Raw genomic sequence first — 144,179 nt, forward strand, 5'->3', positions numbered from 1 at the left:
AAGAAGATATTAAGAAGAGGTGGCAAGAACACAAAGAACTGTACAAAAAAGGTCTTAATGACCCAATCACTCACCTAGAGCCAGATATCCTGGAGTGTGAAGTAGAGTGGGCTTTAGGAAGCATTACTATGAACAAAACTAGTGGAAGTGATGGAATTATAGAGGACTGTTTCAGATCCTAAAAGAGGATGCTGTGAAAGTGCTGCACTCAATATGCCAGCAAATTTGGAAAACTCAGCAGTGGCCACAGGACTGGAAAAGGTCAGTTTTCATTCCAATCCCAAAGAAGGGCAATGCCAAAGAACATTCAAACTACCGCACAACTGCACTCATTTCATATGCTAACAAGGTAAAGCTCAAAATTCTTCAAGCTAGGCTTCAATAGTACATGAACCAAGAACTTCCAGACATACAAGCTAGATCTAGAAAAGGCAGAGGAACCAGAGATCAAATTGCCAACATCTGTTGGATCATAGGAAAAGCCAGGGAATTCCAGGAAAACATCTACTTTTGCTTCATTGACTATGCTAAAGCCTTTGACTGTGTGGATCACAACAAACTGTGGAGAATTCTTAGATGGGAATACCAGATCACCATACCTGCCTCCTGAGAAACCTGTATACAGGACAAGAAGCAACAATTAGAACCTTACATGGAACAACTGACTGGTTCAAAGTTGGGAAAGGAGTACATCAAGGCTGTATATTGTCACCCTGCTTATTTAACTTATATGCAGAGTACATCATGCAAAATGCCAGGCTAGATGAAGCACAAGCTGGAATCAAGATTGCTGGGAGAAATATCAATAACCTCAGATATGCAGATGACACCACCCTAATGGCAGAAAATGAAGAGGAACTGAAGAGCCTCTTGATGAAGGTGAAAGAGGAGAGTGAAAAAGCCGGCTTAAAATTCAACATTCAAAAAACCAAGATCATGGCATTGGTCTGATTAATTCATGGCAAATAGATGGGGAAACAATGGAAACAGCAACAGACTTTATTTTCTTGGGCTCCAAAACCACTGTTGACAGTGACTACAGCCATGAAACTAAAAGACGCTTGCTCCCTGGAAGGAAAGCTATGACAAACCTAGACCGTATATTAAAAAGCAGAGACATAACTTTGCTGACAAAGGCCTGTATAATCAAAGCTATGGTTTTTCCAGTAGTCTTTGTATGGATGTGAGTGTTGGACAATAAAGAAGGCTGAGTGCTGAAGAATTGATGCTTTCGAACTGTGGTGTTGGAGAAGACTATTGAGAGTCCCCTGGACAGCAAAGAGATCAAACCAATTAATCCCAAAGGAAATCAATCCTGAATATTCACTGGAAGGACTGATACTGAAGCTGCAACTCCAATACTTTGACTACCTGATGTGAATAGTCAACGCATTGGAAAAGATCCTGATCCTGGGAAAGAATGAGGGCAAGAGGAGAAGGGGGTAACAGAGGATGAGATGGTTGGACGGCATCACTGACTCAATGGACATGAGTTTGAGCAAACTCTGGGACATAGTGAAAGACAGGGAAGCCTGGTGTGTTGCAGTTCATGGGGTTGCCAAGAGCTGGACACGACTTAGTGACTGAACAACAAAGGATTATAACCCAGTAAATAAAATACGAATCTGTGAGGTCACTTTAATAATAAATAGGTTAAGTATATAAATGGGCTTCCCATGTGGCATAAAGAACCCTCCTACCAATGTAGGAGACATCAAGAGACCTGGGTTCCATCTCTGGGTCAAGAAGATTCACTAGAGGAGGGCATAGTAACCCACTCCAGTATTCTTGCCTAGAGAATCCTGTGGACAGCGGAGCCTGGTGGGCTATATAGTCCATGAGGCTGCAAAGAGTCGAACACGACTGAAGGGTTTAGCACGCGGGCAAGTATATACCCCCCTGTGCCCCTCCCCAGGCTCACACTAGACTCCTGGCCAGTCTCTCTTCAGGGCCCATGGCCCGCTTTGGCTCCTCACACTGACTGGCTGGCAACTTCTCCTCACTCCAGGTCCCCCATCACATCACCTCCCCAGCTTCGTCTGCTGTAACAAACCCCTTCTTAAGCTCAGTGGCCCTGCTTCCCAGATAGAACCCTAAGGCTGGTTGATCTCAGGAAAGGGTATGTGAGAATTTTTTGCATTCTTGCAACGTTTTTTGTTAAGTGTGAAATAGCTTCAAAATAATGTCTTAAAAAACTGATTTTTTCTAAGATTTACTTGAGGATGCTTTCAGTAAAAGGTTAATAACAGAAGGTTTTCATTTCTGGTGCCAAGACTAAGTATGAGTAACAGGCACTGCATATTTCCTATGACAGGACCCTGGGAATGAGGCAGGAGAGGGATGGGGGAGTCTTGCAGCCTTTTGCTCATTTCACCACTGACCTGATCTGAGGACATAGGAGTCAGGCAGAAATGAAACAGAAGATGACAAGGAAGCCATGGTCCATTGGGGGCTGGAACCAATGACCCCCTCCTGCCACTCGACCGCAACGAGGGGACCAGACCAGAACACGGGGTGTTTTATAGCTAGAGAAGCAGAGCTACAACACACTTGATTGATATTTCTGAGTTACAGGAATACACTGGATAACCACCCAGCCTTTAGCCACTGTATTTACACGTGGGGAAAAAGAAAAATAGCATAAGAAGGCAAAAGATTAGAATCAGGGCCACAGACGGCTCTAATATTCATTTTTGCAGTAACTGAAAATAGCACAACCAATATATCCACCTATTGTCTTCCTTATCCAGCTTTTCTGGAGGCACTATTCTATTTATTCCCTTTGGTAGAAGGTGAGAGCAAATATTCCAAGGAAATCAGCATCAAATGTGGCCCCCAAATTTTATAAAATACCTAAATCATAAATGTTCAGTTTTCACAGCCATAATTCAGGAATAATTCTCATGTTTTATAAATGTTGGCCAGCATGCCAGGGCAGCTCTAAAGAAATACAATTTCTAATTATTGTGTTAAACCATAAGACAGAAAATCATTAAAAAAAAAAATAAAATATTGCCATCATGACTGTAATTCTTTTTTTTGCCTGTACTGTGTGGCTTGCAGGATCTTAGTTCCCCGAGCAGGGATTGAACCTGGGCCCCTGCAGTGAGAGCACTGAGTCCTAACCACTGGATCACCAAGGCATTCCCACCCATGATAGTAATTCTTGATTCAGGCAGAATCATCAATGGATGCTAAAACTAGTAGTTAAATATTTGATGAGGAAATGGATATTTACATAGGCTCAAAGTATCTCCCCACAAATTATGAATTACAAAGGGGAAAATACTGTGTTTTTGAGAAATCTAGGGAACATCACTGGAGAAGGCAATGGCAACCCACTCCAGTACTCTCTTGCCTGGAAAATCCCATGGAGGGAGGAGCCTGGTAGGCTGCAGTCCATGGGGTCGCTGAGAGTCAGACACGACTGAGCAACTTCACTTAGGGAACATCACTTCAGTCTCATGCGTCACCAGAATGCCATCCGTCTCACTAAAAACAGTCACATGCCTCCTAAGGTGCCTCGCTGGGCACAGGACGTCATTTCTGTGGGGCTCCTGCTAAACATGAACTTCCTGCAGGCAGTTATGAGGAAACATGCAGTGAACCCAAACTGAGGGACATTCTATAAAACAGCTGGCCTGTACTCTTCTCAAATGTCAAGGTCATGAATGCTGGGGAAAGGCTGAAGAACTGTTGTAGATTACAAGAGATTACAGAGACAGTTGCCTTATTAACAGACAGATTAACAGAGACAATTAAAAACAATGTGTGACCCTGCTCTGGATTCTGGACTAGAAACAGAAAATTGTTATACAGGACATTCAGTACTGGGACAATTGTAGATTACAGTACTATATCAATGGTAAACGCCTTGCTTTTGATGGGTGTATTGCGGTAATGTAAGAGAAACTCCACGAGCATCCAGATGCTTAGGAAATAGACACTGAAGTTCTTCTGAAGTTCTTAGGGGCAAAGAAAACCATAAAGCAAATGTGTCAAAATGTTAACAGCTGGTAAATCTTGGTAAAGGATATACATGAGTTCTTCTCACACTTTCTGCTTTGTTATTCTTGTTTTAAACTATTTTCACTTTTCTGTGAATTTCAGATTATTTCAGAATGAAAAAACTAAAAGAAAATAAAGTCAAAAGGTGTGCTCTTCATGGTCCACCTCACTGGAACCCCCTGAGGAGTCACATGGGTCCAGGTCCTTAATGTCAAGGACGATGGCAAGAGACCTATGACCTGGAATCTTTGTTAGAAGAAAGTATGCAATGGCGCATTTTCAATAGACTGCGGAAAGGTAGAAAATCTTAGTATTTGCCAGTCTTCTGCAATTGTTTTCCTTTCTTTTTTTAAATTATTAATTAATTTGGCTGTATTGGGTGTTAGTGGTGGAGTGCAGGCTCTGTAGGTGTGGTGCGCAGCCTTAGTTGCTGTGAAGCGTGTGGGATCCTAGTTTGCTGACCAGGGATTGAACTAGTGTCCCCTGAATTGCAAGGTGGGTTCTTAACCACTGGACCACCAGGGAAGTCCCCAGTGTTCTCCTTTGAAAGGTGATAATGAACTTGCCCTCCGTGTTCATGTGTCTGGAGGGGGAACCACACAGGAGACTCTGAATGCTTTATGTTGGCGAGGCGGCACAGACTGTAGAAAAGCCACTTTCAACGATATTAATATCATTATCTACAATACTATCTACAATAATCATAAATCTTTAGCTGCTTTGTCTCATCTATTAAAATACAGTGAAATATACAGCAAGTCTAACTTCTCTGTGGGGAAAGGTAATCCCAGGACAGCATTACTGATATTCTCTCATTTTAAACTGGTCACTATCTTTGCCAGGTAGGATTCTCTACAGCTTTGTTCATTCCTCGCCCTGTATCTTTCTCAAGTCCACCCGAGTTGCGTTACAATGTCTTACCCTCCATTTGGGCCATTCATTTCAACTGCAAAAACCAACAAATATCTTCCAGGCACAAACCTTATACAAAGACTATATTTAGCTAGGCATTTACCAACTGGGATTCTACTAGGGATGTCACTTAAACTTTGTCTCTACCTCCATTTCTCTGCTTTAAAATGCCCCCCGTGAATGGGCTTCCCTGATAGCTCAGTTGGTAAAGAATCCTCCTGCAATGCATAAGATCACGGTTCGATTCCTGGATCGGAAAGATCCGCTGGAGAAGGGATAGGCTACCCACTTCCAGTATTCTTGGGCTTCCCTTGTGGTTCAGCTGGTAAAGAATCCACCTGCAATGTGGAAGACCTGGCTTCGATCCCTGGGTTGGGAAGATCCCCTGAAGAAGGGAAAGGCTACCCACTCCACTATTCTGGCCTGGAGAATTCCATGGACTGTGTAGTCCATGGGGTCACAAAGAGTCGGACATGACTGAGTGACTTTCACAACACAACAACAACATGAACAGGCAGATCTTATCTTCTTCAATTTGGGCCACATCCAGGTAATACATTAGAAAGGTTTATGGGGAGAAGGAATATTTCATTTGGTGATACTTCCCTGGTGGCCTAAGGGAACTTACAACAGAGTTGGAAAGACAGAAACACATTAGACATTAAAGTGATTGTGCAGAGCATTGATGTGAGAAAAGGAAATTTTAATCCAGGTCTACCATGAATTCCCTGTGTCACCATGGCACATAACACAACCTCTTAAAGCTTCCTGTCTTATTTGTAAACTGAGAAGGCTGGACTGGATGATGATAACAACAACAGCTAAAATTCACTGAGCATTTCTTATATACCAGGCCCTATAGTAAGTACTGACCATGGATTAACACACTGAAACCTCACAATACTGCTGAGGTAGGTACCACTACCATCCCTATTCCGCAGATAATCCATGAGATCCAGTGTTCTATAATGATGTCATTTCAGGTTAAAAAATATGGTAGACTGTATTTTCCAAAGGTGGCCCCAACAGTAGTTCCCATTCCACATGCTCTTCTTAGAAAGTATGACTTCAACATTTCTGCCTTAGAGAGGTGGGTCTGTGTCCCCTCTCATTGAATCTGGGTGGGTTTTTGTCTGGAGAAGTTATGTTATGGGACTTCTGAGAAGAGATCATAAAAGCCAATTAATACAGCTTATATTAGTTTTCTACTGCTGCACAAAAGATTATCACATATTTAGTGGCTTAAAATAACAGTCATTTAATCATCAAAAAATTTACAAACAACAAATGCTGGAGAGGGTGTGGAGAGAAGGAAACTCTCCTAACATTGTTGGTGGGAATGTAAATTGGTATAGCCACTATGGAGAACAGTATGGAGGTTCCTTAAGAACTAAAAACAGAGGTATCATATGACCCTGCAACCCCACTCCTGGGCATATATCTGGAAAAAAAAAAAAAACATGATCCGAAAGGATACATGCACCCCAATGTTCATTGCAGCCCTGTTTACAAGAGCCAAGACATGGAAGCAACCTAAATGTCCATCAACAGAGGAATGGATACAGAAGACGTGGTACATATATAATAGGAATATTACTCAGCCATTATAAAGAATGAAATAATGTCATTTGCAGTAGAGTGGAAGGACCTAGTGTGTCATACTGAGTGAAGTCAGACAGAGAAAGAGAAATATCATATGACATCCCTGATATGTGGAATCTAAAAAGAAATGATATAAATGATCTTACTTACAAAATAGAAAGAGACTCACGGACTTAGAAAAAGAACTTACAGTTGCCCATTTGGGGAAGGGATAATCAGGGAGTTGGTAAGGTTATGCATACACTGCTATACTCAAAATGGATAACCAACAAGAACCAGCTGCACAGCACATGGAACTTTCCTCAATGCCACATGCCAGCCTGGATGGGAGGGGGTTTGGGAGAGAATGCGTGTGTGCTTAGTCGCTCAGTCGTGTCCAACTCTGAAACCCCATGGGCTATAGCCCACCAGGCTCCTGTCCATGGGGACAATCCAGGCAAGAATACCAGAGTAGGGGAGTGGGTTGCCATTTCCTTCGCCAGAATATCTTCCCGATCCAGGGACGGAACCCACGTCTCTTATGTCTCCTACACTGGCAGGCGGGTTCTTTACCACGGCCGCCCCCTGCGTGGATACATGTATATGTATAACTGAGTCCCTTTGCTGTTCTCCAGAAACTACTACAACATTGGTAATCAGCTACAACCCAATACAAAATAAAAAATCTCAAGTATGAAAAGAAAAACCCAGCCATTTATCAGCTCATAGTCTGTAGGCTGGGATTCTGGGCAGAGCATGGCTAGGTTCTCTGCTCAGGGTCTCACAAGGTGTGCATGCTGTCGGAGGAATTCAGTTCCTTGTGGCTACAGGGCTCTGGTCTGCCTCTCCTCACTGGCAGTCAGCTCCTAGAGGCTGCCTACATTCCCTGCCAGGAGGCCATTCCACGCTCCAAGTCAGCCAGAGAGACTCTCCCTCATGTCAAATCCCACTCACAGTTTCGATCTCTTTCTCTGTCTCTGACTAACAGACCCAGATTCAAATGGCTCGTATGAGAGAGAAGACACTCAGGAGAGGAGGCATGTTACTCCAGAGGCAGAGTCTGGAGTAATACTGCCACAAGCCTAGGTATGGAAGATGAAAGAGGCTTAAGTTTGGACTTTTAGCCTCCAGTATTGTGAGAAAATAAATTCCTGTTGTCTTATGCTATGCTATGCTATGCTATGCTAAGTCACTTCAGTCGTGTCCGACTCTGGGCGACCCCACAGACAGCAGCCCACCAGGCTCCGCCGTCCCCGGGACTCTCCAGGCAAGAACACTGGAGTGGGTTGCCAATTCCTTCTCCAATGCATGAAAGTGAAAAGTGAAAGCGAAGTCGCTCAGTCGTGTCTGACTCTTAGCGACCCCATGGACTGCAGCCTACCAAGCTCCTCCATCCATGAGATTTTTCCAGGCAAGAGTACTGGAGTGGGGTGCCATTGCCTTCTCCGCCTGTTGTCTTAAGCCAAAAACAAAACACCTCATGTGATCAGGTCAGGCCCACTTAGAGAATCTCCCCATGTTAAGGTCAACTGATTTGGGACCTTACTCTTATCTTCAAATTCCCTTTCATCATATAATCATGGGAATGATATTTAATCATATTCATGCATTCTGCCCACACTTGAGGGGAGATTATGCAAGATTATGCCTACAACACATCTTCTTAGGCACCGTGCTATGAGGAAGCACAACTGGCTTTAATAGTCCCAGCTGAGCTCCCAGTAACAACCAGTATCAACTTGCCTGCCTTGTTAGCGAACCATTTTGAAAGTGGATCTTCCAACCCCAAGCTGAGCTGCCTCAGGTGGATCAGATAAGCTGGCTATATTTAGTCTCACCCAAATTGAAAATATCTGAGTACAATAAAAGGTTGTTCTGAGCCACTATATTTTGGGGTGATTTGTTACACAGTAATAGGTAATCAAAACCAAGTAGCAATCTATGGGAGATGATCTCCAAGTACTAATAGCTTCTAATGCACAAGGTATGGCAACTTACATTTATTTTAGGACACTGGAGCATCTGGCAGTGTAGACCTAAAATGTCATTCCATTCATGGTTTGCTGATTTATTAATTCCAATTTATAATGAATTGACTCAGACCAGTGTATCAGTCATCTGTATTTGGAAGCCCAGTGCTTTAAAAGGGTTATATAAAAATAATGCTGCTTTCTTTTTGAACAATGGTTATACTGTGTATTTTAAAACTATATTAGTAAAACATCTGGGATGTAAATGAACACAGATAATGAATGTATTAATTTTTAAAAGTATAATGGGCTCGTTGTAAATCACTGTATGTTCTCCAGGCAAGAATACTGGAGTGGGTTGCCACTACCTCCTCCAAGGGATCTTTCCGACCCAGGGATCAAGCCAGTGTCTCCTGCATTGCAGGCAGATTCTTTACCACTGAGCCACCTGGGATGCCCTATAAATCACTACATAAGTACGGACTATACAGTCCATGGAATTCTCCAGGCCAGAATACTGGAGTGGGTAGCCTTTCCCTTCTCAGGGGATCATCCCAACCCAGGGATCAAACCCAGGTTTTCCACATTGCAGGCGGATTCTTTACCAACTGAGCTATCAGGGAAGCCCATAAAATGAAAGTCACTCAGTCGTGTCTGACTTTTTCCGACTGTATAGTCCGTGGAATTCTTCAGGCCAGAATACTGGAGTGGGTATCCGTTCCTTTCTCCAGGGGATCTTCCCAACCCAGGGATCGAACCCAGGTCTCCCACATTGCAGGAGGATTCTTTACCAGCTGAGCCACCAGGGAAGCCCATTAATATTTCAATGTATACTTAATTACTTTTCAACTCATCATTTTTACTGGAAAAAGCAGAAAACACTGGGAAGACCACCATCAGTTTTGTCATTAAGAATTTTCATCAATGGATATTAACTATTAGGGGAAAGACTTGGGAGAACACAATATTCACCCACTCTCAAAGAGGCTCCAGAGAGGAGAGGAAAAGGTACCTTTATAATGGAGAAACCTGACAGACTATTCCTTAACCACATGATCAAACTCACTGTCACCAATGATGGAAACAAATGATATCAGGTGCCTCCCACTGTAATGCATTAAGGACAACCACACCTGTGTGGCATTCTTACCCAAAAAAATTCAATTTAAATTTAATATAAAACTGACTCATCCAAATTAAGGACATTCTGAAAAACCACTGACTTGTACTTTTCAAAAATATCATATCACAAAAGAAAAAAAAGCTGGGGAACTCTTCTAGATTAAGGGAGGTTAATCTAAAAAATATAACTACATGTGAATCTTGAGTGGATCCTGAATTTTCCCCCTCCAACAAGAAAGAAAAAAACAGCCATAAAACTATTTAAATATGCACTGCTTATTAGATGATAATGCTGTGCTAAATGTTAAGCATCTGAGCGGATTACTGTGGTTTGGAGAATGTCCTTGTGAAGAGCCAGACACTGAAATATATAGAGGTGAAATATCCGCAGGTAACTCAGGCAAATTGTACAGAGAAAATTCTGTACTTGAAGAATTTTGTATCAACATCTAGTCAATGCAGTCCACAGACTAGAGAGAGCAAGCAGTTTCCCTCGTACCTGAGAAGTGGTAAGCTAGACCACCGTCTCCCCCGGCGGCACCTGGAGCACTGAAAGGTTTCAAGCGGCGGCAGCACACCACGGAGGTAAAGACAAGGTTGTACGCGCATCTTTGCTTAAATCACTAGCGCACGCGCAAACATGCATGCACATTGTACACACTTTATGGCAGTCATGCAAAGGCACGAAGGCGAGGCCACACTTCCCGTTCCCAAAGACGGACATGACAATGGCACGTGCCCTCTGGTGCACTTTACGGCAGAAACGCAAAGTCACGAGGGCAGGCCACGCCTCTGCCCGCAAAGGAACACAGGCCAGTGGCACGTGCAGTCTGGCATGCTTTACGGCTGTCGCGTGTAGGTGCGAGACTTGGGGCTAATGCAGCTTCAGGATAGGCTGAGGTTCCAGGTTCTACGCCCCACGTCAGTGTCGGTGAGCTGTTGGTTTGTTGGTGCTCCCAAGTCTTAGTGATCATGGCAGCGGTGGTGGCTCTGTGCCGGAAGGCGATGGAGACCGTGAAGACTAAGGAGTTCCGAGATTACCTGGCCAGCACGCACTTCTGGGGTCCAGTGGCCAACTGGGGCCTCCCGCTGGCCGCCTTCAGGGACATGAGGGCATCACCGGACATCATCAGTGGCCGCATGACGACTGCGCTCATCTTCTACTCGATGGCCTTCATGCGCTTCGCCTACCGTGTACAGCCTCGCAATTTGCTGCTGATGGCGTGTCATGGCACCAACATAGTGGCACAGAGTGTGCAGGCGGGCCGCTACCTGAATTACCACTACGGCGGTGGCACCACGGCGGCCACCACTGCTGCTGTCTCTGCCGCTTCTGCCGCCGCTACCGGCTCTGTGGATTCTTCTGCCGCCGCTACCGGCTCTGTGGATTCTTCTGCCGCCGCTACCGGCTCTGTGGATTCTTCTGCCACCTCTACCGGCTCTGTGGATTCTACTGCAGCTACCACCCCTGCAGCTGAAGACCCTGTGGCTCACAGCAACTGCCAGGAGATCACCTGCTGTTATCTAGTGACCTGGGACTGTGATTGAGTGGCCTGATCAAATCTCTGCAGCTTCCGTGCACTGAACTAATCTTCCTAAAGAAAAATTAAAAAGTTTGGCTTTGACTCTGAAACAGTGCAAATTTGATTGAAACCTGCAATTTGGTTAATAAAAAATGGCAAATAGCAAAGAACTGACACTGTTGAGTATCATTTATTTTGTGGAGAAATAAAATTGTTGTTAGAAGGTGAGGGTAGATTGGCTAGTCTTCCTCTCCGCCGGGCCTGCAACTCGAGGGTTAATTTATGTAGGGGAGGAAGAGTGAATGAAAAACACTTTAAAGTATTGATTTTTTTTTAAAAAAAGCTCTCTTGAGAACATGTTTTTGGTACTTGTTTTGGGTGTTCAGGTTTAAATAAGGGTACTTAGTAGAATATGACTTTAAAAACTTGATATAGCCACAATCTCTTTATACCAATAAATTCAAGGGCTGTTTCTACTGAGGTAAATATTTCCAAGTGGGTTTAAATGAATTCAGTGATATCCAGCTTAGACTTTTAAGGTGTACTTAGCAAGAGACCGTAGAATCTCTTGGTGACCAAGAACAATGATAGAACCTTCCATGGAAACAAGATAAACAACTCTGAGGTCAGTGGCTGTCAACCCGGAATTCTTGGTAAATAGAAAATAAAAACAAGATCATAATCCTTTCCTCTTTTCCTCATGCCTAAAAATGGGGGAAATGGCAGTTTGTAAAACTGGTGAACTTATCACCCAGTGTTGCAGGCTAGCTAGGGTTGGGGGTGAGGGTCAGTGGTCAACAGTATAAGCCCAGGGTATCCCTCTCTAGGAGGACTTCCTAAATGGTTTGGTGGTAAGGAATCCACCTGCCAATGCAGGAGATGCAGAAGACATGGGTTTGATCCCTGGGTCAGGAAGATCCCCTAGAGGAGGAGGAAATGGCAACTGACTCCAGTATTCTTGCCTGGGAAATCCCATGGACAGAGGAGCCTGGCGGGCTACAGTAGTCCATGGGGTCTCAAAGAATCAGACATGACTAAGCATGCACACACACACACACATCCAAGCTAGTCCATGGGGTCCCAGAGAATTGGATATGACTAAGTGCATGCACATGTGTGCACCATACACACACACACACACACACACACACACACATCCATGCTAGGAATCCTATGAGTGCTCAAGGATTTGCTTAAACCTGGGAGCATGAGAAGGGAAAAAGATAAGGATGGGGTTGTGGGTGTGAGGCCATTACCTCTACAGCAGAGGCTGCCCTCTAGGATTTGATCCCAAATCCCCCGAATCCCTTGGGAGAATGCAGGAGGTTCCAAAGTGATCTACTGGGGAACCTCAATCAATGCAAGTGTTCAAAGGTGCTTACACCCTGCTTCTGTCAAAGATTTCAAACGCAAAGACACTGAAAACAACTCTGAAAGCTTCTGAAGACATCAGGTTTTGGACAAGACAGGCCCAAGTTTACCTTCTGTGGCATCTAAGCAACAGTCCTCTTTGGAGGCAGTCTCTGCATTTCACATTTTGCATACAGGGGGAAAAACAAACTCTGGGAAATGACAGCATATGAGTTATCTATTGCTGTGTAACAGATCACCCCCACACTTAGCTTAAAACAACAAATATCTCACACAGAGTTTTGGAGGGTCGGCAATCTGGGAGGGGCTTAAGTGCTTCTGGCTTGGTCTTTCAGCTGTCGGCTGGGGCTGCAGTCTCTGAAAACTTGCCTGGGGCTGGAGGATTCACTTCCAAGCTCATCATTCACACAGTTGTTTGCAGGAGGCTTCACTTCCTTGTCATGTGGGCCATAGGGCTGCTCACAACATGGCTTCCCCCAGGGAAGGTGTTCCAAGGGACAGAAAGTCCAAGATGGAAGTTGCAGTCTTTCATAGCTTAACCTGGGAGGGGACATACTATCACTTCAGCTGTGTTTGCTTGGTCACATGGACCAACCTTGGTGCACTATGGGAAGACAGCAGAAGGGCAGGGATAGCAGGAGGCAGGGATCATTGGGGGCCATCTTGGAGGCTGGCTACCGCACGGTTCTGAAGTAAAAATTTTCATACCTTTCTGAAACTCAGTAGAAAGTAATAAACCACGCAAGATCATTGCCCACCTTCCCCAAGAGATGTCACAAAATGCTCAGTTTACAATTGTGCAATCATTACAAACAAGCATGTATCACAGAGGATGGTTTTTGAGAAGCAGGAAAGAAGTCTCTGGAAGACATGGTAGCTTCTAATATTTCAGATAGTTCAGACATACAATAATAAAAAGCAGTTCTAAAAGTTCTGAAATGAATCATAACCTTGGTATCAAGATTTTAATTGAAACTTTAAAGGATTTTCCCCCTTTGCTCTTACATGAGTAGAAATTAATATATTTCTAGATTTGTTTTACAAAATATATTTTGTAATTTGAGTATTGCATTTCAGTCAAGGGCCACTGTCTGTCGAAGATATATGAGAGCAGGTAGGTTTCTAATTAACCTGGTAAGGGGAAAGGGGGTAATCCCTGCTGATAATTTCCTGTCACTCTACATTTATAATTTAGAAACCCAAACGGTTAGAGAAAAAAATCCCAAAGATTGCAATGCCTCCATTCTAATGCAAGGCTTCACTTACAGGATCTAATTTGTAGTGCACCCACCCAGCTCAGAGCTCCAACCCTTTGTCGTCTAGGATATTAGTGTTTACAGCCATGTAAGTGATTAATACTTTAATAAAAATGCACTCTTCAAATCATTAGGGTAATAATCATTTCATAATCCCCCCAAACTCTCAAACATAATCCTTTCTGGCCTTGACAATTTGACTTAAAACTGTCTACAGGTCTCTACCATTGCTTTATGAAGCAAGAAGTTTTTGTTACTGACACACTTCGGTTATTTCCCAGCATTGTGGTTTTGTATTGAGTTTAATACATAACATCTTTCTCTTGAGGTCTTCTGACTTTCCCAGCAAAGCCCAAGATAAAATCCAAAGAACTGCCTTATCCTTGCAACCTGAATGCTACAACCATTTTGCTCCTCCAATTCTTTCAAAACTGTGAACCTTATACCATGTACCAGGGAGAGGCCAGGTGCGCAGTGCATTGCTGGACCCAAACAAGGCATCTGGAGATGAAACAGCGCTGTGTGGGAAGGAAACCACTTCCTGGGCTTCTCCTGACCCTGACAACTCACAAATGCCCCTGGAGGGGGAGCTGACACCCACAATAATGTAGACCACAATATATTCCAGCAAATGTGACCCACAGGTCTTGCAGCTTGAGTTTATGTCTATTATTTTGAAATACAAAATTTTAATGAAAAAATTTCAAAATACAGGAGTGCACGTTGTCATTCAAATTCCATATGGGTGTGCGCCAAGGACAGAAAAGCCAAATTCGACCCTAATTCTTCTCGCAGAGGCGACCTGGGAAAAAAGCTTGGGAAAAGCACACAGCTTTCCAGATCTCCGTTATCTTGAAAGCGCCATAGTTGTATAGCATGCTATGCATTGTTATACATTCTGCTTTTCTATCTGTACGTCTTAGACATCATTTCCTATCACAGCATGGCAGCCTTACCTCCTTCTTTTTTAACAGTCATCCAATTCTCGGCAACATGGATGTGCTGTGATTGTTCAACCATTTCTCTCTCCATGGCCGCCTGCCAAGACTGCTGTGAACACCCTTCTGTGCACGCTCTGTGCCCTCGTACAGAGATCCAGGTTGATGTCCCTGAATACCCACTGTTTGCTTTAAAGCCCCCTCCGGGCGTGTCTTCTTAAATTAAATGCTGGCCACACCTTGTGGGTCATGGGATCTTAGTCCCCCACACCAGGGATTGAACCTGAGGCTCATGCAGTAAAAGTACTGAGTCCTAACCACTGGACCACCAGAGAATTCCCTGAATTCATTTAATTCATCAGAGCAGACAATAAATCCAGTAAGATGAGAGCTCATGTACCACTGTCCATACTGTACAAATCTTCACTTTTGCATCTACTTCAGTGCCTGGCATGTGGCTGACACTTGATAAATGTTTGTTTGGTAGATAAGGAAAAAATAAAGAGATACAAGAGGAATGAAACGAAAGTATTCATAACCTAAAGTTCCTAAGGTGAGAAACCAGATCTTAAATTGGTTAGTGAATCAAGATTTTATTTGATCTCAAGTTTTGCTACTTTATATCTAGAAACTATGAAACATTTCATGAAGTTTCTTAGTTTGGTTGTGGGGTGTTGCAAGATGAAAGAAAATTCCAACTGTATTACTGAAGTCTTCTAAAGGTATTCCATGAAATGAAGGGAGAAAGAAAAAGCAAGATTAAAGACCAAATAGTAGCATGAAAGATGAAAGCAGGAAGTTACAGGCATATGTGCATTCATCCAGGTTTTACACAATTACATTCAATGCATTTTAATGTAAAAATTCACGAAATATATCCCCCACCCCCATTCCTTAAAAATCACATCCTTGATGGGCAGCTGAGTAAGCAAAGCAGCAGGGCTTCACTTGGGCTCGGACTGGAAGCACTTTCTCCAGGCAGTGGGGAATGTGGCAAGCCTGTCCCTGAAGATCCAGGGGCAACATGGCCTAGCTCGGCACCGCTGTGCTTTTGTGCTTAGTCGCTCAGTCATCTCCAACTCTTTGCGACCCCATGGACTGTAGCCCACCAGGCTCCTCTTTCCATGGGGATTCTCCAGGCATGAATACTGGAGTGGGTTGCCATTTCCTTCTCCAGGGGATCTTCCCAACCCAGGGATCAAACCCAGGTTTCCTGCACTGCAGGCGGATTCTTTACCATCTCAGCTACCAGGAAAGCCCAAGAATATTAGAGTGGGTAGCCTATCCCTTCTCCAGGGGATCTTCCCAACCCAGGAATCAAACTGGGGTCTCCTGCATTGCAGGCAGATTCTTTACCAGCCGAGCTACAAGGGAAGCCCACTGGCTTTGGAGATGAGCAGACGTGGGGGAAGGTGAGGGTAAAGCAGATCCCACAGACCACAGCACACAACAGGCCAGGGGTTTGCAGTTCAAGAAACAAATAGGACAAAGCTGAAAGTGGATGACTTTTGGGGTAAGAGGAACAGAGTGAACTTGTGAAGTTGCTGAAAGAAAATGATGTCTTTGAACTTCCATAAGAATGTTCAAATTTCCTCCTTAAATTTCATAACAAAGGACCAGGCTTGGTTAACAATGTAATGAATATTTACATTATGAATACCTCTACACTATCAGCTGACCCTTCCGTTAAGGAATATTCATCAAGCACACACGGACCACACCCTGCGCTCAGCACTTGAAATAACTGAACAGAAAGAGCTGTGATACCAGCCTGGGCCCTCCCCCTAAGCTGTCAGTCAAGTTACTGTGTTCTCAGCCCAGTTCTCTGTCTTACCGTCTCAGGCTACCAGAAACGGGTACTCACAGTTCTGTACTAACTGGAAATGCTGGCAAGAAGGAAGGATTTCTATCTCAACATCAATACATCACAGCCCACCCATGGGCATCCTCATGATTGAGACTTGGAGGCAAGAGTGTGTGGGCCAATGGGCAGAGAACTCAGCATGGCCCTTCACAACAGGCCTGGCCGAACACAAGCCTAGTTACTGTTGAAGCTGTTAGAGTTTTAGGACCAGAAAAGAATGTCACCTTTTAAACAGCAACACAAAATGAAAAACAAAACCTGAAAAACAAACCACAACAAAAAAAACCCCTGGATGATAGCAAGTTTGGTACAAGAGTATCTAATATTTTTTGGTTGGTACAGATAACACCACGAAGCTTGTGAATGTTAAAAAAAAAAAAAAAAAAATACTCCCGAAGAGTCAAAGGAAAGTCCAGGAAAAGACAACACAAATCCCTTTTTGTTTGAGTGGAGTACTCGGGATAGTTTTTCCTTTTGCCCAGAAAAGGATGCCTGAGATGGAAGCCTGGGCGACTTTCACAGAACACGCCTGATCTTTGTGGAAGGTCGACCTAAAATAGAAGAGAACATTTAATTTTCTTCATGAGGGAAAAAAGTAAAACACTGAATACCATTACTTTAATGAGCTTTTCTTATGAAAAGTAACAAGTTGCCATTATTAACGTCCAGCTAAGAGCAAGGCATCACTGCTAGCATTTTAGGACTGAAGCGCTTTTTGATTGTCATAAAGTTGATTCATGTCAGGCTAGCCGAATGACTTCAGGTATACTTGACTAAACAAAGCTGGCAGGGAGTTTATTTTGAATCAGTTCAGATGTGAGACCCATCAATTAGAAAGAGCACAAAGCTCCGTGTTCTTTCTTTCAAATAATAAGGACACAGTGAAACTTCAGATGAGACTGTGTGTGCTATGGCCTTACCTAAGGGAACAGACATCAAAGAGAAGAGGCCATTCAGTCCTTATTTAAACATCATATGCTTAACTCACCTCAGGCCTTCCCTTCAGGTGTCTACACCCCAGGTTCCTTTGAATCTGGTTTTAGATGCTGTTGATGGAGGCTGTCTAGCTTCTGCATATCTTCTGTCAGACCATTTCTAAGATCCTCATTGTTTCTTAGAAATTCTTTCACCACTTCCAGTTGGTTTAAGATCTGTACGAAGAAACCATACAATGCACAGCTTAGCTAATTTTATAGCAGACTTGAAATTCAGATGAAAAACTTACTAGCTCCAAGACTGAGTCCTGCTCCTGTGTCTACCAATAGCTGGTTTGGGGATCACACAAGGGAGTGTTTACTTGTCTCCTTAAATATTTTTGCTTTTAGGGGTTAATATCCAAAATATATAAAGAACTCATATGATTCAATAGCACAAAAACTACCCAAGTTAAAAATGGACAAAGGACCTGAACAGGCATTTTCCCAAAGAAAACATACAAATGGCCAACAGGTACATGAAAAGGTGCTCAATAGCACTAATCATCAGCGAAATGCAGGTTAAAACGACAATGAGGTATCACCTCACACCTGTTAGAATGGTCATCGTCAAAAAGAGAGAACAGATGCTGGTGAAGGTGTGGAGAAAAGGGATGCATGAGCACTGTTGGTAGAAATGTAAATTGGTGCAGCCACTTTGGAAAACAGTATGGAGGATCTTCAAAAAATTTAAAAAGGAACTACCATATGATTTAGAAATTTGACCTCTGGGAAGGTATTTGAAGACAATGAAAACATCATGCTGAAGAGATATCTACATCTACATGTTAATAGCAGCATAATTCACAATAGCTAAGACAAGGAAACAACGTGAGTGTCCATAAACTTACAAATGGATAAAGAAGATGTGGTACATATACACAATGGAATATTACTTGGCCATAAAAAGATGGAAATCCTATCATTTGAGACAATATGGATGGACCTGGAGGGCATTATGATAAGTTAAATAAGTCAAGCAGAGAGAGATAAATACTTCATGATCTCACATATATGTGGAATCTAAAACAAAAACAAAAAAATAAATTCTTAAGAAAAGAGACCAGATTTGCAGTTACCAGAGGTGGGCATGGGTAAGTGAGTAAATCTTAAGTGTTCTTACCACAAGGTAAAAACCATCTTTTTCCTTTTTTGGGCATCTATATGAGATGATGTCCTATAAATATAGGAAGTCCCCTAGAAAAAAATTTTTCAAGATTTTTTTTTTTTTGGCTGTAAAACTTCCTGAATAGGTATATACCTATATGTGTGTGTGTTTATATACATATATACATAAACATATGTACATATGTATACATATACACATATACATAAATATGATATATATGTATATAAAAAAATAAAATGAAGCCCTTTCATTTTGAATTTTGTATCCATTTATTATAATTAAATATATATACATACATACATACGAGGGCTTCCCTGGTGGCTCAGTGGTAAAGAATCTACCTGTCAATGCAAGAGATGCACATACATACACATATATGTACGTACACACATATACAAATGTATACACAAACACATATAAGTGTATACACTCACACATATAGAGCTCTTTCATTTTGAATTTTGTACACATGTATGACTATTAAAAATGTCTACATATGTACATTTATTACTATTCAGTATTTATAAAATATATGTACCTATTCAGTAGCAGTAAATATACTGGTACAAAATTCAAAATGAACACAGGGTACAAGGTAAAAAGTTGGTTCTCTTTCACATCCTGTCCCAAGTCACTCAGCTCCTCTTAGAGGTGACCACAGTGAAGTTTCTTAGAGATGACCACAGTGAAGTTTCTTGTATCTCTTCCAGAGATACTCCATGCATTTACATGCGAACACATGTATATATATGTGCACACATTTTAAAAATTCCAGTTTTACTGTGATATAATGGGCACATACACATTTTACAGAAACACAAATGGCAGCATATTAGATGTTATTCAACTGATTTTTTTTTTCTGTATCAGAATATAAAGACTGGCCTCGTTTTTTTTTATGGCTAAACAGTTTTTTAGTTATGGATGTTTCGTATTTTAACATTATTTCAAGCCTTCTGCTAAGAGAAATGCTGCTGTAGTAACTAAGCTGGGACGTGTGTCATTTTGCATAAAGTGACAGGTTATTTGTAGGATCTACTTTTAGAAGCAGAATGGAGTTTTAATTAATAGAGTTTTCTGTTTTAATGTTAATAGATTTTGCCAAAACTGTCATCTCTAGAGGTTACAGCAATTTAAACTCCCATCAGTAACATACTTCCTGACATTTAAACGTAATATAAGTATGTACTCTCAGAATAGTACCACAGACACGTTTTCACTCAGCTTATCCCAGGATACCCTCAACTGGCCACTGTGCTTATTACAAATAGGAACGTTATTAACCTTTTGGGGTGTGGTGAAATTTTTTTTTAAATAAGGGACCCCCAATTCCAAACTAGGTCAAGATGATCAAAAAGTGATGGAGTACCCTACTCCTAGCAGAGTGGTGGTTCTTAAATTTTAGAGATGTACACAATTGATTCTGGTGCCGGGCGTCTAGAGGACCCAAGCAGGCGCCAGGTTGTGGCGTGAGAGAAGGAGACAGTCAGATGCAGAATAGTGGCTGCCAGAGATGGGAGGGAGGGGAAGACTGGCAGGGACTTGGGGCCAGGATGAACAGGGAACAAAGCTGAGGTCTTCCGGTAGGTTACTAAGTAGATGGGGATGTTCCCTTCAGCTGGAGCTGGGTTTTTTTTTTTTTTTTTCCAATTTATTTTTATTTTTTGGCCATGCATATGTGATCTCAGTTCCCTGACCAGGGAATGAACTCGAGCCCCTGCAGTGGAAGTGCAGAGTCTGAACCACTGAACCACCAGGAAGTCCTAGCTGGAACTGTTTATTACATGGCTAGAAACAAGCCTACAGCCCCTGAAAGACTGCTGTTGCTGTTGTTTAGTCGCTAACTTGTGTCCAACTCTTCGTGACCCTATGGACTGTAGCCCACCAGGCTCCTCCGTCCATGGGATTTCTCAGGCAAGAATACTGGAGTGGGTTGCCATGCCCTCCTCCAGCAGATCTTTCTGACCCAGGGATCAAACTTGCCTCTCCTGCTTGGCAGGTGGATTCTTTACCACTGAGCCACCTGGGAAGCCCCGCCCGAAAGATGTGTGCTGTGCTTAGTTGCTCAGTCATGTCTGACTCTTTGTGACCCCATGGACTGCAGCTGGCCAGGCTCTTCGTCCTTGGAAATTCTCCACGGAAGAATACATGCCTTCCTCCAGGGCATCTTCCTGACTCAGGAATCGAATTGGGGCCTCCCACATTGCAGGAGGATTCTTTACCAAGTGAGCCACCAGGGAAGCCCCTTAAATAATAAATTTGGAAGCCATAGAGATGTGCAATGAAGCTTATATCAGTGGTATTATTCACAGTGGACATTAGTCACGGTGGGTACTGCGCTGTTAGTGCTTATTGCCTGTGCCAGGCATTCTAGATGCAGCCCAGGGCCCTTCCCATTACTGCATTCCCGTCAGATGCCTGAGACCATGCTGGCCTGGTCTGTGCACTAAGATGGACTGGGGTCCTCCCTCCCCAGAGACCTTCTCATTTGATGTCTTGAGAGCTATGATCCTTTGTGCTGTCACCTCCTGACCCTCTCTGCTCTTGAAATGTGCTTCACAGAGATGATTATTTTAGCTTGGGGGGAGGATAGAGACAAAAGGAGTTTTTTTTAATTATCAAGAATGGGGAAGTCTTGTGCACCTTTATATGTTAAGTGGGAAGAGGAAGTAAAGATGGAAAAACTAAGTATTAGAAAAGTTATGGAATGCAGTAGGACAGACTTGGGTATTGAAGCCCAGCTCTGACTTTGGGCAAGACTTGACCTCTCAGAGCTTATTTCCATATATGCAAATATAGGATGACCATACATTTGCCAACCAGGATTCTTGCAAGGATTAGATATAATCTACTAAAAGCACATAGCACTACATCTGGTACATTCCTTCCTTCTGACAATTATTTAACAAAAGCATCGTGAGAGTTAAATGGATGACTCATAAGCTGGAATAAAGACTGCCAAGGAGAATTATCAACAACTTCAGATATGTAGATGATACCACTGTAATGGCAGAAAGCGAAGAGGAAGTAAAGAGTCTCTTGATGAGTGTGAAAGAAGAGAGTGAAAAAGCTGGCTTAAAACTCAACATTGAAAAAACTAAGATCATGGATCCAGACCCATCACTTCATGGCAAATAGATGGGGAAAAAGTGGAAGCAATGACAGATCGTATTTTCTTGGACTCCAAAATCACTGCGGACAGTGACTGTAGCCATGAAATTAAAAGATGCTTACTCCTTGGAAGAAAAGCTATGACAAACCCAGACAGTGTTATTAAAAAGTGGAGATACCACTTTGCAAACGAAGATCCATGCAGTCAAAGTTATGGTTTTTCCAGCAGTCATGTACGAAAGTGAGAGGTGGACCATAAAGGCTCAATGCCGAAGAATTGATGCTTGTGAATTGTGCTGAAGACTCTTGAGAGTCCCTTGGACTGCAAGGAGATCAAACCAGTCAATCCTAAAGGAAATCAATTCTGAATGTTCATTAGAAGGACTGATGTGGAAGCTGAAACTCCAATACTTTGGCCCCCTGATGTGAAGAGCTGACTCATCGGAGAGGACCCTGATGCTGGGAAAGAATGAGGGCAGAAGGAGAAGGGGTCGACAGAGGATGAGACGGTTGGATGGCATCACCGACTCAATGGACATGAGTCTGAGCAAACTCCGGGAGATAGTGAAAGACAGGGAAGCCTGGCATGCTGCAGTTCATGGGGTCGCAGAGAGTCAGACGTGACTGTGTGACTGAACAATTCTGAGCCTACTATGTGCCTGGTAGGCACTATTCTAGGCAAAAGATGGTTAGTAAGTACTCTCAGCACTTAAGCCAAAACCCTTGCACTTGTCTTTGACGCCTTTCCTTCTCTCACACGCCATGTGTACCCCCGCTTCTCATCACCTCTACTCTTCACCCTTCCACCCTGGCCCGAACTCCCACCTCTCTGACCAGGTAACTGTGGCAGCCTCCTAACATCTCTCTGGTTCCATCTTTGGCCCCCAGCCCCGCATCCTCTACATGGCGCCAGTGTGCTCCTTTTATTGTCCTGCAGCGTTGCTGCCATCTCAGGAGGAAGAGCCTGCGTCCACCCAATGGCTCACAAGGCTTCCCTTCTATCTGCTCCTACCACACTCCCCCTACGCTGCTCATATCACCGTGCCCTCGGCCTGAATGCTCCTCCTCCAGATCTGCCACCTGTCCCCATTCGGCCACTCCTGATCCCCACACTCTGCTCCACACAGTCCTTCTCCTCTCTCTAAATGCCCCATCATTACTTATTACATGGACCATTTACCATCTGTCTCTCCCAAGGGGACCTTTGTTTTGTTCACTGACGCACGCCAAGCTTCTAGAACTGTGCCTTGCACACGTCAGCACTCACTCATGAACTAAATCTGGACTTTAACGAATGGAGTGTCAATTACATCCTTTCCCCGCCTGCCTTGACTGCATTCTTTCGCAGTCCTTTCTCCCCAAGCTTCCCTATGAAAGTGGCTCCCCCACCAGGGTTTAAAAAATCAGTAATGATTTTAAAGAACAAACACGTGGACACAGAGGAGTAAGGGGAGGTTGTGATGAATAGGAGAGTAGGACTGACATGTATACACTAGCGTGTGTAAACCAGATGGCTAGTGGGAAGCTGCGGTATATAGCACAGGGAGCTCAGCTCGGTGCTCCGTGATCACCCAGAGGGGTGGGAAGGGACAGTGGGGGTGGGAGGGAGGCTCAAGAGGGACAGCATATATATATATATACACATAGAGCTCATTCACTTCATTGCACAGCAGAAACTAACACAACACTGCAAAGCAATTATTCTCCAATTTTAAAAAAAGGATGTGCAAGTTCTTTACATGTTTGTTAGCCACTTATGGTGCTCGACGTTCTTCCGCCGAACTTTGAGCCCCCGAGATCCTAACGAAGCAGGTGTGTGTGAAGGGCTCTTGGGTGGCACCTGCTGCTCCCATTGGGCTCTGAGGTGAACCACCCTAGCCCTGCAGCTTTAACAAACACCAGAAACATGCACCAAGAGTCCTATGCTCATAATACAACCACTGTATTTCTTGATTCCTTACTGCCCGTTTTCTCATATTTTAACATCTCAAATGAGACTGCACTTTGCCATTCATAGCACGAGCTTGCATGCTAAGTTGCTTCAGTCGTGTCCAGCTCTGCAGCCCTATGGACTATAGCCCTCTGGGCTCCTCTGTCCATGGGATTCTCTAGACAAGAATACTGGAGTGGGTTGCCATGTCTTTCTCCAGGGGTCTTCCTGACCCAGGGATCGAATCCGTGTCTCTTAGTCTCCTGCATTGGCAGGTGGGGTTCTTTATCCCTAGCGCCACCTGGGAAGCCCACCATGTATCTTACAGTAAATGAATAGCATTTTTTTTCTTTGAAAGTAACTGAATTAGTGATGTGTCATGCAATTCATAGTGTTTTACAGTCACTGAAATTTGGTTTATCAAATCCTCTGACTTTGGAGACTAACCCGAAAGAACGTGAATAATCATACATAGTGCTATAATTTCAAAAGAAGTCCGTTCCACACATCATGGATAGACAACCTGCAGCTTCTGAGATAACGTGCCAATCAAGCCAAACTTACATTCTGATCAATTGAAATATCAAAAGAAATGCCACGGTCTACTGAACAGAAAGCATGAAAAATGAGAATTTATCACCCCTATCTAGAGACTTTGGGACCCAGAGGACAAGTCAATTAACCCCAATTTCCTCTCTGTGAAATGGAGATAATGAGGGGTCAAAATTTCCAATTGCTAGCTCCTTGATGACATGACAGGAGACAGGATAACCACTGCATGGCATGTGGGAAGGCAGGCTCGGGGTCAGAGTGGGGTGACCCCTGGGCCGCCCTCATGCCCCAACCCTGAGGCCTCTCACCCAGCAGCACTTGCTCCTCAGGGTTGCTGTAAAGCAGCGAATTGCCAGGGTCCCTTCCCACTCTCAACTGGCAGAGACTCCTGGTTTCAGTGTGTTGCTACTGATGCCTTTTGCTCTTTGTTACACAAACAGGAAAAGAACTGCAGCTCCCTCAAGGAAGAAGACAGAATTTCTGATGACTTGGGGTCCATGAGCCTGAGCCCCTGGTTTTCATCTGTTGGCTGACTTTGGGGGTTAGTTCTAATGGCATTTTCAAATAAAGCCAGATGAAACAGACGGATTTAGAAAACAGATTTCACAGTCTTAGTCATCATCTTAAATACCTATTGTGTGCCACGGTGGGGGTGCCCCCAAACCAGTGGTATCCAGTCCCTGTGCCAAAGGAGCCCATCAAGCTGAGTGAAACACCTGGGTCAGGGTCGGGCAACTTAACAAAGGCACATGGACCAGCACGGAGCCTGGCCTCAAAAAGGAGTAGGTACTTTGTATTAAAACATGCTGTGTTTTATACGACAGCCTGGATGGGAGGGGAGATTGGGGGACAATGCGTGCGTGCTCACTTTAGTCATATCCGACTCTTTGTGACCCCACTGACTGTAGCCTGCCAGGCTCCTCTGTCCATGGGATTCTCCAGGCAAGAATACCGGAGTGGGTTGCCATGCCCTTTTCTAGGGGATCTTCCTGACCCAGGGACTGAACTTGCGTCTCCATCTCCCGCATGGGCAGCAGGCTCTTCACCACTAGAGCACTTGGGGGAGAACAGATACATGTATATGTATTGCTGAGTCCCTTTGCTGTTCACCTGAAACTATGATAACGTTATTCACTGGCTGTATTCCAACACAAAATAAGCAAGTTAAAAAAAAGTAAAGTTCAAAATCAGCCTATTAAAAAAATAAATAAACCACGCTGTGTTTAACAAGGTAATCAGCAAAACTACTTTCCTTGGACAAGGTGGAATGGACAGATAAAATGACCTGTCCAAGATCTCCTGGGAATCTGGAATTCTAATCCAGCAGGATATTTCTAAGCCTTACAACAATATAATTCTATTATTGTTAATTTTTCTTAATACCTTGCCTGCAACAAAGGAGATTCCTAGTTCTTGTACTTGAGATGCTCATTAGCCTGCAGTGTCCAGAGCTAGAAGCCTTGTTGATCCTTCAACCTTTGCCAGCTCCTGCTGGGTCCAAGAAATCTCACCGGCAACTACAAGCCATCAGCTTTGCCCGGCAGTGCCTCCAGAACTTAGCTCACTGCCTCCTGCACACCTCTAGCTTATGTCCTTTTTCTCTCATCCTCATACAACTGCAAGAGCCTCCTGACTTGTCTTCAACCTCTGACTGCACTAAGACTTCACTTTGCAAAAGCCATTATCTAATCTATTTCTTTTACTCTCTCTTGCTTTAAAACCTGTTGGCTGCCGACTGCTTTGGTAGAATAAGGTCCAAACCTCTTAGTGTGGTACAGAAAACCTTTCAAAATGTGGCTTTGACTTGCCAGACCACCCTCACACCTGACCACACCTCCCTCCCACACTGCTTCATCATTGTCCGGCCCAGGCTAGTCTTTCATGCCTTGGCAAGTGCTGTTTCTTCTGCCAAGAACACCCTTCTGCTCTTGCCAATTTTCCAAACTCTGATTTGATTCTTAGTCCCAGTGATGGACAGGGAGGCCTGGCTGCAGTCCATGGGGCTGCAAACAGGCGGACACGACTGAGCGACTGAACCACCACCACCACCACCACCACCAGTGAAACAGCACCTCTCAGCAAAGCTGGTCTTGCAACCCCTTCTCCCCACCTTGACCTGCAGAAACTCCCCAGAGCCTGAGGCTCAAGATTCCGTGGTCACCCTTCCTGTGGTTTTCCACTCAGTGGCATCCAAATGTTTGCTGATCAAGTGAAAATATTTAAGGGTAACAGTATTTTATGCCAAAAGAATATTCATGTCTGGAAATTATTTGACTTATCAGAAACATAACCGGTGACAAGTTAAAATGAGCTACTCTTCCCCCCTGGGGCCTTTCTTTGCTTTGTTTACTCACATAGAGGATATAGTACTTTTATTTTTTTTTTTTACCTCTTCAGGCAACACCTCTTGTTCTTTTACTTGAAGATAGAGCTCTTGAAGTTTTTCCTTTAGTAATTCCATTTCTATCTCATTCACTTGGCTCTCACTCAGGTAAACTCCTTTGTCACACCCATCTCGCTGATCTTCCTCAGGGATGTAAACAGCCCAGTCAGATGTCAACAGCTGTTGGGTTACCAAACAAATAGATGAACTGAATGGAAAATATATTAAAAAAAAAAAAGAGAGAGAGAGAGATATTCCACTGGGTTACATAAACGTGAAAGGGAAAGTCACTCAGTCATGTCCAACTCTTTGCAACCCCATGGACTATACAGTCCATGGAATTCACCAGACAAGAACACTGGAGTGGGTAGCCATTCTCTTCTCCAGGGGATCTTCCCAACCCAGGAATCGAACCCAGGTCTCCTGCATTGCAGGAGGATTCTTTACTATCTGAGCCACCAGGGAAGCCCAAGAATACTGGAGTGGGTAGCCTATCCCTTCTCCAGGGGATTTTCCCAACCTAGGAATCGAATCTGGAGAAGGCAATGGCAACCCACTCCAGTACTCTTGCCTGGAAAATCCCATGAATGGAGGAGCCTGGTAGGCTATAGTCCATAGGATCGCTAAGAGTCAGACACGACTGAGCGACTTCACTTTCACTTTTCACTTTCATGCATTGGAGAAGGAAATGGCAACCCACTCCAGTGTTCTTGCCTGGAGAATCCCAGGGACGGGGGAGCCTGGTGGGCTGCCATCTATGGGGTTGTACAGAGTCGGACACGACTGAAGCAACTTAGCAGCGACAGCAGCAGGAATCGAATCAGGGTGTCCTGCATTGCAGGTGGATGCTTTACCAGCTGATCTACCAGGGAAGAATTTATAATTAAACATTGTTCACTGGATCCATTCTAATACCATCCTGTGACCACAGAAAAGCTGCTCAGATGAATCACAATTCTGACTTCATGTCAACATGCTTACATTCTAAACATGCTTACATTCTAAAATTTTGTTTAAATCTAATAAGCTTTAAATTCTAAATAAGTGACTGTGAACTGTACTATATGATGATCTTTTACTTTTATCTAGCTTGTTTCACTTTTTCTATTTCATATTCAGTACTCCATTTGATTTAGTTTATATTTTCTAATTTCTCCATGTCTTTGTTTTTTGATATTCTTTCTGAAGCTTTGGTATACATATATATATAAATAATAAGTATGATATATACATTTTAAGAAAACTTATGAATAAGAAAACTTATGAATTTTAGTTTTATGAAAACTAAAAAGTTTATGACATTTTGATTCCACTTGTTTGACTTAGTATGAATAGAATGCTAGATTTCTAATTTAAAAAATAGATATGCAACAAGTAACAAAGGTTTACTGTATAGTACAGGGAACCACAGTCAATATCTTGTAATAACCTATAATTGAAAATAATTTCAAAAATAATATACATGTGTATGTATAACTGAATCATCTTGCTGTGCACCTGAAACATTGTACGTCAACTATACTTCAATAAAATATATATATTAAGAAAAATAAATAAATAAGTGGCTGCGGATCCTTTTACCTCCCCTTAGTTCTTTAGGCCAGAACTGCTAAATGTAATTTTTACCTCTTCTATTTGGGAGTATACCGCCACAATCTCTGGGATATTTTTGAATTCATTTAGAAAATTTTGGATCTTCATCTGAAAATCTCGTAGCCATACAGAAGATACTTTCATCTCTGAAGAGTGCATGATCTCGTTACGACACTTAATCACCTACAGAAAGACAAAAAAAAAAAAGAGAGAGAGAAACCTTCAAAATCCAATAGTGGGGTACACTGAGATTCTGGAGCTCCAGAGAAAAATCACAGAAAGGCCTTGTTCATTCTAAAATCCACAAGTGTGTGGCCTGCAGGTGTTGCCAAGGCTTAATCAACCCCTGTCATTTGAAGACTAAATTAATCAAGGTAAGAAATATAAACAAGCATACAACTGTCCTGAGTCCTTGAACTCTTGGGTGAATCTCTCTTACACAATCCTCCAAATGCCCTAACTTAAAAACACCTGCCAGGGTTTCCGTAGTGGTTCTGTGGTTCAGCCTTGCAATGCAGGGGACACTGGTTCCATCCCTGGTCTGGGAAGATCCTACATGCCTCCATGGTGATGGGCATGGGCAGCTGAGCCCATGCCCTACAACTCCGGACCCTGCATTCTGAATCCCGTGACTGCAACAACTGAGCCCATGCACCACAACTACTGAAGCCCTAGAGCCCACGCTCCATGAGAGGCCACCACAATGAGAAGCCCGCACACTGTGACTAGAGAGGAGCCCCTGCTTGCTGCAACTAGAGAGAAGCCCACACAGCAACGAAAACCCAGCAGAGCCAAAAATAAATACATATTTTTTAAAAAACCTGCCAAAGAGCCAATGCTACTGGCTTTGAGAATACCCAAAGGCTGAAGCAGACAATGCAAAAATCTTTTTAATATGAATATATAATTCCTGCCCAGTCTTCCACATTCTTGATGAAAAGCTATCAAAGGGGTCAGTTTTTTATTGTGATAGTTTTTGTCTTTGCTGATGGTAAAGGACTCTCAGTCCCTTTGGCTGCTGGCATGCTAGCAAAATATACATGCATTTCTGCACATATTATAAATAATCTGTGTGTGCCATATACACTTTTTAATGATCCTCAGAATAACAAATGCACCAGAGCTGTCCTCTGGTGACACAGAGACAGCTGAAATCTCCCAGAGGATGTCTGACAAGCACAGCGATCTGTTCTGACACTGTTTATCCACTAACGTTTATGTTTTCTTTAGGTCAAGGTAACTTGGTCTTGCAACTGTTTACGCTTCCCTGGTGGCTCAGATGGTAAAGAACCTGCCTGAAATTTGGGAGCTGCTGCTGCTAAGTCACTTCAGTCGTGTCCGACTCTGTGCGACCCCATAGACGGCAGCCCACCAGGCTCCCCCGTCCCTGGGATTCTCCAGGCAAGAACACTGGAGTGGGTTGCCATTTCCTTCTCCAATGCATGAAAGTGAAAAGTGAAAGTGAAGTTGCTCAGTCGTGTCTGACTCTTCGCGACCCCATGGACTGCAGCCTACCAGGCTCCTCCGTCCATGGGATTTTCCAGGCAAAAGTACTGGAGTGGGGTGCCATTGCCTTCTCCAGAAATTTGGGAGACCCAGGTTCAATCCCTGGGTCAGGAAGATCCCCTGGAAAAGGTAATGGCTACCCACTCCAGTACTGCCTGGGAGATTCTTTGGACAGAGGAGCCTGGAGGGCTATAGTCCATAGAGTCGCAAAGAGTCAGACACGACTGAATGACTAACACTTTCACTTTCAACTTGGTCTTTCAACTGTTAGCCAATGAGATTGAGAAGGGCAGGACTCAAATACTGGCATCCAATGGAGAGAATGATGCATTGCTCTGTATTTGTTTTTTTAATATGGAAAATCAGTTTGCCTCAGTTTATGACAGAACAGGGAGGAGAAATTTGAGGTTTGCCAGTTTAGCAACACACAGTACAATGGCAAGTTGTTGTTTAACAACTTGGGAAAGTTCAATCAGGGAGAGCTGAAGGGTCAGCTGCTTTCACACGGGGGTTCCGGACATCACAGCAGGTACATGTGACGAGAGCGCCGCTCACCTGCTCAGCAATGCCAACGGTGGACCTAAGTCTAACACTACTCTGTGCACCACTGTCTGGGGAAAAGACTGAGCTCCACCCACGTGGCTGCTTTAGCAACACAGGGTGTGGTTTCTGCTTGGCAGCATCTGCTTGGCAATCTGAGGGTTCTTACCTCTGTGACTTTTCTTCGATCAACCACAAAGTGATCACAGGAGTTGATGAGATTCAGAAGAGCAACTGCGTCACATTCCTCGGGTCCCGTTTTGTCTGCCAGTCCTCGGGGCATGAAGGCCTGCAGCAGGGGAGGCCCAAGAGGCTCATGAGTCTCCTCCAAGCCAAAGAGACATCTATCTACACGGGGCTAGCGGAACAAAAAAACGTTATCTGCCTGTTCCCCCAGGGACGACCGAAACTCTCTTGCTGAAGTTAAATTAGAGCCTCATGAGTCCACAATGCAAGTCGGGAAACAGTGCGGCAGCCAAGCCTCAGCCCAGGGCAGTAACTGAAGAGCTGCTTTATCTGTCCCCCTGCTAGTAGAGGCACTTCCACACCTGACCTAACTGTCCTTTCTTAATGGCATATAAGCAGGAGGCAGGCGTAAGAAGCAGGCTTCCCCGGTGGCTCAGTGGTAAAAGAATCTGCCTGCAAGGCAGGAGACTGGGGTTCGATCCCTGGGTTGGGAAGATTCCCCTGGAGAAGAGAATGGCTACCCACTCCAGTGCTCTTGCCTGGAGAATTCCCATAGACAGAAGAGCCTGGCAGGCTACATTCCACAGCAGGGTGCAAAGAATCAGACAGGACTGAGCATGCAAAGAAAGAAAGGGGTAGAAAACACCCTTTTTTTCCCCCTTAAGTTTCAGTGGCTGAGTTGTTAAGATAAAACTAATAGTTGCTCCAAAGTGAAAGTTCAGTATGGTGGTAGAATGTGAAGAGTTTGGGCTTTGGAATGTGACAGAGCTGGGCTGCAAAACACTCTTCTGCCACCTGTCAACTGCATGACCTTGGGCTAGTTATCTATCCTTGGATCCCTCATCAGTAAACGGGGGATAACTGTCCTCATCTACCTTGAAGGATGTTTTGAGAATTAAATGAGTCAATGCTGGTAAAGCACTTGCATGGTGCCTGGCACATGAGGATGCTGCTGCTGCTAAGTCGCTTCAGTCGTGTCCGACTCTGTGCGACCCCATAGACAGCAGCCCACCAGGCTCCCCGTCCCTGGGATTCTCCAGGCAAGAACACTGGAGTGGGTTGCCATTTCCTTCTCCAATGCATGAAAGTGAAAAGTGAAAGTGAAGTCGCTCAGTCGTGTCTGATTCTTCACGACCCCATGGACTGCAGCCTACCAGGCTCCTCCATCCATGGGATTTTTCCAGGCAAGAGTACTGGAGTGGGGTGCCATTGCCTTCTCCGGGCACATGAGAATACCCAGGCCACAAATGTTGGCAATTATGATGCTGATGGTGCAAGGTAAGCAGAACCTACATAGGCATTACAGATGGAGTCCCAGGGTGTGAGATACTAGATCCAACAGAATGGCCTCATTCTAGCATGATCTTGCATTGGTAGGATTTTATGGTGTGGACCCCCAAACTGGTGTTTTAACAAGGCTTGGGTTTACTTCTTTCCTGAAATATTTCCAAATTTACGTCTGAATGCACCAACTTTCAGATCAGATCAGATCAGATCAGTTGCTCAGTCGTGTCCAACTCTTTGCGACCCCATGAATCGCAGCACGCCAGGCCTCCCTGTCCTCAGTATCCTATCATTTTGCCTTTTCATACTGTTCATGGGGTTCTCAAGGCAAGAATACCAAGCCACAAAAGAGTACATTCCTGCTAAGGGACTAAAAGAGATGACATATGAAAAATGACTCGCAAAAAGAACTCTAAATAAAGAGACCTGCTGCCTTGACTACAAACACGTTTCTGTAGGCAGGCAACCAGCCACTTCCTATAGTGCTGCTCATAGTGCTATTTTGAAAAAGGCACGTGGCAGGGGCCAACGCCCAGCAAGGAGAATCAGGGCTCTGTTCCTGACGGTGGTTGAATGACACACCCTGGCCTCACATGACTGAGAATTTGTATACTGTACACTACATGAAAGTGTCAGTTGCTCAGTTGTGTCCGACTCTGCGACCCCCTGGACTGTAAGGGACTACAGCCCTCTAGGCTCCTCTGTCCATGGAATTCTCCAGGGTATCTTTCTGACCCAGGGATCAAACCCACGTCTCCCACATCTCCTGCACTGCAGGCGGATTCTTTACCATCTTAGCCACCAGGGAAGCTCCCGTCACTGTCTCTATCTTAACAGACATTGCCATGTCCCAACCCACTGAAAGAAGTGGATTATGGATGCTGCAAATGTTAACCAAAAGCTTAACTAATGTATCACGGGCCAATTCATTTGAAGAAATGATGAAATGGAGAGGAAACGAAGAAAAGAAACATGGCTGAGAGGGCCATCCAAAGTGAGAGGGGCCTTAGTTGACTCAAGACCAGGCAGTTTCTCTTGCCCCTTACAAGGTATGTCCAGTCTGGCATTTTCTCACCAAAATAAACCTCCACGTGAAAGTTTCTCCACATGAAGATTTTATTCTAGTCCTTTTTCTGTTCTTCGGAACCAGAAGCCAATGAGGAGGCTCCACTGCCTCCCTGCCGCTGACATCTGTTTCTTAAAATGGCATCGACCACTGCTGCCTTCCAAATGTGACGGGCACAGGGTCAGAAACACACCTGATTGCCTCTCACTACCCACTCCTGAGGGGCTTCCCAGGTGGCACACTGCTAAAGATCCTGCCTGCCAATGCAGGAGACATAAGAGACCCGGGTTCGATCACTGGGTTGGGAAGATCCCCCAGAGGAGGGCATGGCAACCCACTCCAATATTCTTGCCTGGAGAATCCCATGGACAGAGGAGCCTGGTGGGCTACAGTCCACGGGATCGCAAAGAGTCAGACATGATTTAGTATGCGTGCATGGACCCCCTTCTGTCTCTTCACTGAGTAGTAGGAGAAGAGGCTGGAGAAATAAACAGGGGCCAGAACATGCTGGGCCTTACTGGCCTCGACATGGAGTCTGGAGTTTATTCTAAGGACATCAGGAAGCCATCCAAGGATTTTGGGCAAGCGAAGAAAAGTGATCTAATTCCCACAGGAAGACTGCACATCCTCCATCAAGGGTGAACAGAGCAGCAGAGGCAGCCAGGTGGGAGGCTGGCAGGAGAAGGGGTCGAGAGCCGTGACCTAGAGAGGGTGAGGAGGATTCCAAAAATAATCTGCAAGTACAAATAAGAGGGGGAGAGGAGGGAAGAGATGAAGCAAGAATGATTATAGGTGGTTGGTGGTGGGGCATGGGGACAGGCTGGGAGGGGGAGATGAAGAGTCCAGCTTGAGAAGACAAAGTGCCCAGGAATTGAGGAAGTGAAAGAGTCACGTAGCAGAGATGGGCCTCCGGAGCACAGAAGAGAGCAGAGAGCTGTTCTGTCGGCAGAAATATAATATTTAATATCTCACTCCACAGGCCTGAGCAATATCCACCCGGGGAGGAGAAGCGGGGGACAGAAGAGGCCCAAGGAAGGCTAACCGACATTCAGAAGGAGCCTGAGGAGGAGGAGTTGGGGGGACAGAAGGATACTCGGAGAGGAAGATGTCTCACGGCCGGGACTGTTTCAAGAAGAGGAGTGGCCGGCAGTGTGGTAGTGCTGAATATCTGAGAGGCAGGAAGGAGGAGGCTGGAGAGCTGAAGGTCACGTGTGCCTCTGACTAGATAGATGCAGTGGAGGGGCAGGGGTGGCAGAAGCCAGAGGGTAATGGGTTGAAGAGTCAATGGGACTGGAGGAAAAGAGAATTAGGCATAACGCACTTTTTGAGAGGTTCTACTGGGAATACATATGGGAGGCTGTTAGAGAAATGGGGAGACAGCAGAAGGTAATGGATAAGGGGAGCTTTCATTTCTTTCTACAGTTTATTTTCCAAGTGTTTATTCAATTTTTTTTAAAAAAAAAAAACAGCTTTACTAAGATGTAATTCATATACTATATAATTCACCCATTTAAAAGTATACAGCTCTTTGCAATGACATGGATGGACTGTGAGGGCATTATGCTAAGTGAAATGTCACAGAAAGACAAATACCATATGATCTCACTTATATCTGGAACCTAAAATAAACCCCCAAACCCGAGCTTATAGATGCAGAGAAGAGACTGGTGGTTGCCAGAGGTGGGGGAGGGTGGAGGAAGGGGGCAAAATGGGTGAAGCAAAAGTTACCAACTTCTGGTCTTAAAATAAGGAAGTCCTGGGGATGTAGTATTTGAAAGTTGCTAAGAGAGTAGGTCTTAAAAGTTTGCATCAGAAGGAAAAAAAGATTGTAACCCCACATGGTAATGGATGTTAGCTAGACTTATCATGATAACCATTTCACAAAGCATATATCAAATCATTATGTTGTATGCTTGAAACTAACTACACCTCATTAAAAAAAAAATGAAGCATTTACAGTTCATTGGTTTTTAGTATATTCAAAGTTGTGCAACCATTGCCACAGTTGATTTTAGGACATTTTCATCACCCCCCAAAAGAAACCCTCTAGCCATCAACTATTGCCCCCTCTTCTCCTCCAGGCCCTGGCAACACTAGTCTACTGTCTGCCTCTATAGATTTGCCTGTTCTGGACACTGCATATAAACGGAATCATACACTATATGACTGGCTTCTTTCATGTTTTCAAGGTTCAAGAAAAGATATAGCATGTATCAGTACTTCACCCTCTGCCCCCATTAGTATCTTTATGTTACAAATACTTAATTTCTTTTTACGGCTAAATAATATTCCATTGTCCGGACAGACCACATTTTGCTTACCCATTCATCAGTTGATGGACATTTGTGTTGTTTCAACCTCTTGGCTAGTGTGTATACTACTACTTCTGTGAATATCTGTGCACAGGTTTTTGGGCAGCTGTGTGTTTCAATTTCACTGAGTATGTACCTAGGAATGGCACTGCTAAGTCATAGAGTAACTCTATATTTAATCTCTTTTCTTTTAAAAAACTGAATAAACCAAGGCAATACTAAGACTATTTGGACAGTGATGAGAGTAAGCTGGCAGGTCAGAAGAGTAGATAACTGGAGACTCAAAGTCGTTGGGCAGGTGGGAGGGGATAAGGTCCAACACTCAAGTGGAGGGACAGGGCGGTAAGAGGAGAGATGCCCTTCCTCCTTTGTAGCAGAAGGAAGAAGATGGTGCACGTGGAGATAGGTTGGTAAGTCTGGTAGAAAGACAAGGAAGCATATATCTGGGGCTATCTGTAAACTCCAGGAAGCGAGAGCAAGATTAGAAGCTGGGATCGAGGGTGGAGGGAAGGGCAGTAACAGCTGTATCTGGGAAACAGGAGCCTACCCAGAGACAGAGCCAGATGGCAGGGGGCTGGGGGGAGCTGATGATTAAGAACTGAAAGTGAAACTGATCAGCTCGCTTGGAGCTGAAGTAGAGGATGCTGTCAGGAAGGCTGGAGTTGGGGCCTGGCCAATGCAGAGAAAGGAGAATAAAGGCCGAGAAAACTGCAAAGGACTAAACAGAATGATGGACCATGGAATCTGGGCTAGCCGAGGAGACAAAGGACGTGGGGAGGGCCAAGGCTGCTGGGGACTGGGAAAGCAGGGGAAACCTCAGAGCTGTGAACATTGTATAGGGACAAGGGGCTAAGCCTGGGGTGGGAGATATTAACAAGTGTGCTAAGAGTAAGGAGGCTGCTCGGCAGCACAGCTCTCTGTGCTGACGCGGCCCCAGATGTGAGCCTGCAAGTGAGAGGCTGAGGTGGATGAAATCAGAGGATGTTCAAGCGGGGAGTCTAGAAACTGAGAAGATGGGGTTGGAAAGGTCTGCGGGTGACAGCAATGATGAGGGGAAAGAGTGGCAGAAACAGGTGGCAAGGGCTTCAAGTGGATTCTGAGGGCATGAAAGCAGCGGCTGAGGGACCTTCACTCTACACCAGTAAAGGGTAGAGTTTTAAGTCTTCTCCAGGTAAAAGAAGCTGGCAATTCTATGGCAGCAACAAAAAAAAAAAAAAAAGAGAGAGAGAGAGACAGAGAGGAAGAGGGTGTAATGATTGCTCCTTGACAGCCAGAAGTCTGGGGGTCACTGATATAGTCCAATTTCCTCATTTTTGAGGTTAGAGAACAGAGGCTGGCCCAGGGCTGCACTTCTGATTCGGGCTTCCCAGGCACCTCCAAAGGTGAATGCAAGTTCGGAGGTGACTTTGACAGGTCCCTCCCACCCCCTACTGGGCTTCTGGCAAATACCAAAAAGTCAAAAAAATTCCTCCATCTGCCCAGCTAGTGAGTCACAGCGCCAAGACCTAAAAACAGGCCTAATAACCCACCCCCTTCTATCTTGCTGCCTACCCCAACCCGCCTCCCCAAAGTTTTATGCCTTAGCTGCGCACTCACGGTCCTTTCTATCTTTGCCCCAACTTTCTTTTCTTTATTCTGCCATCTTCATGGCACCCTACAGACAAAACGAGCAATTCAGGAAGCCTACTCTCATAAACGCCTTGCCTGCTCTTGCCTCTGTGCCGGTGCTCAGGATGCTCACTCCACACCTTGCCCCAGCTACAACTGTTGAAATCTTCTACTTCACCAAGCTGCGCTGGGTCCGATATAAACAGCCCTGAACCACCTAGACACTAGATCAAAAGCCCAATCTCTCTCTCTGAATCGGCTTGTGAGGCTACAGCTTCCATAGAGACCGGACAGAAGCCCCGGGCTCCAGGTAACGCTTACCTGGTAGGCCAACTCCTACCCTCCCGACCGCAGATGCTTACCTTGGCCACCTCCCAGGCGTCGACCGGCCACAAGGCCGGCCGGCAGTTTCCCCAGTGGACGTCTCCATTTCTGTTGGTGTGATGTTTCAAAATCTCCCGTTTCCACTCTGCGCACACCTGACACTGAGGCTGAAACTACAGGGGGCGGCGGTGAGGAGGGGCCCGGGAGGGAGGGGCGGCATCTGGGCTTCGGAGCCTCGGGTAACGCGGTCGGTTCGGCTCCGGGGAGGGCACGAGACACTGCGCCCAGGGAAGGGGGCGGGGTGAGGGGCGACGGTTAAGACCACGGGCCAGGTGCTCACCTGGCGGGCGCGAGGGCTGCACCGCGAGCCGCCGCTGCAGGCGGCGCGGGGGCCCAGGCCGGGGGCGGCGGCGAGCAGCCTGCTGTGGAAGGCGAGCATCTCGCGGCCGACGAAGCCCTGCAAACAGCCACGCAGCAGCAAAAGACAGTAGCCCGCTTTCACCCAGTTCTTATACTCGGCGCAGTTGAGGCGCACGGCCAGCTCAGAGAGCACCATGTCCAGACCTGGCCGGCGCGGCTAACGGGTGAGGGGCGGGGCGGACTGCCGTGCGCAGGCGCAGAAGCCTGGGAGCGCCGGAGGCAACAGAGGCGCCTTGGGCGTGGCCCCGCCCCCTTCCCGTGACTGGGTGTCCTAGTTTCCGGGGCAAGTCGGCCCCACCCCAGTCTTATACGACAGCAGACACGTAAGTTCTTTGGTGCTTGCCCAGAAAGCCTCTACCTAAAACTGTCTCTCTCTTCTCTGTTCCCCCAAACTGAAACCTCACCAGGCCCGATTTTAGCTCCCTCTCCTTGAGCCTGTGCTCCAGTTCTCTTACTGTAAAGCTGTAGACGGTGCTCGGTGCCTGGTGGCTCAGACGGTAAAGCGTCTGCCTGCAATGTAGGAGACCTGGGTTCGATCCCTGGGTCGGGAAGATCCCCTGGAGAAGGAAATGGCAACCCACTCCAGTACTCTTGCCTGAAAAATCCCATGGACTGAGGAGCCTGGTAGGCTACAGTCCATGGGGTTGCAAAAAGTCGGGCTCGACTGAGACTTCACTTTCACTTTCTAGACGGTGCTCAAGGCCCAGTTCTTGGATTACATATGTTCCTTGTGTTATATAGTTCTAGAAAGTTTACTTAACTGGATCCTAAACCTGCAGATTGACTGTAGCAAATCTGGACATTAATTAAACTTGACCGCTGTCTGTCTGGACCGCGCACTTGTTATGTGCCTGCTGTGTGCCAAGGTGACACAAAGCTCAAAAACTTCCGCCATTGGGCCACCTAGCAGAGGCAAACAGGACACCACATCACCTGGATTCTGGAGGGCTGCATCGTCCCAGGTGGGATGAGGACTTCTTCCACTATGGTTCTGAAGCATGGTTCTTAGATGATGATTTTGGTTATATGATAGCTGGAGCTCCTTGCATAGGGTAAGCTAAGTTCCCAATCAGTGCTGTAAGGGTCAGAAGGCAATGGCTTGTCAACTCCAAATGACAAGAAGTCATCTCAATTTTAGTTGCTTTTAGTGAGCTTCTTGAGCTTGGAAAACATGTTAAAATTGCATGTAGTCAAAAGGCTCTGAGGGAAGCGTCTAAATGCTTGAAGTCTTCCCCTGACTGTTTCACAGCAAAGTGGCAGTGTTAGGAGTGCTAGCTTTGACTCAAAATGCTTCTTAGCTGTTTGATCTTAAGCAATGTTGATCTGATCTCAGCAAATTACTTCATTTCTCTGGGCCTCAGTTTACTCATCAGAAAAAGGAGGCCTACCCTGTTGGGTGGTTGTGACAAATAAAGACACTGAAATAGTTAGAATAGAGCCTGGAAACAGTAAGCTCTCAGTAAATATTATCTATTATTTTATATTGAGCTAAATGTGCCCTTTTAGTCAGTCATTCCTGGGCAAGATATTTTAACAAATCACTGGCTACCTGAAAACGGAGGCAATTTATAGAAAACTGTGAGCAGATCAGTCTCCTGGAATTGTGCAGCGCACAATGCTGCTCCTGTTGCTGCTGCTGCTGCTGCTGCTAAGTCGCTTCAGTCGTGTTTGACTGTGTGCGCTGGATAGCCTCTAATTTTTCCTTCAAAACCTCAATATTAAATCCATCCCAAGTAAATTTAAAATCATTTCCTTAGACAAAGTGTCCATTTCCATTAAACCAAAGGAAGAGGGAAGTTCCACAGGGTACAATGAAATATACATTAACGTTTCTCTTTTTCTTAAATTACCTGAATATAAGTTCTCTTGTAGTTTCCTGTGTATGATTTTATATCAGGAACACTTTGTTGATAGTAAATGATTCAAGTAAAATGTAATAGGTATTTCTTCTGGGGAAGAAACCATGAAAGGAATTTCTTTTTTATGTTGAAATTGCATACAAATTTATAGTGGCAAAATTTTATTTCTTGAAGTTATCAAATCAACCATGATCTAAAAAACGACTAACAAACCATTTAGTATCCTTGCTTTACAGGTTACTGTGCTAACTGCAACACAGTGAAGTTGTTAGTGGAATTTAAATTCAAAATCATGTATATTTTAGTTTATGCCTGCACTTAGCTCACTGTTAATTTTCAAACAAAAGGTTCAGCTCTTGCTATTAATAACTTGGTATGTTCTGGTAAAGTTTTTGCTTTCTTCCTAATTCTGAAAATACTTACACATTCTGAAATGGCATTTCAGCAGATGGAAAAAAGATGTGGCAAATCAGGACCAATTTCTTTAAGGTTAAACCAGACTATTAGCCAAAACATCTTCATGAAAATTAACTAGAGAGTTGTTAGTTCTCTGAAACTTGTATAAATTTCATTTATTACTGAAATTACTATAATCACATTGAAACACACTAAAAATCCAAACCATCAATTAGGAAAAACTCCTATGGGTATCCAGTCCCTTTGATTGAACTTGATTAACAAAAGAGATAAAAGACATAGTTTGTGATGAAACTTAAGATCCAAATGCTAAGCATTTTCAAGCTGTAATAAAGTATGTACCAATTCCAAGTATCAAGTATGATAGCAAAATTCTAATTCATGGATTTACTCTTAATAAGCATCAAAACCAAATTCTGTTCACTGAATCCTATCTTACTTTTGATTTGTACAATGCATTCAGAGATGAGTTATTAATAAGGAAAAAAGTATTCACTGAATGCATCATGTTAAAAATGCAATTAATATTTCAAAACCACCCTTAAAAGGGAAACTATTAATAAAATTATTTGAGACAATATTATCCTGCAGATAAAGATGAATTTCTTGTATACACATGTATATCTACATGAAAGAAAGGATTCAACTCTAAATAGAAAAGGGCTGACCCTGGATAAAATCTCAGACTGCCAAACTGACGTGATTACCATTTTAAGTTGAACCAAATACAGAAGGATAAAAGCTAAGTTATGGAAAGGATGCAAGTTTAGTTACCTGCTTCCGCATAGTGGCAGAATTGGGGGTGAGAAGCAGGAAATGAAGGCAGAAATAAGACACAGAAGAAAAGGCAAAGAAGGCCTCAACTCTGACCAGAAATGAATAGAGTCAAGCAAAGCTGAGGACAGATATAACTGCAATGAGATGCCTGAAACTAGAATTTGGTAATTGACAGTCACAGAAGCTCAATTAAATCATCTTAAAGTAGAATCAGACAAAGCATCTAAAATTTCACGGAGAACAGTAGTACAGTGACCAGACAACTCAGCATGGTATTACCATTTAAAAACCTTCCCAAATAACATCAAGTCTTCAGAAGACCTTTGCTTTGGATCATTCTCTTTGAAGCTTAAAAAAGTTCCTGACTGACTGGGAGAGGCAGCACATTGCTCCAAAAAGAAACTGCTGAGATGGGTCAGTAACAGAACCCCCATTTGACCCTGGACAGACCCTGGGTCTTGGATTCTTCAAACTGAGTGGACTGTACCAGGTTTCTTCCAAGTAAAACATTTTATCATTTTGTTGACAATAAATTAAATTGGGATTGTTTAGAACCACCCCAGTTTTGGTGAGGAAGGCAAGGGGAAGAAGTTACTCAAGATAAAGAAACGTCACAGAAATTTCATGCAAGGGTCCAGCATTCAAGTTCTTGGTTTCTTAATGAATGCTGTGTGCAGAAGTAGCCTGTAAACTACATTTGCCTAACAGAAAAGTTCCCACATCCTCAGCAGAGAATGACTGCATTATTTGGAATCTTTGATCAATATGAACTACTCACTGTCTCTTCTCAAAGACGTGAGTTCTTTTTTTTTTAAACCCAAATCCTACACTGAAAGACAATCAAGGTGCTAAATGTTAACCACCAGTCAAGTTAGGAATGTTTGAAGAAAATAAATTAATCTTGAAACAAAGCAGCAGATGTTTTGGTCAAATTTCAGACATATATTATTAGAAATTAATTACTGGCCCCACTAGGTTAAAGATAAAGGGAGGCCGAGAAGTCTACAGAGCTGATATACACACAAGTGAGTGTCACTGGTTTTTTTTTTTTTTTTAAACCTAGTTTTATTAAATATTGCTTCTTTGGGGTGTGTTTATAACAACTCCCAGAACATTTTCATGTAAGGATTCAAAGCGGTCATATTAAAATACAGCTTCAATATAAAGTTTATCACAGTTTTACAGTATTCAAAAATGACAGACCTGCCTTAAAAAACAAAACCAAAAAAATGACTATTACACCCAAAACATAAGAAAACAATTAAATAAACAAATTTGGCATTTCCGTAACTTTATAGTATAAAACAGAATATTAAACCTATTACTGGCAAACGGACACTGATGTATTACCTAGTTTGAAATGTGTCCCATTTAAACACACTATACAAGTTAGCTATACAAAAGATTGATGGTCTTTTTGATGAAAGAAGTGCACCCTGAAAATTTTTGCCAGTTTAGAATATTTAGCTCTTAAAGTCAAAAAAGTCCTTTTTTCTTTTTTAAACTGAAGGCTGAATTCAGATTTTTTTTTGTTGTTTTGTTTCTTTTGTCAGCCTTCCTGGTTTAAAAACAATAGTGTCTATGGACGCCCACCAGGGGGCAGTGTAAGATTAGCCATTAAATCACGAACAGCTGCAAATATTGTGCATTCACCTGCAACAGAGAAAAATGGTCATTAGCTATTCGCAATACAGGAAAGATGATAACACACTGGTGGGGTAAGGGTAGTTAAATCTAAAATTAGTAAGAACTTTAAAGATCAAAACGAAAGACTAAATTTTAACTGCACAGATTATAGGGGATTAAGCTTTGGTGTTAAGTATTTATTAGATGATACTTGGTTTGGGTTTTTACATCATGAAGACATTTTGGGCAACTCCCAGTTAGATGTAAATTTAAGCTAATATGCCTAGAGTTTCTTTACAGAAACATTGGAGCATTGGATAAGCCTCTGAAGCTGGACTTCAAGGCTACTGGTGACCTGGTTCTTGAAACTAATGAAAGATCTAGTTTTATATTTATGCATTAGTTACAACATCAATGACATCCTTCTGCTGTTACATTAAAAGCCAGGTAACACCTGTGATAGCACTGTCTTAACAGAATCTTCTGTGATGACAGAAATATTGTATATGTGTGCTGTGGCTACTGAGGACTTGTAATATAGCCAGTGACTGAGGAGCTGAAATTTATATTTTTTATCTGATTTTAATTAACTTAAATAGCCAGATCTGGAGAGTGGCAGTTATACTGGACAGTGTAGATCTGTGACATCTATTGGAGTTTTCCCCAAAATTTTAAGGGATTGATTGACTTCTGGAATTCAATGTTAAAATCAATTAATAAAGTGATTCCTCCTTCACCAGGGGAGGAAGTGATGAGTCTGGGAGGAGGGAAGGTAGGCTAAAATATGGCATACCAACAATCCAAAAACAAGATTTGTGTGTGGGGGGCGGGGAGGCAGAGGATTGTAGGAGGTTAATGATTCATCCTCTCAATTTCCCCTTTGCTCCAAGAACCAAAGAGTCTGTGCCTCTTACTTCTTGTATATGTAAATTAAAAATAGTTCAATACAGTTAACCAAAACCAGTTGTAAATACGATAAATCCTTCCCTAGAGCATGGTCTAACGCTGAGAGGCCGCGAGTGAGGGAAGTGAAGACCTCAACTGAATAATGGCCCTCCAGCAAAGAGCAGGATATGCAGTGACCCTGTGCAAGTCACTGCAGCCTTCTCTCCAACCACTGGCAAATTAAGGTACAGAAAAAAACACCCAAAGGTTTAACCAGGCTAAGGTCAAATACAAGAAAACTACTTCCAAAATATCTCAACAATTTCGTAAATAAAAGAAGTTACATCTTTTTCTTTTTTTTAAACACATTTTCATTATTGATAGGGAGAAAAAGTTGCTTGATCCCAAACAGGATCAACACATTTGTTCCTTTAAATTTTAAATTCCATGAGACACAATAATGATAGTCATCTGCTTGTGAAGGAATGGTGTTTGTGATCAAGGTTATACTGAAAATATAATGCATGCTTTGAAAATGCTGATAGCTTTAAACTTTGATACTGAAGGACGACCTATTTTGAGCTGAAAGAAGAGATAAGTCAAAGGATGAAAGCAGAAAATTATAAGAAGTGGAAGAAGCATTACAACAAAAGCAGCACACCCTTCTCTACTGCCCAGTGCGTTCCTTATAAACTATACTTAGGTAGAACTTGTCTTTGTACATAATATGGGGTAACAAATAGCTGAAAATATAACTTCTCCCATGATCCTGTGTCTAGTAAAATTTTGACACTGTGGTAACTAAAAAATGTTTCAGAGAACAACTTCCCCTCGTTTAAAAAAAATGAATTGTTATCATACTAATCTGAACAGAAAGATATAGAGGACTTCCTTAATATTAGATATAAGCAAAATGTACTTTAATCTCCTTAATGTTAGAAACAAGCAGAATGGAAGGTAAGTTCTCTTTGCTGAGCGTTATGTTCTATAACCAAAAATTTAGCACTGCCAGGAGTTCCAGGTTAAGCATAGGCTACTCCAGTATTGAAGGACCGTGTTTCTCTGCCAGAATCATTCTGGTCTCCTCGAAAATGTTCCGTTTGAGAGCTTCACTGTGCACTTGGTGAAAAGGTTCACTTGCACCCACCTAACACTTATATAAGAAGCCCAAAAAGCAGGAAGCCATTTGTATCAGCTTTTATTCTTCACAAAACATTTAGGAGATACAGAAATTTGGATGATATTATTCTATTCATGACTGAACCATGAAATATGAGAAACCAACATGCATTTCAACTTGGTGACGAACAGAGTGGCAGGTATCGATGGTGGGGCAGGAATTCACAGCCATGGAAAATTCTATCATCCTAACCTACGGCTTAGTAGCAATGTGTGCTATAAATACAGGCTTCTGACATTAGCAACTGGGTCAGTCCTAATCACGAACAAAAATAAAGTCCAGGCAGCAGAGACGTGGACAAAACTGAAGAGCCAGTGAGAAAGGAAGAAAGCGACAGGCAGACATTAAGAGGGCCACGGCAACCATAGCTCTACTACTAGGACTGGAGGGGTGAGGTGGGTAAGGAAGCAGCAGAGGGGAGAAAGGGGGATCTCTCAGAAGAACGTTTATAACATATATGCAATAAAATATCATCTACTGGTCATGTACCTTGTCGTGGTGGGTTCATCTCTGCAAACCTCTTCAGAATGTTGCTGACCATCATGGGAGCAGCAACAGAAGAGTTCTGCTGCCTGGGAATGTCTGCCTGCTGGGTGGTACCTGAAGCCATGTCATAAATGATTGGAACTATAATACTAACAGGTTCTTGGGGAGGGACTGATGTCTTCTGAGTCAGCTGAAGCTGTTGACATACAACACATACAAAAGAAAATAAAAATACAGTAAGAAAACAAAATACTTACTGAAAATGATTCAAAGGTACAATCATTTACTAAGATTAAAGATACAACAAGTAAAAGAAAATTAAATATAACAAAAGAAATGACCAACAATACCATGATTAAGATGCAATTGTGTCACACAATTACCAGGTTCAATATATTTCTTACTACAGAAACGAAGATTACATGAAGTCTAAACACACACACACACACACACACACACAACCCCTCCAGGTGGTACTTACAAAAAATAGCATTTTGGATTTCAGCACCACAGCAGGCGTCCCAGGAGGTGCAATTGGTGGTGCACTGGGAGGGATCGTCAGGCAAAACTGAACGTTCCATTTTAGCTGTGTTGCCTGGTCAGGAAACTGTTTCGGAAAAAAAAAATCATGATAAACGAATTTTATACTCACTTATCAACAGATCGTGAAGTTGATAACCTGCATTTTTTCAAAGGAAATACACATGTGGAGTTGCTAACTGAAGAGTCAAGCTCTCGATTTATGAGATATGTTCCCTTTCCTTTCCTCCCACTTCATTAAGGTCTGCGGGTTCTGCTTCCTTGTTGTCTCTGACATCCGTTCCCGCCTCTCTATTTTCACTGATGCCAAGGAGCTGATAGATCCCTAACTTCTCCCATGACCCTGTAACGGTCCCTTCTGGTGGCTGCCTCTCCCAATCTATCCTTACAACACTGCCAGACAAATGTCCTAGAGCATAGTTCTAATTTAGCTTACAAATTCTCAGTGACACACAAGAATCCATGCTGCCCCAAGCACCCCCACCCTGCCACCTAGGGATCAACACTGGCATTCAAGACACTTCCTAACTGGGGCCAATCTAGACTTCCCAGTCTCATTTCCATCTCCTTCCCTAAAAGCAGCTAGTCAAACTGTATTACTCATTTTAAATTATATCTACTGGAGCTTTTTTAGTGACAATATTTACTCCTTTAAAAAAACTCAAATGGATTTTTTTAAACCCAAATAATGTTTCCTATAGCCTATCAGAGCAGAAGCCAAATGCTGAGACAATTAGCAAAGGGACAGTGCCGTCCCAATATTAACAGTAAAACACGAACTGAAAAAAAGAAGTGAGGTATTTACAGTTATCCAAAGCAATGCTAGAAACATTAAAATGAAGGACTACTGTAAAACTGGAAAAATAAAATTAGCTTCCACCTGGATTCCAGCTATATAATTGTATACTTTCATAGGAAAGAAGAGGCATTAAAAATTTCCCCAGAGAAAACAGTTTTTTCAATAAATGGTATTAGGCATGGGAGGATTATTTCATGATCTAAGAATAGGAAGAAGATATTAAATGTATTTGTTTTTGTAAGAGGGAAGTCGCTGGCAACTTAGGTTACCTATGGGGAGGAGGACTAGACAGTTGGACAAGGATGGATGTGAAATTTCCCACTGTCTCATTCTAAACTCAAAAGATACAAGAGGATTGTGTTACCTACCCAAAGACAAATAAAATTTAAGTTAAAAATTAAGAAGAATGCAAGAGGAAAATAAAGGTTACATAATGGTGAAAACCAACATATGCTCTCCCACCAACTCCAACCTCCTCTGATTGACCTGGCTAGAAAAGTTTGTCTCTGTAACTTACCAGCTCTAGCTTCATAATATGCACACAGTCCCTGAGGATGTGTGTAGGAGCTCCTAACAGCTTGGTGAAAGCTATTAATGTATTGGCTTTAAATGGTGGTCCTGCAACCTACAAGGATAAATAAAGCAAGTTAAGTTACTCTTCATTCTACCTTGATTCTGTTTCACTGAGTGTATTAAAATTATGCATTAAGAAACACATACTCTTGTTTCAAAGAATTTCTCCAAAACTTGAAGTTCGTCAGGTTTCCACTGTCCTGCATTTTCGGGTGTCACTTTTAGCTGAAGTGTTTGGTTGGTTTTAGGACTAAGGGCTACTCTGCATTTCAGTGCATCAGTCTTAAACATGATCACCCCGGGTTCATTGGAATTTATCAGCTGCAGCTGCAAAACAAGAAGTATGCATCAAATTAACATACCAGGCAATATGTAAGTCAAGGAGAAAATGTAATTATAAGTAGATAATTGTTTCAAAAGGAAAACAACTAAGTTGAGACCTGTTCCAAAACAAAGATATCTAGGCCTTGAGCACCAGCAACTGCTACTAACCACATGGCAGAGAGACAGGTGAGCAAACATTATGTGTCTCTTGATGGAAGAACATACCACCACCTATCAAATACTCTTGCAAAACAACCAACTTGAACCTGAATTCAGTAGTCAGATCCACAGGACTGATCGACATTACAAAAATATGGGGGTCAAAACAGCATGTCAGGTGATTCAAAAGGGATGCGATCACCAAGGTCCAGACTGAGAAATTCTAGAGGACAAATGATATGGCTTCTTCAACAAACAGATTATTTAATGAGAAACAGAGATGGAACCTATAATTTAAAAAGGACTTAAAGATATGTATGGATTCTGATTCAGATGGTTAAAAACTGTGACAACTTGGGAAATATGGACACCAACTAGATGGTTGATTATAAAGAAACCATATTTATGATGAAATGATGTCAGGAATTTGCTGTCAAACAATCTGAGAGGAGGAGTTACAGATGAAATAGTATTAGTGTCAGTTCACTGTTGAAGGTGGGTATGAGAACAGACAGGTTCATTGTATAAGAGAATTATATATTCTACTTCTGTATATGCTTAAAATTGCCTACAGTAAGTTTTAAAAAAAAAAATGGTCCATTAGAAAAAAAAAAAAAGAATAAAAAGTTCAATTAAAGAATGTTAGATCTGGGTTGGGATGTTATGCTAGCCCAGGATTGGTAAATATAAGTTCTATGGTTTCTGCTGCAACCACCAACGATGCCATCATAGGTGAAAGCAGCCACAGGTAACAGGCAACTGAATGCGTGTGGCTGTGTTCCAATAAAACTTTACAAAGACAGATGGAGGGCAGGACTTGGCCCCTGAGGCACACAGTTCACTGACCTCTGCTCTACCATAATGTATTGATTATGCACATGAGCAAAATGGGTTCAAAGGCTTTGTGGCAGAGGTGAGGCTAGATAAGGGGTCTGCTGATTACCATTTTAAATGCTAATTTATTCAACTTATGTTAAAACTTCTTTCTTTCAAATTCAAATGTAAAGGTTGCAAAATAGCTTGGTGCCATCTGTGGAGAGGCTATTTTAAGCATTCACCATTCTGACTACCTCATTAACATAACTATAAATAATAATTATTATAAATAATATATAACTGAATACCAAGACATTATGTACAAGTTTTATATAAAGTTATCTCAAATTCCCACAACTGCTGGGAATTAGGTAGATACTGCTATTATTATTATCAAAAAGGTGAAGAAATTTGCCCAAGCTTATACCAGCCAGTGGCATGTCCTGGCTACAAACTGGGGTAGTCTGATTCTAGAACTAGAATATTCTAGTTTATAGTTCAACTCTGAACTGTATAGATTATATATATATATAAATATAATTATTATATATTATTCATATTAATAACTTATAATTATAATATATTACATTATTATATATAATATTATATATACAACTCTGAACTATATATATTATAGATTCTAGAATAGTTCAACTCTGAACTATTTCCTAATGATTATCACCACAGGATAGAAGTCTTTCTACACGAGTTTGAAATCCATTCAATTGCTCATGTATTTATGAAGCAGCTTTCAGGGCTTTTTCCTGGTAGCTCAGTGGTAAAGAATCAGCTTGTCAATGTAGGAGACATAGGTTCAATCCCTGATCCAGGAAGATCCCACATGTCGCAGAGCAACTAAGCCCGTGTGCCAGAACTATTGAGCCTGTGCTCTAGAGCTTGGGAACCACAACTACTGAAGCCCACATGGGCTAGAGCCCATGCTCCACACACAAAAAAGCAGCTTTCATCCTTTTGTGATCATAAATAACTTCAGGATCACAGATTCAGAGTCAGCCTGCCTGCAGAAGCATTCCAGAAGGCAAGTAATTACTCATGTGCTATTCTCTGCCAAATCAGATCCTGGGTACACTTGTCTCATGGTCTACTGGAGATCTCCAGATTCATGTTAGCCATAGTACAGCTAATGATAAAAGAAGCAACTTGTTAATGTAAGAAGGAAAAGAAAACAGTGGATCCACTTTCAATGCTAGGCTGGGGAGAAACCGTAATTCTAACGAGCTGGTTAAAGGAGGTGAGGGAACAGTTCATATCCTATTCTGGGAGGCATCTAAGCATTTGACTTGACAATCACCACTCAGGAATTCACCAGGTACCCACATACCGTCTCCTGCTGAATAATTCTTTGAAGGTGGCGTCTCATGATGACTGATCCAAGGAATCTCTCAAGCGGAGAACATAGGTAACTACCTGCCAGGCCGGGCACGAGGCCTGGCGTTGGAGAGGGCAGCAGCAAAATGTTCAAGGCACTGTGAGTGAGGATGGTAGGGATGGAGGCTGCCCAGGAGCGCTGAGGTAGTTTACGAGGTGGAGGCATGTTTGTTGGCATCGTTTGGGAACCTTTTGGGAAGGAAAATATCATTTTTTTTTTAAACAAATGCTTACTATCTCACTGTTCCCTGTTTTGCTTTGCTTTTATCTATCAGTCTGTACTGTTTCTGTTACTCCTTGTGGTGTAACAATCACACATAAGCTTCTTACAGTTACTTTCCTCCCTGCAGCCAGGTCCCTTGCAGTATGACTTTATGGCAACTCCTTCAAGGAGTGATGTCTACTTCTTTACTTGTATTCTGGGCTCACCCTGTCAGTTGCTGTGGCCTACAGAAGGCACTGGAAGTGACACAGTGCCAGCTGTCGGCCTAAGCTTTTACTCACTCTCTCGGAACCCTCTCCAGCCCAGGCGAGCAAGCCCATATTAAGTATGAGACCACACGAAGCAGAGAGAAGCCAGGCCCCCGCCAACCCAGGAGCTGACCACAGATGCACAAGTGAGCCCAGCAGAGCCTGTAAGCTCATCCAGCTGGGCTCAGCCCAAGCTGCCAACCTGCAGAACAGCAAGCTAACATATAATTGTTGCTTTAAGCCACAAAAAGTAATGCGGCAAAAGCTAATGAACATATCTGTACAATTCTTCTTTATTAATCTGCATAACTATGCCAGTTACCTTGAGGTTATCTTTCAAGGTCCAGTACTGCAGCTAAGTTAGCAATCACGACAGAGATACAAGACTCTCCTCCAATTCTGGAGAAAATATTCCCCTTCTTCTGCCTAACTTTGCAAATTAACTATCGTTACAACCAACTTACTAAATGGATAAAAGTTTAAGTTGTTAAGTATCCTTATTAAGTCATGACTTTCAAATGTGAGGATGGGATAGGATGATTAAAATAGGTCATTTGTTGGTTATCCTAAAAGCTCAAATAAAAATGTTGATGACACTCACTTGTTCCAGCTCGAGGGGAATGAGAAGCATCTGGAACTGGAGAATGTAGTGATGGGTTGGCTGGTGACATCCCAGGCATGCGTGTTGCTGGTGAGGGGCCAGACACTTGAGGAGACCCTGGCCAGTTCCCTGCTCGGCCACTTGGTGACACCATAGTGTATGGAGAACTAGGGTCCAGGGTTCCTGCAAACAAGTAAACAAATGGTTTTCAAAACCTGTATTTTAATATCTGAAAAGTATTTGACAACATTCACATGCTTATACCCTATGTAGTGATAATTTTATTTTTTCTTTCAGAAAGATATTTCACTAAAGCCTGATAGACATGACACATTTGATCTCTACTTGGTATAGTTTTTGTATTTTTTAATGTGATACAAAAATTAGGAACATAAAAAAAAGATTGAGAAAGGATAAAATTTATCTTTACATAAGGTTCAAGATGTATAATACGTAACAGTCTCCTTTAGACTATATAGGAAATACTATGGTTGAAAAGATAAAGAAAAAAAAAAAACAACCTCAAAGCACCATTAAGGGCAGAAATCTTTTATTTTTAAACTAACCCTGACAAATTATGTTTTCAATCTATTCAGAGAAGGCTGAGGAGAGGGATTTTCCATTTTCTTTATTTAGTAAAAGACACAGTAACTAAGAAATAAACCAAGAATCAAGTTTTGAAAGCAGTGACTTCCTGAACAATATCAAATTAAAATTTCATCCTGCAGATACCTTTAACATAATTACACCCCTTTGTAACCATCATGAGAAATGCTGGGCTGGAAGAAGCACAAGCTGGAATCAAGACTGCAGGGAAAAATCTCAATAACCTCAGATATGCAGATGTCACCACCCTTATGGCAGAAAGCGAAGAGGAACTCAAAAGCCTCTTGATGAAAGTTAGAGTGAAAAAGTTGGCTTCAAGCTCAACATTCAGAAAACTAAGATCATGGCATCTGGTTCCATCACTTCATGGCAAATAGATGGGGAAACAGTGGAAACAGTGTCAGACTTTATTTTTTGGGGGCTCCAAAATCACTGCAGATGGTGACTGCAGCCATGAAATTAAAAGACACTTACTCCTTGGAAGAAAAGTTATGACCAACCTAGATAGCATATTCAAAAGCAGAGACATTACTTTACCAATAAAGGTCCGTCTAGTCAAGGCTATGGTTTTTCCAGTGGTCATGTATGGATGTGAGAGTTGGACTGTGAAGAAAGCTGAGCACCGAAGAATTGATGCTTTTGAACTGTGGTGTTGGAGAAGACTCTTGAGAGTCCCTTGGACTGCAAGGAGATCTGACCAGTCCATTCTGAAGGAGATCAGTCCTGGGTGTTCTTTGGGAGGAATGATGCTAAAGCTGAAACTCCAGTACTTTGGCCACCTCATGCGAAGAGTTGACTCATTGGAAAAGACCCTGATGCTGGGAGGGATTGGGGGCAGGAGGAGAAGGGGACGACAAAGGATGAGATGGCTGGATGGCATCACTGACTCGATGGACATGAGTCTGAGTGAACTCTGGGAGTTGGTGATGGACAGGGAGGCCTGGCATGCTGCAGTCCATGGGATCGCAGAGTCGGAGACGACTGAGCAACTGAACTGAACTTGTAACCAAATGACAAAATGAGAAAATACTACCATATATCAGAGAGTAAATGTTCCTTACTTAATCTTACAAATCGGTAAGAAAAAAAACACAAGAATATAGGCAAAAGATATAAACTAGCAGATGTAAAATAAGAGACATGAAAAGACTGATGAACATAAGAACTTCACTAATAATCAAAAAAACACACACTGAACAGTAAGATGCCATTTTTTACTTATCAAAGTGACTGAGACTTCTTTAAAAATCACAATACCCTGTGCTGCCAATGATGCAGGAAAACAGACATTCTTGTATGATACTAGAGGAAATTGGCACAGCCTTTCAGGTGAGCAATCTGCAATGTTTCAAAAGCTTTAGAATTTCTCAAACCCTGTGAGACAGCAATTCCACTTCTAGGAACTTACCTAGGAAAATAATCCTGTGAGCAGAGAAGATACCACTTTCAGTTGTGAAAAAATACAAACATTCTAAACATATCATATTAGGAGAGCAGTTAAATCATGGTATGCCCAGACAAGGGGATACTATGAAGCCATTAGTATGATGATATATAGTTCTTACTAACAAAAATGCTCCTGCAAATATTCATAGTAAAGAGTAGAATCACAGGTGCTACACAGTTGTACAACCTGAGGAAGCTCTTTATGTTCAGAATTGGCATGGGATTCATGATATAGTTAAGTGACGAAAGTAAGGCACTGAACATGGTGTACAGTATGCTGCCATGTACATAAAAGAGAGAGAAAGACCACTCCACATAAAACATCTCGCCAAGAATTCATGAGAAATTAGTAGCACTAAATGCCTTTGGGAAGAGGAACTAGGTGGTTTTGGTCAAAGGGAAGGGAAACACCTCACTGGCTACCTCTTCTTTATCTATCTGAACAAATTCAAAATAGAAATTTTGAGTTAAAAAATTCAAGTCTCAAAGCAATACATATGATAGGGTCCCAGTTTTTTTTGACGGGGTGGTGTTTGGGCAGAGAGACAAGAAGATGGGTAGAGAGCAAGCTACAGCAACAGAGATTCAGGCAAGCAGCAGGTACATGACAGGTCACGTGAGGCGGGGAAAGAGTTCAAAGCAGACAGACTAACTGGTAGATCTCTTGGTGGTGTTATTAGCAAAAACCTAGTTTTTTCATTCTTTTTTGGGCTGAGCCACGCAGCATGTGGGGTCTTAGTTTTGAACCTGCGCCCCCTGCAGTGGAAGTGCAGAGTCCTAACCATCGGACTGCAGGGGAACTGCCAGGAAAAACATATTTTCTTTTGCTATTCCCCCAATATGTAAGTGCTAATTTTGCAAAAAGAAAACTTTTATTTCACAAAAACTACTTTCACATCAAACTCTTATGCTCTAACGATTTCTATGTATGGACTCACCATGTGGACTAGCAAAACTGGCCCCTGGTCCTATTGAGATTCCATGCGAGGATGGGGGAGGAGTTGGAACAAATGATGCTGGTGATGGGGCTCTCAAAGCCCCACTCGGGGAGCTGGCAGCATGCAGATTTCCTAATAAAGGAAAATAATTATAGATGATCTTGCAGGACACATATTATGTCCTGACCAAGGACCCCAAGTTAAGACTCTATCTACAGACTAAAGAAACAAGTAATAAAGCTCCCAGAAGTAGCACAAAGAAAAACTGGAACAATTTCACCACTAAAAGAGAGATCAACTCCATGGGGCCCCAATTCTAGCTCTTACATTGACTAATTTTTTTTTAAAAAAATATATGCAGTGTAGCAGTGTAGTTTTTTATTCACTCATTCACTCATTCAACAAGAAGGCATGAACATCAATGTCATGCCAAGCATTGTTGTACGTACTGGGGATGCAGCAGTTAACAAGAAACAAAAATTCTTGCCCTCATGGGAGTTTATATTCCAGTATAATGAGAAAGACAAATATATGTCAGGTTATGTTAAGTGCTATGGAGAAAAACAGGGCAAGGTAAGGGGGATATATCGTGTGGTGGTGGAGGTAGGTGCTGCTCTTTATATAGAGCAACTTCTTCAAAAAGGGGCTATGTGGGCTGAGACATAAAGTGAAGGATGAGGCATGAGGATATCCAGGGAATAACACACTGAAGGCAAACAGAGGAGCTAGTGCAAAGGCCCCAACAGTAGCAGCAGTTAAAAATAACAGGGGGAGGCCAGTGTGGCTGGAACAGCGTGAGCAAGGTGGGGAAGGGGAAATGGAAAACAATTAGGTCAGAGAGGTGGGAGGAGGGTCCCAGATTTCATAGGGATTTGTAGGCTGCTTTAAGGACTTAGGGTTTACCCTGAAAGAGATGGGAAGCCACTGCAGAGTTTGGAGCAGAGGAGTCATGACCTAACTTCTGTACCCCAAGGATCATTCTAGCTGCTATTGAAAAACAAGACTATAGGGAAGGGGGCGGGGAAACCAGTCAGAGGCAACTGCAATTACCTAGGTAAAGATGGTTAGTGACTCGGGAAAGGGTGAAGGCCGAGACATTGATAAGTGGTTAGGTTCTAGATAAAGTCTGAAGACAGAGCTGACAATATCTGGTAACTGACTGACTGTGGGTGTGAGAGAAAGGAGTCCAACACGACTCCTACAGCTGTGGCCCAAGTAACAGGAACGAAGAAGCTGCCACTTGCTGAAATGGGGTGTCTATGGGAGCAGTAGTATAGGGAACAGCTGGAGGGTGTTAGGAATTTAGTCTCAGCTGTACTGAGTTTCAGATGTTGGTTAAACATCTATCGATACATGGAAATGCTGAACAGATAGCTGGAAAATGATAGGACTCGAGTTTAGCAGAGAGGCCTAGATGGAGATATAAAAAACTGGGAGACGTGAGCTTAAGGATGGTGTTTAGCCACAGGACTAACTTGAATTTACAACTATGAAGGGCAGGGACTATGACTACCAAAACTATGAATGCAACATTAAAATACTTGCTACATTACCATAATTATCCTCAATACCAGCAGTTTTCAAATTCTCCACTATTAGGTAAGAGAACTTCATATTCTTAATATTATATAATACCTAATGCAGTATTAGTTCAATACAGTATGAATTCAATATTAACATATTTACATTCAAGAAATATGTTAATTGACTTGGTTAATCTTTAAGTATTATATTTACATATCTAGCTGTGTGACCTGGACAAGTGACTTAACTTCTCCATGCCTCATTTTTCCTCTGTTAATGGGAAATAATAGGTCCTATGCCACGGGTTTGCTGTGGAGACTAAATGGGTAAAGTACTTAGAACAGGGCCTGGTGCACAGGAAGCACTATAGAACTGTCTGCTACTATAATTATTTCAATAATCATCTCTCCTTTGCGAAACCAGTCTCAACTCACATCCTAGAAACCCCCTCCCCTCGGGTGCTGGGTCCCTGCTTCCCATTCTCTCCCTTGCTCCCCAGCTGCTCCTCCCTAGGCTCCCACACTGTCTACTGTTGGAACTTCACAGGGGCTGAGTCCCCCACCAGCTCAGCCTTCGGGAACCTTCAATGACACAATGATCCAAGTCTTCACCGGGGGTGCCACCAACTCCGATGAGCAGGGAAGGGCTCATCTACCTGAAAATCTCATACCAGTCCTCCTCGCTAGCTTGAGCTAACAGGGTAAGCTTGAGGAGCAGGGCTGTTATTGGGCTCACTGCTGAATTCCCAGCACCCAGCAGCATTAGACACACAGCAAGTGCTTAAAACATACTGTTTTAACATTTCAGTTAAAAGTCTAAATCTGGCATTCTCCAGCAATTTTTACAGTGCACTTCATGAGGCTGCCCACAGAGCCATTTTGTTCGTACAAGCAGGTTGTGCCCTGCTTGACTCTGAGGGCGGGGCACCATTCACACACACCGGGGCTCTGTCAGCTCCTTCTGTAAGGGAGCTTTTCTGTAAGCAGTCATCGAAGCAGGAAAGCAGTCACACACACTACACACATGGGTGTGGTTGTGTTCCATGAAACTATTTACAAAAGCAGGTGGTGGGTAGGACATGGCCCACTGGCCTGAGTGTGTCAACCTCTGACACAGATCACGCTGTGACACAGACCATGCTGTGATTCCTGGAGTTGCACCGTGAGTCTGGTTCCGGGTGACAACCCTGCCACTTAATTCAAACCTTTTAAAAGTGCTCCTGAATCACACAGATTTCAAAACCCTGCAATAATGAATGAATAGCAAATATCTGGCCATAGACTAGCAAAGCAGTTCTCTCTGAAGTCTCAGGCTACATGTGTAGGATTTCTCACTGTATGTGTGTCTATTTGGGATGTGAAAGTTGAACATGCCAAGAGTTAGTATCTTACCCGGAGACTGTGTATGCATCATAGAGGGAGACTGGTTGACTGTGCTGTGGTAAGATGTAGGGGGTGAAGTAAGAGGATAAGCACCTGATGCTCCTGGCTGCTTTGGAAATGGCTGAAAAGAAGAAAATTCCTTGTTGGTAAAATGGCCAACCATGTAGCATATGTGGGCGTGGCTTTCCGCCATCAAGAGCTACAGTGTTAATTAACATTTACATGTCACTGGTTATCAAATAGGAAAAGTGAGGTGTGAAAATGCCCCAAATTCACACCAGTATTGCAAATTTTAAAAAGCTCCCTTTCAAAGTGTTTTAAAAATAGCAACGTCCCCATTCCTGACCTTGCAGTACCACTACTTTATCCCTCAAGAGCTTTTTTTTTTTGCTCATTTTATCTACCAAATCACTGATTTATCAGTATTATTTATCTACCATTTCATTGATTCTAAGATCAACTCCCCCCGCATTTTAACATCTCTGAAATTATGGTATGTCTTCCAATTCATGCATGCTGCAGTCTAACTGCAGCACTCTTTCAGGCAGTACATAAACAGCGCACCATACACTGGTGGCATTTGAGAGTCAGTGAAATATGATAGTTCAACCTGGTCCCTACTCATTTTCACCTTCATCTCCAGTAACAAAAATCCGAGGACAACTCTTCCTAGTGTATTTTTTTAACTAGAGTATGAGTCACATACAACAAAGCACACAAATGCATAGTCTGATGAGGGTTTATAAATGTAACTGCCACATAAGTCAAGATGCTGAAGAACATTACCAGAACCCCAGAGGCCTCCCTCCTTCCAAATCTCTTATCACCTCCCAAAAGGTAAGCAGAACTCTGACTTCCATCACTCAAGCTTGGTTTTGCATCTCATATAAATAGTGAATGTACTCATTAGTGTTTGGCTTCTTTTGTTCAACACTGTTAGTGAAAACCATTGTTTTGTTGCATGGAGCAACAGCATTTTTCTTTTCTCTGAAGTATTTCTGTGTATTCCAGTTTACTCACTCATTCTTCTGTTGTCGGTTATTTGGGTTGTTTATAATTTTTTGCATAAATAATGTTGCTATGAACACTCCTGTATTCTCCGGCTGCATTTCTGTTGCACATATACCTAAAGTAAAACTGTTAAATCACAGGCATGCATAATGTTCAGCTTTAGCACTCTGAATACTGCTAAATACCACTGCAAGGTAGCTGTACCATTTTACACACCTTTCAGCAGTGAGAGTTTCAGGGGTCCTGATACCAAATGTTGGCAAGGATTACTAATTTTTTTCCTTAAAGCCATTTTTGTGGGTATGGGGTATTAACCTCACCATGGTTTCAATGTATAATTCTGTGATGCCAGATGACAATGTTCACCTTTTCTGTGCTTACTGGCCATTTGGACATCACCTTTTATGACCACACGGGTGATCACCCACCATTATTTTAAGTGCATGAGTCTAAGGTTAATGCTGTCTCTGGTACTATTTACTTCCCTTCACTAGAAGCCTCCCCCTGTCTCCCTTTGTCATTATTTTTCACATGGCTGTCTTGTGTCCACCAAGGACTTCCTTGCCTTTTAACAAAGAAGTGCAAACACCTGTAGAACCTGTTAAGTAACAGAAATGTGATGCCATGTGCAATATCAGTTAGACATCACCTGTTGCTGCGGTGGTGGTTGGAGTTGTGAGATTAAAGAATCCATCATATCTCCTCCAATGGGAGAAGGGGGATTATCGTCCTCATTTACAGACCTTCTTCGAGCATCCTGATTGCTGTCAACAAACATATTCAGGAATGTCTATGGATATAAACAGGTAAAATTTAGATTATTTTACCTAACTTTAGTAAGATATTCTTAATCATTTAGCATGTGTTAATAGAAACAAACACATCATGTCCATCTCTGAAATACAAGTTTGACACATGGCCACCATTGTTAGGCCAACCTAGAAGAGACAGTCATCGTTTTGAAGGAAAGAAGGAAAATTGAGGAAAATGGTTAAACATAACAATAAAAAAATCTAAGTGCTGTTATGTGAACAAAAGTTAAAGAAAGAAGTACATCCTGGTCAAAATATTTTATTAATTTCTGAATCAGAAATGTGGAAAAGAATAAAAAGTTGCATGGTAGGCATGTAAACAACTTCAATGACTTGGAAAGTTTCCTATTTAGTGAGAGTTCTCACTTTTTAAGCCAGCAAATATGAAAGAGGAAAACTGAATAAAGAAACTAAGCCATCTTTTTCCTTTTTATTTTATGTAACAATCTTGAACTATCAAGAATGGGATAAGGGTGTGTTTTATAGAGCATGTCATCAAAAATTAGGCGAGGCTACCAGAATTTGTGTCTCAATCACAGATTCTTTTTAATACCCTCTACCTGCCCAATCTTCAAAAATATAGATTATAAGCTTATCAGAATTACTGAAAAGCTTTTAAGGGTACATAGTCTGACTTCTAATTAAAGGTAATAGTTTATTCACAATACTCATTTCATCTTCTCTCAACAGCCCCCTGAAACTCCTAAAAAATTTTTTAAGCAAAAGTCACAAAGACAAAAACAATGGGATAAGAGAGAAACAACAATAAATTCTAGGAGGCTGCAGAGCAGATGGCTGAATGGTAACTGAACTATCCAATGTGAGGAAGTCGTTTCCTAAGCAAGCAGTGGGGAAAGCCAAGAAGCAAAGCTATTTCCACCCAGATCTCCAAGATACACAGGAACTGACAGCATCAGACACCTCTGGAAATGAGAATGAAAGAGACTAAAAGCAGAAGGACTAGGTGATTGTCTCTTTCCGAGACAGTGAAACCCTCCAGACCCTCTGTCCTCCCACTGAATGAAGCTGACCTCTACCACTTGGCAGAAGGTCTCTGATTTGGGGGACTCTAGGATCAATTGAGAGCTGGGGTACCATATTAAAAATGAAGATTAAAGTTTTCATAATGAATGCTGAGAATACCAGTTTACTTCTCTTATTTCATTTGCCAAAAATTGGGAGCCAGTGCACACCATGCAGAGTTTTGATATTCTTCTCTTGGTCCTCACACTGGCCCAACAAAGCGATCTAAAGCTACTGACACTGGAGTTACAACCAATGAAATGGCCCAAGCAGATCGTTCCACAGTGAAGATCACAGTCAATGAGGCTCACCTTCAAGAGAGGACAATGTAGCCATAGAGAACAGATGTCACAAAATGAACTTTGAGAAACAAAAAGAGCTCTCGAATTTTTTCTAAAAAAGATGGCAAAAAAAGTTCTTGATGGAAATGAAAAAATAGAAGGATTGGAGGGAAAATGAGGAAATCTCCTAGAAACAAAGAGATAAAAAAACAGAAAAGATAAGAAAATCAGAGGATATGTCCAGGATTCCCGACATCAGAATAGCGGGGATACCAAAAGGAGCTCACAGAGAACACAAAGAAAAAGACTTGAGGAATAGCATAAGGAAGTTCCCCAGAACAAAAGGATGTAAGTTTCCAGACTGAAGGAGTCCACTTGTTCACATAAGGCTGAAGAAGTGGAATGGATTAAACGTCTCAATGGTCACAATAGAAGCCAGGGGACAATGGAGCAATGCTTTCAAAATTCTTACAAAAAATGACTGCAACCTAGAACTCTATATCAAGCCCCTCCCTCAACTAGATGAGGTTAACTAAAGACACTTGCCAACACACAAGGTCTCAAATTAACCTTCTGTGTATCTTCTCCCAGGGAGCAACGTAGAGCATTCCACCAAAACAATGAAGTAAACCAAGAAAAAGAAGTGGGGTCCAAGTTACAGGGCAAGCAACACAAGAGAAATGAAGGACTCTCCCGCTTCATTGCTGTTTCTGCAGATCCCTAAATCGAAATCAGGGAAAAGGTCTGGAGCATTTAGAGGTCAGAGACCGTGGAAGAGATGGCTTCAAGAGGAAACTCATAAGGTACCTGATTTGTAAACATACTGAGGGCAGAGTTACATACAAGGGAAAGACTTTAAGGCTGTTAATGGTAAATAGAGAGAGCTAATAATTTTAATTAATTATGAATTTTAAAAACGAGTAATTCCCAGGAAAATAAAATGTCGAGCGAGAAAGGAAAAGTAATCATAGTAAACTTGGTAGAATAGTGTTATAATATTCATAATAATGTGAACACTGAAAAATTACCTAGTTGAAACTGCTACCCTAACCATATCTCGAGGCTGGAGGAAAAGAAGGCAAATGTGTACTGAGAGCAGCCTGGAAAGGGGAAGGGGCATACAAGAAAGAACTAAAAAAGAATTAAATCCTCATCTTCCATTAGAGTCAGATACTGCCCTTAACTAAGAAGTCAACAGGGGACAACAGAGGATGAGATGGCTGGATGGCATCACCAACTCGATGGACATGAGTCTGAATGAACTCCGGGAGTTGGTGATGGACAGGGAGGCCTGGTGTGCTGCGATTACTGGGGTCGCAAAGAGTCGGACACGACTGAGCGACTGAACTGAACTGAAGAAGTCAACAAAGAGCAATGAAAGAATGCTATTTAGAGGTAAAGGTGTGAATACCATGAGAATGTGCTGTACAGAGTAGGAGAACAGCAAGAGTAGAATTAATTTTCAATATAAACCATTTGGAACTATTAGACTCTCAACTGTAAGAACATACAATTGAGCTATCATACCAATATCTCCAGGGGTTGTGGCCTAGGACCCTACATTAAAAAAAAAAAATATCATAGTTGAACTGATGCTCAAAGCTTCTCAATATTCACTGATAAAGGCTACTTCTAAAGTTCCCTGAAACTCCAAATAGCGAACAGGACTCTCTTGAGTACCTTCCACCTTACTCATTCCATTGTAAGGAAATAAAAGGACATTTTATCATTTCATATACATAGGCACAGAACTTCTAGCTCCTTCAGAATAAAGCTACAGAGATGATGAATTACTACTAGAAGTAGTTACTACTACAGGGAGTAGTAACATGGCTACTCATTAAATTTAAACAGGAAATTGTTGCTTTCCCTCATTATTTCCCCCTCAAAGGAATTGTTTTAGGGATCCCATTTATATTTAGTACTTCTGCAACACTAAAGTCCATTACCTTGAGTCCTGGTGCAGGATAAAAACCTTCAACTAACTTGCTATTATCAAAAAGACTATAGGCCCCGTCCCGTATTGCCACGACACCTCGACTTCGGCAGTATATATCAATGCAATACATGTTCCTGAAGGCCAGTCGGATGTGGGTGGACGACTGTGGCAGGATGGAGAAGCACTGGTAGGCAGTGTTGGTTCTCTGGGTCAAGCCCAACATCGGCACAGTGGGCAGTTTGTTGATGGCATTCAACGGTGCCTGAGTATCAAACAATACCTACAAGGAACAAACACAGTGAGAGCAGCCAGTTTCTGTACAGATGCTAAAACCTCAGAATCTTCAAGGTAAAAATCATCACAAATGAGACAATCTCCTTCTGGCACATTCTGTAAAAACTTTCATCATTAAAGATGAGTTAAGTCCACATGATTTTTTGAGGAATTTTATATGACACACTGAGTCTTATTTTTAAACAGAAAATAAAGTTAATTACCTGTAATAACTGAACCACATTTGGTGTTTTGTTGAACATTTCTTGAAGCTGATGGAGAATGGTGTTGTGACAGTTACTGCATCCTGAGTTTGGACCCACAGTTCCCAAAGAAATGTGAAATTTCTGATGTATGGAATTCCACTGGATACTAATCTAAATCAAAAAGATTATGTTTCAGAAACAAAGAAAGGAAAAGATACAAGGAGAAGAAAAAATAATCTTTAAACACTAAGGCAAAATGCCAAAGATCTAAATGAGGTCTTTTTGGGAAGCAACTTGTTAAGATTAGACTCTGTAAATTCCAGATGTGCTGTCACTATGGATCAGTACATTCACTGAGTGTGTGTGTTAGCCCACTTCTACTAAATTTCTGGTATTACTTTATGTGGAAGAGTTCAGAAAGAAACTAGCTAGCTGAAATTTGTATACTAAATTTCTAGGACTTTACATATGGGGTGGGGAAAAAATAAGAACTACAGATTATGGGGAATACCTTCAAGATTAATATAGGATCAAATAATGTTAACAATCATGTGACTAAAAGCGCAGAAACATACCGTATTGTTCAAGACCATTTGTACATAATCTTCATTATAGTAATCACGCTGCTAAGTAGATTTGAAATCAGTGAAGAAAGAAACACAAATACCAAAAGTACATTACGTTGCCAAAACTCTTTATGAATACACACTCCGAAGAGGGTATAATTTTTGTTTTCAATTTTTAAGAGTTAACCATTACAAAATACTATAACAAAGTACTTAAAAATATCATTTTATCCCTAATTTTTACTTGTACCCTCAATTATTTCAAGAAACTTTTCATAACTGTTGAATTCTTGATTTTTTTTAAAAAGACTTATGAAAGGAACTTTAGTTTTAAGTAATTCATAAACTTACTGAACTTCCCTTGGTGGTTCCATAACACAAGATAAGTTTTCGATAATTATAAACACGAACTTCTGAGAAAATGTTTAGATGAGTGGGTATGTCTAAACAGAAAGAAAACAAAAAGGAATTTAAGATTATACATACAAAACTTTAAAATATTTATGTGAAAAAGAAGAGATCTTGGTAATATTATATGCCTAGATAGAAAGGTCTCTCTCTTTATAACCTAGTTTAAAAAACAGAAAGAGAAAGAAAACAAAAAAAGATCAGCAGCATAAATAGTTAGTAGGCTCAAATTTCCATTTGGACAGACGGGGCAGGGCTGGGCAATGGGGGAGATGTACGGAAGGACAGTGGTTCAGGGGTTCCAATTCCAGCCCTGTCTTTTACTAGCTATGTGAACTTCTGCAAGTTTCTTAAATCTCTTGACTTCTTGTCTTCATTTCTGACACGAGGAATGGTAAATTACCTCCCTCATAGGGTTACTGTGAGGAATGAATGAGTTAATACAAGCAAAGTGGTTATTGCATTTATGGCACCTAGTAAATTCTCAATAAGCACTACTATAATCTTGTATACCTATGTGTAAACATTTCTGAATATATACAAATCATAACAGTAGCTATCTCCTGGGGAAGGAAACTAAGTCTGAGGTAAAACAGAAAACTTTTCATTAGATATACTCAGGATTTTTTTTTTTTTTTTTAACAACGTACATGTTTTACTTTCTCCAAAGGCATTGGCACAGGGAGGGATACCTGCCCTCCCCCACAAGATGATTACTTGTACCTGGTAGAGAACGTGCAAATTCCAACACACACTCATATAATCGTGCAATGCTATTCCAATCATTAAGGAACATTTCAACCACTTTTCTACCACCAACGGGTTCAGACAACAGGTTTTCATATGTCAGATAAACATGCCGGGATGGTCCTACAAGATTAAGAGAGAAGATTAATAGGAATCAATACTAAAAAAAAAACCCAAAAAACAGAAAGAGAAATATGCAAAGACAAAAGTGTGTGAAGCATCTCACCTTGTTCCCTGGTAGAAGTGCCATTAAGTGGACAATTTGCAAACACTAGCTCTGCCACCCACGTGCGGTTATTTCTACCTTGTAATCGGAAAGTGCAGTCAAGGAGAGAGCGGTCCAGAGCCTTTTGGGTTTCCTCATTTACACCCTTACAGGGAGGAATTCTGGTAATGAAAGATAGCATATGAAGTGTACTTCACATCACAGAAAGACGAAAGCACAATTTACACAATGACAGGCAGGGTATCACAGTAGAGCTTCAGTTCAAACTCTACTACGAGGTACCTTCTGCAAGAGGAGGAAGCAATTCATAGCAATTCACAACAATTAACAGCATTTAACCCACTTTCATCCCTATCAACATGGATTAGGACTCTCATTTTAATGGTGATGTTTGCCTTTGTCGTTAATCTTGTTATTAGAAAAGACCACAATTTCTCAGAAAATCAAATATACTGGCTTTCTATGAAATCTACCTAGAATATCCTCAAGGAAATGTTAAGGAGAACAAAATATTTTAAGACCAAACTTTGAAGGCAGGATGATCTCGTGAAAAGGACAAGGCTTTGGAATCAGGCTGCTGCTGCTAAGTCGCTTCAATCGTGTCCGACTCTGTGCAACCCCACAGACGGCAGCCTACCAGGCTGCCCCTGTCCCTGGGATTCTCCAGGCAAGAACACTGGAGTGGGTTGCCATTTCCTTCTCCAATTGGAATCAGGCACCTGCATCCTAATTCTGGCTCAGCCATTCACCCTCTCTGAATTTGTTTCGCAAGTATAAAATGAAGATACATAATTACCTTCTGGGTCACTGATTTTAAAACATGATGAAACATATATATAAAGTGCTTACAGCGGTTGGTTCAGCAGGTATTCAGATATATTAGTTTCTTCTTGCAGTAAAACCAAGTCTTAATCACTTAACCACCATGACAAAATTTCAGGTTCATTATCTCCCCTCGCTTCATTATTTCATTATTTCCCCTCCTCCACTGTAGAGATAACTCACTGTGATGCAGCTATTCACGTATCAACTCCTTTACCATACATACTGTCTCTTATATATACCACATATACAAGAGGAATGTATTAGCTTTGGTGTCTTAAAATACCCCTTTATCTTTTCTCCTCTTGCAGTTTATGAACTATCTTATTTGTCAAAAAACATTATGAGATAATATATTTTAGCAGTTTTTTCAGTACTGGATGAAATGAGATAATATTTAATTACACGCTCTCCTTTAACTCATAGGAAAGAAAGAGTTAATTGTCAGACTTGATATAATTATTATCAAAATCTAAGGCAAAAAACAACAAACATAACTAGAAATATTGAATTTCGGTTCAGGCCTCTTAGATATAACACCTAAAACAGGGCTCCTCAATGTCAGCAATACTGACTTTCTGGGCAGGAGAATTCTTTGTTGGGGGGCGGCTGTCCTGTGCAGCCTTGGCCTCTATCTACCAGGTGCCAGTAGCATCTCCCAACCCTTCTTCTCAGTCAATGATAACCAAGAATATCTCCAAACATTGCTAAATGTTCCCTGGCAGGGAAAACTGTTCTGAGGTTGAGAACCACTGACCTAGAATAAACAATTTAAGAGAGCAAAAAGGGTGGAAAGTTTGCTCAAGAGCTCATAACCAGGCACTGCAAGCATGCTGCTCTTGAGATTTGTGTCATCTATGTGGTGTGATCAAGGCTCTTTTGAATCTGCACAAGGCAACAGGTCCATGAACCAGAGCAGCCTAAGGTGTTTACCATGGTATTTTCAGAGATACAGCAAGGAGACCTGTTCAACAGATTTTCATGGAGATAAGTTGAACAAGAACAGACTATATCTTTAGCAAAGAGGAGAAAAATGTGCTCAGTTTTAAAGTTTTGAAGTATCTACTCATATTCCCACTTAATATGAAAATACCTAGGACTAAAAGCTTAAGTTTCTGAAGATTAAATGTATTAAAGCAATTACTTAATAATTAGATCTAGGCCAGATTTTAATAAAATCATATTTAGACATTATTTTTTTCCTTTTTCACGTCTATGAAGAAAATACCCCCAATAATGGACATCATGTACCAAACAGATCTCTTAATCTGTTTCTATATATTTTCCTAAGTTTTAAATAAAGAAAACAATAGCCAGGATATAGTAAAGACTTTCTTAAAAATTACTGTAAAATGAAAGTTAAAAAATATGAAGTGCTTTCTTTCTAGGTAAGGACTATAATGAATTCTCTTGAGCACAAGAAGAAAGGGGACTGAAATTTCTTTCATAAAAATGCTGAGAGCAAGACATTTTAAGATTGCTGTAAAACATGAAAAAATAAGAGAAGAGAACACAAATGTTATCATCTATTAATCTGCAATTGTCAAGAAGAGTAAAAAGAAACACCTCATATTTTAGGCAGCAGTGATATAAAACCAAAGGCAAATAAACTAAAAGTATTACATTTCCTTTTGATGTCTATTGTAAAACCAGCTCGCTCTCTAGAAATCATTTTGTGAACATGGGATTATGGTAGCCAGGCAGGGCAGCTTTTCTAGTTCTTCAACTCTTTATCTAAAGTGAGTACCATGACACGTGGGTGGAGTGCACGCCATCTGCTAGACCTTCCCATCCTCCACAGGACAAACTGATTTGCAAGCAACAAATTGGTTACAAATTGATTCCTGCCGGCTCAAACTGCAGAGCCATCATGTCTTGGCAGACAGAGGAATTCAATAAATAAAAATTGCTTCTATGGTTTATATTATTAAGCAACATCTAAGAAACAATACAAATGCAAAAAAAGAAAACTGCTTTCTGCACCAAAAAGGCTGACCTCTTAAAATGGCATTTGAGCTTTGCAAGTCCATCCTGGTCAACACATACATCACACATGGTGCCTTAGTTTTCCCTCTAAGCATCCACTGGCCCCTAGTCCTCTACCCATTTAGAACCAAGCCCTCTGCACATCTCCCTCCATGTACTTTTTCCCAGTGATCTAAGTTACCATCCCAGCTTAATTACTTCCACCTTGGTAGTGACTCATCTATTTCCCCTGCCCAGACCTGTCACCTGAGCTTGAGACACATCCTTGCCTGCCCAAAGAGATGTCTAGACACCTCGAACTTAGCAAAACCTCTTCAAACTCACATCTTCATCCCCTTGTCTCAATAAACACCACCACCATCCATCATCTGCCCAAGATAAAACTAAGAGTCATCTCTGCCACCTTCTACTCTCTTTCTCTCTTTCAGTATCACTTATAAAGACTTCATCCCCTAAGTCTTTATGGAACTTGCCCTGGTCCAAGCTACCAACAACTCTGGTGTGAACCATTTCAGCAACTGGTTTTGCTACTTCAGTCTTGTTCCTTTCCCATTTATTCTCCATGTTGCTATCAGGGCGAGCTTTCAAAAAAAAAAAAAACCTATCTAATAATGTCAGTTTCTGCTTAAAATCATCTGATGGCTCTAGATACTGCCATTCGGATAAAGTGAATTCCTTAAGGACATTTACACCAAGGCCCTATAGGATCTGACCCTTCCTGTGTACATCTGTAGGCTCATGTCCCCTAACTCCTGCCATGCCCTACTTCTTTCAGTTCCAGGATACCGAGCTTTCTCTCCCCTCTAAGCCTTCATTTTAGCAGTTACTCCTTCTGGTTGGGACACCCACTCCCACTGTAGCTCCCTTTCCTCTGGCTAATTCTCACCTCTCCTTCAGTCCAGGTACAACTGGTACTTCCATGGGGATATCCTTCCTGATTTCCAAACTAGCCCAGATCCCCCGGGTATGTGAACCCACAGCATCCCGAAGGGCTCTATCAGAATTCAAGCCTGATACATATACTCAGTAAACATCTGCTGAATGAATGAAAGAAAGCCAGAGGAAGGACATCCTAAAATACCAAGAGGTGCTGGATGTCCACTTGGCAGGTAAAAGAGAGTCCTCTCCTCGACTGTGTAATTCCATACAGAAACCTGTGACATCCGCAGGTTCTGAGCTCTGCTGCATGCTGACTCGCAGGAGTAGCACTGGCGCTAGGGCTGCAGCGTGTGGCACCACCTCAGACGCATGACAGGGACTTACTTCAGTAAGCGAATCGCGTGGCTGAAGCCATCACCTTCCATTTGCACTCCTTGATGTGGAATCTCCAGATTGGACAACTGGAAAGAGAAAGGTACAGTTATTATGAGACCACCAATTTTACAAAGGCAACTACCTTTTCTAAGTACTATTGTCTCTCTTCTCATGGCATCTGTTCTAGAGTTGTGAGCATTGTCCCCCCTCATCTGGTTTCTTGGGGAACTAAGTAAGACTGGCTTCCTTGCATGATGCAATTAACGTCTATTTGAAAACAAAGTTTGAGTCATAGCCACATCTCATTTTTAATCACAAACAGTATTTTTCAGTTTACAACTTTTCTGGAATATATTTTTTTAAATAACTATTTCCTCTGTGAAACTCGAAAGAAAAGATTTTCAGTTGATGCATTTACCCAGAGACCCTGTCGGTGGAACTTACAGGTTAGTTGGGTATGCCGGGAAGTCATTCTAGTCACCTAGCAGAGGAACACACTTGCCTTCAAGCAGATATTCCCAGGTCTTCTCTGACAGACTATTTATTTATATCCACCTTATTCCAGAAAGGATTTAAGGCAGCCTTAAGCAGGTCACTGAGCCCTGCTCTTTGGGCCTGGGAAGAGTAGAGGTGTAGAAAAACAGCTGCTGACCATGAACTAGGGCTCCAGATTCAAAAGACAGCAAAGTGTGGGAGAGCTCAAAAACACTGCCTCTGTTCTATGGATCACAAATATCAACATTCCTGCTAAGATCAGATTTAGTTATTCACATCTCAGTGTAAATTACCTTAAGCAGAAAATGTGCTTGCTTTTGCCTTTATCATCTTTTTCAATGAGAGAAAAGAAAGCTTTTAAGAGCTTAACTGAGTTCAATAGAGTACTACAGAATGTTGAATAGCCTACATGTGCGACAGGTATAGGAACACAGAGAAGGAGGAAAGAGGCCATTACGCTTACAGGTGTCTATGTGGGCACTACAAAGACACAAGCTTCTGCAACTTCTGGCCTGTGGGTAAAGAGGAAGACAGCAGACAATGACTGAGGCATTTCCCCCTGGGTATCATGTAGCCTCCCATTCCACTGCAAGGGAGTAACTGAATGACATTCATGTAATCCATCCACGTGTTGTGCTTAGTCACTCAGTCATGTCCAACTCTGCGACCCCATGGACTGTGTAGCCTGCCAGACTCCTCTGTCCATGGATTCTCCAGGCCAAGAATACTGGAGTGGGTTGCCATGCCCTCCTCTAGGGGATCTTTCCAACCCACGGATTGAACCCAGGTCTCCCTCATTGCAGGCAGATTCTTTATTGTCTGAGCCATCAGGGAAGCCCAATCAATCCATGTAGCATGATGAAAAAGTCCAACAACAGAGTCAAAGAGTTGGAAGCACAGACACTGTAGGAGCTCTGGACAGTTCCCAGACAAGAGGACACTCATCAGGCTCACAGTTGTAGGAGCTGGGATATGGAGGACATGAGTATCTACTTTAGTCGCCTATTTCTGGGCTTGGATTTTCTGGGCTACTGCTGCTCCTCACTATTTCACACCCTATTTTCTGCCTTTAGATCCTGAAGCCCTATAAAGCAGCAATTGTCATACCATAGCTCATGGGCCAAATCTAGCCACTGCCTGTTTTGGTAAATAAAGTTTTATTGGAACACAGCCACACTCATTTGTTTAAATATCAACTATGGCTGGTTCACACTACAACAGCAGACCTGAAGAGCTAAAAAAGAGATGACTGATGCTGAAGCTGAAGCTCCAATACTTCGGCCACCTGATGCAAAGAGCTGACTCAGTCATAAAGACCCTGATGCTGGGAAAGATTGAAGGCAAAAGGAGAAGGGGACGACAGAGGACGAAATGGTTGGATGCCATCACCGTCTCAATGGACATGAGTTTGAGCAAACTCTAGGAGATAGCAAAGGACAGGGAAGCCTGGCGTGCTGCAGTCCATGGGGTCGCAAAGAGTTGGACAAAACTCAGTGACTCAACAACAACAATAAATGACCCACAAGGCCTAAAATATTTACCGTCTGCCCCTTGATAGAAAAAGTCTGCTGATTCCTGCTCTAAAGCATCAAAGTGTTTTCAACAAGTCTTCCCAAGACTATTATCATCAGCCTAACAAATAATCCACTTCCACATTTCTAGGTCTTTCCTTCATCACCAATAATTTACAGAAGGGAAGAGTCTTACAAAAAGTAGAACTTTAAACTAGAGGGAAATAATTAAGATTTTCATGTATTACTTTTTAATTGTTGCCAATCCTTGGCCAAAGCCCTTTTTGGAAATACAAAAATGCAGGTTCTGTTACCTCCCTTTCCTCTTATGCTTGGGGATCATGCTGAGTATCACAATTGTGTACTCTTGAAAGACACTAACTCAGGCTAAGTCTATTGCTTCTTCCATGGGAAAAAAGTAAAAATTTAGTTTAATACTCTTTCTGACCTGCTTCTCACAAAGGAACCCAATTTTATTAGTAAGCAATATGCACAGCTTCACTGAAAAATAAGCAACCCCTTTAATTATTAACCATCCTTAAAAAAGGTAAGTAATGCTCCTTCGAGGTATACAAGTAAGGTTCTCAAAAATTGTCTTTATTTTTTTTTTAAACTGGGAAGAATTTACCTCCCATTTCCACAAAGAACAGAAGGCCTACAATTTGGAATCAGAGATAAATAATTTAATAATCTCATGATGTTGTGATTTCAACCCCTCCCCTCCCGACATAAATAAGATCACAACCATCTGGTTCTCCTAATGGAATTCATGTAGCTTTAGCAAGGCATTTAAAACATTACTCTCTGGGTACCCAAAATTGTTCCAAAAAATTACCTCCAACCGAAGTCCTACAAATGGCATGTTTGTATCACACATAGCGACGAAGTGAGCTAGAACTTTATTGAAGGCACGCATTTCTCCTGATCGTTTGGTTTTCTTGGGTTCTACTGGACATAAATCATCAGACAACTAGAATTTAAGTAAAGAACACAAGTGGGTTATAAAAAGAAAAAGTATGTGATACAATTAGTTAAGCACTTGGACTACTATAACAAAAGTCAAAGTTAACCAAAACAAATCTTAATTCATTCAACAAATGTTTACTGAGCAAATACTGACCTAAACACGGGAAATTTAGTAGTAAATATTATGTACTTAACAAGTTGCTTTGTGGGAAAGAGTGTACAATTAATTATTAATTAAAGGAGAAGCATTTTCAAGAATGTGTAGACATTTGTTACCTAAAACCTTATTGTTGGCCAGCCTCTTAAAAATCATACCTAATTTTTTCCCATTTAAAAATAGTTAAAAGAGTACAGCAAAGTCAATAGACACAAACCCTGGGCTCATTTCTGTTTGTGAACATACCTTGCGCTTGGTACTGGTTCTAGGCTGTTTCCCATTTTTTGTACGATAAACTGATTCCTGGAGATTTTCCTTAAACTGCTGCAGCAAGAGGGCCATGAGAGGGCTGTCTTCACGATCCACTGCATTCACAGACAAGAAGTAGTACTTGTACGACAGTTGTGTGGGTTTATTGGGAACTTCTAACATCTCTACAACCTAAAAAGGTCCAAATCAGAAATGAGACTCAGAGACATTACTAACTGGTAAGTGTTGAATATTTTCCTCCTTGTATCAAGTAGGGCTCAGAATTAAGGACAAATCAGTCATGATCTCAAAAAAAAAGCATTGCAATTAAATATGTAATTTGTTTTTTAAAAAACAGATCAGACTAAAGAACAATGATGAAAGAAAAATGACAACTGTATCTCATACTTGGAAGGATATAAAAATAAACCCTGACTTTTCAACTGAAATATACAGTCACTATAAGGATGACGATAACAAGAACATGAACAATAGTTAATACCAACAAAGAGTTTATCACGTACCACATACTCTCCTAGTGAGTGAAGTAAGTGAAAGTTGCTCAGCTGTTTGAAAGTTGCTCCAACTCTTTGAGACCCCATGGACTGTTCAGTTCATGGAATTCTTCAGATCAGAATACTGGGGTGGGTAGCTGTTCCCTTCTCCAGGGTATCTTCCCAATCCAGGAATCAAACCCAGGTCTCCCGCATTGGAAGCAGATTCTTCCCCAGCTGAGCCACCAGGGAAGCCCTATACTCTCCTAAGTACTTGATAGATGTTAACACATTTAATCCCAGTAACTCAATGAAGTAGGGATTCTTATCTTCACTTTTCTGATAAAGTTAGGCACAAAAAGCTTAGATTAATTGTCAAAGGTCTCAGAGCTGAGAAATGACAGACTCACACTCTGATCCTAGAAGTCTGGATCCAGAGACCTTGTTCTCACTACAGAGGCTTACTATTTTCAAGGTCTACCTAAAATTTAAGAAGAGTCCCCTAAATACTTGAGTGAGAGAAATAAATGCCACTGGACAGGGCTCTTGACCAACACACACTTTTCTGTCTCTATTCCTGTCTCTCTCCTTTCTCTACCCCACACCTCCCCATATAGTCTTTTCAGGAAATTGTTTGGCCGACACTTAAGAATCAACACTGAGGAAATGGAAGAATTAAAAGTAAAATGGAACTTCACCAAAGATATATGGACGGCAAATCAGCAGATGAAAAGATATTCAATATCATCAGTCATCACGGCAGCATAAATTAAGACTACAATAAGATACCACTACACAATGGCAAGCCACTCCAGTACTCTTGCCTGCAAAGTCCCATGGATGGAGGAGCCTGGTGGGCTGCAGTCCATGGGGTCGCGAAGAGTCGGCCACGACTGAACAACTTCCCTTTCACTTTTCACTTTCATGCACTGGAGAAGGAAATGGCAGCCCACTCCAGTGTTCTAGCCTGGAGAATCCCAGGGACAGGGGAGCCTGGTGGGCTGCCGTCTATGGGGTCGCACAAAATCAGACACGACTGAAGCAACTTAGCAGCAGCACACATCTATCAGAATGGCTAACTTAAAAAAAAAAAAATCGCAATAACAAGTACTGGCAAGAATGCAGAGCAACTAGAACTCTCACGTATTGCTGGCAGGAATGCAAAATGGTCTGGCCATTTTGGAAAAGAGTTTAGCAGTTTCTTATAAAGCCAAACATACTCTCAGTGTGTGACCCAACATTCCCACTTTTAGTTACTTATCCAAAAGAAATCACCCAAAAAATCTATATGCAAATACTTATAGCAGCTGTATTCACAACTGCCCAAAACTAGAAACAATGCAGATGGCCTTTGATGAGAGCCTAAACAAACTGTGATACATTCATACCACGGAACACTACTCAGCAATAAAAAGAATGAACTATTATAAATACAACAATATGGATGAAAATCAAAGGCATTATGCCAAGTGGAAGAAATGACTTAAAGGCTAAACTCGAGAGACAAAAAACAGGTCAGTGGTCACTAGAGCGAGCAGAGGGAAAGTCTGATTATAGAGAGGAAGCATGAAGGAATTCTAGGGGGTGACGGATAGCTTCTGTGTCTTACTGAGATGGCAGTTACAAAACTGTATGCATTTATTAAACTCCAGACACTTAAAAGTCTGAATTTTTACCGTGTGTAAATTATATCTTAATAAAGCCAGTAAAAGTAAAATAGCAAAGACATTTAAGGGCAATAAGACTTTCCTCTATTCTTCTTAAAGGCTATGGTAGTTTTCGCCACTATTATGAACATATCATCCTAAGTGAGAAGGATGAAGAGTGATATACATTCAGTTTGGTCTAAACCATGTGAAACAAATTATTGCTTTATAATAAACCACTAGTTATTGAAACTGAAAGCCTGGTGTTTTGTTGATACTAAATAAAGTCAGAAAATACATGTAGATCAGGCAGCACATGGAGAACTGAAACAACAATCCTGTCACATGCCAAATCCAGTTCCACAGCTGGTGTTTTAAAATTCAGAAAACAGTGAATTCATATCAATGACAGACTTATTTGTCAACATAAGTAACCCTAACTTAAGATATATCAGGCTACACAGGGTACCTTTTGATGATAGTATCTTTTTAAAAGTACAGCTTAAAGCTTCAAAAAAATTCACTCCCATTGAATTAAGTTTTTCAAACACCTTAGAATCTTAGCCAAAAGTATCTACTTGGTGTACACAAAAACTTCTACATGCAGGAAATACATTTATGAAATATATGAGTTCATATTTCAAGTTCTTGCAAATTTTAACTAGTTCAATAATCTGAAAGAAACTACTAGAAAAATCTAGAAAGGGTGAAAAAAGAATGAGGATTTTACTGTGTACTGAAAAGTACATGCAATCAACAAAATGGATACATATACCTTCAATTAAGGATGAGAAAATAAAGCTAATTTAGTCCATCATGTTTAAAAAGCAGCATTATGCAAGCTAACATTTGATTAAAACCAAACAAGTTTATCTGACACCAAAACATCTCTAAATCTTCAAAACAGTTGCTTTCAAATTTTTTCTTACATAGAGGAGATGCCTAATTCCAAGCAGAAACTAGGCCTCACTATAGGACAGATCCTGGGTTGAGGGGTGGGGCATACCTTATATTCCCCAAACCTGCCTAATCATTGTATTATTTCCTACAGATAAGATTTTCTCTCTGCCCCATCCCTACCAACTCTCCCCTCTCTTGGCTTCAGAATCATTATACAAAATTCAAATATCCAATAAAAATACATTTGCAAATGAAACTAAACAATAAATGATTCAAGATACAAACAGAATTATTGAACTCAATCACCGAAATCACCCCTTTGCATACTTACAATGTAGTATTGTGGAAGACGGGTAAGTCTGACAAACAGCTTATTCTTAGAAAGGTTTCCTATGGGATGAGTTGAATAATTGGACAGCTGCAATGTTTCACTGGTTATTGTAGGCAGGTGTTTTATAGATTGTTTGCAACGCTGTTGTCCAAGCCAAAACCTTAGTTTAAAAGAGATCATCCACATCACAAAATCATAGACTTCTGTGTGCTACTGTTTTACAAATAGATTATTAAAACCCACTAAGAAACCAATGAATATATGAAACTTAACTGAACAACTAAGAGGACATATGACCATAATGATGAGTCATTGCTCTAGTTTTGTACTGGGCCGTTAATTTTAAAGAGTTTAAACTGCAGTGTGAATGACCTTAATTAGTTATAAGATAGAATCCACTAGTATTAAGGCTGAGAAAGTATCAGTTTACTACAGGAGATGAAAGATCTCCTGTAGTTTATAAGACAGCACAAACTGATCTCCACATCTTTTATAAAATGCCTGAAGTGTTTATAAACCAAAATAGACAATAAATAAATATAAAAGTATCTCATTTTCCCAGTTATCACTGGAGATCTCCAGTTCCAGTTTTTATCCTGCTCATATAAAAGTGATGGGTATGTCTAGCAGGTGCCAGTAAGTGTTCATTACCTTCCTCTCTCAGTTAAGCCACCAGATTTCACTTTGTTGCTTTTACTGTAGTACCCCTCTTATTCCTTTTATCTGGTTATCTATCCTAGAGACCAATATCATATTAACATGTGAAAAAGGTAAAATGATAGGTACACAAACTCACTGATCCACCATGAGACAACTAAAAAAGTAAGAATACACATTTAGAAGCTTTTCATAGCAATATAACAATGCCACAGCATCCAAACTCATGATCAGTCGGCTTGTCTTACGTAACAGGGTACAGACCAGTTTGGGTGCTGTTGCATTTGAGTGATGAGCTGCGTGTGATACAAAATGTGTGCTAGCTATGTGCAGTAAAACCATAATTAATGTATAACATTTTAAGAGCAGTTTGAAAACTATTACCCCAAAAATGCATAAAATCTGGAAACTGCTTTTTCATACTGAAAAACAAGTTTAACTATAGCTTCACAGAATCAATTGCTAGAACTGGCTATTAATAAAGGAATGACGATAAATTTTTAAAATATACCAAAACTTACTTCATTTTGGAAGACAGTTAAAAACAAATACCCTAAACTTGCCAAAATTGCTTTCAAATCTCTACTTCCAATCTTATCAACATACTTTGTGAGACTGCTATCTCTACTATGTATGTTATTTTTAAAAAAACACAGAAACATTTAAGATAAATGTTATCTCCTGTAATTATCATCACCAATCCAACTTAGATTAGTTACAACAAACCAGAAGCAAGCTCTTTTGCCACATTAAAAATTCTAAATATATTACAAATATATAAAAATTATAAACATATGAATAATAAATACAAGATATTCTTTCAGAGCACATATGGAATTGCTATTTCACTCAACTTTTTTGTTATGACTTTGTGGAACAAAAAGTTTAAGTGATGAGTAACTTGTCTATACATGTATACTTTCAATGAAAAATGTATAGATTTTGAAATTATTATTTTTTGTTCTGACCTTATTTATTGCAACGCAATTTTATGGCTGTTGACTAATAAAATATTGGGGCTTATATTTTGAACATGTTTTTTCATTTTTTTTCCTAGAATTTGTTTTCAGTGAATATTATTAAAAAAAATAATCACATTAACAGATGCCCAATACTAATAGTCCCTGCTGATGCTAAGTCACTTCAGTCGTGTCCGACTCGGTGTGACCCCGGAGATGGCAGCCCACCAGGCTCCCCCGTCCCTGGGATTCTCCAGGCAAATGTAAATTAAAACCACAGTCAGATACCTCGTCATACTCACTAGGGTGGCTATGGTCAAAGACAGTAACAAAGGCTGACAGGGATGTAGAGAAATGGAAACCCTCATACACTGTTTGATGTGACTGTAAAGTGGTACAGTTACTTTGGAAACTAGTATGGTAGCTTCTTATATGATTCCACTCCTAGTGGAATGCAAAGTGCACACATGTATTTGCACATGAATACTCACAGCTGCACTATTCATAAGAGTCAAAAAGTGGCAACAATTCAAATGTCCATCAAACGATGAATGAATAAATGGTGGCCTAGGCATACCATGGAATGTTCGTTAAGCATAAAAAGGAATGAAGAATTGGTACATGCTTCAACATGGTTGAATCTGGAAACATTATGCTAAATGAAAGCCAGTCACAGAAGACCACATACTTTATGATTCCATTTTTATGAAATGTTCAGAAAGGAAAAATCTACAAAAACAGAAAGCAGATTCATAGTTGCCTGGGGTGAGGCTGGGAATGGGGAATAACTGTAAATGAGCATCTTTTTGAGGTAATAGAAATGTTAAGTGTTCTAAAACTGGATTGTGGTTATGGTTGTTACAAAACTCAGTAAATTTATGACAAGACGTTGAATGGTACACTTAAAACAATTGAAGTTTTATGCTATGCAAATTATATTTCAATAAAGTTATTTCAAAAAATTAATGTCCCATGATAGATTAGTGATAAACTGATCAAAGATCATCTGAGAAGCATTGTAAGTGACAACCAGGGAACCTTTCCTATAAATAATGTGAGTTTAAGTACAGATACATATTTGATAAGTTTAAAGCTTTTGGGACTTGATGTCTTGGTTTTAGGCTATATTTCTACTAGCTGGAACTGGCCAACAACCCCAAATTATGCAAGATGTGAATTATTAAGATTTAAGTATTAAAATCCCACTGAACAGTCTGCCCCACCCCCACCACACCATTTGCCAGTTTGGTTTTAATCTCTGATATTTATTTTTATTCCTTGGAATTCTGTTTTACTGATTTAAAGAGTCTATTAGAGTTGCCATAATGATATCTTTGTGTACCAGGGTGGTAATGAAACCTCAAACAATTATCTCTAGCTTCATTTTCAATTTTATTTAGTGTAACAGTCTGAAGCATTCAAAGAATTCTGAGACAAACTGAATGAAGCAGATGACTACTCTGAAAGTATCAGCTGGTCGATTCATACCATGAAGATTATCCTAGGAAGAATCTACTGCACAGAACACTAGATACAATAAAATTCATTGTGTAAGTGATTTGTAGAGTGCTTAAACAGGAGATAACATGACAAGGAATCAAAGTTGAGTGTCATGCCCTTCATACCTATATTTGCTTTCGAGAGGAATTTGATATGAAGCACTGCCATCTCAGACCTAATTCAAGAAAATTTAGATTCTAAGTACCAAAAGGGGCTCAAGTTTCACATCATAAATATTAAGGATAGTGGCTGATCAAGAGTAATGATGGGGAAGAAAATATATCTTGTCAAAGTAAGTTTCCATTTTTAGTTCTGAGCTAAATAAATAGCCTTACTTAAGTTGTTGAATCCAAGGAATGATCCGTTTCATATCATCATTCACAGACTTCTCCATGTCATCCAGTGTGGCTTGGTCTATAGCATAAAGCACTTCATTAATTAATGGCTTACACGAGACACAAGATATCCAGGTAGCCCAAAATTTAAATGAAAGTTACTGTTTCAGGCAGAAAGTAGTGTTATTTTGAGTTAGAGAAAAGCTAAACGATAATGCATCATGAGGCATAAGTTAATCTAATTTGTTTTCCTTCTTTAATATTTAGGGAGAGTTATAGTTAAGATATTAATAGCAAGTGTACATTAGCAGGAAGAATGAGTAACAAATACATTAAATTCTTTGCCCATATTTTAATTACCCAAACTCTTAGTCTAGTTAATATTATAAATGTGTATGTATTTAAAACTCATAGTATCAACACACTTAGAACTTTAAAAATTACAAAAACTATAAACCTTCATTAAAATGTTTATTTATTAAACACAAATGATCTCTGGCATAAGCAAGAGCAGTTGGTTGAAGATTAGCTTGCTAAATAAGCAAGAGCTGTTGGCTGAAGATTAGCTTGCTAAATGTCACTTAGAATTTTTAATGACATGAGAAAATGCTAATAATAGAATGTTGAATAGAATGCTAGATTTCCAATTTAAAAAAACAGATATGCAACAAGCAACAAAAGTTTACTGTATACACACGGAACTACAGTCAATATCTCATAATAACCTATAATGGAAAATAATTTCAAAAATAATACATGTATAACTAAATCACCTTGCTGTGCACCTGAAACACTAAGTCAACTATACTTCAATAAAATACATATATTAAGAAAAAGAATGTTGAACAAAAAGCAAAATATAAAATGATTTCAACTAAAAAAAAAGTAGAGAAAAAATTAGAAGAGCACTGCTATGGGCTGAATTGTGTGCGTGCTCAGTCAGTCGTGTCTGACTCTGTGACCCCAGGGACTGTAGCCTGCCAGGCTCTTCTGTCCATGGGATTTCCCAGGCAAGAACACTGGAGTTGGTTGCCATTTCCTTCTCCAGGGGATCTTCCCGACTCAGGGATTCAATCTGCATCCCCTGCAGTGGGAGGTGGATTCTTTACCACTGAGCTACCTGGGAAGTCCATGGACTGAATTGCATCCTCCCAAATTCGTATGTTGAAGCCCTACCTCCTAATGTGATAGTGTTTAGAGGTGGAGCCTTTGGGAGATAATTAGCTTTAGATAAGGTCATGAGGGTGGAGCCCTCATATAAGATTAGTGCCCTTATAGAGACACCAGAGAGCTTGCTCTCTCTCTCTCTCTTCCTGCCATGTGAGGACACAGCAAGAAGGCTGACAACTATAAGCCAGGAAGAGAGCTCTTACCATAACTTGACCATGCTGGCAACCTTATCTCATACTTCCAATCTCCAAAACTGTGAGAAAATAAATTTCTGTTGTTTATGTCACCCATTCTGTGGTTCTCTGTTATGGCAGCCTGAGCTAAGACAAGCATACATCCCTTAAAAACGATGATTACCAACAGGCAACTGTTTACTGCTTCTCTCATTTTTACACATTTAGTTTTTCTACTTATATGAGTATGTACTATTTTAATTATCAAGAAAACCATTAAAGTTTTGAAGAACAATTTCCTAACATGTCACTTATCATTTAGCCATCATAAATGTGATGTAATTCAAGTAGTGAGACCAGTTTTTCCCATGAGCAGTTCATAGAAAACTCTACCTTTATAGCCATGTAATATAACCAGAAAGGATTTTTATTTTCATAAATCTGTCTTAAAACTAATTTCAAATGGGAAATGTGCTAACATATTCAAGAATACTATATCATTAGCAACACAAAAACACTAAGTTTCCAGTATTTCATCATTTCAGAACATCAGCTTGGTGACAGAACATGCCAGAAATCAAACTTCAATTTCTACTGTGTTTAAGCCAGAAAAAAAAAATTCTTTCCTCCAGGATTCTGTATTCAAGTCATCTTGAGATATTTATACTATCATAAATTTGTTCTTCAGTCACGAATGACATTAGATTGTAGTCTTCTCCATGACACCCAACTATTAGTGGTAAAACAGTTAATTTAAGAAAAGATCAGCCATCAACATTATTACTTTTACATAAGAGAAACAACATGAATGGACTTCATATTGGGAAGTTTAACTTCTTGTACAAGAGAGTTAAAATGGGCCCCAAGGAACAGACATCAGCCAGTTATTCCTTCCAGATCTACTTTCTATATACTGTTTATACCACCCTTCCCAATACCTAATGGCAAAAATTTTTATTCTGTTTTTGTTAAAAATATTTTTCTTTATACTGAGTGAGTCTATCATTTAGTAACTTACCAAGTCCATAAAGCATCAACTGGAACATTCCAGAATGCAAATCGACAAAAATGTGTAGACACTCTGAATTACCACAGGGCTCCAAGATGGGAACAACAAGAGCTGGAAGTGCAGTCTCTATGGAAGCTGAAAAGTTAAAAATTAATTATATTTCTATCTGAATATTCCCCCCCCAAAATATATATATATATATTTCTCAGCAAGTAGAAACAAACCAACTACTGAATGATCTGAATGTTAGAGGAAAGACATAACTTTGCTAACCTAGATTAGTACTATTATGTCAATTAATAACTCAAAGGAAGAATGTAACCTACAAGGTGACCTGAAAGAAACATACCCATCCCAAATACTATAGCCAAAAAAATAAATAAATAAATAAACCCCTCCAAGATTCCTTAAAAAAGGTTAAAATAGCTAATGAAAATTTAACCTTATCAATGAGGTGTGTTCTAGCTTTGCTATCAGTCAGTAATTACGAATAAGCTAATTTTAAGGATTTTCTTTTTGATATGTGTGCTTGATTGCTCAGTCGTGTCTTTGCAACCCCATGGACTGTAACCCACCAGGCTCCTCTGTCCATTCTCCAGGGGATTCTCCAGACAAGAATACTGGAGTAGGTTGCCATGCCCTCCTCCAGGGAATCTTCCCAACCCAGGGATTGAACCCAGGTCTCCTGCATTGCAGGCGGATTCTTTACCATCTGAGCCACCGGGGAAGTCCCTTTTTGATACAGTGGGGGGAAAAAGTTGTTTGGTAAATAAAGTATATTTCATTCACAACCTAAATATTTTTAATGCCATTCTTCATAAAGAGATATTTTTCTGGCAATTAGGGCCCATATATTTAAAAAAACATTTGAAAGCTATTAAGCATTATTTATCATACAGGACAAAGTTTTTTCAAGTTATTTATGTACCTCATTTTCAAGTCACAGATAAAATAAGAACAGAGGCAAACTACTAAACACAAATTCCCAATACTCATTCTAGAGTTTCAAAGTATTTCCACCAGGCCCAATTAACTTTCTCCTTAATCTCACAAGTTAACAACAAAATCCAGTAGGGAAGCAAAGTACTGAAAGCACACCCACCATGTGCTAATCAGACTGATGACCTGCAAAAGGAATATGCTTTCCTGGTTACCACGTTCCTCTAAAACTACAGTGCAGAAGGCAGGCAGGCAGTGAGGAGAGTGGTAATGTAGGCTCAGCCTTTCACCAGGAGTGACTTCTCTATGCTACTTCATTAAAGAAGGGCAAAGACATCTTCCTGTCCACACCATGGGTTCTCAGGAAGAAGCAATGACAAGCTTGTAAGAGTGCTTTGAAAAGCAAAGCGCTCAATAATATACATTATCTGTATTCCTTTCTGAACCAAAGGAAAAAACCAAAACCTCCCACTATATAATCTGCAACAAGTAAAATGGGAGGTGTTGCCATTGGTACTGTCTATGCAAATTACTAAAGCAAAAAAGATTGCAGGAAACATATTTAATCAGATGAAAACTAACTGCTTTCAAGTATATCTAATGTATTTGGATACAAATCTTTAACATGTGGGTCCAGCTTAACTCTCACCTAAAACAAATAAACAAAAAAACAGGACAAAAAGGCACAAACAGGAATATCTTTTACAATATTCTATATTCAGGTTAGCGTGAAAAATTTTAAAAGTGCTTACAGACTTGAAGCAGACTTGCTGATTTTTAAAACACATCTGTAGGTCTTAAATCCTAACAGGATAGGAAGGTATTCTTTAAAGCAAAACTATTTTTCAAGTGTAGTAATGGAGTATAACTAACTCTTGACAATTGGGATTAACAATTATAATTTCAATCTAATTAACAAAATTAAATATTTTTGAAACAACAGGGAATCAGAGAAGAATACAGAGAACACAGTCCAAAAGATATTAATAAAAAATATGTTCATATGTATCTCTGAACATATTTTATGGTTGCCAGTGTATTTTTCTTTACAGAAAATACTGATAAAACACATAAGGCCCTGAGCATTTAAAGGCAACAGGTTTTAACAGAGAAACTTATAAAGAGACAATTAAAGGCTGTGAAAGATAACCAGGCTACACACTACTTTTTCCTGCAGCAGGAATATACACACATCTCCTTTTTCATTTCTCCCTGTTTATTGAGGACAAGAAGAATGGACCAATAGACAGTAATATAAAGTGGGAAAACTAAGAGAAGCAATTAAGGCCCATTAGGAATTGCTGTGTGTGGTTCACAGCTTCTGAAACTGATCTTGAGACCCTGAATCTGGCGCTGACAGAGGACAACTCGAGGGAGAGCACCCTGACTTCCTCGAGTCAGGTGCTGCTGAGAAGGGGCCGCAGGACAAGTTACCTTTAGTGCCTTACACTGCCTTTTAAAAATTTCTCTCCAAAAGTCTTGCCTACTCTCCCCTAAGACTATCTCACCCCTATCTCCCACCCTCAAGAAACCACACACTACCCCTTGGGCTATCCAAAACCTGCAGTCTGTGCTCTCTCTTAGCCCTTTCTTGAAATGCTCCATTCTCCGAGCGACTAATTTCCTCGGTGTATCCTAGTGAGGAGCTGGAAGAAAAGACAGCTAATGAAGGGTGACTGCACTAAGGGATTCCCAGAACAGACTATGGCCCCTCGTCCCAGCAAAGGATCTGACTAAAGCATGCTTTCCCATCACAAAAGCGATCAAGTGAGGTTACACTGTGTATAAACGCATGAACATGAATTAAAAAAAAAAAACTTGAGGAGGGAGGAGGGTTCAGGATGGGAACACGTGCATACCTGTGGCAGATTCAGGTTGATATATGGCAAAACCAATACAATATTGTAAAGTTAAAAAATAAAATTAAAAAAAATTATTAAAAAAAAAAACAAAACTTAAAGCATATGTCCTAAAATGGTGGGTCAGCAGACCTTTTCCTCATTTCCAGAACTGCTCTGATTCAAGTAAGGCTGAGGGGCCCAACCTCACATGCAAGATCCTCCCTCTCCTTCAAAACTTAAGTCTCCAAAGCACCCTTCTCTAACACTGAGGACTCAACAGACTCCCGGGGCTTGAAAACCACTGCTAGAGTACACTCCTACTAGAATCAGAGATCCAGGAAGAGCCTGGAGTAACACCCTCAAATACAGATGAGGACAATGAGGCCCAAAGAATTTAAGTGACTTGTTCAAGAGCACATGAAGAGCTATACCAACATCTTCTGACTACTCAAGCAGTGATATCACTACAAAGTGCTAAAGAAAAATCTTCACAACTTCCTTGAAAAATACACAAAATTATTCCCGGGTAAACACATTTTCAGAGTCCATTTTTCAAAGTAATTTAAATAGCCCTCAGGCAATCATGCTGAGTTTTTTTAACTTACTAAGCCTTGTTTACACATGACACTAAAGTAAACCAGAGCCTATCAAAAGATCACAAACCCCAATTTTCGATATTATTTTGAAAAAATTGAAATTAAAATTAGAAAAATTAAGATTGTGAAAATACTGTGGGCACAAGGTAATACCAGTCAAAAATAATTGGCATTGGGATAGTAAATGTTCTCATCATGATACTGGAAACTGTATTCCTAGAATGAAAACACTTACTTTCTAAATGACTGACCGTTCGTCTCCTAACGCTCTGAATATACTAGGTAATTAGAAGATTTTTCACGGTGTGTACACCTGTATTTCTTATTTTGAACTGTTGATATATTAACAATTCAAAAAATTTTTTTGAAGACATGGGATAAATTTAGCTTCATTTCAAAGAGGCATATTTTATAAACACATTATAAATATTTGCAAAGCTGCCTTATTAACCTTTTAAAAGAAAAATTAGAAGAATGAGATTCATATTAAAATGTTAAGTCAGGTTCTGTTTCAAAAGGGAAGTTTTAAGGAGAGTCAATATGCATACATTTCAAAAATAAGGTCAAGCTAAAGGAGAAAGAAGAAAGGGGAAAATTAGGACAAGCTTGATAGATCATAAATTAAAAGGCAGAAATGCCCAGCTTTTACAACAAAATCAATACATTAGGGAAAAAAGTCATTTTAAAAAAGACTCTTCATAAAATAAAAGCAGATGCTAATTTAAACAAAAGAAAGACATGCATGCTAAGTTGCTTCCCATTAAGCTCCTCTGTGCATGGGATTCTCCCGGTAAGAATACTGGAGTGGGTTGCCATGCCCTCCCTCCAGGGGATCTTTCCTACCTAGGGATTGAACCCACATCTCTTTATGCCTCCCCCATCGGCAGCCGGATTCTTTACCGCTAGGGCCACCTGGAAAGCCCCAGAAATGTCACTTTAAAAGAACCTACAGTTTTCATTAGCATTGACGCCTCTAAGAATGGCCTTCAGTTCCTGAAGCTTCTGATGAGCTCGTGCATGGACACTGTCAATCAGGAGTTTTTCTATTGATAAATGATCAATCTGCATAAACAAGAACAGAATCGTATGTACAATTCGAACATTTTTACTTTAAAAGTCTGACAGTAGATTACTATGCTTCAAGATACTTCCTTTTAGAATCACACTGATGAAGTGTTAACCAATAAAAGAAAGCAAACTTAAACAATGGTATTGATAGCTTAAAGGCTATAGTTAACATCTGGCAAGTATAGATCAAGACACTGTTAATCATAGTTATCACAGTGATTAAATGGCAGATCTTAACAAAAATTAAAATGGTTATCTGATCTAAATTACAAAATTTGAAAGAATATCTTAAAAATTATACCTTACCATATTAGATGTTAAAACAACCACAACAAACCTATCAGCATAACATTCATTTAAAATAAGTTTCATAAAGGGTTTTAGGAACCATTAGGTATTTTAAAGAATTTGTGCTAAAAGCTTAATTAGAAATGATAAGTTACGTTATATTCATTTAATCAAGCCAATATTAAAATATATTAAGTTCTTTTACCTTCATGGCTCTTTCTACTAATTTGGAATCAGAAGCTGGCAAAGGAGGATCATGAAAAATCTGTAAAGGCTTGGAGGCATCATTCTCATCAATTTTAATTGTAACTTTGTGAACAGATGCTGTCCCTGTTTTTCTCCCAAGAACCTGTTGACTAAAGAGAAAAAAGAATATTAAGAATTTTTTCCAACAATCTGTTAACTTCTGGAATAAAAGAGAGTCTACTGTGCACCTTATCCAAAGTCTAGAACATGGCAGGCACTCACTCTTTGTTGAGGGAATATTAATATTGGGAAGACAGCTATTCTGTAATCCAACACAATATGATCTACTACATTAAAAAAAACACACAGAGAATTAAAAACACATATACACATAAAAAATCCCCAAACAAAACAAACTGTCTCTAAGTGGTGCCTATTCACCTCTGATTCCTTTACAGAAAATGAAAACCAAGCAAAGTTCAAATGGAGAAGAGGATTATAAGACCTTACCCAAAAGTTTGTAAAAAGTACAATTCAAAATATAACACTGTGACTGGCAAGGATTTTTAAAAAATGATACCCAGTAATTTAACCTACTGGTCTTTTAGCAATCTGGTTTGAAGCCAGAGTAATCTAATCTTTTAAGAATAGTAAGTTTTAGTACAAACAGACAAATATCTACATATTTAAAACATGCCTCTAAGAAAGGTGCTAATTATGGATGTCCTACGTGGTTTAGGATACCATGGGACCTTACCATACAAATTCAGGTTGCTAGATACACAGAAAATCAGATGCATGAGAAAAAAGGAGAAACAAAGAGAACAAAGAGTATTTACAGTCATTGCATGACCCCAGAATCAACTTTACTTACTTCCAAACTGAGAGGGAGAGGCATTTTCCTGCATGATACCTTTCCACCTGTACAAGGTCTCCCCACCGTTCTCGGATTAACATTAGAGTTTGAGAATGTAGCACTTCTAACTGAAGTGATAAGCAGAAAGAATCTGATGGATCTAGTTAAGCAAATCTAATATATTACTACAACAGCCAAAGAAGTATAAGCAAACTTCATTTAACAAATGCTCTATTCCCCAAAATTTGACCATTATATTTCTCCAGTGATGTATATAAAAGGAGGTGCAATTTGTGACATAATTTTAGAAAAAGGTTTTACATTTAAATTTGAACCAATATAAACAAAACATAAGGTCCAGGTTACCCCTTAATTCATCATAGTTTAGAGAATATGGGTAGACCAAATTTTTTCTCTCCAAAGAGTACTATTTCTACCTCATTATTTAAAAATTTTACCTGCAAAGTCAACAGTAAAATGAAAAGCTTGGTTTAAAAAAAAAAAAAAAGATCTACCATTATTCTTTACACTGGCCAGTTCCCAAGCCCCATTTCCACCCTGAAAAGGTAAGGGAGAGAGTTTAAGCTGCTCCAGTTCAGGACTAGAGGCAAATGGAAACGTGTGTGCTGTGGGGGGGGTTGTTGTTTAGTCACTTAGTCGTGTCCGACTCTTTTGCGACCCCATGGTCTGCAGCACACCAGTCTCCTCTGTCCATTGGATTTCCCAGGTAAGAATACTGGAGTGGGTTGCCATTTCCTCCTCCAGGGGATCCTTCTGACCCAGGGATCGAACTCACATCTCCCATACTGGCAGGTGAGTTCTTTACCACTGAGCCACCAGGAAAGTGTGTTGGGGGTGGAGGGATACAAATTCTTCACAAATACAGGGCTCAAATTTCAGAAGGATACGCAGGCAGTTGTACATGTCCTGAAGAGGTTTCTCATCAGCAAAGAGCCTAGATTGTACCAGTTGATGGATAAAGTTGATCTGCATACTATGAACCAAGGCTCGCCCATCTTCCATTGGCGGGAAAAAAGAAGGTGGTTACTCAGAAAAGTGTCCAGACTGTGTCATAGACCAACTAAGGAAGAGTATACTAACAATAAGTAAAAAAAAAACAAAAACTGAAATTATCTATCAATATTACTGATTATACTATAGAAACACTGAAACCTTTGTGGTTAGTAGGGAGTTATGATTATCATAAAATCTGTTTCAAATTACAGGATAAATTGTTAAACACATGTATTATTCTGCAAGAATGTATCAATAACATAAAAACATCCAACATTTAAATCAATATTTATGATTTAAATCAGTATTTATGATTTACCTCCTGTTTCTTTATCCTCAACTAGAATTTCTAGCTTGAGAAGACGCCACGGAACATCAGGGTCATCTCCCATCACAGTCAAGGTGGCTTCAAATTCTCCTTCAACTCGAAACTTCACTCGGCCATTTGCTTTTAGAAGAAGAAGAAGAAGAAGTCTACTTTGCTAGAAAATAAGCAGCCTCCTCCTGCTAAAACCTAGAACCTTTTAGTCTTGCTCACAAGAAATCTTAAATAGACTGAAGATTCTTTCATAAGTGTTCAAACAATTCAGTATTTCCTGCATTAACAGTAGCCAGCTTCCAGGTCATCGAGAAATCAAAGGCAACTCTTCTAAATATCAAGGAACAATAGCCCCAGGTGATCTCACCCTCTCCTCAGCTTCAAATACCAGCACTGTATTTCCAGATACAGTGAAATGATATGGCACAAATTACAGTTTCAAACACCACCAAAATTGTAGGTAAAGACTTCATAATGATATTTTAAAAGATAAAACTCCCCAAAGCTGATTTTAAAAATATTCTAACAAGTCAATTCTTTAAAAATATATTCCAAGCACATACCAACTGTAAGATTTGCTAACTGAGGAGGAAGATCCGTGGTTACAAGCCGATGTCTAAGAATCTGGTTCAGCTGGTGAAGTGTAGCTTGCTTCTCAATTTTGGTAATTGGGTCTGGAGGAATAATTTTATCCTACAAAAATGTTCAAGTGATTTAGAAATAATGTGCAAAGAGACATAATTTTTACCTGCACCTGCCCTAACACAGTACTTTCTTACTTTACCCGAGAGAATCTCAACACTCGTTTCTCCAGTCTACATCCAATAATAGTGACCATTACTATCATGTATTAGAGTGTCAATGATTCCACCAGTCGCCTGGCTAAGATAATAATGCAACAGTCTTCTTCATGCTCTATTTATGAAACCAACTTAATGTCACTAGATGATTTCTACCACTTCTTAGAAGTATAAAATACAATAGCGCCGAGTGAATAAACAACTGCAACAAATTTTATAAAAAACACTTCCAAAAAGCAATTCGTGTGCCGTATTTTCACATCTGAAATAGATGTCACCTTTGCAATTCTGTTCACCCTCACCTAAATGAATACATAACTCATTTTGATAGCTACTCATGTTCTGGCTCCAATTTATTTCAACACCTCCCCTCCCCCAAATTTTCATGAGAGAAAAAACAAACTACATGAAGTATTTATTTTAAAACACAGAACAGTTTTTTTTGGGGGGGGGGATTGGGCTACTTATTAATATTCTAGAATCTAATGCCAAAGCCTTCAATTTTTGGGTGGGTGGCGGTGGGAACACACTTACTCTGATGCAGGTTGGCAGCCGTGGATAAGACCCAGTAGTCAGTACATCAATAGCATATGGGATGGCAAAACTAGGCAGACGTGCGTGGACCAGAGCGTCTCTAGCTAATGAGGCCAGGCGATCCGCAGTGTCCACAAACAGGATGGCTTGCTGATCTAAGAAGCTTGAGATCATCTTTAAAGCAAAAGGTAAACGCATTAAGCTTCCTTGAAAACTAGCCACCTTTCACTTCACGTATCATTTACTGATTACAAAGTAAACCTTAAGAAATAATATAGCTTTTCCATACGTCAAAATATTTCATCAAAAAATTTTCCAGTAATGTGAGGAAAGAAGAAATAGTTTTAAAACCAGTCATATTCTATCAATTTAAATAAAAGGTTTCCCAATTCATTTCTCCATCCTTAACATTACACATACATATGACAAGTCAGGAAAAATAAATAGAGTGAAATCCTTTTTCTCTTACAGATTTCTAGAGTTGACTGGTAATAAAGTAGATATAAATGCATGGACTCCTGGACCCAGACTGCCTTGGTCTCAATTTTAATTCTGCAATTTATTAGCCCTGTAACCTTGGACAAGTTACTTTCCCTCTGTGCCTCCGTTTTTTCAATATAAAATGGAGATGGTTTTCTCCCTCTCATAAGGTTGTTCTGAGGATTAAGAGTTTATGCATATGAAACCTTTAGAACAGTGCCTAGAACATATAAAACACTCAGTGTGACATTGCCCATTATGAGATCTAGGCCAACTTCATGCCTGATACAGAAAACCTTTCCATCAGTTCTCTACTCAATGCATTTCACAAGTGTGCCTAAACTAACAGAGTTCATCCAGAAGCTGAAAACTAATTCCTTTTGGAACAATACTTAAAAGTCTCTTGTGTCTTTCAAATAGGGGAAGCTGCACTCTACCTTCAAGCTGAACACTGCAAACCATATCAATTAGTCTTCATATCTCCAAATTTCTGACTTACCATCCCTAGTCCACTGCTTGGAAATGGTCCAGTTTATCAGTGATCAACTTAAAATATGGTATCCGGATTTAACAACACATCAGGCTCACACAATGCCCTACATTTTCTCAGCATTCCCACACTTATTATTTGATTTTTACAACTCTAAGAAATAGACAAAAACAGTTAATTACCATCACCTTAGAGATGAAAAACTTGAGGCTGAGGTCTATACACTTGCTCAAAGATAGTCAATAATCAGAGAAGCTGGAAACAAAAACTGTTTTTTCTAACTCTTCAGTGAAGCCCAGCATAACCCTGTAGAAATGCTACCTTCCATGACTAGTAAAATGGGAGTCTATGAACACCACCAACACTAACTTCTAACATTAGGAACCAAGACACTGTTACCACACAGCAACCCTAAAGTTAACTAACAGGCCTTGATCTTCTGTGCATCAATCTCCTTCAAGCAAGGTCCCCTTTCCCATCCTGAACCTGAAGCATGACTCTACTCTGATTAGAACATATTTAAAACCATTTTGAATCCTGCTTCTTTCAACTTCTGTTGATAAACAAAATGATAAAATGCAGTAGATCCATACAATTCAGCTATAAAAATGAAGTACTGATACACGGTACAACATGGAAGACCCTTGAAAACATTATGCTAAATGAAAGAAGACAATCACAAAAGACCATATATTATGATTCCATTTATATGTAAATATTCAGAAGAGGCATATCTATAGAAACAGCAGAGACTGCTTAGGGCTGGGGGGTACTTGGGGTGACAATTAAAGGGTAACAATTTGAAAGTTTTCTAAAACTGACTGTGGTGATGGTTGCACATATCTGTCAATATACTAAAAACCACTGAATGGTGCACTTTTTTATTCTTGTTTTTTGGCCACACCACATAGTCTGTGGGATTTTAGTTCCCTGACCAGGGATCGAATCTGTGCCGCCTGCAGTGGAAGTGCAGGGTCCTAACAACTGGACCACCAGGAATTCTCAGAATTGTACGTTTTAAATGGGCAGCCTGTATGGTATGTGAATTGTACCTCAATATTGCTTTGGAGAGAGATTTTTCTTTTTCTTAGCTAGAACATTATACAGATTGTTTTACCATTAGTCAGAGTTCTATAAACCATGTATTTATACACTCTGCTAAACACTTAATATGTCTGGCATGGCTAAAAATCATTATCTATTAAGAACCTCTAATGAGTCTAGTTAAATAATCATTAAGTTGAGAACACCAAGTGTCAATATGTGAATAATCCTCTAATTCTCCAGTTAATGGACTTCATTCTTGACAAAAGCACAATGGTATCTACAGTCAAAAAAATACTGAAACGTTATGTATAAAGTTCAATATGAGACTTTATTCAGAATATGACTTACTGTGACAGCCAGTTCAAAAAACTAATAGGAAAATACTATGAATTAATGAAAGATGAATACAATATGGCTCAATATCAAAACCAAGAGTTTTAGATTTTGCTTGATATTATTTTATCAACATACAGCTCAGTAGTATCAAACAGGTAATTTAAAGACCCATGGTATAATTAGGGATTTAACACTGGATTTGAAAAATTGAACACCTGCATTTTATATACTTCAGTAATACCTAATTCTTCACTGAAAGTCTGAATATCTTTAGGAAAACATAACCCCAAATTAACTATTGAAAAGAAACCTTGGGACTTTTCAGAAATACTATACCATGCTTCTTCATTTTGGCCAAAATAGATTCATTAGGCTTGGTGCCCAAATTTCCAAAAACAATGAAACGAATTGTAAACTTTCTGATGAATAAGCTTAAAATAAGCCAGTTTATTCATCTTTATATTCATCTTTATTTAAAAAAGTATTCTTTGAATTATGTTTTACAGTGTACAAAAGGCTTTCTCTCTACAAACTTTAATTTACCAAGGAAATCAACAGACAGATGAATAAATAAAAGGACTTTTCCCCCATTAAAAAAACTCAATATATGGTACAAGATACCCCCTCTTTGACCAATGTTATATAGAAGGATGATATCAGCTTACTCCTAGAGACAAAAAAATCTGTGGCTAGAAATAAGTCTTCTTTTAACTTTCAAAAAATATATTATTCTAGAATTTTAAGTTCTCAACTTCTTCATAACCTCTTTTCCTTTCACTTTAGCAATTTTCACATAAGCTTTCTGTCTAATGATAGGGGAACTTAGTGAAACTGAAGATACCAAATGCACTGGGCTAAAATTGAGGAGACATTTCAGAAAGTCATGGGCAGAAATACAATTGTGTTATAGATTTCTTTCTGAAGTGAAACTTTATGGAATACGCAAACCCTAATAAATCTCCAAATACAGCTACTATCAAAATATTTCAACTTAGCTTGTCAGGTGCAAAAAATAAATTACCTCTACACTGAGTAGCTGATTTTAATTTATCTAGGAAACCTGGTAAATTCAGAATTTGAAAATGATCTGAATATAATTTACCCAGTGTAAGCTTTTTCTGAACTTGCACCTATAAAAACTGATACAACTTTTAAATGTCATTACATAACTGAATGGGAAAAAAGAATCTGAGCATCAATGTCAAGTTCACTTAGAGAATCTATCCACTTTTCCTACAGTGGCTAGAAGGCTACTTGACCTTGCAGAGCTGGATCCGGAGAACTAACTTCAATTCATGTGGATTAATACATGCTCTCATCATTTTAGGATTTTATTCACTTTATTATAATTACTCTTTCCAATATGAACTCCTTAACCCTTCTTGAGTATAGCTTAAAACATTTGAGGGGGGTGTGTGTGGTGGGCATATTTTAGCATCTTTGGTAAACTTCACTACAGGTCACCCTTTTGAATTCAAGAAAGTGACCCAACAGTCAAAAGACCATGAGCTTCTTGAGGGCAGGGACTATGCCTTATTCGAGTCTCAATCCACCATGTCTTTATGCCTTGTGTGCAATAAAGGTCTGGAGAATGAACAGATGAATAAACGAGTATGTTAGTTGCTCAGTCATGTCTGACTCTTTGCGACCCCATAGACTGTAGCCCACCAGGCTCCCCTGTCCATGGAATTCTCCAGGCAAGAATACTGGAGTAGGTAGCCATGCCCTTCTCCAGGGGATCTTCCCAACCCAGAAATCGAACCTGGGTCTCCTGCTTTGCAGGTGGATTCTTTACTGTCTGAGCCACCAACGAAGCCCCAATAAATAAATGAAGGGACAAATAAATGCTATCGTCAGTTCTGTAGCCCTGAAAAAGCTATTTAACTTCAAGGAACCTTATTTCCTTATCTGTAAAATAAGAAGAGAATACAGACTCTGCCACTCTCAAAGGGTTGTCAAGAAATCAAGAGGCAAAATTTAGGGAATACTTTGTAAACTCTAAGAAATCATACAAATGTAAACTAACCATTTTCCCCCTTTACATCCAGTCTCATATTTAATGTCTCCAGATATGGTCTACTCTTTTTTTTTCTGATTAGGTGTCCATAAACAAAAAATAAGTTTCTACAGATACATACTATATATTATCATACAGAAATGATTACTCACATAAGTAATGCCTCCAAAAACCTATCAGCAGATATAAGTTAGAGTTAAAAGTAGAAACTATGCCTATTACAAGTTAACATTCCAAAAAGTTATTTTATATAAAATAATGTCGAAAGTTTAACTCACCGCACATTTTTCCACTTTGCCAGCATTATTAGCCCATTTTACTAAAGCTAATAGTCGAACAAAGAGTTGGCGTGTCCGGCTAGCAAACTGCACTATTTCTATTTTCCTTTAAAACAAAACAAAACAACTCTTAATGAATCAGCATATTTGAAGAAGTATTTCACAATTAATTTCATCTGAGCTAAAATATGAATCAATCTGTTTACAACCATTACAATGAAAGAACCCACCTAAAATATTTATCTAAATATGAATTATTGTCACATTTTGCATACCACCTGCATATGCCTCATTTTCTACCTCAGAATAATAAATCCAATAGAATGCTTAGGCAATGAATCACACGTTATAATTAATTTTATACTACAATGAAAGTTGTTTACTAATATATACTATATTCACAAATATAAAATTATTATATAGGAGTTAACTGGGTCACAAAGGGAACGAAATTATGCTTTGAAATCCAAGGAGTAAGCGTCTTTTAATTTCATGGCTGCAAACACCATCTGCAGTGATTTTGGAGCCCAAAAAAATAAAGTCTGACACTGCTTCCACTGTTTCCCCATCTATTTCCCATGAAGTGATAGGACCAGATGCCATGATCTTAGTTTTCTCAATGTTGAGCTTTAAGCCAACTTTCTCACTCTCTTCTTTCACTTTCATCAAGAGGCTTTCTAGTTCTTCACTTTCTGCCATAAGGGTGGTATCATCTGCATATCGGAGGTTATTGATATTTCTCCCGGCAACTCCCGGCAATCTTGATTCCAGCTTGTGCCTCTTCCAGCCCAGCGTTTCTCATGATGTACTCTGCATAAAGTTATGACCAACCTAGATAGCATGTTGAAAAGCAGAGATATTACTTTGCCAACAAAGGTCCGTCTAGTCAAGGCTATGGTTTTTCCTGTGGTCATGTATGGATGTGAGAGTTGGACTATGAAGAAAGCTGAGTGCCGAAGAATTGATGCTTTTGAACTGTGGTGTTGGAGAAGACTCTTGAGAGTCCCTTGGACTGCAAGGAGATCCAACCAGTCCATCCTAAAGGAGATCGGTCCTGGGTGTTCATTGGAAGGACTGATGCTGAGGCTGAAACTCCAATACTTTGGCCACCTCATGCGAAGAGCTGACTCATTGGAAAAGACCCTGATGCTGGGAGGGATTGGGGGCAGGAGGAGAAGGGGACGACAGAGGATGAGATGGCTGGGTGGCATCACCGACTCGATGCACATGAGTTTGGGTGAACTCTGGGAGTTGGTGATAGACAGGGAGGTCTGGCGTGTTGCGATTCACAGGGTTGCAAAGAGTAGGACACGACTGAGTGACTGAACTGAACTGAACCTTTTTGGTAAGAGAAAGAAGTGAAAAGCCCCTTACCAAAGCTTGAAACTGTATTATTTCTACAAAAGCAAGGGTCCATTTATCATCTGGCAGGAACATGATTTATAAAACTGAATGAAGAGCTTAACTACGCAACTCCTTACCAAACTAATTTCAGTGAAAAGCCTGGATATTAAATTATCCAAGCAAAGTTAAAGAAAGCACTAAAAATAAAAGCTAGGTCTGTCCATATCCATTTTTATGCTATATCCACTACAATGCTTTTTCTCCCAGTAACAGTATTTTTATCCTTTCCTCATAAAGCCTTAAAAGCTTTACACCAAAAGCTTTATGTTGCCAATCAGCATGTTAGCTAGACCTTGCAACTTCATGTCGGCTACAAAACTGATAATCCTACCTTTCATGATTTACCTTAAGACATGCAAAAAATATTCAACAGGTCAGGACTGATGACAGGCCCCAGAAAGACACAAGCTCCCTCCAAGTGGACTCTAACATATTAATCTTAGTACAGCTATTCAACGACCTACAGATCCAACCCATACCTCTGCAACTCTGCAACAGTAACCCCACAATGCAATGCACCAAAATGAAACGTGCTGCTGCAACATAATCCTGACTGAAGACCACAGAGTCTAGCTCCTATTAAGAGCACACATAGCCCACAGACAACCTGAAAAGCTTCCTGAAGATTCAGCCTGCAATATGATTATTGGTAGTAGAAAGAGAAGAATCCAGGACACTGATAAAATTATGACTCTTTGCCAGTGTCTGTGAAGGATCCTTAGAGATAAAACAAGCAGAGTGCATCACAGGCAGGACTGGGACATGCAGAAATGTTAAATGTACACTCACATCTGCAGTCCCTCAGTGCTGGGAGCCTCTGTGCTCTCACTCTTAACTCGGCAACAGCTTACAGAGGGAGTGAGGTCTCCTCTCTTCTCCCAAAGCAAACATATTTGTCTACTATGAACTCCATTTGCCAGATGAGCTCCTCTACTGGAAAGGAGACATACCCTTTGTAAACTACTTTTACATGTTTTTTTCCTTGACACCACGCTGTCTCGGGTGACAGGCAGCAAGAGTTGGTTCTCCAAGGCCCAGTGTCCCTTTCTACCCCAGAGTGGACAGAACACATCCTGATTTTCATTTCCTTCCTTTAAAATGGACCAGCTAAACCATAACACAGGTATACTTCAAGGTAGAGGTCTCATTTACCTCTATCTTTTCGATCTCTGTCGAATTCTATCAAAAAGGTCATTGGGAGTGGGGGGTGGAGCATAGTCACTAACAATGCTAAAATTCACCCAAGTGATTTGGTATTTAAAAAAAGATCAACCAAGGAGTGTAAGTAGTGCCAAAGATAGAGTCAAGTAGACTATACTGTAGCCACAATTTAAATCTCCATCACCTGATATCTTTCAAACCTTAATTTATCTTGTTCCCTTGGACTGTGGAAATGAACTAGCATTTAGTTATGTCTTAAGCCCCAAACTCCAACTGAATCAAAATTCTCTTAACTATAAATCAGTAATAGCAATAGGCAAATGTCCATTCTCCAAATATATCTAATAGTACTCTTGCCTGGAAAATCCCATGGACAGAGGAGCCTGGTAGGCTGCAGTCCATGGGGTCGCTAAGAGTCGGACACAACTGAGCGACTTCACTTTCACTTTTCACTTTCCTGCATTGGAGAAGGAAATGGCAACCCACTCCAGTGTTCTTGCCTGGAGAATCCCAGGGACGGGGGAGCCTGGTGGGCTGCCGTCTATGGGGTCGCACAGAGTCGGGCACGACTGAAGCGACTTAGCAGCAGCAGTAGCAGCATCACTGCAGAAAATGAGAAATGACCAACCAGCTATCTCCATTTAGTTCTCTATCTTCTGCATCTTTTTTACCCCCTGAGGCACTTGACCTGGTCAGTTTCTAGAAGACAAGGTCCAGAGCTGGCCACATACCAAGAACTGTCAAAGATACGGAAATTACACTTCCCGGGGCGTCTTAAACAAATGCTGTGAGAAGTCACCCTAGGCTCTCTGGGCCTAGGTTCCCGGTCCACAATCCTACTACCCATACCTACATATATCTCCCCCAACACTCTCTCTCACACTCACATACACTCACTCACTCACTCATAGATGTATCAACACAGATTTAAGGTTTTTTTCATACTCACCTTTCCACATCAGATTTCCTTGGCAGCCTAAGAAGAAAAAAAAGAAGTTGACTAAATATATGCACATCTTCATCAAAGTATGATTATGGCCTTTACTTTCACTCTATTAAAATACCTTAGCATTTCGGAAAAACTGGACAAATAGCCACTATAGGCTTGTGTGGCTCCACTCATAACTTTTCTAAGTTTTCAGTGATATAGCTACAAAGGAAAAACTAACAAAGAAACATTTCTCTCCATTCAAAGTTCTTCAAAAGATATTGCACGAACGTCAAACATTAAAAAAAGCCCAAGTCTTATTAGCACACTACATCACAGAGACGTCAAAGAAAATCTTCTTTTAAGACCAAATGGTCATGAATACAAGGTACTACTTAGTCGTGAGCCTCTCTAGATTCAACAGAACCTTGCTTCCAAGCACCAGTCCCTTCATGCTTTGTTATGGTGGGTTAAGCTAGGCATGGGAAAGGGCCACTGTCAGCCAAGGATTATACAGCAATTATGATGTCGCTTGGTGAGATGCATATGATTATTTTCAAACAGCTCCAGGAAAATGTTGATCTCTTTTTTGCTAGTTCTGCAGTACTGACAGCCAGAAACCAATGTCACCATTTCCCTGATAAACTATACCATTTAACACTCTCATACCCACTGATGCTTAGAAAGGTCCTGATCTGCTTCCTGAATCACCACATTCTCCACGGTTCAAGATTCAAAAGCCTGAACTCTAAAGCCTCCCCTACATCGGATCCATTCTTGAAGAACACATACTGAGCCATTTAAGATGCTCTTTTCCCACTGACGTGCCACAGGTGCAGAGAAACTAAAACCACCTCCAGAGATTCACGGTACAAGGAAGAGGAACTATTAAAATGAACTCCGGCTTACAGTTACCTACAGTTCTTAGCGTAGACAGTGGGATGGAAGCTCAAGTTATGATTCAAGTGACAAAAGAAACTGAGTAGGAGTTGGAAGGGCCAGCAGATCAGAGGATGAAGCAAAAATTAAGGCCTTATTATGATAAGACTGTAAGTAAAAGCAGTTGCTGGCAAGTTCCCATGCCTGTGAAGGACTCAGAAGACACTCCTTGACGGATGCTTGTATGCATGTGTGAGAGAGAGAGAAAAAGAGCAGAGCAGAGTCTTCGGGGGCAGAAAGAACAGGAATCATTGTTTCAGCTCTTGCCCCTTGTCCCAGAGACCCTAAAAGGATCTTCTCCCGCCAGAGGTGGTATCATTTCAGGGACAAAGGATAGGCTTTGCTGCCTGCATCCCGTTCTCCCCAATTCCTCCTCATCTATTTAAAATTCCTTTATGGATGACAAGTCCACCACTTGGGGCAAGAGCCCAAAAGTGCAGTAAGTCACAAAAACCTTATTTACACCAAAGTGTGTAAGATTCTAGCATTTTCTGATTTCAATTTAAAAAAGGTTTTTAAAAAGTAGAACCTAAATCTCTTTTAAAAAAAAAAATCACAGCAGAATGTAAACTCTAAGATAAGAGCATGTACATGGGTGAGGGAAGGGCAGGAGGAAATGAACAAGCAAAAGAAAAAAATTTAGAAATCTGGGGCCAAAAACAAACCACCTTACTTTCAACACTCCACAAACATCAAATGTGGCAGAAATCAGACTCATAAAGTATACCTTGAACACTGGTTTTATATTAATACATTAATCCTGACAGTTTCTACCAGGAACAAGGAAAAATACATGATCTAGGAACTTATTCCTAAACCTTTTTTTGGTGACCACAAATCAAACGAGAAAAAAGTTATTTTATATACCTATGTATCAAGAACAACAGTGAATTTTCCCCTTAAATTCTCCATGGTCTACAATGGAGGAAACGGAAACAGCAACCCATCCCAGATTCTTGCCTGGGAAATCCCATGGACAGAGGAGCCTGGTGGGCTACAGTCCGTGGGGTCGCAAAGAGTTGGACACGACTTACTGACTAAACAACAACTAAACAAAGGCGGTAAGGGAGAGAAGACACGTCACGTAGGACCTTACAGGTAGACCACAGTCTCGGTTTGCTCAAGACAGTCCCAGTTTATGCCTGTTGCTCTCACATAGTTATTAATAGCACCACCTTTCATGTTCAAAAGCATCCTCATCTGGACCATAAACTTTATGATCACTCTACTGGTGACTATAAAAAGTTTTTTACTCTGAGATGGGGAACCATGGGAAAGCTGTGAGTAAAAATAAGTTTTAAAAGGATCATCCTGGCTATTTCACGAAGGAAAAACCATAGAGGGGCAGGGGTAGCAGCACAGGTACCAGTTAGTGAACTACGGCAGTAACAGGAGCAAAGGATTAACACTTGATCGGATGGTTGAAAAGTGCTGGGATTCTGAAGCCAGAGATGACAGAATTTACTGATGTGCGATTGGAAGAAAGAGGAGGCAATAATTAACTCCAAAATTCCTGGCCTAAGCATCCAGAGGAAGAATAGAGAGAGTACTTAGTGAGATAGGAAAGTGTTTTTTTGGTGGGGGGGAGGATTGAATGGAATCAGGAGTTTGGTTCTGGACTTGGTCCGTTGAAATGTCCACTAGGTACTTAGATGAAAGCATGTGGATAGGGTCTGCAGCTCAGTGGAGAGGTCTGTGCTGGAGAGATAAGTGTAGGAATTATCCTCATATAAAGTGTGCAAGACTAAACGTATGTACTTATCCTACAGCAATAAATATTTCTCTTTTCATAACTAAGTGCTAAAACAGAATAACCCAAGAATTTCTACAAATGCCCTATGGAAAGACAAATTATACAAATTACACACCACAGATAGTGGCAGTTTTCAACATTTTCCCATAGCTATACATAGGATGGGTACATGAGATTTTTCTCATGGCTACTCAAATTCTTATATGAGCCAACAATAAACGGTGTAGAGAAGTATACCACCATAATCTAATCATGACAGCTATTTAATTTCCTCATTAGACAGGGGTAGGCTTCTTTCCATCCCCCTCAATAAAGTATATAAAAATTTTCAGAATGATGTTTTACAGGAATAAGTGGAACCTCTTATTAGTCATCTGCAAAAGAATATTTTAACAGTCTCTAGCAACAAATTACTTTGACACTTCACAGCCTCATACCTACATACAAATGTACTTCAACTGAATACACTGGAGTCTACTAAAAGATAAAAATGAATCTAGCTGAAAACTAGTCTTACTTTCTCTGAACCTAGATTTTAAAAATGTTAAACAGTAATTCAACTATATATACCCCTAAATTTCAGTTTCTTTTCTTCACACACCTGAAAATCATTACAGTGTATTCTGATCCTATTCTGAGGGGATTAACACTCTAATCATATCCCAAGGCATTTTACTGCTAACTTGGTGGTTTATAAACTCCCCTCATACCCCATGAGACAATAACAGCAGGCTAGTTACCAAAAAAATCTTTACTTACACTACATGTGTTAAGACTTCAAACAGTCTCAAACATTCCAGGAAAACAAACTTGGAATCCAACATTTTGCATTATTTTACGTACATCTCCTGAGTTCAAACTTTGTCAGAAGCAATTACAACCTACATTTAAAATGTACCGTAAGAGGCTGTAACACAATTTGTCTTTGGGAATTTTTTTAAACGCCCTAATAATATATATTCCTAAACCCTAAACTAGGAGTCTGGGCTAAAAAGCTTCCAACCAACATCAATAAGGTTAAGCTGGCAAATCGAGCAAAAATTCCAAAGATGGGCTTTTCAGGGAAAGTCAAACAACGTGCATAATTTACAAGTCTCGGTTGCTTCATCTCCAGGACCCCAAATGAAAAGCTCCTCCTCCACCACCTCCGCTGGGCCCCAAGAGTTCAGAAATTCTAGACTTAAGCAGCCCAGCGGAGAGGAGAAAGCAGCAGCCTCTTGTGGAGAAGGAGGTGCGAACCTTAGCCGGTTGGGCGGGAAGCGGGGGCTGGGGAACAGGCGTGGATTTCGCGGCACTTACAGGTCCGTCAGCACCATGAGCTCCGAGTAGGCCCGGTGCAGCAGAAATTCGATGAGGGTGCTCAGCCGGTAGCCAGGGCTAGCCGCGGCCGCAGCGGCCGCTGCCACGGCGGCTCCGGGAGGAGGAGGCGCCGGGGCTGACGCGGGGCCGCCGCTGCCGCTGCCTCCGGGCGGGACCAGCTGGTGGTTCTCCAGCTGCACTGGGGCCATGGCGGCACAGGGCCGGGCTTGGCGCAGCGGTACAAGATGCGGCCCTCGAACCTCCCTCCCGGGCGCTCAGTCACCGCGCCTAAGTGGGCGCGGGCGGAGTCGCCGCCGCCGCCTACTACTGCCGAGCCGCCTCCGAACAGGAAGCCTTACGCCGGCCGCAGAGGCCCGCCCCCATGTAGCGATGAGCCCGCCGGCTCCAGGGACTGGAGCGAGGGGCGGGGGGAGGGCGGGGAAGCGGGTGGCAGCCGCAGAGAAGCAGCGCCCCAGCAACCGTTCAGAGGCCGCTCGGCCAGGCAGCCGCAGCGTCCATATTGACGGCCCAAAGCGGAAGTCGTTAGGAAGAACGGAAGGGGAACCAAAGGGGGACTTCCGACAGCAACCTGTGCCTTTTCTCCCGGCGGTCGGGCGCGGGGACGTTAAGGGGCGCGTGGGAGTGGGGCGGGGCCGGCGCGCGGGCGGGAAAAGCGGAAACGGGGGCTGCGCGCCGCCGGAAGTGAGTGTAAGGGCGGAGCCAGTGTTGTCACTGAGAACGTCAGCAGTTGCCCTGCCCTTACCCTCGCCGCCCTTTGGAGTTTAAAAAGATCCGATTTGTGCTGAGGTGTCCATCAGCGTTCCCCTGGTGGGTGCAGCCCGGCCGGGGAGGACACCCTATCCCAGATGTTTGTGACCTGTGTTTCTGGACTCGAAAAGAAATTGTTAACGGCTGAGCGCTTGTGACGTCTCAGATCTTTGCATCTCCCACAGTCTGCCCATGCGCCTTTCGTGGGATAGGAGACGTTTTCGTCATTTTTTTTTAACTGTGGGAAAAGATGCGAGAAAATATTATTGAGGGTAGAAAAAGGGCCACTGGCAGAATAACTTAACTTGAATGGAGTTGGATATATGCTGAGCTCATTAGCTACCCCCAAAACCTGGCAGTTCTACCGCAGAAACAGTCTTTAAATCCTCTACCACTGATTCTCCCACTTGTTTCTTGTCCCTGCTCTTGAAGTAGCCGCCCTGCCTTCCAAGGACTTTTCAGTTCGTTTTCTATGCCCTACTGCCACATTTTCCCGATCAAAATGCACGCTTAATATTTTGAGTTCTGATTTAAAGCCATGATTCTCAACCTTGCCTGCACGTTGGAATCGGGGGAGATGGAGGAGTGGGTGACTTTAAAAAATACTTATGCTCCTCTCCCCATAGATTCGGCTTTAATTGGTCTGGGCTTCAGGATTTTTAAAAGCTTCCTAGGTGGTTTTAATGTGCACTGTTTAAAAGCGTCATTTGCCACCACCCTTTTCAAATATCTTTTTGCAGAGTCTTATCTATGACTCTTAGACGTAAATAAGGTTAAAATACTCTAATTCTTGTCCACTTGTGTAATTATTAGTCATTCTTGAAGACAATTCACCTGTCTTCTGAGGATGTAATCTTAATCACTTGCTCCCTTTTGTGATCCTAAAGCACATTTACACAAACAGTACCATCCTAGTACTCATTAAAAGGCAGTAGGATCACTTACAGCCTCCACAGGTAACAGTTGCTGAACGTAGATACTCTCCCTAAGATCCATCCCTATGCTGCTACCTTAGGAAACATTTTTTTCTAAGTTAGCTAGAATGGTAACATTTCTTTGGCAGTTGTTTTGTTTTATTGAAGGTTCTTTTTCCTCTTTTGAAAACTGTTGACTTCAGCTAAAAAGCCCTGGTGGTCACATACACATAAGATGTACAAGACGGTCCTTAGTTCTCCAAAAAGTGAAAGTGTTAGTTGCTCAGTCCTGTCCCATTCTTTGCGACCCCATGGACTGTAGCCTGCCAGGCTCCTCTGTCCATGGGATTCTCCAGGCCAGAATACTGCAGCGGGTAGCCGGCTGTTCCCTTCTCCAGGGGATCTTCCCAACCCAGGGATGATACCCAGGTCTCCTGCATTGCAGGGAGATTCTTTACCATCTGAGCCATCAGGGAAGCCTTTAGTTCTCCAGCCAAGTGTCAAACCCAAGCCCCCTGCACTGGCAGCACAGAGTCTTAACCATTGGACCACCAGGGAAGTCCCTGAGATGGTCCTTAAAGTCTTTTCTAACACATTCTGATTGTGTGATGTTAATAGGATTTTGAAGTCAAGTGGGCCTTAGAAAGCATCACTACAAACAAAGCTAGTGGAGGTGATGGAATTCCAGTTGAGCTATTTCAAATCCTGAAAGATGATGCTGTGAAAGTACTACACTCAATATGCCAGCAAATTTGGAAAACTCAGCAGTGGCCACAGGACTGGAAAAGGTCAGTTTTCATTCTAATCCCAAAGAAAGGCAATACCAAAGAATGCTCAAACTACCGCACAATTGCACTCATCTCACACGCTAGTAAAGTAATGCTCAAAATTCTCCAAGCTTCAGCAATACGTGAACCGTGAACTTCCAGATGTTCAAGCTGGTTTTAGAAAAGGCAGAGGAACCAGAGATCAAATTGCCAACATCTGCTGGATCATCGAAAAAGCAAGAGAGTTCCAGAAAAACATCTGTTTCTGCTTTATTGACTATGCCAAAGCCTTTGGCTGTGTGGATCACAATAAACTGTGGAAAATTCTGAAAGAGATGGGAATACCAGACCACCTGACCTGCCTCTTGAGAAACCTATATGCAGGTCAGGAAGCCACAGTTAGAACTGGACATGGAACAACAGACTGGTTCCAAATAGGAAAAGGAGTATGTCAAGGCTGTATATTGTCACTCTGCTTATTTAACTTATATGCAGAATACATCATGAGAAACGCCGGGCTGGAAGAAGCACGAGCTGGAATCAAGATTGCCAGGAGAAATATCAATAACCTCAGATATGCAGATGACACCACCCTTATGGCAGAAAGTAAAGAGGAACTAAAAAGCCTCTTGATAAAAGTGAAAGAGGAGAGTGAAAAAGTTAGCTTAAAGCTCAACATTGAGAAAACTAAGATCGTGGCATCTGGTCCCATCACTTCATGGGAAATAGATGGAGAAACAGTGGAAACAGTGTCAGACTTTATTTTTCTGGGCTCCAAAATCACTGCAGATGGTGACTGCAGCCATGAAATTAAAAGACGCTTACTCCTTGGAAGGAAAGTTATGACCAACCTAGATAGCATATTCAAAAGCAGAGACATTACTTTGCTAACAAAGGTCCATCTAGTCAAGGCTATGGTTTTTCCAGTAGTCATGTATGGATGTGAGAGTTGGACTGTGAAGAAAGCTGAGCGCCAAAGAATTGATGCTTTTGAACTGTGGTGTTGGAGAAGACTCCTGAGAGTCCCTTGGACTGCAAGGAGATCCAACCAGTCCATTCTGAAGGAGATCAGTCCTGGGTGTTCATTGGAAGGGCTGATGCTAAAGCTGAAACTCCAATACTTCGGCCACCTTATATGAAGAGTTAACTCATTGGAAAAGACTCTGATGCTGGGAGGGATTGGGGGCAAGAGGAGAAGGGGACAACACAGGATGGGATGGCTGGATGGCATCACCGACTCGATGGACATGAGTTTAAGTGAACTCTGGGAGTTGGTGATGGACAGGGAGGCCTGGCGTGCTGCGATTCATGGGGTCGCAAAGAGTCGGACACGATTGAGCAACTGAACTGAATAGGATTTTAACTCGGTCTTATTGTCTACATTAAACACAATTATACACCATGCCTCTTGGTATTCATCTTATTTGGCAGTAAGATTCTACCTAGAGAAATTACAACCAATTTGCAAATAAAAAAGATTAATGGGTGGATGGGGGTTGTTTTAAAAAAGAGAAATTTTCACCCATATCCATCAGGTTAAATTTTAATGAAATTTCTGTATATCTTTAAAAATTGAAAAGTTCTCACAGAAAATAGGGTGAAAATACAGGGAAATAACTGTATTTTGCTTAAATTGTTGGCGATTGGGGAGGTAATTTAAATGAAAACTCCTGAAAGTGATAGCCCACCTCCCAACCTGATTAGTATAGCCACAGGCAAATATAGAAGAAATGAGTAAGGAAGGAGAGACAATATTAGCATGTTTGGCTGAGATACTAAATGAATGGTTCATATCCAAATCACTTTTGGAAATAGTGTAATTTATCATTTTAAAGCCCACAATACAATGTTTGGCATTGTATTAATAGTATAAGTGCCCAATTCTTTCATTCCCAATTTTCAATTGTTTCTGTACTTGGTCATCACCAGATTCTATCACACCTCAGATAAAACTATCTGAGAATTAGCAGATAAAATTCAGAACTAGCAGTATGATATATCCTCAGCTCTTAAATCAACCTAAATGCTAGATCTTTCTGAAGTCAATCTGATTTTAATAAAAAGAACAAATTGATTGCAAAATACGGAGAAAAAAGAGAACATTTCCCTTTAAGCCCTTTTGATGGAAAATTGACAAATTGGTACATATACATTTGACCCTTGAACAATGCAGTGGTTAGGGGCACAGATCCTCCTTGCGGTCAAAAATCCATAATTTATATATAGTTTATAGTATAATTTATAGTCAGCCTTCTTTAACCAGAATTCCTCCTTATCTGTGGTACCTTGATGTTCAACCTACCTCAGATCTTGTAGTAACATTTATTGGAAACAAATCTGCATATAATGCAGTTTAAACCTGTGTTATTCAAAAGTCAACTGTAGTTTCACTCTGAAACATACAGCTGCCCCTCAGGCACAAAACACTGGGAAAGGAATTGAAAAGTTTTTTTTTTTTCCTATGATATTATCATCAGTTCCTCCAAAACAGAGAGCAAAAGCAGTAACTGCATTCACTTAAGAGCTGCTCCATTCTCTGGTGGCTCAAATGGTAAAGTATCTGTCTGCAATGCAGGAGACCCAGGTTCGATCCCTGGGTTGGAAGGATCCCCTGGAGAAGGGAATGGCAACCCACTGCAGTATTCTTGCCTGGAGAATTCCATGGCCAGAGGAGCCTGGCGGGCTACAGTCCATGGGGTCACAAAGAGTCAGACACAACTGAAAGACTAACACTTTCACTTTCCATTCGTACTGAAGTTGAGGAAAGGAACTCACAATACTGTGAGTATGGTCTGATCAATCCAGAAAAAAATGAGAACATTTTGATGGCTTTCCACATACATAGAAGAAAACCCAAACTTCTTAGTATGGCCTTTAAAGCTATTAACACAGTAGTCTTTACCTGCTTCTCCACCTCTGCCTCCTGCCTCTCTTTCCTTCACTCATTTCACTGTAACTGCCCTGGGTGGGTCTAGTACATGCCATTCCCTAAGGTGTTAGGGCTTACCCACTACTCCAGACACCTGAAACACTTGTTTTCCAGCTCTTCACGTGGCTGCCTTCTCCTTCTTCCAATATCAGCTTAAATGAGAAATCCTCAGAGAGGTCTCCCCTGACTGTATGATATTAGGCAGATGATACAAGGAAGTTCATTGCAACATTGTTTGTAGAAGCAAAAAAATATGAATAATCTTAACTGTCTCTCAGTAGGAGAATGGATAAGTAAATTACTATGTTTCTACATAACTCTTCAATTGAATAAATTAGACCTATAGGTACCAACATGGAGACACCTCAAAAACAATATGGAATGAAAAAAGCTATCTTTTTTATACTATTCCTATTTTTCTAAGCACACAAAATACTCCATAATTTACTATACTGTAGACAAAGTAAAAAATGTAAATGAGGATAATAGACACCACCTTCAGAACAGTAATTACGTCTAGGAAGGGGTAGGGACACAGTGATGCTTTATTGGTTATTAGCTATTAGTTATATCTAATGGGTTTCTTGGGCTTCCCGGGTAGCTCAGTGGTAAAGAATCCACCTGCCACACAGGAGACCCAAGTTCGATCCCTGGGTCAGAAAGATCGTCTGGAGAAGGGAATGGCAACCAACTCCAGTATTCTTGCCTGGAGAGTTCCATGGACAGAGGAGCCTGGCGGGCTACAGTCCATGGAGTTGTGAAGAGTCAGACATGACTGAGCAACTAACACACCCATACCCAATGGGTTTCTTGAAGAGTGACCAAAAGGAAATGTGACAATATTAATATCTGTTAAATCCAGGGGCAGAGATATGATTGTTTATTAATATATTCTGTACTTTTCATTAGTTTTGAACTATTTCATAATTTTTAAAAGTTTAAAATGTTTCTATTAGTATTATTTACACAATCTGCCATAACAAACACCCCCCCCCCAATCTCAGTGATTTAGCACAGTAAGAGCTTATTTCTTGTGCTCACAAAGTTCAGTAAAAATGTACCTGATGGAGAGGCTCTCCTCTAAGCAATTAACCCAGCGAAACAGGCTCTTTTCATCTTCGTGAGACAGGCTGGGATCTGGGACCCTTTGCTGCAATGCTTGCACCTGGACACCTCTACTCAAGCAACAAAATACAAAGAAACTACATGGTACTAAAAACAACTGTGTGCATGCACAGTTGGGACAGATTCTGGACCCCAAAGATACAAAGAGACCAAAAAACAACAACAACAACCAATGACCACTTTTGAGGAGCCTGGAGCAAAAACTGGGTGTCGGGAGCAAAAGCACAGGAACCTTGCACACAGCCCCACGTGAGAGATGGGCAGATCACCTAAGCCACCCCCCTGGCCAGCCCTGAGCACACCCCTGCCCTCACCCCATATAAGGAACAAGCTTGCCTCCACTACACGTAGTGAGCAAGGAAAACTGTAGTTTGTCCTCACTCCCCTCTGCTACAGTAGGAGCTCCAGTAAAGCCTTGCCTGAATTTCTTGTCTAGCCTCTGATCAATTTCTGTTCATTGGGAAAGGCCAAGAACCCTGGTCTGTAACATTGGGAAACAATCGCTGTAACCCAGAGATTTTTTTTTTTTTTTTTAATATCCACCCACATTCCTTTAGCCAGAATTAGTCACATGGCTTGTTTAAAGCACAAGGAGCTGGGAAATACAAGTCTACCTGTGTGCCTAGGAAGAAAATGAAATGATTTAGTGGATAAATAGCATTGATTTTACCGCAATATTAAGGTAGTCTTTCTTCTTAGAGCACAGCCTACTGTAGGCAAGAGTCCCATAGCAGAAATGAAGTTGCTCTTATAATCAACATGAGTCCAAAATGCAGTGCCTGGGTGCAACCTCAAAAAAGACAGAATGATCTCAGTTCATTTCCAAGGCAAGCCATTCAACATCACAGTAATCCAAGTCTATGCCCCTACCACCAGTGCCAAAGCAGCTGAAGTTGATCAGTGCTATGAAGACCTAGAAGACCTCCTAGAACTAACACCAAAAAGAGATATTCTATTCATCACTGCGGATAGGAATGCAAAAGTAGGAAGTCATGAGATACCAGGAGTAACAGGCAAGTTTGGCCTTGGAGAACAAATTGAAGCAGGACAAAGGCTAACTGAATTCTGCTAAGAGAATGCATTGGTCATAGCAAATACCCTTTTTCAACAGCACAAGAGATGACTTTACACATGGACATCACCAAATGGCCAATAACAAAATCAAATTCATTATAGTCTTTGTAGCTGAAGATGGAGAAACTGTACACAGTAGCAAAAACAAGACCTGGAGCTGATGGTGGCTCAGATCATCAGCTTCTCATAGCAAAATTCAGGCTTAAACTAAAGAAATTGGGGAAAACCACTAGGCAAGCCAGGTACAACTTCAATCAGATCCCCTATGAATATGTAGTGGAGGTAATGAATAGATTCAAGGGATTAGATCTGGTAGACAGACTGCCTGAAGAACCATGGGCAGAGATCTTTAATATTGTACAGGAGGCAGCAAGCAAAACCATCCCAAAGAAAAAGAAAAGCAAGAAGGCAAAGTGGTTATCCAAGGAGGCCTTACAAATAGCTAAAGAAAGAAGAGAAGCAAAAAGCAAGGGAGAAAGGGAAAGGTATATCAAGCTAAATGAAGATTTCCAAAGAACAGCACGGAGAGACAAGAAGGCCTTCTTTAATAAACAGTGTATAAAACTAGAAGAAAACAATAGAAGGGGAAAGACTAGAGATCTCTTCAGGAAAATTGGAGATATCAAGGGAACATTTTGCCCAAAGATGGGCACAATAAAGGACATAAATGGTAGAGACCTAGTAGACACTGAAGAGATCAAGAAGAGATGGAAAGAATACACAGAACTGTATAAAAAAGATCCAAATGAACCAGACTACTATGATGGTGTGGTCAGCCACCCAGAGCCAAACAATCTGGAAAGCAAAGTCAGGTGGGCCTTAGGAAGCACTGCTGTTAATAAAGCTAGTGGATGTGACAGAATTCCAGTAGAACTGTTCAAATCCTAAAGGATGATGCCATCAAGGTGTTGCATTCATTATGTCAGGAAGTCTGGAAGACCCAGCAGTGACCACAGGACTGGAAAAGGTCAATCTTCATCCCAATTCTCAGAAAGGATAGTACCAACGAATGTGCTAACCCTCCGACAGTTGCACTCATCTCCCATGCTAGTAGCGTTAGTTGCTCAGTCATGTCCAACTCTTTGCAACCCCACGGACTGTAGCCCACCAGGATCCTCTGTCCATGGAGTTCTCCAGTCAAGAATACTGGAGTAGGTTGCCATTTCCTTCTTCAGGGGCCCATGCTAGAAAGGTCATGCTTAAAATATTGCATGCTAGGCTGCAGCATTATGCAAACAAAGAACTTCCAGATGTCCACTCTGGGTTTAGAAAAGGAAGAGGAACCAGAGATCAAATTGCCAACATTTGCTGGATCACAGAGAAAGCTAGGGAATTCCGGAGAGACATCTATTTCTGTTTCATTGACTACACCAAAGCCTTTAACTGTGTGGATCATAATAAACTATGGAAAGCTCTTAAAGAAATGGGAATACCAGACCATCTTGCCTGTCTCCTGAGAAACCTGTATGCAGGTCAAGAAGCAACAGTCAGAACCCTGTATGGAACAACTGATTAGGTCAAGATTGAGAAAGGAGTACAACAGGGCTGACTGCTGTCACCCTGTTTGTTTAATCTATACTCTGAGCACATCATGAGAAATGTGGGGCTGGATGAGTTACAAGCTGGAATCAAGATAGGCAGGAGAAACATCAGCAACCTCAGATATGCATATGATACCACTCTAATGGCAGAAAGTGAAGAGGAAATAAAGAGCTTCTTGATGGGGGCGAAGAAGGAGAGTGAAAGAGCCGGCTTAAGACTAAATATTAAGAAAACTAAGATCAAGGCATCTAGCTCCATTACTTCATGGCAAATAGAAGGGGAAAAGGTGGAAGTAGTGTCAGATTTTCTGTTCTTGGGATCTAAAATCACTGTGGATGGTGACTGCAGTCATGAAATCAGAAGACATTTGTTTTGGCAGGAAAGCCATGACAGACATAGACCGTGTGTTGAAAAGCAGAGACATAACTCTGCTGACAAAGGTCCATATAGTCAAGGCAATGGTCTTCCCAGTGGTCACATATGTTTATGAAAGCTGGACCACAAGGAAGGCGGAGCCATGAAGAACTGATGCCTTTGAACTGTGGTGTTGGAAAAGACTCCTGAGAGTCTCTTGGACAGCAAGGAGATCAAACCAGTCAATCTTAAGGGAAATCAACTGAATATTTATTGGAAGGACTGATGCTGATGCTGAAACCCCAGTATTTTGGTCATCTGATGTGAACAGCTGACTCATTGCAAAAGTCCCTGATGCTGGGAAAGATTGAGGGCAGAAGGAGAAGAGGGCATCAGAGGATGAGATGACTGGATGAAATCACCACAGCAATGGACACAAATTTGGACAAACTTTGGGACAGAGAGGCCTGGTATGCTGTGGTCCATGGGGTTGCAAAGAGTCGGACATGACTGGGTGAGTAAACAACAACATAGCCTCTGAAATCAGACCACTTAGATTAAAATTCTAGCTTAACTTCTTATGATCTGAATGCTTTCCAGGAAGTTACTTCATTTCTCTGGGTTTCTCAGTTTCCTCATCCTCAGAGGATGATTATGAAGAATGAATGATGTTTATTCTTCTTAAAAAAATAAGTATTGGAGTATAATTGATTCACAATGTTGTGTTTAATTGCTAGAGTACAGCAAAGTGACTCAGTCATACACACATATCTTGTTTCTCATATTCTTTTCCATTATGGCTTATCACAAGATATTGAATATAGTCCCGTGTGCTGTACGGAAGGACCTTGTTGCTTATCCATCCTATATGCACTAGCTTGCATCTGCTAATCCCAAACCCCCAATCCATCCCTCCTGCCACTGTCTTGGCAACCATGAATCTGTTTCCATTTCATAGAAACCATTTGTGGTTTTTAAAAATTTTATTAAAAAATGACATTTATTCTTAATAACATTTGCAAAGGGCTTAAAAGAGTCATTTATCTATAAATATTAGCTATTACCATTATCATCACCTAGGGGCAATAATGCTTGTCTTTGATTTTTCATCTAAATAACCCATGAACTTTCCATCTTCTGCCCTCAACAGACTCTCTCTCTAATATTCCCAGCACCTAGCATGTCTGGTTTTCATGAGTGAATAGAACAGGCATATTCCTTCATCTATATTGCGTTAACCTTTTGAGATTAAGATTGACTTACATATTAATATATTTACATGTGAAATGAAGTGTCTAGGAGTTCTTTTTAAATAGTTCAGAAAAATAGTTGTAGGAGGTAGATGAAATAAGTTTGGCAGAATGTTGACAGTTATTAAAGCTGATGATGGATACATGGGAATTCATTTTACTCTTTCTCTTGTTTTCGGTATGTGTGATAATATACACAATAAATTTGTTTAAAAAAAATTGAGAATGGGTAGCCAACCAAAGGCCTGGATCTTTTTTCTTCCCTAATGAACAACCTTTAATATATCTACTTAATTTTTTCAGATGTTAAGAACATGTTTTGTAATGTATAGAGTGTTTAAAACTAACTTTAAAAAAGAAAGCTACAATAAACTTCAATGATAACTGCTTATAAAAGAAATGAAAATGTCCAATATTTTAACAATTTTGGTTTCAGGCCTTGAAATAAGAATGTTTCCAAGGAGCTCTCAAAACACACACACACACGAATTTATAACCTGAAATTTTTCTAGCTACATTAAAATTCAATATCTTTATTTTTCACCTCACATAGTTACCTTTTTAAAATGTTTGTTGTGGGAACATTTAAGATACCCTTCTTAGCAACTTTCAAGTATAGAATACGTGTTAACTATAGTTTCCATGCTGCATATTAGACCTCCAGAACTTGGGACTTCCCTGGCAGTCCACTGGTTAAGACTCCCTGCTTCTACTGCAGGGAGTTCAAGTTCTATCCCTGGTCAGAGAGTTGAGATTCCACATGCCACAAGATGTGGCCAAAAAAGCAAAGAAAAGACACCTAGATTCCCCAGAACTTCAGTTCAGTTCAGTTCAGTTGCTCAGTCGTGTCTGACTCTTTGCAACCCCATGAATTGCAGCACGCCAGGCCTCCCTGTCCATCACCAACTCCCGGAGTTCACTCAGACTCACATCCATCGAGTTGGTGATGCCATCCAGCCATCTCATCCTCTGTCGTCCCCTCTCCTCCTGCCCCCAATCCCTCCAAGCATCAGAGTCTTTTCCAATGAGTCAACTCTTTGCATGAGGTGGCCAAAGTACTGGAGTTTCAGCTTTAGCATCATTCCTTCCAAAGAACACCCAGGACTGATCTCCTTTAGAATGGACTGGTTGGATCTCCTTGCAGTCCAAGGGACTCTCAAGAGTCTTCTCCAACACCACAGCTCAAAAGCATCAATTCTTCAGCGCTCAGCTTTCTTCACAGTCCAACTCTCACATCCATACATGACTACTGGAAAAACCATAGCCTTGACTAGATGAACCTTTGTTGGCAAAATAATGTCTCTGCTTTTGAATATGCTATCTAGGTTGGTCATAACCTTCCTTCCAAGGAGTAAGCGTCTTTTAATTTCATGGCTGCAGTCACCATCTGCAGTGATTTTGGAGCCCAGAAAAATAAAGCGACACTGTTTCCACTGTTTCCCCATCTATTTGCCATGAAGTGATGGGACCAGATGCCATGATCTTAGTTTTCTGAATGTTGAGCTTTAAGCCAACTTTTTCACTCTCCTCTTTCACTTTCATCAAGAGGCTTTTTACTCCATCTTAAAACTGGAAGTTTTTACCATTTGAGCAGCATCTCTCCATTTCCCCAATTCCCAGCCCCTGGCAACCACCAAGCTACTCTTTGTTTCTATGAATCTGGCTTTTCTAGATTCTACATCTGAGATCGTACAGTACAGTTTTAAAAAGATGAGGGTGAAGGCAATGACCTGCACAGCTTAAAAAATGTCTAACTTCCCAATCAGCCCTCTGTATATGTCATTCTGCATCTGAGGATTCAACCAACTGTAGATTGTATAATATATATTTGTGTGTGTGTGTTAGTCACTCAGTCGTGTCCGACTCTTTTCGACCCCATGGACTGTAGCTCTCCAGGCTCCTCTGTCCATGGACTTCTCCAGGCAAGAATACTGGAGTGGGTTGCCATTCCCTCCTCTAGGGGATCTTCCGAACCAAGGGATCAAACCCAGGTCTCCCTCATTGCAGGCAGATTCTTTACCATCTGAGCCACCAGGGAAGCAGGGGAAAAAATTCATGTATAAGTGGGCCTGGGCAGTTCAAACCCATGTTGGTCAAGGATTCCCTGTATTTGCCTTTCTTTGTCTGACTTATTTAACTTAGCATCTGCCTTCAAAGTTTTGTCCGTGTTGTCACAAATGACAGGGTTTTCTTTTTTATAGCTAAATAATATGCATGTGTGCATGCATTTGTGTATGTGTGTGTGTATGTATTCCACATTTTACTTGTTTGTTGACGGACAGTTCAGAGGAGGAAATGGCAACCCATTCCAGTATTCTTGCCTGGAGAATTCCATGAACAGAAGAGGCTGGTGAACTATAGTCCATGGAGTCAGAGTCATTAGACACAACTGAGCAACTGAGCATCGGTTGCTTCCAGGTCTTGGCTCTTGAGAATAATACTGCAGTGAACACAGAGGGTGCAGATACCTCTTTGTAAAATTCAATATCTTTTAAATAAATGATTTCTAGTGGGTGAACAAAGGAAAAAGAAAAAGAGGGGTTTTATTAGAAATAGAAGCAGAAAGGAACCCATTTAGAATACAATTATTATATTCTTCAAGAAGAGATGAAAATCTCCCCTTGCCTTGTTCTTCCTTTGTAATTAATAGGAAGAACCCCCAACCTGTGGATTGCAAGGAGTAAACCTGGCATCCATAGGTACTGGAAGTAGATTACGTGATCAGAATAAGCCTCAGCACAGCAACAGCAGAGACATCAGCATGGGAGCTCTGGTTCTCATGCCCCCAAGTCCCAGGGAGTGATTCAATGGGCTTGGATGGACATTCTGTGAGCAGTGAGTTGCATCACAGCTGAGGAACCCAAGGCCAAGGGCTAAATGCCTTAATTCCTATCAGCCAGATTGGAACAAGGTTACACTGGTGCCCATCTGAGGGAGGAGCTGAGGTGTCCGACACACCCCAGGGGTCCAGCTTTCCCGAGGGTGTCGGACAGAACTGAACAGTCCTGCTATTGTGCAGGTGTCCCGCACAGCAGAGAAGTTTTGATCCCACATTAATTTATTTTTCTTTTCCTAGGACTCAGATGGGATGACAAACCCAGCAGCAGGGTTATTGCCAATTGCAGCCGTTGCTTAACTCAAGAGGACCATGTCATTATTTTGTGACGCTGCAGCACTGGGTCTAGAGAATGGAGGAAGCGTTAAATATTTCCACCCACCCCCCAACTTCCTAGGGAACGGAGATATTCTTTCTTCAGGTACCAGGGTTAGTGTCCTCTTTCCATGGGCACATTGTTCGTTTGTTCTAGGTCAGTAGCCACTATTTCTCCCTGGGGGCCAAAGGCTTCTCTCTGAGTCATCTAGGAGTGGGAACTACAATGGCCCCTAGAGGGAGCTACAATAACCCAATCTCTTCACCGGTGGAACTAAGCTGGCTTCTCCCTTGATTCCATCATTTTCATTAAATCAGACAAGACTGCTGTGCCTTTCCCTTCCATCGTTTTGTCTTAGATCACAGTTTGTGCCTGGTTTGGGCTGCCCATCTTTATCCGGGGCATTTTGGGTCTCAGCGTCATCACAGTCTACCACAGAGGGCCCCCAAGTAGTAAAACAAAGATGGTGGAGTCTTTCTTCCACTTGAGGCAGGAGGCAGATCGAAGTATCTTCTCAGCCATTCTCTGCAGTGGGAGGCTCATCGTGGGAGCTGTCATTCTGTCCATTGTCCATTGTCAGTCTGGAGTACCTACAGCACTCAGGCTTTGAATAGGTTCTTCCATGGTATTCTGTGGGATTTTTTTTTTTTTTTTTTAAATCAGCCTCAGGGAAGTCAGGTTGGCCATACTATAGTCATTGGAACAGAAATCCAAAGTAGCAAGCCTTGTTGAGGGAATAATTCTGTCCCAACTGAATGGTCTACGTGGCAGCCTGAAGCCCGGGAGACAGCCTGGCTACTGCCATTCATTCTCACTCTCTTGTCACACAGACACACCAACCATGTCTTTAACAGCTCCCCAGGCCATCAGCCAAAGCCATCTCAGGTCCCTCAGCATGATGGGTCAATAAAAACTGAAGTTTTCAGGCTATGGGTTTATCTCTGTTGGTCTTAAGCGGATTCGGCTAGGACAATTTGGAGTTTCTATCAAGGTACGGCTAGATACTGATTTATTTATTTGGCTGCATCGAGTCTTAATTGCGGCACGTGGCATCTTCTTGTGACATGCGGGATCTTTTCGTTTTCATTGGGGCTCGCAGGCTTCCCTAGTTGTGGTGTGCAGGCTCAGTTGTCCTGCAGCAGATGGGATCTTAGCTCCACAACCAGGAATCGAATCCTTGTCCCCTGCACTGGAAGGCGGACTCTCAACCACTGGACCACCAGGGAAGTCCTGAACCAGGAACTTTGACTCAGTAATCACGTGGACATCTGCAGCCCCTTGCCTCTCATCTACTTGAGGCATCTCTGTCCCTGATTACGTGGGTTTTGCACTGAATATGGACTCTGATGGTTTCTTTGTCCCTGTGGTATCAGAAGTGTTATTCACCTCCTGAAATTTTAGAGGTCTGATTAGACTTTGGTGTCCTCTGGTGGAATCTAGCTTTTAACACCACCTTCTATTGTTTGCGTATCCACCATCTTGTCTGTTGCTTGTCTGAGAACTTATGAGAAATTGACTTTGGAAGAGATCTTTGTAAATATTCTGCCTACTAGGAGAGTGCTGATTCTTCCCGTCAGCAGTCGAGATGACTTAACATTAGAGTTAAGGGCCCAAGTCATTCATCAGAGATATTTTTATGTTTGACCAAGTGTCAGCCAGATTCTCATGGGTTTGTTGGCTAATAAACTTATACTAACTTCTGGCATAACTTCACTAAGAACAATTTGGAATTGTCATGCCTACTTTAGGCAACTTTGACATGGATAAGATTGTTCATTTGAGAGGAGCTTTAGAATAAAGAGAGACCAAAAAAAAGAAAAAAACTCATGAGGAGACTGACTTGTCTAAAAGACAGAGACCATGTTATTTTTTTCCATACAAGTGTTAATAAGTACTAGCTTTTTAATAGTATGATGATAAAATTATCAAGGCCCCAATAACATGCTAGAAAGGGTGTGGAGAGAAGGGAACTCTCCTACATTCTTGGGAATGTAAATTGGTGCAGCCACTATGAAGAACAGTATGGATGTTCCTTAAAAAACTGAGAATAGAGTTGACATATGATCCAGCAATCTCACTCCTGGGCATATATCCAGACAGAACTATCATTTGAAATGATACATGCATCCCAATGTACATAGAAGCACTATTTACAATAGCCAAGATATGGAAACAACCTAAATGCCCAAAGACAGATGAGTGGATAAAGATGTGGCACACACACACAGACACACACACACACACACACACACACACAAATATTACTCAGCCATAAAAAAGAATGAAATAATGCCATTTGTAGCAACATGGATGGACCTAGAGATTATCAAACTAAGTGAAGTGAGAAAGAGAAAGACAAATACCATATGATGTCATTGTATGTGGAATCTAAAAATATGACACAAATGAACATATCTGTGAAAATTGAAACAGGCTCAGATGTAAGAACAGACTTGTGGGTCCTGAGGGGTAGGGAGGTTGGGGGAGGGAAGGATTATGAATTTGAGGTTAGCTATTATATATAGAATGGATAAACAACAATCTCCTGGATACTGGAGTGGGTTGCCATTTCCTTCTCCAGGAGATCTTCCCGACCCAGGGATTGAACCTGGGTCTCCCGCATTGTAGGCAGACGCTTTACCATCTGAGCCACCAGGGAAGTTAGCATTATACATAGAATGGATAAACAACAATCTAATACTGTATAGAAAAGGGAACTATATTCAATATCCTATAATAAACCATAATGGAAAAATAATATATATGTGTAACTGAATATATATATATATTTGTATAACTGAATCCCTTTGCTGTACAGTAGAAATGAATACATTGTAAATCAACTATACTTCAAAAAAATGAAAGAAGACTATCAAGACCCCAAGCTATAGCTTAAAGCACCTCTAATACACATGCATGGTTGTGTGTATATGTGTGCATGTGTGCATGCTAAGTTGCTCCAGTCGTGTCTGACTCTGTGCAACCCTATGGACTACAGCCCGCCAGGCTCCTCTGTCAGTGGGATTCTCCAGGCCAGAATACTGGAGTGGGTTGCCATGCCCTCCTCCAGGGGATCTTCCCGAACCAGGGATCGAACCCACATCTCTTATGTCTACTTGCATTGGCAGGTGGGTTCCTTACCACTAGCGCCACCTGGGAAGCCCATGTGTGTATGACTATGTGTTAAAATGTGTGCTTAGCTTTTACAATGATAATTTTATTCTAAAACTGGTTCCTTTTCTTTTATTTTTTTTTCTCTTTACATTTTACATTTTTCTCTTCTCTCTTCCAATTTACCCTTATTCTTTTCTATTATAAAACTGTTGTTAAGTTAACAGAAGGTTCCAGTCCTGTGGCTGATATATGAGCTTATTTTGCCACCTTAAAATTTATTAATATAATGTAAAAAGTATATTCAGGGAAAATTAACTAGGCGGTTCTTGGCTTCAAAAGTTGGCTATGTAAAGTAGATAATAAAAAAAATGCTTAAGGCTATACATAGTATAGGGGATTCCCTGGTAGTCCAGTGGTTAGGACTCTGCACTTTCACTGCTGAGGGCACAGATTCAATCCCTGGTCAGGGAACTAAGATCCTGCAAGCCATGCAGTGTGGCAAAAAAAAAAAAAAAGCTATACAGAGTATAATAATTACCTAAAATACAAATATGTGTACAAGAAAATGTTTTTTCTGATGATGGATTTGTCCGTTACTTAAGGAAATCATTAGTTTGTTAAAATAGTAATTTCAATGTCATATATATTTTATTTAATATACTAACACTAATTATATCTTAAAATTAAAGTCATTAATTTTATTATCTATTTATATTGCTAGATATTTACATCTAAGCACATTCATATAAAAGTACATTATGGAATGATGTCACTGAAAATTAGGGAGTAGGGAACTCCAGGACTGTGTCCCTCCACAGAAGCGACTAATGAGCTGGCAAGAACAATCATTATCAACTTTTGCACAACTCTAGAATTTGGTCAAAAACACAACAACCAAAGGAAGACCTGGTGAAGACAGAAGCTGCTGTATTGAAGAAAGAGAGCACAGTGGCATTTTAAACTGCCTACTTACAATCCCCCCATCCCAGACTGGCAGCAGCCACAAGGACAGCAGTCCACACCCCTGGCGTACGTTGCCAGTGCCTCAGGGAGCAATATGAAGTTGATTCTCAAATACCTGTGGTTGTGGGTTTAGACTTGCCTGGCAGCTCCCTAAAGGAGCTGCACAAGACTTACCTTTGTTTTGCTCAACTGGGAGCATTCCCAGGCCTGGAGCAGCTTCCCAAACAGCTTTTACCAAAAGCATTTCAGGCCCCAAGTATTGGCAGTAGCAGCCCCGGACAAGAAATAGAGAGACCATAAAGTCCGGGAAGAGATTGGGAAAGGAGGTACACGAGAAAATAAGGACTTTTAAAAGCTCCCACATATACTTAGGCATCAAGAAGGCCACATGCATGCCCAGGGCTAGATGCATGCTCAAAAAAAACAAAAACAAAAACATAAACAAAAACAAAAAACCCTGAAAAGATCCTTAACTCTCACCTCTGGCTTGCCTTCAGGCTCTGTGCAAGCAGGATGTGAAGGCTAAGCAGAGTTGCAAAGGGCTTGGCTAAGCATTGGAGGAGTACTCTGACACTGAGCCAATTTGCAAAGACTAGGAGAGAGGGGTTTGTTGTTTTTTTTTTTTCCTTCTCTCTTCCTCCTCCTTCTTCTCTTTTTCTCCTCTCCAGGTCCTTAAGGAAACTGTCAAAACATTATCTGAGCACAAAGCTAACAGAGCAGATGTAGGTGGCCACGCATGACAACACAGAATTTACAAAAATAGTTTAGAAAAGTCACTAAGCAAGCAAACAACTAAATAGATCAATGGAATAGAGAGTTCAGAAATGAATTTGTATATCTACGGCCAATTGATTTTTTTTGAGTGCTGAGACCATTCAATGGGGGAAAGAATTGTGTCTCCAGTAAATGGAGCTGATATCCACACGTAATTGATTCAATGAGGCAAAGAATTGTGTCTCCAGTAAATGGAGCTAGATATCCACATGCAAAAGACTGAAATTGTTAAGAGGTACAAACTACTATGTATAAAATAAATAAGCTACAAAGATATACAGTACAACACAGGGAATATCACCAATATTTTATAATAACTATAAATGGAATATAACCTTTAAAAACTGTGAATCACTATGTTGTATTTGTTGTTGTTCAGTCGCTAAGTCATGATCAACTCTTTTGCCTGAAACTTATATAGTATGGTACATCAAATATTCCTCAATTAAAATAAAGATGAAATTGGACCCTTTCCTTATACCACATACCAAAATTAACTCAAAAATGGATCAAAGACATAAACTATAAAACTCTCAGAACAAAACATAATAATAAAACTTCATGATCTTAGATTTGGCAATGGATCCTTAGACTTGACACAAAAAGCATAAGCAATAAAAAAAGTAGATAAATCGAACTTCATAAAAATGAGAAACTTCTGTGCATCAAAGGAAGCTATCAAGAAGTTGAAAATACATACAACTAACAGATGGGAGAAAATATTTGTGAATCATAAATCTCACAGGTATATAGTATTCAGAATATATATACAACTCAACAAAAAACAACACAGTTTTTAATATGTGCAAAGAATTTGAATAGACATTTCTCTAAAGAAGATATACAGGTGGCCAATAAGCACAAGACAAGATACTCAATCGGAGAAGGCAATGGCACCCCACTCCAGTACTCTTGCCTGGAAAATCCTGTGGGCGGAGGAGCCTGGTAGGCTGCAGTCCATGAGGTCACTAAGAGTCGGACACAACTGAGTGACTTCACTTTCGCTTTTCACTTTCATGCATTGGAGAAGGAAATGGCAACCCACTCCAGTGTTTTTGCCTGGAGAATCCCAGGGACGGGGGAGCCTGGTGGGCTGCCGTCTCTGGGGTCGCACAGAGTCGGACACAACTGAAGCGACTTAGCAGCAGCAGCAGCAAGATACTCAATATCATTAATCATTAGGGAAATTTAAGTCAAACTATTTTAAAGTGTACAATTCACAATGAGATGCCATTCACTCCTAGCAAGATGTCTGTTACTAAAACAGGATATAACAAGTGTTGGTGAGGACATGGATGGTGGGAATGTAAAATAGTGCACTACCCAATATAATATTGTAAAGTAATTAGCCTCCAATTAAAATAAATAAATTTAAATTTAAAAAATAAATAAATAAAACATTTAATAAGGAAAAAAAAGTGCACTACTGTGGAAAACAGTTCAGTTGGTCTTGCAAAGTTAAATGTATTAGTATATTAGCACACTGTTAGCATATTAATAATTCCACTCCTATGTATATACTCAAAAACATTGAAAATGGGTATACAAAGAAATATGTGTACACAAATGTTCATAGCAGCACTGTTCCCAGTGGCTGAAAGACAGGAACAACCCAAATGTCTATCAAGGAACTTCTCTGGCCATCCAGTGGTTAGGACTCGGTGCTTCCACTGCAAGGAACACTGGTTTGATCCCTGGTTATTAAGGTTATTATCTATTACTGTGGTTTGAAAATGTATAACTGTATCTTGGTTTTTAAAATTATGACTTACATTAATGTCTTCTGTTTCCTGACAGTTCTTGATTTTGTCTTTCCCTTATCAGATCCTAAATAATAAAGCTGTTAAGATGTCTTTTGTGCCTGAATTATCTTTGTATTTCCTGGAATGGCCTCATAAAGATTTGCTTCTTCACCTCATAAAAAAGAAAGATAATAGACATAGGTTTGTTTCAGCATTCTCCACATTTAAGTGAGTAACTCAAAATTACTGTGAAAACTCTTGTTTCCCAAAGTTAAGACTGTGGGGGAGAAAGAGGTGGAGGAAGCTAACACATGAAAAAAGTTCAGTCTTCTTAGATCACTTATGCACAAGTTAAATAGAGTAGATACATTTCAGTGTGTACCTTTCAGGTTAAAGCAAATATCCTCATGTTCTAACACACAGACTTACACAGTAGTCATCTACAAAGTTGAGTTTCTTTGTAGATTTCAATACCTTTGTTGATCGGGGACCATCGTGGTCAACTCTCAGATATAAATCAAAAACTACCGGAAGTTTGTCATTGTTCCCACTGTCCATAAAGTGTTCTTACTCCCAGGGTAGTTTTGACTACATCCTTATAAATTATGTTAAACCCCAGAAGAGGATGGGGCTTCCTAGGTGGCGCTAGTGCTCAAGACCCTGCCTGCCAACACAGGAGACTTAAGAGACGTGGGTTCGATTCCTGGGTCAGGAAGATCTCCTGGAGGAGGGCATGGCAACCCACTCCATATTCTTGCCTGGAGAATCCCCTGGACAGAGGAGCCTGGTGGGCTACAGTCCATAGGGTCGCAAAGAGTGGGACACGACTAAAGCAACTTACCATGCAACGGTAGGAAGCAAAGAGGAACTAAACAGCTATTCTCCTCCAGTCTGCTAGTGCTGGTGCTGATTAATATATAACATATTAGCCAGAAGTGTTCAGTCATATTACCAAGGCAGAGATAATCTGACTAATTTTTAAACCTGTATTTGTTTAAAAGATATCACCAGGGATTTTTTTAAGTCTCTCTTTGTAAAATTTATTTTTGGTCGCACTGGGTCTGTCTTTGGGTGCAGTCTTTAGTAGCGGCAAGCGGGGCTACTCTCTGTTTCGGTCCGTGGGCCTCTCATTGCCTTGGCTTCTCCTATTGTGGAGGACAGGCTCTAGGGCAAAGGGGCTTCAGTAGTTGAGGCGCAAGGGCTTAGATGCCCCATGGGATATGAAATCTTTCTGGACCAGGGATCAAACCCATGTTCCCTGCATGGGCAGGCAGTCTCCTATCCACCAGGGAAGTCCACCAAGGATGTTTATTGGGCATGTCCTACCTGCCTGTGCCATAATCCTCTGGAAACAGTTAAGATGGGATAGATCCTATAGCCAAAGCCTCAAGCCTCTTTTAAAAAGTTCCAAATAGATTTACATGGGATGTAACTATGTTTGGCCATTATGTATCTATTTTTGAGACTCATCAGAGGTTATCAAAAAGCCACAATTTGAACAACAACAAAAAGGTTACTTGATTTAGTTCTTTTCTACTTGGAAAAATGTTGATGTTATCCCTAGCAATGGTGACATTCACTTCTCTAGAACTGTTACCAAGCATCTTTGGGAGATATTACATCTTACTCAAAATCTGCACTGACCATACCACCTTCAGTCTTATATTCAACGGACGTGAGAAGAGTTTTTCCTATCTCCTCTAAAACAGTGGTTCTCAACCAGGGGCTAGCCCCACCCGCAGGGACAGTTGGCAATGTCTGCAGACGTTTGTGTTTGTCACAACTGGGGTCAGGGTGATACTGGCATTGAGTGGGTACAAGTCAGGGATGCTGCTCAACATCCTACAGTGCACAGAACAGCCCCCCGCCACCTGCCAACAGCAAAGAGTTATGAGCCCAAAATGTCAACAGTGCTAAGGCTGAGAAACCTTGCTCTAAAACAAAGTCTTGAAGTCCATATGTATATGGAAGGCTGATTCATTTTGCTGTACCATAGAAACTAACACAACCTTCTAAAGCAACTATACTCCAATAAAAATTAATTCAAAAAATAAAACAAAGCCTTTACAATTTAAAACCCAGAGACTTTGACTTCTGAAAAAAGACATCCCTCCAACTTTGATGAGGACATTACCAGGTACTCTTAACTAATACAGCAGGGCTTCCCAGGTGGCATTAGTGGTAAAGAGCCTGCCTGCCAATGCAGAAGAAACTAGAGATGCAGGTTTGATCCCTGGATCCCCTGGAGAAGGGAATGGCAACCCACTCCAGTATTCTTGCCTGGAGAATCCCACGGACAGAGGAGCCTGGCGGGCTACAGTCCATGGGGTCGCAAAGAGTCGAACATGACTGAAGCTCCTTAGCATACAACTAACACAACAGTAATACTCCAGGACATTGATCCTTGGACTCATCTCTCTCAAAGATATATAAGCCACTCTAAAATCACTGGAAGACTGTATCGGCAGGAGACCTCAAACTAAAGATTCTTCTAAATCCTTCAGAAGCAGATGCCAGCATGAAGTAGACAGCTTTTGCCCAACATCCATAGCACAAGATAGGCTTTTTTCCCTTCTTTGCCAGATTGAGATTGTTGAATTCTTTAACTGTAATATCCATAGAGCCTATTCTTTTTTTTTTCTTTTTTGGCCATGCCACATGGCATGCAGGACCTTAGCTACCCAACCAGGGATCAAACCTGTATGCCCTGCGAGGAGTCTTAACCACTGGACCGTCAGGGAAGTCCCTATAGGGCCAATTCTTAATATTGCTCTTTGAAACCTTACTCCTTGGTAGAGCTCCTACATCTGGCTACAGTTTGCTCATGATTTGGCTAAAAACATACAATTAAACCAGATGTTGAGTATGTACTCTACTTCCAACTTCCCTTGGTACAGATTTCTTGTGATAAACCAATTGGTTTCCTAGGTAATTGAACTCAATACTAAGTGACTATAGGTGGCAAAGACATTTCCTTTAAAAATGAGATAACTTAGCTAATACTCCCATCTCTAGCTCTGTCGACTCCAGATTGGGATAAGATCTGTTGTCTTAATTTAATTTGGATACCCTATAACTTACAGGTATTCTTCAAATTCTGATGATAAAACCTTCTCTTAGTATCTACCTGTGTTACAGCATTCAAATGTGTGATCTTCAGAGTCTTAAATGCTACCATTCAGATACTGTCACAGAAATTGACTCACTAGTTCATCTTACAATGGAAGAAGTGAAAAGGACTAATAAAACTGCCAAAAAAGCCTTCCAATCAATGGAACTCAGACAGTGGTGCCGACCTGGATTTCACAACACAATGTCCTACAGATTGAATGTCATACATAGTCCTTGAACAAAAGAAGGAACGGTGCAAGTCAAATTTAGTTCAGAAAGAGAAAGTAGGAATCTGCCCAGTCATTCATTGGGCTTGAGTAATACACAAAGTCAATTGCACAGTTCACCGGAAATATTTCTCTCAAGAACATTGCAGGTAGAAAATGTCACAGTAACCACGCTGTTTGGGTGACTACTGCTGCCATACTCACTAAGAAATTTTGTTCTCTAAAATCATGGACTGTCAGAAACTTTGCCGTTTGAAATTGTATCTTCAGGAATAAAACATCGCACTCTTGCCTGGAGAATCTAAGTCACTTTGACCTAGACAAGAAGCTACAATTTCCATCCTAGGTGAACAGCTTCAGATAGGGGTCCTGGTTTCAATATTCCACATATATGTTAATCCAAGGGCTCACTTTGCAGCATAGAGCTGATATTCAGCCTTTTACACATAGTCTTGCTTGGAACCTCCAAAACACTGCTTCACTTAAATGTCACCTAAATGCCACCCTGGGCTTCCTAGGTGGCTCACTGGGTAAAGAATCCACCTGCAATGCAGGAGATGCAGGAGACTTGAGTTCATTCCCTAGGTTGGGAAGAACCCCTGGAGGAGGGCATAGCAACTCACTCCAGTAGTCTTGTCTGGAGAATCCCATGGACACAGGAGCCTGGCAGGCTACAGTCCATGGGGTCACAAAGAGTCAGACACAACCGAAGCTACTGAGCATGCATGGATGCAAATGCCACCCTTCCCCCAGATTCCATAATGACTGTCACTTGTCCTTCATTTGATGAGATGCCCCATGGTTTCTATTGCGTGATCTCCCTTATTACAGTGATTCAATGAACCTGATTTGTTACACTACAAACATGTCTTTGGTAGTCTGATTGGCTTAACACAGGGTAAACCTCCTACTTCCACAGATGACAAAATGGTAGACAATGAGAGTTGATAAATCAGAATAAAGCATTTTATTACTGCCTGGAAAACAAGAGGAGCATCAGCATAGTGGTACCAGTTCCTATGCCTCCAAGTCTCATGAGGCAATGAGCTAGGCTACACATATAGTAGATTAGGCTGCAATCCAGGGCCAAGGGCTCAGTACATTCTGTGGCAAGCATCAGACAAGCCAGTTCCCCTTTCCACAGAGCTGTCATGTTTTGGTCTCCTCGACCACCTTAACACATGACTCTCTATGGAAGCCATTCAGTATCCAGGGATGGTCAGGCCTTAGTGTGGCACACTTAGCCAGGCCATTCTTGAGACCCATGCTAGACTATGTCTTCCTAAACCAGTGGAAAGATCTGTACAGAATTCATTTTTTGCTTCAAAACAATTTAGCCCATTATTTCTAGACATTTCTGAAAGATAGAATGAGCCAAAGTGGGAAGGAAACTCCCACTTCTAAGCTAAAAGCAAAGTTTAGAGAGAAAACAATGCTCCTGAAGAACATGTGAATATAACTTTGGTTTTTCTTTGATATTTATGAAAATTACTGCCAAACTTACTTCTTTCAAATGTTACCAAAAGATTGCTCAATTAGGTACTACAAAGAGATAGGTAGCAGTAGAACAATATATTCACTAAACCAAGGATTCAAAATAAGATTGCCAAGTATCACGAGGTAGTCCATTCTTCAGTAATCTCATTTATATACGTTTTCTTAATTTTTCAGAGTTTTTTTTTTTTTTTTTTGCCAGCCCAGACACCCGGAAATGTATTTGTTATATTGAAACTTAGACCATGTTGAATCCAAACTATTTGACTTTGAGGACCACCAAGATATAAACATATCATGTGGATGAATCTATACCTTGAAAGCTTATATCTGGGTAAGCATTTATCATCCCCTGAAGTCACTGTATAACAATTTTACAGTGCAGGAAAAAGTTACATTATGTTGCCTTACATTTGGAAGCAAAATAACATTTCTGTCATGCTGAATTTCCTATCAGTCAGTTATTTCCTCTTTATGGATATTGCACTCAATTATTCTAATGTTATAGGTCATTATTTAATGTCAAAGCATTTCTCTTTGACAACAGAACACTTTTCCAGATAGAACAAAAAACAGATTTAAGAGACCATGCAAAAACTTGTATTCATGAACACTAAAACCATCTGTTTCCGCTATGTAATTTTCACAGCCCATTTGCAGACTTTCCCAGTTCTAGAGTGACCTTAGCCAAACACTAGATTAGCTTTCAAAATCACTAGGACTGTGGGCACTGATTTGAGAAAAATAGAATAAGTGAAACTCTGCCTGAGTAAAAACTGCTGCCGCTGCTGCTGCTAAGTCACTTTAGTCGTGTCTGACTCTGTGCAACCCCATAGACGGCAGCCCACCAGGCTTCCCATCCCTGGGATTCTCCAGGCAAGAACACTGGAGTGGGTTGCCATTTCCTTCTCCAATGCATGAAAGTGAAAAGTGAAAGTGAAGTCGCTCAGTCGTGTCCGACTCTTAGCGACCCCATGGACTGCAGCCTACCAGGCTCCTCCGTCCATGGGACTTTCCAGGCAAAAGTACCGGAGTGGGGTGCCATTGCCTTCTCTGGAGTAAAAACTAGCTATACTTAATTTTTTTTAAATTCTCAAAGCCCCCAAATCTCCTGTTGTATCAGCTAGAAATGATTTTGGTTACAAGAACAGACAATGTGGCTAGCAGTGGACAGGAGTTCATTTTTCTCGTATAACAAGGTGACTGGAGATTTGTGGTTGCTGAGAAATTAGTTGAGCATATCAACTGTACCAGGATCCTTTGCTCCTTCACTTCATGGTCCCAACATGGTTGCTGCAACTCCAGACATGGCATGAAGCAGAGAAAAAAATAGTTCTGGGATATTTGTCTTTTTCATTATATAATGCAAAGTTCTCCCAGAAGCCCTCTGACAGATTACTGTTTCTAGTTCAATAAAGCATGGTAAAGTATGGCCACTACTGGCCACGAGGGAGACTAGGAAACCAAGGCTTTTTGTAGCCTCTAGAATGGAGATCAGGACAGAGCAAACGCAGGTAGGAACAGACACTGGGTTAGCCTGTCAACACATATGAAATACATTATAACTTCTGTGCTGTTCTGTTCTACTCACTGGGACACAGGGTAGCAAAATGAAAGAAAAATCAAAGTAGTTTTGTCTCCCTGGACTTCATAATCTCATTTCATTTATTTTGCTAGAGCACAGACCAAAGCCACTGTTCAAGCTTTACTTACTAATATTTCCTTTAAGGTACTGTCTGACCTGACCCAGTTTAGCTTCCTGCCTGCATGCATTTGCTCATGCTGTTAGCTCAGCCTGAAGGGATCTCTTCCCCGTCTACATATTAAACATTTCATTTCTTCTTCACTACCTGCCTCAAATATTCTCTCTCCCATGAAGTGTTCCCCAATCTCCCAACTGGTAATTCCCAAGATACATTGCTGCTGCTGCTAAGTCACTTCAGTCGTGTCTGACTCTGTGCGACCCCATGGACTGCAGCCTACCAGGCTCCTCCGTCCATGGGATTTTCTAGGTAAGAGAACTGGAGTGGGTTGCCATTTCCTTCTCCAATGCATGAAAGTGAAAAGTGAAAGTGAAGTCGCTCAGTCATGTCTGACTCTTCGTGACCCCATGGACTGCAGCCTACCAGGCTCATCCGTCCATGGGATTTTCCAGGCAAGAGTACTGGAGTGGGGTGCCATTGCCTTCTCTGCAAGGTACATTAGTATTGTCTAAACAAGAGCTTAAGTGTTTTACATAGGGTATCTCAATCTTCATACGTTTACATAGGCTATCTCAACCCAATGAAATAGGTACTATTGTTATTTCCATCCTATGGTTGTGAAACCAAAGTTCAGATTAAGTAATTGCGTTAAGAGCACAAAGCGTGTAAGAGCTACTAGAGTGATGATTCAACCCAGTTTCATCTGATGCTCAAATCCATTCTCTTCACAGTATGTCATACCATTTTCTCTCCATAGCCACTGGCTGCAAGAGGATAAACTAAGATAGGGACAGCATCTTATTCACCTCTAATTAGCCTCCCTTCCTAGACTCACCCACTGCCTTGGAATTCAGAGGTGTTCACAAAGTTATTGAAAAGTAAAGCTGAAGCCACTGTCAAATTGGTGGCAAAACAGTACATCAGTAGATTAGAAATCAGTCTGGGTTCACATCCTGACTTACTTGAATAAGTTATCTACCCTATACCACAATTTCCTCACCAGTAAAATAAGAATAAATGACCCCCTTCTCTGTCTTCATTAGGTTTAAATGAAGCACTTTTATGGAAAAAAACAAAACGTGTGCACTTGATGGGATCTAGCATTCTCAAGACTAGTATCTTTCTTGGGCTCTTACAATATTTCATTTATTATTTCTTCACTCCCTCCCTTCTTCTCTGTTTTACCCATGTAGAATCACTATCATATGCACCTTTAAACTTGTGGATCTATCATCCATGTCTCTTGGACTGTCTCTTATACTTTTCATTTCGTTGCCTCTGTGCACTGTAGTCTGGGAAAATCTCTTGGCTCAATTTCATCTGTGTTTAAGCCTGAAATTAAGCCAGTACACACCATTTAGGGCATTCTGTTCTGAGTCTTACTGGTTGGGTGAATATTCTGATTGTTTGATACCTATTCCACACTAGTGAACTTCAGTTTTATTATCATTCTTAGGTATGTTTGTTATTCTTTTTCGCCTATCTCTTGAGCTTTTATTTCAATGATCATAAATTTCATTTCTAAAAGCTCTCATTATCTTTTCCCTCATGCACATTTTTCTAGAATATCTCTGGGGATATTATACTTAATTTTAAAGTCTTCTTTGATTTGCCATGTTAACTGCTTCTTCCACTTGGGGAGTTCACTTCCTTTTGTGTCTGTTCTTGGTTTTGTGCTTGTATTTCTTTGAAGTATTTTGTTATTCCACCTATGGATTTCTGTTCCATGTAACGAATTTGCCATTGCTAGTAATGAGGGGTTCTAAATAGGTTTCAGCTATCTGAATTAATCTGTAACGTCATTCTTTCAGTACTAAGACATAGAAGTATTTTTGCATGGACCTTGTTCTGGCTATATAATTACCAGCCATATGGGAGTGGGGCCTCCTTTATGAACAGGTGATGCTACATGGGAAGCTTTGAGGGGAGGGAGTCTCTTTGAAAAATCAGAATCCCAGGGATATGCCTCTTCTGGGTTTGAAGTCCAAATTTATACTACCTACATGGTTTGGTGGGCTTCCCAGGTGGCGCTAGTGGTAAAGAACCCACCTGCCAATGCAGGAGACATAGAGATGCAGATTCGATCCCTGGGTCGGGAAGATTCCCTGGAGCAGGAAATGGCAATCCACTCCAGTATTCTTGCCTGGAGAATCCCATGGACAGAGGAGACTGGAAGGCTACAGTCCATGGGGTCGCACAGAGTCACAACGACTGAGCGACTAAGCGTGCATGCACATGGTTTGGTAATCCCAAACTATAAAACAAACGTGAAGAATTGCTCCTCGTCTAGGGATACCTCCTCAAGAACTTGACGTGCCACTTATTAGTTTGCTAAATCTGCCTTTCTTGGCCCTGCTTTGTGATACTGGACTTTGTAAAACATTTCTTCTTTGCCAGAGAGTGTAATGTCAGGCTCTGTCAAGTGAGGGTGCTGGAGGAACAGCGTAAAACCCAGCAGAGGCCAGCACTCCTCTTTCCGGTCTGGTGTGTTTTTCTTTCCTCAATCTATGGTGCAACTGTCAGTGCTGTGCAGAAGATGGAGTGGTGCTCACCATTCAGCAATTTTCACCAGAATCCCAGCAAGTGGCATCCTTGTCAACAGGGTACAGGAGACCCAGTGGCATGCACCCCCAGTGAGCTTCCCTGGCACCCAAAAAGACAGCTCTCTGCTCTCCAGCCCCAGCTCACTAGCAACCTGGCTTTCCAGGTGTGGACCAGCTCCGACCTGTTGCAACTCAGAGGATTTTCCCACCATCCAATGTGCTGCAACCCACCCTTTCTGATGAGGTCTGAGTCTCAGCCTAGGAGTGGGGGAAGGGCTCTTTTAAGCTTTGTCCATCCTTGCATCCTTTCCCTCAACTTTCTTCAGAGTTCTCTTTTACCTGTTTAGTAATCACCTTTAACTTGTTAGTAATTCTTTATATTAATTATCTTCAAATTACTGGTGTGGTTTATGTCTCCTCACTGGATGCTAATTGATATGCCTGGAAAAAGTAAATGCAAAGAACCCCAGTTGCATTGGATACACACAGAAAGAAAAAAAAAAACACCCCACCACTGTTGAGCTTATAATAAAAAAATTATAAAGCTTCATAAGGAAACAATGCATCATAAGTAGAAACCAGCAAACATAGTAAGCAGAAGGACTAGAGGTCCCAAACCAGAGATAATGGAATAAAATTTGAAAGAAAACATAAGATCGGTATATTTTAGATAACTAGAAATCTAAAAGAAGGATCAAAACACTAAGAACAAGACTCTATGAAAAAAGAACAGATAGATAGGAAAAATAACCAGAGACATATAAAGATAAAAAAAATACAGGCACTGAAATCAATTTCATGGATGAATTAAAAACCAAATTAAACACAGATAAAAAGAGAATAAATGAACTATGTAACAAATTTAAGGAGATGTTTCACAATTTTGTGACATAGTAACCCAAAGATGGAAGATATTTTCAAAAGTTGAAGAGACCTGGAAGATAAAATGTGTAAGAACTAGAGTGGTGTTTATAGTATGCTACCTTTTGAGTAAGAAAGAGACTATGCATTCATATTTTATTATGTTTTAATAAAAAAAAACCTCAAAGGGTGGGCTTCTCTGGTGGCTCAGTGGTAAAGAATCCGCCTGCCAAAGCAGGAGACACAGGTTCAATCCCTGTTCCGGGAAGATCCCACATTCCGTGGGGCAGCTAAGCCGGTGTGCCACAACTATTGAGCCCATGCTGTAGAGCCCAGGAGCCTCAATTACTGAGCCCTTGCACCGCAACTACTGAAGCCTGCTTGCCCTAGAGCCCATGTTCCGCAACAAGAGAAGCCATCACAATGAGAAGCCCATGCAACACAAGTAGAGAGAAGCAGGTACAGCAGTAAAGACCCAGTACAGCCAAAAATAAATAAATAAAAACAATTATTAAAAAAAAAACTCAAAGGGTGCACCAGAAATGATAAAAAGGAGTACATTTATGTGAATGTGGTTGTGGTGGGGGAAACGATAGATGTGGGCGAGGGTGGGACTGAGGCTTTTATTATTGCATACATTTTATTTTTTATCCTCAAGCTAACATCTTACTTTATTCTTTTCCAGTTTCATTGAGACATAACTGACATACAGCACTCTATAAGCTTACACTGAACAGCATAATGGTTTGACATTGTGAAATGATGGCCACCAAAAGTTTAGTGAACATTCACCATCTCATATAAATACAAAAAAAGAAAAAAATGTTTTTTTCCCCTTGTGATGAGAACTCTTAGGACCTACTCTCTTAACTTTCAAATATACCGGAGAGCAGTGTTAAATATAGTTATCATGCTGTATATTACACCCCTAGTACTCATGTATACATTTTATATTGGTGTAATTTACAAACCACGTGTGTTACTCCGGATCCTCTGAGAAGAAAAAGCCAAGATGGAATAGGATTTGCAAGAGATTGATTGGAGGAAAAGGGAGGAAGCCCAGAAGGTAGGGAAGAATTTTCAGGCCACATTGACAAAAAGGGAGGCTAGTGCAGGCAGATTTTAAGACTGCAGTACAGTTCTAAGAAAGGTTCAGCCAGGCTGATGAGGAGTCCTCAAGCCAAAGCAGCCCATCAGAGGAGTCACATGTCTTGCCGGAATTCTTAGTATCCTTGCTGTGCTTAGTCACTGACTGGGAGCAGCCTGTGTAAAATGCGCCCTCAGTGGCCTCCAGACTAATGTAGTGGTGGATTCAGAGTGCAGCAGCTGAGGCCATCTGTCAATTACACTCCCATAGCAAGAGATCTGAGTGGCATATTTTCAAAGCCGCCACCCCATCTGATTAAATTTTGTACTCAAAGAAGGGCAAAATAAAGACATTTTCAGACAAAGATGGAAGGAGCTTATCACTCACAGACTGTCACCCTAAAAATCTCTGCAGGATTCACTCTGGGAAGAAATATGTTGAATCCTGAAGTTGAGTGTAGGATGCAGGAAGTGATGATGAGCAAATTAATATGTGGGAAAGAAACTGGTAAATACACAGATAAATCTAAACAGGTATTGACTATTAAAAAACAAAGATGACAATAATGATTTATTTGGGTGTATTAAAAACAAGGTGGGGACTTCTCTGGTGGTCCCATGGTTAAGACTTCACCTTCCAATGCAAGGGATGTGGGTTCGATCCCTGGTTGGGGAACTAAGATCCCACATGCCTCAGGGCCAAAAAAACAGACAAACAACAGAAGTAATATTGTAACAAATTCAATAAAGACTTAAAAAATGGTCCACATCAAAAAAAAATTTTTTTTTAAAAGCAAGGTAGAATGAAAACACTGGCAATGACACATAAAAACGGAAGGGAACATTGGAGGTCGAGTATTTTAAGGTCTACTCATCAGTCAGGATGTAATCAAGTCAAGAAGAAGTCATACTGGATTAGAGTGGGCCCTAAATTCAATGATTAGATTTGATGAATAGGAGAAAGGAAGGGGAGATTTAGATAGATGCATAGAGGGAAGAAGGCCACGTGATGATGGTGATGGACATCAGAGTGATGCAGCTATAAGCCGAGGAACATCAAGAATTACCAGGAGAAAAAAAAATTAAAAAAAAAAAAAAAAAAAAAAGAATTACCAGGAGCTGCCATAAACTAGGGAAAACTAGGAAGAGGAAGTATTCTTCACTACAGTCTTCAGAGAGAGCATGGCCCTGCCAACACCTTGATTTTCGAGTTCTAGCCTTCAAAACTGCAGGAGAATAAATTTCTGTTGTTTAAGCTAAGAAATGTGGGGTAATTTGTTCTGGTAGCACTAGGAAATTAATACAGTGCCAAACTCTTTTCCAGAGTGGCTGTTCAGTTCAGTTCAGTTCAGTCGCTCAGTCGTGTCCGACTCTTTGCGACCCCATGAATCGCAGCACGCCAGGCCTTCCTGTCCATCACCAACTCCCGGAGTTCACTCAAACTCATGTCCATCGAGTCAGTGATGCCATCCAGCCATCTCATCCTCTGTCGTCCCCTTCTCCTCCTGCCCCCGATCCCTCCCAGCATCAGAGTCTTTTCCAATGAGTCAACTCTTCGCATGAGGTGGCCAAAGTACTGGAGTTTCAGCTTTAGCATCGTTCCTTCCAAAGAAATCCCAGGGCTGATCTCCTTCAGAATGGACTGGTTGGATCTCCTTGCAGTCCAAGGGACTCTCAAGAGTGGCTGTACCAGTTCACATTCTCACTGCCAGTGTATGTGAGATCCAGTTTTTCTGCATCCTCACCAGCATGTGGTATTATTGTTATACTTTATTGTAGCTCTTCTAATAATTTTGTAGTGATATCTCATTGTGGTTTAAATTTGTATTTCCCTAATGACAAATGAGGGCTTCCCTGGTGGCTCAGATGGTAAAGAATCTGCCTGCAATGTAGGAGACCTGGGTTCGATCCCTGGGTCAGGTAGATCCCCTGGAGAAGGGAATGGCTACGCACTCCAGTATTCTTGCCTGGAGAATCCTATGGACAGAGAAGCCTGGTGGGCTACAGTCCACGGAGTTGCAAAGAATCAGACACAACTGAGCGACTGACACCCATACACACACACACACACACACACACACACACAATGACTAATGATCTTGAACATTTTGCCATGTACTTGTTTGCCATCCATATCTCTTCCTTGGTGAAATATCTGTTCAGGTCTTTTGCCCATTTTATAATTGGATTTTTTCCCCTACATTTTGAGAGTGTTTTTTTTTAATGTATTCTACAAAGAAAGCTTTTACAAGATATATAGTTTGCAAGTATTTCCAACCACACTGTAGCTTGTGCTTTCATCCTCTAGACAGAATATTTCACAGTACAAGTTTTTAATTCTGATGATGTCCGTTTTTTTTCTTTTATGAATTGTGATTTTAGTGTTTTTTCTAAAACTCTTCGCCTAGTCTTGGGTCCTAAAGATGTTCTCCTATGTTTTCTTCTATTTCCAAGCACTTTTTAATTTTATTTATTTATTTATTTGCCATGCCGTGTGGCATGTTGGATCTTACTTCCCTGACCAGGGATTGAACCCATGTCCCCTGCAGTGGAAGTGCAGTCTGAACCACCAGGGAAGTCCTCTCTTATGTTTTCTTCTAAAAGTCTCATAGTTTTACATTTAAACCCATGATCCATTTTGAATTAATTTTAGTATGCAGTGTGATGTTTAGGTCAAGGCTCATATCTTTCTTTTTTCTACAAATGTCCAGTTGTTCCAGGACAATTTGTTTAAAAAGATGTCTTTCCTTCACTGAATTGCTTTTGCACATTTGTCAAAAATCGATTGGCCATTTCAACAAATAATGTTGTGGAACCTGGATATTCAAACACAAAAGAATGAATTTGGACTGATACCTCACACCATATACAAAAAATTAACTCAAATTTATCAAAGACCTAAATGTAAGAGCTCTCTGTTGTTCAGATTGTATAGATTTATCTTTGAGTTCACTGATTCTTTCCTCCATCCTCACCAATCTATTATAGAATCCTTCTAGCAAGTCAGTTCATTAATTGTACTTTCCAGTGATTTCTTTGTTTCTTTTTAAATATCTTCTATTTGTTTGCTGAGAATTTTTTTCCTCTGTTTCAAGAGTGTTTGCAATGGCTCACTGAAGCATTTTTACAATTAAAACTTTAAAATCGTTATCAGATAATTCCAACATCTGAGTAATCTCAGTGTTTGTCTGTTGCAACTGTCCTGGTTTTTGGTATGAAAAGTCATCTTTGATTGTACCCTGGGTATTTTGGGTATTATGTTGTGAGATTCTGGATCCTCCTTAATCACTCTTAGCAGGCAGTCCTGTTTAGGTGTAGGGAATAAGTCTACCTTTTGCCCACTTATAAAATTGGTTTGTTTGTTTTCTTATTAATAAGTTGGAAGAGGACTTCAAATATTCTGGCTATACAAATCCTTTATCTGGATATGTGATCTGCAAATATCTTTTCCCAGTCTATGGCTTTTCTTTTCATCTTCTTAGTGGTGCTTAGTGGTGTTTCTTAGAAGTTCAAAAATTTTGAATTTTGATGGTGTTGAGTTTAGTAATTCATTCTTTTATGAATCATACTTTTGGGGTCATATCCAAGAAACCTTTTCCTAACCTAGGTCCTTAAGATTTTCTCCTGTTTTCTATTACAGATTTTATAATGTTACAGTACAGTTGTGTTCGACTCTTTGCCACCCCATGAACTGTAGCCCACCAGGCTCATCTGTCCATGGGATTTTCCAGGCAAGAGTACTTGAGTGGGTTGCCATTTCCTTCTCCAGAGGTTCTTCCCGACCCAGGGATCGAAGCTGGGTCTCTCGCATTGTAGGCAGATGTTTTACCGTCTGAGCCTCCAGGGAAGTCTTATGTTTATAATGTTAGTCTTACATTAAGGTCTATGATCTAGTTTGAGTTACATTTTTAGTATGGTGTGATGTGGGTGTCCAAGTTCCCCAGTACCATTTGTTGAAAAGATTATCCTTCTCATTGAAATGCCTAGCACCTTTATCAAAAATCAACTGACCATATATAGATGATCTTATTTTCAAAGCAGAAATAGAGACATAGATGTAGAGATCAAACATATGGATACCAAGGGGGGGAAAGAGGGGGCAGTGGGATGAACTGGGTGATTGGGATGGACTATTAATACTATGTATAAAATAGATAACTAATGATAACCTACTGTATAGCACAGGGAACTCTGCTCAATGCTCTGTGGTGACCTAAATGGAAACAAAATCCAAAAAAAGGGGGATATATGGATATGTGTAGCTGATACATTTTGCTGTACAGCAGAAACTAACAACATTTTAAAGCAACTATACTCCAATACAAATTGATAAAAAAATAAAAGTTGCATAGACACATCTTTTAAAAAAAATCCACAGACCATAAATATAAAAGTTTATTTCTAGATTTCCAATTCTTTTCCAGTGATCTATATGTCTATCTCTATGCCAACACCTGAAATGTCAACACCATACTATATTAATAACTACAGCTTATAATAAGTTTTGAAATCGGGAAGTGAAAGTCTTGTACTCTGGTTTTCCTTTTCAAAAATTGTTTTGGGTATCCTAGGTCTATTCCATTTAATTTTAGGATCAGTATTAAGTCAGAAAGTGTGACACAGATGGTCTCTCACTCACAGTAAAAGTAGAATCCAGTGTAGCTTCTTGCGTTGGCTCCCCATGTGGCTGTTCACAGGGCAACACAAATGAGGGTCAGATGTTTACCTGCCCATGCAGGGGGCTTCAGCACAGGAAAGGATCCCCTAAATTATGAGACTCTAAGCTTATATAAAATTTGTTGGCACATCTGCCCATCTTCCTCTTTAGAGAGGGAGGGGGAGACAGATGGACAGACAGAAAGAATGATTTCGTCTTTATTCAGAATTGTAAACAAATCTTGGGGGAGGAGAGGGAAAGACCTTTAGATATATCACCTTGGAATATAAGCAAATCTGTCTCTTAGAGAGACATGTCTCTGGGCTCCCTTGGTGGCTCAGTGGTAAAGAATCCACCTGCCAATGCAGGAGACATGGGTTTGATCCTTGATCTGGGAAGATCCCATATGCCAGGGAGCAACTAAGCCCGCACCCCACAACTACTGAGCCTGTGCTCTAGAGCCTGGGAGCCGCAACTACTGAAGCCCGTGCTCTAGAGCCTGTGCTCTGCAACAAGAGAAGCCACCATAATGAGAAGCCTGTGCACTGCAACCAGAGAGTATGCCCTGCTTGCTACAAATAGAGAAAAGCCCACAGAGCAATGAAGACCCAGCACAGCCAAAAATAATTAACTAAAAAATTTATAATAGAAAAAGAAACATGTCTCTAAATCTCTAGCTTCTAAGGCCTTTGCTGTTCAAATATGTTCTTTACTCAGAAGACCTAACTGCAGAACTGTGAAATATCCCATGGAGAATTGTCTCCCAACGATCAGTTTGCCAATTTATGAAAAAAAAAAAATCTGCTGGAATTTTGATTGGGATTATGTTAATCTACAGTTCAGTTTAGGAAGAATTTCTATATTAATAATATTGAGTCTAAAAAAAATAATACTGAGTCTTCCAATCCATTAACATATTTCTTCATTTATTTCAGTCTTTCATTTCCCTCATTAGTGTCTTAAAATCTTCAGTGTACTTGTATTTATTTTGTTAAACTTACCCCTATGTTAAACTTGTCCCTAAGTACTTTTATTACTTTTAATGGTATTGTGAATGAAATTGTTTTCTTTTTCCTTTTGGGGGAAATATAGTTGAACATTATGTTAGTTTTAGGTGAATGGAATTGGTTTCTTCATTTTACTTTGGTTTGTTTATTGCTTGTAAACAGTGATGCAATTGATTTTTATATACTGATTTTGAATCCTGTGATTTTGCTCAACTTATTTATTAGTTCCAATAGTTTTTTGTACATAAATTCCTTAGGACTTCCTACACACAAGTTCATGTCATCTACATGGAAGCAACCTAAATGTCCATTGACAGAGAAATGGATAAAGAAGATGTGGTACATATATATAATAGAATACTACTCAGCCATTAAAAAGAATGAAATAATGCCATTTGCAGCAACATGGATGGGCCCAAAGAGTGTCATACTGAGTTAAGTAACTCAGGCAGAGAAGGAGAAATGTCATATGACATCCCTTATATGTGGAATCTAAAAAAAAAAAAAATGGTACAAATGAACTTACTTACAAAACAGAAAGATACTCACAGACTTAGAAAATGAGCTTATGGTTCACCAGGAGGAGTAGGGGGAAAGGATAGTTAGGGAGTTTGGGAAGGTCATTTACACACGGCTATACTCAAAATGGATAACCAACAAGGACCTATTGTATAGCACATTGAATTCTACTCAATGTTATGTGCCAACCTGGATAGGACTGGGATTTGGGGGAGAATGGATACATGTATATGGATGGCTGAGTCCCTTTGCTGTTCACCTGAAACTACCACAACACTGTTGATCAGCTAAACCCCAAAACAAAATTTAAAAGTCTAAATTTTGAAAAAAGAAAAGATCATGTCATCTGAGAATAAAGACAGTTTTATTGATTCGTTTTCAATCTGGATGCCTTTTGTTTTTCTTGCCTGATTTCACTGGCCAGAACTCCTGTACAATGCTGAAGTGGCAACAGCCAAGTGGCAAGAGTAGGCATTCTTGCTTTATTGCAGATCTTAACAGGGAACATCCACTCTTTTATCATTAAATATGATGTTAACTGCAGGGTTTTTGTATGTGTCTTTATCAGGTTGAGGAACTTCCCTTCTATTCTAGGTTTGTTGAGAATTTGTATTATGAAGGTCAAATGCCTTTTTTTTTTTAATATATCAATTGAGATGATCACATGGCTTCTGTCTCATTTCATGTTGTTCCTTTTCAAGTGAATTTGATTTTTTCTGAACTTTGAGAAGGGAGATATGGATTTATAACTTTATGGCTAGAGCTCTCTCCTGCTGTTTTTGAAAAGTGTCCAAAACTATGGTGGCTTAATTTCTGAGATCTCCAGCCTCCATTCCCTCCTCTACTTTTTCTGGACCTTGCTGTAGATCCAAGTTACTCACTAGCCATTGGAATGTTACCTCCTTTACAGCTTTAGCTCCTGTCATTGTGTTGGCTCTAAAAGCTTTCAGCGAGTACCTGCAAGTTCTCACGAAGTTGTTGTTCTCAGGTCAGTGGGAGGCTCTACCGCTCCCCTATGTTTCCCTTTGTACATAAGCTGATACTGTAAGTATTGGAGGCTCTACCGCTCCCCTATGTTTCCCTTTGTACATAAGCTGATACTGTAAGGTCACTAGTTTATCCCTACTTGCTCATAGTTTGTGGGTTTTGGGGAGAGGAGAGGGGAATTTATCATCCAGTTTTGTTGTATAAATAGCTCCTATTTAAAAAAGAAAGCTAGCAGCTAAATATACATAAAAATGGGAAACCAAAGAACAAAAGTAAAGTATGTCAACTCCTGGGACCAGTCCTGTGACAGGTGTGTGTGTGTGTGTGTGTGTGTGTGTGTGTTATAATCCCTTTCGTTGGACCACATCTTCTGTGCACCAGGTGGCAGAAATAATTGGGAATGGACAGGGAATAAACAACAAAAAAGGTGACACTCTTCACCTCTACTATCTCAAATTGCTAATTTCTTTTTTAACAATTTAATGAAAATCAGGTTACATTAGGGAGTGTGGAATCATATCTTACAAAGGTAGTTTTGAGTGGAACTACCATTTTTAAAAAACGCAATTAATGAGCTGGTGCTTTGGTGTTGCAACAGATGTAACTTGAATCCTTCAAATAAAGATGTTTGAGGTTTTCATCATGGTGGGATAACGAGACCTGCTATTATACTATATTCTCTGTTCAAGGTGGGAAAACTTCAGACTGATTTTTACTTCCAACTGTCACCAGAAGACAAATAAGATAAGCAAATATTCATGACCTAAGGACAAGTGATTACTCAATCAAGTTAAAGTCCAACAAATTTGAAACCAGTGAAAGTAATCCAGAAGCTCTGGCTAGATACTTTTAAACCAAATAACTGTGCCTTTGATTATACCATAAGATGATTTATATATAGAGATATATAAATACCTAGATTCAAATTTAAAAATAAATATTTTAAAATCTGGCATGCTATGTGATTAGAATTCTCAGTGACTAAAACAGGGAATTTCCATTTTTAAAAAGGAAAATGTTTCAATGGGCTATTTCAAACCCACCTCCACACACACTATTCTTATCCCAAGAATTTTATTTCTGTCGTTGTGCAACATTTTGAATTTCTCCACAAATAACTTTATACTTTTGCTTTAAAGTCTATAAGTGCTTAAAATCATGCATTTTAAACCTTAAAAGAACTCCTAGTTCACTTAATAACTTATGATACCCAAGTTTGGAATTGTAACTCCAATTCCTTTAGCTGAGAATAAATTTTTTCTAATTATTTTTTTAAATTACCAAAATAAAAGACTAAAGAGTAACAAGAAGCATTTATCTTGAATATTGAGACTTTGTAATAAAAAGTATGGGATATTCTCTTCTAGTCATTATAGTTTGTTGAAGAAGCATAGACGGAAACTCACATATTTGCAAAATGTTTTTAAGGTACACTCATTTGAAAGCAAATCTTAATTTGAAAATCAATTGAGTTTCAAATATTTTTCCAACTACCTGGTATACTCCAACTGGATGCCATAATAACTGGTTATGCTTTAAAATTATAGGAAGAATGATTAAAGGTTTTACTCAGGAAAATTAAAAATACGTTGCAAAGTGATGATGCCAAAATAATTTGAAAATTCAGCTTTTTATAGTTATAGTGCCCATTAAACACCATCAAGCAATTCTTATGTTTGAAGAACACAGATGCTAGTTCCAGAAGGCTCCTCTGCTTCCTCCTTCATCTTACCAGCACAGTTTATACGTGTTATCAATGGAGAGAGAATAAAACTGTATATCTAATATTATCTGTATCTAAGAAATAATTTATTTTATTTAAGCCTGTTCAAAATTGATCTAACCTTGAAAAAGAGATTAAGGTAAAAGATTCCTGGATATCAACCAGTGTCCCCAGTTTTTTAGGGCAGGGAGTAGGGGAAGAAGATAAATGACACAAGAAAGGAAAGAGATCACAAAGGAAATGCAAAGAGAAGAAAAAAGAACACGTACCCAAGAACAGAAACAAATAAAATCCTGGCTTCTCTATGATCTACAGTCTGGAGAAGACGGATGAGTCCACATTCACAACTCTTATAAATACGTTGTATGGGGATATGGGGCTTCCCTGGTAGCTCAGCCGGTAAAGAATCTGCCTGCAATGCAGGAAATCCTGGTTCGATTTCTGGGTGGAGAAGATCCCCTGGAGAAGGGATAGGCTACCCACTCCAGTATTCTTGGGCTTCCCTGGTGGCTCAGCTGGTAAAGAATCTGCATGCAATGTGAAGACCTGGGTTTGATCCCCGGGTTGGGAAGATCCCCTGGAGGAGGAAATGGCAACCTACTCCAGTATTCTTGCCTGGAGAGTCCCCACGGACAGAGGAACCTGGTGGGCTACAGTCCATGGAGTCGCAAAGAATCAGACACGACTGAGCAACTAAGCACAGCACACAGCACATGGGGGCCTGACAGACAATATTACTTTTCATTTTGTTGTTGTTCAGTTGCTACACTGTGTCTGACACTTTCCAGCCCCATGGACTGCAGCACTCCAGGCCTCCCTGTCCCTCACTATATCCCAGAGTTTGCCCAAGTTCATGTACATTGAGTTGGTGATGCTATCCAACCAATATAATCTTTCATTATTTAGAGTTATAACTATTGATAGAGTCAAAATGTTGTGATTGAAGGATTTGGAAGGAACAGCTTGTAGAAAATATTTGCCCAGTGACCAGCATTATAGTTCTTAATGCATAAATCATCAGCCAATAGTTCCCTGGTGAAACACATTTAATTACAGTAGACAACATATTTATTGAGCCCCTACAATGTACCAGGGATGGTTCTAAACACTGAGACTAGGCAGAAAACAAAACAGATAAAAATTCATACCTTCATAACATTATATTCTGGTGGGGAAAAACAAATAAAAACAAGGCAAATAAGTAAAGTGAAAGATATAAAGATACACAATAGGTACAAAAGGCCTTCTCTGGTGGCTCAGACAGTAAAGAACCTGCCTGCAATGCAGAAGACCCTGGTTTGATCCTTGGGTCGGGAAGATCCCCTGGAGGTGGAAATGGCTACCCACTCCAGGATTCTTGCCTGGAGAATCCCGTGGACAGGGGAGTGTGGTGGGCTACAGTCCATGGGGTCGCAAAGAGTCAGACAATGACTGTGCGACTAACACTTTCACACTTGCTTTAACACTTAACATAGGACATGACTGAGCGACTAATACACACATACACACACATAGATACAAAAAGAGCTTATATCAATGCTAAAGGGAAAATAAAAATGAAGCCGGGAAGGGGGATAAAATGCCTTGGGCAGGGATGAAGATATGGAGATGAATAAAAAGGTGACATTAAATAATATCTGAAGGAAGTAAGGGAACCCGGTGAAAAAGAATTCCAGGCAGAAGGGAAGAGCAAATGCCAAGATGTTGAGACAGGAGCCTGTTGATACGTTGGATGAATTACAAGAGGGCCAGTGTAGCTTGAGCAAAATGAGGGGAGGAAAGAGAAATAAGAGATGAGTCACCTCTTAGAGTTATAATTTTTCCCTTGTGATGAGAACTTTTAAGATCTACTCTCTTAGCAACTTTCAAATATATGATACAGTATCGTGAACTATAGCCACCAAGTTGTACATTAAATCCCCAGAGATTGTTTATCATATCACTGGAAGTCTGTACCTTTTTACCACCTTCACCCAATTCTTCCACCCCCAAGCTCCTGCCTCTAGCAACCACATATCTGATCTGCGTTTCTGTGTGTGTGGTTTCTTAGATCCCATCTATAAGTGAGATCGTGTAGTACATGGTATATAATATACACAGAACTGACTTCTGTGGTCTGACCATATGAATAAATGATGGATATTAGCTAAACACATCATGGTGATCATTTTGTGATATACACCTTAAATGTATACAATGTTTTAGGTTGATTGAAGGCAGAAGGAGAAGAGGGTGTCAGAGGATGAGATAGATGGCATCGCTGATTCAATGGACGTGAACTTGGAGATAGTGAAGGACAGAGAGGCCTGGAGTGCTGCAGTCCATGGGGTTGCAAAGAGTCAGACACAGCTTGGCAACTGAACAACAACCACCACAACAGTAGGTTAATTATATTTCAATAAACATGGAAAAAAATAATGGCAGCACCAAGTGTGGGTGAGGATATGGAGAAACTGGATCTCTCATACATTGCTGGTGGAATGTAAAATGGTACAGCTACTCTGGAAAATAGTCTTGCAGTTTCTTTAAAGATGTACACTTCTAATATGCCCCAGTGATCACACTTTTAGGTATTTATTCCAGAGAAACAAAAACTTAGGTCCACACCAAAGCCTGTATATGATTGTTCACAGCAGTTTTATTTGTAGTAGGCTAAAATTGGAAACAGCCCAGATGTGTTTCACACATGATGTGAAGCAACTGTGGTACATCTGTGCCCTGGAGTGAAAGTGAAAGTGTTAGTTGCTCAGTTGTGTCTGACTCTTTGCGACCCCATGGACTATAGCCCGCCAGGCTCCTCTGTCCATGGAATTCTCCAGGCAAGATACTGGAATGGATGCCCATGGGCATTCC

General features: G+C 40.8%; 3 protein-coding genes and 1 non-coding gene across 7 annotated transcripts; 2 read left to right on the forward strand and 2 right to left on the reverse strand.

Moving 5' to 3' along the window:
* The first annotated feature begins 10,565 nt into the window (after positions 1 to 10,565).
* On the forward strand, positions 10,566 to 11,141 carry MPC1L (mitochondrial pyruvate carrier 1 like). The gene has a single exon (XM_044936960.2). It carries the CDS (start codon positions 10,566 to 10,568, stop codon positions 11,139 to 11,141), a length of 576 nt encoding a protein of 191 aa, XP_044792895.2.
* A 5,770-nt stretch (positions 11,142 to 16,911) lies between these two features.
* Positions 16,912 to 38,005, reverse strand: CXHXorf38 (chromosome X CXorf38 homolog). 3 transcript variants are annotated; one of them, XM_006042938.4, is made up of 7 exons: positions 37,384 to 37,998; positions 37,082 to 37,216; positions 30,433 to 30,552; positions 28,251 to 28,400; positions 26,631 to 26,804; positions 17,534 to 17,696; positions 16,912 to 17,096 (listed from the first exon to the last, which is right to left on the reverse strand). In XM_006042938.4, exons 1-6 carry the CDS (start codon positions 37,597 to 37,599, stop codon positions 17,556 to 17,558), a joined length of 936 nt encoding a protein of 311 aa, XP_006043000.2. In that variant the 5' UTR covers positions 37,600 to 37,998; the 3' UTR covers positions 16,912 to 17,096; positions 17,534 to 17,555. The 3 variants fall into 3 exon arrangements, with proteins under 3 accessions (XP_006043000.2, XP_044792897.1, XP_025132490.1); XM_044936962.2 differs by lacking the exon at positions 28,251 to 28,400 and having other exon boundaries at positions 37,384 to 38,005; XM_025276705.3 differs by lacking the exon at positions 37,082 to 37,216 and having other exon boundaries at positions 37,384 to 38,000.
* A 3,550-nt stretch (positions 38,006 to 41,555) lies between these two features.
* MED14 (mediator complex subunit 14) lies at positions 41,556 to 101,559 on the reverse strand. Of its 2 annotated transcripts, XM_006042936.4 has the most exons (31): positions 100,941 to 101,559; positions 96,971 to 96,997; positions 93,457 to 93,562; positions 88,809 to 88,982; positions 88,038 to 88,167; positions 87,475 to 87,603; positions 87,050 to 87,157; positions 86,160 to 86,292; positions 85,305 to 85,455; positions 84,694 to 84,805; positions 80,377 to 80,502; positions 78,016 to 78,094; positions 74,565 to 74,724; positions 71,191 to 71,385; positions 70,657 to 70,791; positions 67,825 to 67,901; positions 63,754 to 63,914; positions 63,504 to 63,650; positions 62,724 to 62,815; positions 61,825 to 61,977; positions 61,338 to 61,607; positions 57,922 to 58,062; positions 56,271 to 56,382; positions 53,356 to 53,487; positions 50,366 to 50,548; positions 49,247 to 49,482; positions 46,753 to 46,932; positions 46,550 to 46,657; positions 45,175 to 45,300; positions 44,697 to 44,889; positions 41,556 to 42,169 (listed from the first exon to the last, which is right to left on the reverse strand). In XM_006042936.4, the coding sequence occupies exons 1-31, from the start codon at positions 101,147 to 101,149 to the stop codon at positions 42,096 to 42,098; spliced, it is 4,359 nt and encodes a 1,452-aa protein (XP_006042998.1). In that variant the 5' UTR covers positions 101,150 to 101,559; the 3' UTR covers positions 41,556 to 42,095. The 2 variants fall into 2 exon arrangements, with proteins under 2 accessions (XP_006042998.1, XP_044792896.1); XM_044936961.2 differs by lacking the exon at positions 53,356 to 53,487.
* Positions 101,560 to 118,327: 16,768 nt separating this feature from the next.
* On the forward strand, positions 118,328 to 118,400 carry TRNAE-UUC. Its single transcript has one exon. It is a non-coding gene; the product is annotated as a tRNA-Glu (tRNA).
* The last annotated feature ends 25,779 nt before the right edge of the window (positions 118,401 to 144,179 follow it).

Source organism: Bubalus bubalis, chromosome X (genome assembly GCF_019923935.1).
Source record: "Bubalus bubalis isolate 160015118507 breed Murrah chromosome X, NDDB_SH_1, whole genome shotgun sequence".
Taxonomy (NCBI): Eukaryota; Metazoa; Chordata; class Mammalia; order Artiodactyla; family Bovidae; genus Bubalus; species Bubalus bubalis.

What these genes read in the sequence shown, in the direction of transcription:
- MPC1L (XM_044936960.2), top strand. Translation starts at nt 10,566, where the DNA reads ATGGCAGCGGTGGTGGCTCTGTGCCGGAAGGCGATGGAGACCGTGAAG.
- CXHXorf38 (XM_006042938.4), bottom strand. Translation starts at nt 37,599, where the DNA reads ATGGTGCTCTCTGAGCTGGCCGTGCGCCTCAACTGCGCCGAGTATAAG. An exon ending in ATCGAAGAAAAGTCACAGAG is followed by an intron (nt 28,401 to 30,432) that starts GTAAGAACCCTC and finishes GTCTTTCTGTAG; the next exon opens with GTGATTAAGTGTCGTAACGA. An exon ending in TATACTCCCAAATAGAAGAG is followed by an intron (nt 26,805 to 28,250) that starts GTAAAAATTACA and finishes GTAACCCAACAG; the next exon opens with CTGTTGACATCTGACTGGGC.
- MED14 (XM_006042936.4), bottom strand. Translation starts at nt 101,149, where the DNA reads ATGGCCCCAGTGCAGCTGGAGAACCACCAGCTGGTCCCGCCCGGAGGC. An exon ending in GAACCACCAAGGGAAGTTCA is followed by an intron (nt 61,978 to 62,723) that starts GTAAGTTTATGA and finishes TTTTTGATTTAG; the next exon opens with ATTAGTATCCAGTGGAATTC. An exon ending in AATCCAAAATGCTATTTTTT is followed by an intron (nt 44,890 to 45,174) that starts GTAAGTACCACC and finishes GTATGTCAACAG; the next exon opens with CTTCAGCTGACTCAGAAGAC.